At 33.0% G+C, this 144,179-nt stretch overlaps 4 protein-coding genes and 2 long non-coding RNA genes across 6 annotated transcripts; 2 read left to right on the top strand and 4 right to left on the bottom strand.

Annotated features, from left to right (window-relative positions):
• Positions 1-17,860: 17,860 nt before the first annotated feature.
• On the bottom strand, positions 17,861-36,458 carry LOC139492861 (tyramine beta-hydroxylase-like). The gene is made up of 9 exons (XM_071281012.1): positions 36,445-36,458; positions 33,979-34,189; positions 31,739-31,874; positions 31,041-31,142; positions 27,890-28,069; positions 27,238-27,401; positions 24,465-24,708; positions 20,109-20,205; positions 17,861-18,298 (listed from the first exon to the last, which is right to left on the bottom strand). Exons 1-9 carry the CDS (start codon positions 36,456-36,458, stop codon positions 17,962-17,964), a joined length of 1,485 nt encoding a protein of 494 aa, XP_071137113.1. The 3' UTR covers positions 17,861-17,961.
• A 46,740-nt stretch (positions 36,459-83,198) lies between these two features.
• Positions 83,199-85,631, bottom strand: LOC139492859 (putative uncharacterized protein DDB_G0267716). Its single transcript, XM_071281011.1, has one exon. It carries the CDS (start codon positions 85,629-85,631, stop codon positions 83,199-83,201), a length of 2,433 nt encoding a protein of 810 aa, XP_071137112.1.
• Positions 85,632-89,937: 4,306 nt separating this feature from the next.
• LOC139491575 (uncharacterized) lies at positions 89,938-99,876 on the bottom strand. Its single transcript, XR_011656578.1, has 2 exons — positions 99,752-99,876; positions 89,938-90,486 (listed from the first exon to the last, which is right to left on the bottom strand). It is a non-coding gene; the product is annotated as an uncharacterized lncRNA (long non-coding RNA).
• Positions 99,877-99,956: 80 nt separating this feature from the next.
• Positions 99,957-105,233, top strand: LOC139491576 (uncharacterized). The gene is made up of 3 exons (XR_011656579.1): positions 99,957-100,155; positions 102,995-103,152; positions 104,485-105,233. It is a non-coding gene; the product is annotated as an uncharacterized lncRNA (long non-coding RNA).
• A 9,883-nt stretch (positions 105,234-115,116) lies between these two features.
• On the bottom strand, positions 115,117-127,706 carry LOC139491574 (uncharacterized). Its single transcript, XM_071279328.1, has 10 exons — positions 127,614-127,706; positions 125,982-126,025; positions 124,901-124,986; positions 124,241-124,312; positions 123,620-123,761; positions 122,552-122,646; positions 121,981-122,049; positions 119,131-119,224; positions 118,121-118,225; positions 115,117-116,636 (listed from the first exon to the last, which is right to left on the bottom strand). The coding sequence occupies exons 1-10, from the start codon at positions 127,619-127,621 to the stop codon at positions 115,339-115,341; spliced, it is 2,013 nt and encodes a 670-aa protein (XP_071135429.1). The 5' UTR covers positions 127,622-127,706; the 3' UTR covers positions 115,117-115,338.
• Positions 127,707-133,041: 5,335 nt separating this feature from the next.
• Positions 133,042-142,215, top strand: LOC139491573 (uncharacterized). Its single transcript, XM_071279327.1, has 4 exons — positions 133,042-134,521; positions 136,752-137,558; positions 139,902-139,940; positions 141,952-142,215. The coding sequence occupies exons 1-4, from the start codon at positions 133,168-133,170 to the stop codon at positions 142,110-142,112; spliced, it is 2,361 nt and encodes a 786-aa protein (XP_071135428.1). The 5' UTR covers positions 133,042-133,167; the 3' UTR covers positions 142,113-142,215.
• Positions 142,216-144,179: the final 1,964 nt, after the last annotated feature.

Below are 144,179 nucleotides of genomic sequence, written 5' to 3'. Positions count from 1 at the left end.
TGCATTTAAACTCCAGTGAATAAAATCGTATTAAATAGCCCAAATCTAACATCTTTAGCATCAAGTTATGTAGGATTGAGTGGCTCGATCAAAACGTGTATAGATGAGATATATATAGGCTGGTCATCATTTTTAAATTGAAATACACTGTATTATATGAAGAAACCCACTTTTATTTTAGTCGTTCGTCATTCCTTTTTCACATCTAAATGTAGCATAAACAAACACTTTGAAAAAAAACTTTTAACTTTCTCAGTTTTCTAATAATTACCTGATAAAATCATATCCTAAATCGTAATAAAACAGTAGATAAGAATCATGATAAATTTTTTTTTTATAATTGATAGTAAACGTTCTGTAGTAATTAATAAATTTTAAAACCATAAACAAATTGCACTATTATTGAGTGATTCAAATGGAAATGTTCCGTTACAGCATTATAGAATTTTGTCTTCGTGTACTATGTACATGGAATAATTTATGGAGTTGATTGATTGTTGTTTGCTTTACGTCCAGTGGCAAATATTTCATGCATGTTCATAACGAGAACATAAAATGTTTAAATACAATAGGTAGGTCTTGTAATAAGAAGTCGACAGTTAGGTTGGACGTGAAACTTGGAATACCACTGAAATTAGAGGGTATATTGAATTAGGACAGAAATTTGCAACAGCTGGCCACATACGGTAACATACTGTGGATTCATTTATTGTCGTGGGTATCAATTCTCGTGGATAGCTGAAAACTTGCATATTCGTGGATATTTGATTTCGTGATTTTGACAATCTCTGTATACTTAGCCTTAAAAATATGTATTTCGTTGAACATTTGATTTCGTGGTTAACCTGTACCCACGAAACCCACGAAAATTGGTATTCAACGATTAATAATGAATCCACGGTACACACCCCTTAAATAATTGGCGCAAGAGTTTCTAATTTGCAGAGAGCGCTGATCCATGAAATCTATTCTGAAGTCGGTCATCAATATTTACGTGTAGTTTCAAATATCATTTCACGCATCTAATTTAGGTTAGATACTTTTAGCTCGCGTGGTTCGAATCCCGACCGGGTCAAACAAAGACGTTAACATTATTTTTGGTATTTGTTGTTTCAACGCTAAACTAACGGCATTTAAGAGTAAGAGCACATACTTGTCGGCTCGGAGTCAGAAATGTTTCCGGGCAGGGTGACTGTTCTTACTACGAACTAATATATTTTGAACTTACGCGTTAAAACACCGACTGATCGTGTCGGTCTAGTACAAGCAGGGTTAATACTCATATTATACATTTTGTATTCACAAGTTATCGTCCTGAATATTCATTCTGAAGTTGTCGCGGGACGTCATTCATTATCAGCGTTTTTGTTATCGTTCAGAAAGTGTTTTTTTTTCTGCTGGTTTATATTACACCTCCATTTATTTCCACTGATCGAAATTAAAAAATGGCAGGTAATATTTCAACCAAACACTTGTGCCTGTTGGGATATCTTTAACGGTAATTAATATTTAAGCAATATGCCTTTTTTAAACCTTTGACGGTAAATAGTATTATATTAACTTTGTATTTTTATACGACCGCGAAAATTAAAATTTGTTTGGTCGTATATTGGTATGATGGTGGCGTCATCGTCGTCGTCGTCCGAGGACATTTGGTTTTCGCACTTTTACTTTAGTAAGAGTAAATAGAAATCTATGAAATTTAAACACAAGGTTTATGACCATAAAAGGAAGGTTTGGATTGATTTTGGGAGTTTTTGTCCCAACGAATTAGGGTCCAAAAGGGTCCAAAATTAAACTTTGTTTGATTTCATCAAAAAATGAATTAATGGGGTTCTTTGATATGCCAAATCTAACCGTGTATTCAGGTTCTTCATTTTTGGTCCTGTTTTCAAATTGGTCTACATTAAGGTCCAAAGGGTCCAAAATTAAACTTAGCTTGATTTTAACAAAAATTGAATTCTTGGGGTTCTTTCATATGCTGAATCTAAACATGTACTTATATTTTTGATTATGGTCCCAGTTTTCAAGTTGGTCCAAATCGGGGTCCAAAATTATTATATATAGTATTGTGCAATAGCAAGAAAATTTCAATTGCACAGTATTGTGCATTAGCAAGAAATTTTCAATTGCACAGTATTGTGCAATAGCAAGAAATTTTCAATTGAACAGAATCGCGTAATAGCAAGAAATCTTCAATTACACAGTATTGTGCAATAGCAAGAAATCTTCAATTGCACAGTATTGCACAATAGCAAAAAATATCTAATTGCACAATATTGCGCAATAGCAAGAAATTTTCAATTGCACAGTTTTGTGTAATAGCAAGAAATATTTAATTGCACAGTTTTGTCCCGTTTTTAAATTGGTCTACATTAAGGTCCAAACGGTCAAAAATTAAACTTTCAAATTGTTTGATTTCAACAAAAATTGAATGTATGGGGTTCTTCAATATGCTGAATCTAACCATGTATTTAGATTTTTAATATTGGGCCCGGTTATCAAATTGGTCCACATTGAGGTCTAAAATTCTAAAATTGAACATTATTTGATTTCATTAAAAATTGAATTCTTAGGGTTCTATGATATGCTGAATCTAACCATGTATTTATAATTTGGATATTGGACCATAATAGGTAAATGTCCAATTTAAAATTTTTAAGTTTTTAAGTTTAAGTTCTTAGACCACATTCATTCTGTATCAGAAACCTATGTTGTGTCAACTATTTAATCACAATCCAAATTCAGAGCTGTATCAAGCTTAAATGTTGTGTCCATACTTGCCCCAACTGTTCAGGGTTTGACCTCTGCGGTCGTATAAAGCTGCGCCCTACGGAGCATCTGCTTTATTCATGGGACGGTTTGAGCTTATTAATCTGTATACACATCTTTCTATAACAAAACACTATATTGACTCTTAATATTTGGATTTTTCTGTGTCGTTGGGTTGCTGTCGCATTAATGTATACTTTTATCTCCTTTTATTCAAAACCAAAGGATTGACTTGGGTATAGGAATATTGACACCTTTGGACCTCTCCCGTCAGACTGTATACCCTTGCTAAAGGATGCGTCCGATTTAGCTGTTCAAATGTATAAATACGCAGCTTCGTTCGGTCGAAAAAAAGAAATGTCGTATATCCGATGTCTGGTGTAGTGAGAGTTTCACGCTATCTATACGTTAAAGACCCATTTGAAAAACCCTTTGAGGGGGAAATACGATCTACATAAACGCCTAGAAAACCAACATAAAGGCAACTACCCATCAGAGTGAAAACCTTCCCCCAGCACCGCCCAGGCATGCCATTTGGGTATATTATGAATCGTTAATTATACTAAAATATGTGAACGTAAGCCAAAAATATATTTAATCGACCCCTATCCCCAAGTTCGATAGCAAGACGCCAATATTGACCATATCAACACCTGATCTTTTCACCCTAGGGACCAAACTGAGCATATTATTGGTCTATACATGGTGTCATGTTCATCATAAAGGACTTGACTAACTTCAAATGTGTTTTCCAACATAAATAGGTGCTTCATTACGCAGAAAGAACGATAAACCATCATAAAAGCCTAGACACCAACATAAAGGCAACTACCAATAAGAGTGAAAATCTTCCCCCAGCCCCGCCCAGGTATGCCACTGGGGTATAGTATAGCTCAAATTAATGCGTAAGGTGTCTTCTACATGCCTGAATCTTTATTTATACTAAAATACTTTAGTATGTAAACGTAAGCCAAAAAAATATTTTATCGACCACTACCCCAAATTTGGATAGCCACACGCCAATATTGACCATACCAACCCCGGATATTTTCACCCTAGGGACCAAACTGAGCATATAATTGGTCTATACAAGGTGCCATTTTCATCGTAAAGGCCTTGTCTAACTTTAAGATGTGTTTTCCAACATAAATAAGTGTTTCATTATGGATAACGATAAACCATCATAAAAGCCTGGAAAACCAACATAAACATGATAAAGGCAACTACCTATAAGAGTGTAAACCAACGAAATTAAATTGTTATCATAACTGTATAATTCCAGACTTCTTTCACCAGTCTGAGGGAACTTGAGATTACTATTTTAACACTCTGTATAATTGCAGACTTCTTTCACCAGTCTGAGGGAACTTCAGATTACTATTATAACACTCTGTATAATTGCAGACTTCTTTAACCAGTCTGAGGGAACTTGAGATTACTATTATAACACAGTGTATAATTGCAGACTTCTTTCATCAGTCTGAGGGAACTTGAGATTACTATTATAACACTCTGTATCATTGCAGACGTCTTTCATCAGTCTGAGGGAACTTGACATTACTATTATAACACTCTGTATCATTGCAGACTTCTTTAACCAGTTTGAGAGAACTTAAGATTACTATTATAACACTGTGTATAATTGCAGACTTCTTTCACCAGTCTGAGGGAACTTGACATTACTATTATAACACTCTGTATCATTGCAGACTTCTTTAACCAGTCTGAGGGAACTTGAGATTACTATTATAACTTACTATTTTAACACTCTGTATAATTGCAGACTTCTTTCACCAGTCTGAGGGAACTTGAGATTACTATTATATCACTCTGTATAATTGCAGACTTCTTTCATCAGTCTGAGGAAACTTGACATTACTATTATAACACTCTGTATCATTGCAGACGTCTTTCACCAGTCTGAGGGAACTTGAGATTACTATTATAACACTCTGTATCATTGCAGACTTCTTTCATCAGTCTGAGGGAACTTGAGATTACTATTATAACACTCTGTATCATTGCAGACGTCTTTCATCAGTCTGAGGGAACTTGAGATTACTATTATAACACTGTGTATAATTGCAGACTTCTTTCACCAGTCTGAGGGAACTTGAGATTACTATTATAACACTCTGTATAATTGCAGACTTCTTTCATCAGTCTGAGGGAACTTGAGATTACTATTATAACACTGTGTATAATTGCAGACTTCTTTCACCAGTCTGAGGGATCTTGAGATTACTATTATAACACAGTGTATAATTGCAGACTTCTTTCATCAGTCTGAGGGAACTTGAGATTACTATTATAACACTCTGTATAATTGCAGACTTCTTTCACCAGTCTGAGGGAACTTGAGATTACTATTATAACACTGTGTATAATTGCAGACTTCTTTCATCAGTCTGAGGGAACTTGAGATTACTATTATAACACTGTGTATAATATCAGACTTCTTTCACCAGTCTGAGGGAACTTGAGATTACTATTATAACACTGTGTATAATATCAGACTTCTTTCACCAGTCTGAGGGAACTTGAGATTACTATTATAACACTGTGTATAATTGCAGACTTCTTTCATCAGTCTGAGGGAACTTGAGATTACTATTATAACACTCTGTATCATTGCAGACGTCTTTCACTAGTCAGAGGGAACTTGAGATTACTATTATAACACTGTGTATAATTGCAGACTTCTTTCATCAGTCTGAGGGAACTTGAGGTTACTATTATAACACTGTGTATAATTGCAGACTTCTTTCACCAGTCTGAGGGAACTTGACATTACTATTATAACACTCTGTATAATTGCAGACTTCTTTCACCAGTCTGAGGGAACTTGACATTACTATTATAACACTGTGTATAATTGCAGACTTTTTTCACCAGTCTGAGGGAACTTGAGATTACTATTATAACACATTGTATAATTGCAAACTTCTTTCCACAGTTTGAGAGAACTTAAGATTACTATTATAACACTCTGTATAATTGCAGACGTCTTTCATCAGTCTGAGGGAACTTGACATTACTATTATAACACTCTGTATCATTGCAGACGTCTTTCATCAGTCTGAGGGAACTTGACATTACTATTATAACACTCTGTATCATTGCAGACGTCTTTCGTCAGTCTGAGGGAACTTGAGATTACTATTATAACACTCTGTATCATTGCAGACTTCTTTCATCAGTCTGAGGGAACTTGACATTACTATTATAACACTCTGTATAATTGCAGACTTCTTTAACCAGTCTGAGGGAACTTGAGATTACTATTATATCACTCTGTATCATTGCAAACTTCTTTCATCAGTCTGAGGGAACTTGAGATTACTATTATAACACTCTGTATCATTGCAGACGTCTTTCACCAGTCTGAGGGAACTTGACATTACTATTATAACACTCTGTATCATTGCAGACTTCTTTAACCAGTCTGAGGGAACTTGAGATTACTATTATAACACAGTGTATAATTGCAGACTTCTTTCACCAGTCTGAGGGAACTTGAGATTACTATTATAACACTCTGTATCATTGCAGACTTCTTTCACCAGTCTGAGGGAACTTGACATTACTATTATAACACTCTGTATCATTGCAGACTTCTTTAACCAGTCTGAGGGAACTTGAGATTACTATTATAACACTCTGTATCATTGCAGACGTCTTTCACCAGTCAGAGGGAACTTGAGATTACTATTATAACACTGTGTATAATTGCAGACTTCTTTCATCCGTCTGAGGGAACTTGAGATTACTATTATAACACTGTGTATAATTGCAGACTTCTTTCATCAGTCTGAGGGAACTTGAGATTACTATTATAACACTGTGTATAATTGCAGACTTCTTTCACCAGTCTGAGGGAACTTGACATTACTATTATAACACTCTGTATAATTGCAGACTTCTTTCACCAGTCTGAGGGAACTTGAGATTACTATTATAACACTGTGTATAATTGCAGACATCTTTCACCAGTCTGAGGGAACTTGAGATTACTATTATAACACTCTGTATCATTGCAGACTTCTTTCACCAGTCAGAGGGAACTTGAGATTACTATTATAACACTGTGTATAATTGCAGACTTCTTTCATCAGTCTGAGGGAACTTGAGATTACTATTATAACACTCTGTATCATTGCAGACTTCTTTCACCAGTCAGAGGGAACTTGAGATTACTATTATAACACTCTGTATAATTGCAGACTTCTTTCACCAGTCTGAGGGAACTTGACATTACTATTATAACACTCTGTATAATTGCAGACTTCTTTCACCAGTCTGAGGGAACTTGAGATTACTATTATAACACTGTGTATAATTGCAGACATCTTTCACCAGTCTGAGGGAACTTGAGATTACTATTATAACACTCTGTATCATTGCAGACTTCTTTCACCAGTCAGAGGGAACTTGAGATTACTATTATAACACTGTGTATAATTGCAGACTTCTTTCATCAGTCTGAGGGAACTTGAGATTACTATTATAACACTCTGTATCATTGCAGACTTCTTTCACCAGTCAGAGGGAACTTGAGATTACTATTATAACACTGTGTATAATTGCAGACTTCTTTCACCAGTCTGAGGGAACTTGATATTACTATTATAACACTCTGTATAATTGCAGACTTCGTTCACCAGTCTGAGGGAACTTGAGATTACTATTATAACACTCTGTATAATTGCAGACTTCTTTCACCAGTCAGAGGGAACTTGAGATTACTATTATAACTGTATAATTGCAGACTTCTTTCACCAGTCTGAGGGAACTTTACCACTCATAATGCGGTTATGTCAGGACATTGAACGGAGGTCAAAGAGAACAAAAAAACTTTCGTCCTCGATCAAAGGGAAACAAACGAAATTTTGTTAGTAGTTTACCACTCCAGATATTTCCGGACTTCTTTCATCGATCTCAAGGAATTCAATTAAAATTTCCACCCATGGTCTGGTCATATCCGGATATTCATTGGAAGTCACAGGAAACCAAGCAAAATTGTTATTGTACTACTCCGGACTTCTTTCTCTGGTCTGAGGAAACTTATTGAGATATCCACAGGTGTTCCGTATACGTCCGGACTTTCGTTCCTGGTCAAAGGCAGTACGACGAAATTGCTATTATACCACTTATAATTAATGGACTTCTTTCGTCGGTCTGAATGAACCGGCGTTTTACTTTTCTGCAATTTGGGACTACGTTTCCACATTAACATTACTACGTTTCAGCAATTTTGTAGTACTCTTTCCCGCATTTTTTTTACATTGATTTTGTTAAAGGTTGTTTACGTTTCTGCATTTTTATTTTTAATGTATGCCTCCTTCGTTTTCCAAGTAAACCTGGTGCATGTTTTTTTTTTTGTTCTTCTGTAGTGTTTGGTGTAACCTGCTACTTAAAATACTATTGGGTTATTTTGGCATTAATATTCGTCTTAATATGTCGCTAATGCCATTTATTTTGTTTTAATTGTAATTTGATTGATTGTTTGTTTAAGAAATAATTCATGGAAGCCATAGATTTGTTGGAAATTTACACATGGCCTGGGCCGTGATATTCGAATTTTATCCTGTGCGTTAGTATATACACCGTGCATATGTCAAGAATCAAAAAGTCATAGTCTGGTCAAGAGTTCCATGTTAAAAATACACACAGCAGTCCTGCACGAAAGTTCATCATGGTACACGTAACAATGTCTTGTGTCATGATGCACTACACATGGCAAATACAGAAAATCTAGGTCAGAGACAGAAACAAAAGACATATAACAGAACTCAATTGAACGGTACTTGTATTGCAGTTAACTACAATTGCATTCAACATAGAACATTAACTACCGCAACACTGCAAAGTCCAAACCGTCTTTCACAAAAGTTTGAGCAGTATTCTTTGCAACGATTATCTAAGTGTTAATTGAGAATCGAGTTGTGCAGTTAGGTCTATAAATTAAAACGGTAAGATTAGACATTAAAACACTAAAAACTACGGTTTACCATTAATTTCTAACCTAACCATGTGATAGTACTATGGTAAACTGATGGAAACACATGATAAGTCATAAAATTGAATATTTGAAATAGTACGAATAGAACAATACAAAACAGAGTTGTGAACAAAACATACGAATTTTTAATCACAATGCAAAATAAGGAACAGTATTAATTCATCTAAAATGTACGCTTGCGTTAAACAATGGAAATTAACACTGTATATTTATATAAACGATCAATCTTGTTATTATAGAAATAAATAACTGACAATGACTCAATCAGCAAACTCTGACAATTAATAGGGCTACAGGTGTAAATTTGACATTAATCACAATAAATGTGCCGCTTTATAATGAAATCATTATTTTGACTCATTCCGGCTTAGTTTTGATTTTTGATTAAAACAACACTGAAGTCGTGTTTCTGCCTTGATCACAACCATAGATATTGTACAACAATTATCAAACTTGCGATATAACCTACCTAATATATACTCGAAGACATTCTTTTCTATTTTAATCATTCCTGGTTCTTGAAATTGTTTTCTTTTTTCTTTCATGTATTCCGTTTCGTTTTATGTTTCTGCATATTCTTTATCTTTAATTTCGTTATGAGCTTCTTTAAATATATTTCTATTTGTCATTATTTGTACTTTGATTTCCTATTTTGTTCTTCGATTTCGCGATTTCTCTTTTTATTGCTTAGCTTGCTAACGCGCATTTTTTTCAAGTTGATATATTTTGAAATCATATATTTTAAGTAGATTATTTGATCTTTAAAAGCAAAAATGGTAAAACATGCTACACTGAGGAACAAGTGATCAGAATGCCGATACTTCGATCTCATTTACAACATATAAATTGGAAGTATTTTTTTTTTTTTTTTTTTTTTTTTTAAAGTTGTTGGCATTCCTATTTGAACGAACTGTTCAAATCTCATTGTAGATTTCCTTTAATATGATTCGAGGTTACTTTAAAAAAAACAAAAGATGTACACCAAGATAAATTGATCATATTCTTTCCAATATTTATCAAAGCTTTTCTGCTTGGGTTCCACTGGAATATCCTCGACCTGGTTTTTAGACTTGTATCTTGCATTTGATATACGCGGTCATCTCAATACCAGAACAGTTAACAAGTTTAAGCGAGACGATTTGTAATTTTTGGCGACCTTAGCAACAGGTATCAAAGATACCAGGTTTATAGTTTAATACGCCAAACGCGCTTTTCGTCTACATAAGACTCATCAGTGACGCTCTGATAAAAAAAAGTTGTAAAGCCAAACAAGTACAAAGTTGAAGAGCATTGAGGATCCAAATTTCCAAAAAGGTTGTGCCAAATACGGCTAATAGGGTTATCTCTTCCTGGAATAAGAAAATCCTTAGCTTTTTGAAAAATTCCAAGTTTTGCGACCTTAGCAATATACCAACTTACCAATATGGGATATATAATTCCAAAGTCTTTCTTTATTCAACAGCTTTTATCTGCTACTCAGACTTTAAAAACCGTCACCAGTGTCTGAGCAGAAAGTGTATGTGAAAAAATCATTTCGTCCTGTTTCTAAATAAGTTCTTTTAAAGATACAAAGATCTTGTTGATAGAAATAACATATCAACTTCAAAAATAAAACATGATGGTCTTGAAGTTTAGATTCTAGATACTGACGTTGTTTATCATCTTAATTACTTGTCGTAATTCGCTTTGTTCGTATATGTTCAACCTTTACTAGAACACACCCGCAAAATCGCGGGCATTCAGACCGGCCGTAGTGTAAAGTATGAAAAGTTTTGTTGGAAGAATTTTGTAAAATATTGAATGACTGGAGAATTTCAGCAAATGTATCATAAGTCATAGGTTATTGGGGACAGGAAAATGTTTTTTTTATCCCTCCTTTTCATTTCCAAAATTCCCAATTTTTGGTTTTCTATCAATTTCAATATGAACATACATTTAGTATGTTATGAACATTTAAGTAAGGAATCTGTAATTCAGTGGTTGTCGTTTGTTTATGTCAGAGACATATAAAAGTATTATATGTCTCTGTTTATGTGTTACATATTTGTTTTTCGTTCATTTTTTGTACATAAATATGGCCGCGAGTTTTCTCGTTTGAATTGTTTTACATCGTCATTTCGGGGCCTTTCAAAGATGAGTATTCGGTATGGGCTTTGCTCGTTGTTGAAGGCCGTTCGGTGACCTATAGTTATTAATTTCTGTGTCATTTTGGTCTCTAGTGGAGAGTTGTCTCAACATGGCAATCATACCACATCTTTTTTTGTTGTTGTAATAAATGAATTTTGTAAAAGATTTAACGACTGGAGAATTTCAGAAAAGGTATCAAAAGTTCACATGAATAATTTTAGCGCTTATCTGTATATTATGAACATTCATTGCTATATAAATAAAGTGTATTTACTTTCAATTCCAAGTTTACTAATCGATCCATGGTGTTCAATTGATATAGTATACAGACCCTTTCCATTTAATAAACTCTGTGACCGCCGTGGATAGTAAACTTGAAAATGATAGCAGATAGAATTAAAATACACTTATTCGTAGTATATGTTTGTTCAAAGTATACAGAAAAACGCAAACCGGAAGTCTAATCTGACTTAAAATTTCGTCCAAAGACGGGACAATATCCGGATGCCTTTTTTCTCGTTTTTCTCCCAAAATAACTAAATCTGAATAATCATATAAATAGATGACAAATGCGACTATGCACTGTACCTATAGGAAACAGAGGCGTGTTGATTAATTTATTGTGGAAAGAAGAGAAGCGACACCCAAAATGAGGTCTTCTCGTTTAATAGTATAGATTGTTTTGTTCACTTTTGATTGTCTTCTTATGACGGGGCTCGGTACTTGTGCCCCCTTTATTGTGTTGTGCTGTGATCATTTTTGATCTTTCTTCCATTTTAGCTTATGTTATTGTCTGTTCTGTACTTTGGTGATATTTATTACAGTCTAACAAAGATTATGAACAAATATTCAATGCTGCACAAAGTGTTGGAGAAATACTTACATGTAGTAGATCAATGTTAAACTCTATAACATAAAATTGAAAGTTTTACTCCTGATGATAGCGGATCTGTCATAATGACTAGATCTATTGATGAAGAATTGAAATATAAATATAGCAATATATACATGAATAATGTTCATATCAAATTATATTAAGATCCTAATGCCTCTTGAGGTGAACATCCCAAGCTTTTTTTCTGCCAAAGCACTAAAAAAGTGTCGGTTCATATATATATCATTCAATATATGATGCGTGGTTGCATGGGTGTTTTATAATAACAAAATATGACCGTATGTATAAGAACTCCCTGTATAGCATCTAAAGATGGTAATAATCTTGTAATCCTGTCGAAACTGATAAATCGTTACTCAGACTATTTACGACGTCCTCACATTAAATCCGTTGGATGTGTAATTTATTGCTATTTAAGTCTGTAAGAGCATGATATATTAATTAATTGTAATTGGCGTTGAACTAGTTCAGTATCTGCGAGTTCTCTTATTTCGGTGCTACGTGTCTATTGTTTGACATCATATTGTTTTTGTGTGCCTCCTACCGATCTTAAGTTAGACACATTGTAACTGATTTTTAAAGTTTGTTAATATGATGCGCTGTTACACCAACTAAGAAGAGGGTTCAGTGCTCACAAACATATTTAACCCCGTCACGTTGCTTGTAAAAGTCATGAGTCTATAGGTTAGTGGTTGTCGTTGGTTCATTTCGATCATATTTATTTTTCGTCTACTGTTTTGTTATAAATTAACCCGTTAGTTTTCTCACTCGAATTTTTTCACAGATTCTTCCTTTGGTACATTTACGAATACATGTGATTGCAATAGCCGAGATGGCTGATATTGGGGTTCAATAACTACCTCTTTTTTTTATGGCACACATAAGACAACAGAAACAAATGTCATATTCGGCATACGATGTATTATGTCTGAACACAAGTTTTCCTCTAAATATAAAGAAAGAAGATGTGGTTTTATTGCCAATGAGACAACTATTCACAAGAGACCAAATGATAAAGAAATTTAAATATGTAGGTCATCAAACGGTCTTCGACAATGAGCAAAGCACATACCACATAGTCAGCTATAAAAGACCCGAAATGACAAATGTAAAACAATTCAAACAAGAAAACAAACAGACTAATTTACATTCAAAAATTTTTACGAAAAATAATATGTAACGCATCAACAAACAACTACAATGTACCACTGAATTACAGGCGGGGTTAAACATGTTAGCGGGTTCCAACCCTCCCACTATCCTGGGAAAGTGTTGTTACGGTACAACATAAGAACGAACTATACAAATCAAATGAACAAGGATTAACTCATCTGATGGATACAAACTAAAATATATCTAACAAAAATTCGGACTGGACGTGGCCGGGTACTTGTGTAAAGCAAAATTATATCCGGGTGAAATTTGATCCGGAGGAAAAAATGTCACAGTAGTTGTTGTTATTTTTTTATCCGGAGGGAAATATTTTCCTAGGATATTTTTTCCTTTGCTGTGAAATTTTATCTGGGTAGTTAACTTATTGAATAGTTATTAGAAAAAAATTATCCTTTACAAATACTATGAAATAATGATAGTATATTTGAATTAAACCTATTTTGTAAAAAAAATGTATTATAATGGAATTATTTCACAAATTATCATTGAAAAAATTTTCTGAAAAAATTCAAGTAAATATCGTTCTTTTAAAAAGAAAATTATCATTAAACATAAGAAAAAAAACCAGAAATAATTTCAAAGATCGTAATTGTGAAGTAATATCATGATTAAATAAGGTAAGCGAAATACATGTAAAAGTGAGTTGTTTTCAGATCTCATTAATTTTTACAATTTGAGTTAAAGTATTTTGTAGTTTAAATTTTTATTTTATTTCTAAAATTTCTTCTTACATAAGTTACATTATTTTTGGAATGTTAATTTTTGATAAAGAAGAATGACATACAACTTTAATATTTATATTACGTAATTAAGACGGATAACAAAGAGACATGTAAGCGTTAAATTATTTACTTTGGATTATGTACCTTACATGTAAATTAAGGCTTTTGTTAAACAACCTTTTCCTATTACTCATGTGTGAAATTGTTAATAACACCTGTCACCCATGACTTGATTATTGACCAACCAGTGAAAATAGGTTGTGGTCAAGGGAGCTTTACAAGGTAATTTTTGATTGGTTAAAACAGGAGAAAGTTAAGAAATCAGTGATCATGTGACCACGCCCGCATGGAAACAATTTATGTTTTCAACGGTCACTTTGATTACTGATTTCAAGAAATAAACATCTATATTTACTAGAACTTTCTCTTGTTTTACACCAGGTAAGCTGAATTATATTTTTTGTTTTTTTGTTTTATTTAAGAGTTTTAATTACTTTATATTTTTTTGAAAAAGCTAACTAAAGTTAAGATTCAGTTTATGAAATTCACTTAAATTAATTGTATATATTTGTATATATTTTCTTTCGTTTCCATTGTGATTAATTACTTTTGTGTTGGTTACGCTTAGGACACGATACTTTTTATTTATGTAAACAATTGAGAAACGTTTCAAGAATTTATTTTATGCAAATCTATTCTATGTTTAGAAATATATAGTTGATTTTAAAATAGTTATTTTCAAAAGAAAAGTCCGGAAATATTTCATATTGTATCCGTATTAACTTTAAGTATTAAAATGTCCAGGGGAGATTATTTGTAATTTTATTTGCCGGGAGAAATGTCTTTTGTTGAAAAAGCAATGATTATAGAGTTAAATAAATCGAAAGCTAAATGACAAAGACATGAAACCTTATTTTCTACTTTATTATTCTGTAAGTTGTTTTATTAAATTTTGTATATAGATTGTATATTAAGTTCATAAAATAGGTTATGGTAAGCGACACTTGTCCGCAGGATTTCAGTTTGTTTACAAAATTGTTTGAACATTTTGAATTTACTTTTGAACTTATATTTAAATTGAATTAAGTTAATTTTATTGTATTACACACATACACGGAACTCGTGACAGAAGTACATGTCTGTTGCTAAGCAACATGGGTATATTCTTTATTTTTAAATATTTTGCAATAAGAGTGATTACTGTTTAAGAATTATGCAAAGTTATTAATAGTTTACATACAAATTTATTCAGAATAAATTGTATTTGGTATTAGATTTTATGCGTTTAAATATTAAGATAGTATGGATGGCAATGATTTTATTAATTTTAAAAGTTTATTGTTTCCATAACAAAACATTTGAAATTAAATATCCTTTTTAGTTGAAATGATTTGGTTTATTTAACATATTGTTTTATGCATTAACCTGTACGTAAAGTTTTGTAAAGCTGTTTCACTTGATAAAATAGAGTTTGGGCAAGTTTTATTTAATTAGTTAAAATCTGCATAGAGTTATGTCCCTTAATTTAGTTCATTTGTGAAATTCTAAATTTATTATCAAGTGAGACTTGCTATTTTATTGTGTAAAATCTGTAGCACTTTGATTACTGATTTCAAGAAATAAACATCTATATTTACTAGAACTTTCTCTTGTTTTACACCAGGTGCTAAAAGTCATCAGACGCAGCACAGAAAGTCAGTACGACACAAATATAAATTAAAACGTAAAGGTAGAAATATAGTTGCATTACGACTGTTAACAGTAATGGAAGAATTTGATTATGATAATATTTTTAACTATATAAATAGTCTTCGGACAAAGATGTTGTTGTTGATTATATGGAAATCAAATAAATTATAGCATAACAATATATTGGAACAAAAGCAATTTTAACAGCTGGATAGTATTTACCTCTGAATTAATTGTTATCTGCCTTATTAAGAATTCATGTTGTAAGTCATCTTGTTATATAAATGAATATATATAAATTAAGATTCAAAATAAAAGTTTCACTATGAAATAGATTCTGGAATATATTATATTGATATCTTTAAAATATAAATTACTCATAATTACCTCCCTTTGATAAATTATGCAAATTTGTTCTACCTCTACCTGAGAAATACCAGTGGCGTAGCTTGTATGTATGCTCAAATGCTAAAGCATCCACATCATTTTGATAAAAAAAAGATTTGAAAAATAATGTGTTCGTAGGAGTTAAACATGTATCCAAATGTACTGACAAGGATGGAGATATGAGGATAACGTCCAATCATTTCGAAAGCAGTATGCGCTGTCTTTTATGTATGATCAATTAGTTTATGTAAACAAGATGTATCAATCGCAGAAAAGTGTTCTGACTTTCTGACTTTTTTTTGTGTAAAGTCTATGTCGTCAGCTAAGGCAAGCCCAGACAGAGGATGATGACAGGTAGGCCCGCGGAGATCACTTGAAATATTTTAGCTTTCGATGTGTTAACAAAATATCTATTTGGGAAATGTATTGGGGAATCATGTATTAAGAATAAAATTCAAAGGTAACATTGACGTTCCTGGGCATGTCCATCGCGTTTGTTTTTGCGACTTACAAAAAAATCATATAATGCACATGTTTTTGATAAAGTGGATGTATTGGTGATTTCTTATTTACTGTGATGCTTTTCTGGTCTAAATGTAATCATGGATAGCCCATACTTTTCCTGTCCATACTTTGAATGAAAGCTTGACACCTTCACATCAAGCATAGACCATGGGATAATTGAACATTCAAACCTTGTGATAAAGGTACGAAAGGCAACTGGGGACTCCGAGGCGACAACCTTGAAAACTTGAATTTTAGTGTTTTCATAGATTGGTGAACGAGAAACGATTTCCAATTAGTTTAAACAATATTTATTCAGATAATTCATCATGAAACGATATAATACAATGAAATAATATTCATGCAGGATTCAGAAACAAGCAATTTGCTTTTACAAATCTGTCTCCTTTTACAATAATAATACTCTTATTGAACAATACATAAATATAAATACTGGCATGCTCTGTAATAAATATATGAATATGAAAAAGGTGAAAGAAGAAGAAAAAAAAATTTAATGAGAAAAAAAAGAAAAATAAACATGAATTATTGTAATGTATACAATGTGAAATGCTTTGGTTCTTATTGGGTGATGAAGCATTAACATCAAGGGTTAAAGCGTTTACTTTTAATAATATATTTCTGCAGCAAACTAAATAAAAGACTATTTTGCTCATCTGAGAGTACCATTGATCCAAAAAGCAAGGCTTTTGTGTTAACTTGGACAGGTTTCCAATTGAAAATATGGCTTTTTTTTTTATTGTTCTTGGATGTAGTAAGATGGTTTAGCTTGCCAAAGAATACGACATTTTTTGTTTTGGAGGACCAAAAAACTTTAACCTGAAACTCCCACTTTCATTTTCTATGTTTAGTGGACCGTGAAATTGTGGTCAAAAGTCTAATTTGGCTTAAAAATTAGAAAGATCATCTCATAAGCAACAAGTGTACTAAGTTTCAAGTTGATTGGACTTCAGCTTCATCAAAAACTACCTTGACCAAAAACTTTAACCTGGACGGACGAACGGAGCCACAGACCAGAAAACATAATGCCCCTTTACTATCGTAGGTGGGGCATAAAAATGTTGTTTCATCGTTAATTAGTGATCATATAACTGGTTTTGAATTTACTTGATCCGCATTGAAGGCGGTTGTACATTTTTTATAACACATTTGGAAAAGCTATGTACCGTACATTCACTGAACTATGCACCGTACATATGGATTTATTTGGTCAGCTATACACCGTATACAACGCGTCTTTCCCGACTAAAATATTCAAAAATAACATATGTCTGAAAGACTTCAATGCCAAATATTGAAACAGCTATACTTCTTATGCACACACAGTGGCCTTTTGTCAGAAAAATAGTTGTAATGAATTATATAATCATATGGAATGAGACGAGCGTTATCTTCATTGACAAGTATTTGCACATGTTTTTAGTAAGCTTTCTTGTTTTGAGAAAATAATAAGACTTTCCTTATCACGAATTTACGACAAAATAATTTCTTAAAACAACAATTAAATTAAGAGTGAGGTACACATTGACATTATGTAAACAAAACAAAGATTTTCTTACCGTGTCAGGTCAAAAATGATGATGTTCCGCTTGCTTAGTACCTATATCCGGTGTACTGATGATACACGGTGATAACAACTAATTAAATAATCATGGATCTAATACTGAATTAATGGGTTTCTTATTCATGTAATGATTCATTAAAGAGTTCATTGCAGCCTTTACCCCAATTTTTAAAAGTGGTTTTGTCTTCACATTTTCCCCAAAATTCGCTATATCACGAATAAGACAATGAGGAAATTTGAGCCATTGGTAACACATGAAATTAGAATGTACATTCTCAATAGGGTAAAATGTTAAAAAGACAAAACACATTTCGTGCTCTGTTCCCTCTCCAAACGATGTTGTTTCGTTCCTAGAAGTTGTGTCATAAGTACAGGTAACTCGCAAGTCATCGCCAGGTTGTATTTCTATTGGTGGATTGTGTCTGAAACAAACCAAAAGATATCCGTTGAATGCATTATTATTAAGAGTTATAAGAGTATTTATTCGTATTTATTTAATTTTTGTTTTTCAAATGACAGTGTGAGTCAGTTATGAAGAAAGTAAAATCACAAAAATACTGAACTCAGAGGAGAATCCAATCGGAAAGTCCATCATCACATGGCAAAATCAAATGACAAAACACATCAAAAACGAATGGACAAGAACTGTCATATTCCTGACTTGGTACAGGCATTTTCAGATGTAGAAAACGGTGGATAAAACCTGAATATCCTTTATGTACTTTCACATTTTGTTTTGGCTAAAGATACATGCAGTTATGCGTATTAAACCATGAATTTCAGAATTGTTTTGTTTTAATTACTACTGTATTCGTCTACGACCGAAAACATCTGTTCAGTAAAGTCAGATTTTTTGCAATGACTATTGAGTTACTAATATCAATTCTACATTGGCTAGATGTATAGGGAATGGTTGAGATTTCACAAAACATGTTTAACCAAAGTGCATTTTGCCTTCAGTTTAATATTCTTATATGTTTTTTTTTATTTGAAATTAGAGGGCAACTGCGGCCCACATCCGGGTGCAGGACTTTTTTGCTACGTTGAAGACCCATTGGTGGCCTTCGACGGTTATCTGCTCTCTTTGACATATTCCCCTTTTCTATTCTCAATGTTATGTGCAAGGGAGAAACGACTTTACATGGCCTTCGTTATTTTGTTTGATCACATTGCTTACCGTTACTACGTTCAAACACACTAAATTAGTTTTAAAAAAAGGCTCTGAAAGCTTTTTTGGTGGTAAAAAATCATTCGAAAATGGGCATCGATCGAATAAAACGAACTTGGTGCATTTTCTTTTCTGTAATTAAATAAATACTTTTCAAAACAAAAAAAGTATGGAGACATTGTCAACTGTTGTAATTATCGATACATTTTTTATTGATATGTGTTCAATTCAGAACTTGAGACCGTACGTCTGCCGTCAATTTCATGTATGCCGACGACAGCAGGAACGACAACTCGTGACGTAACGACATTCGGTATCTTGTATCTTTAAGACTAGATCGATGTTGACATGCACGTGTGTACATACTGGTGTCTTACTTTATTCCTTAGTTTGTTGTTTGCATGATATTACCTTGAACATTAACCAATCAACCAAAAATTAAAACATGATGATAGAAGTTTTTACCGATCTTGACCGCCTACACAGCACTCTTACGGCCAGTATTATTAAAATCAAAACATAAAATTCAACAATGGTTTAGAATATTAAAGAAAAACGTGCCAAGTTAACAAAATCGGTATCAAACATTTATTTCTGAAGACTGTTATTGCATATTTAACTAGCGTCACTGTCCAGGTTAGGGGATGATTTGGATCCCGCTTATATTTCTAACCCCGCCACAATCTGTAATTATGCGCCTGTCCTAAGTCAGGAGCCTGTAATTCAGTGGTTGTCGTTTGTTTATGTGTTACATATTTGTTTTTCGTTCATTTTTTGTACATAAATTAGGTCGTTAGTTTTCTCGTTTGAATTGTTTTATATTGTCATTTCGGGGCCTTTTATAATGTAGCTAACTATCCGGTGTGGGCTTTGCTCATTGTTGATGGTCGTTCGGTGACCTATAGTTTGATAATATTTGTGTCATTTTGGTTGCTTGTAAAGAGTTGTCTCATTGGGAATTATACCACATCTTCTTTTTTATATTAAACTTAATGGTGCCTACGGTAGCTTTATTTTCTATTTATAATGTAACAAGTAAAGTATGGATTGAAAATAATACTTACTTTTGTATGTGTTGTCTGTGGAATGAATAATCATCTTGATCTGAGATTATGTTGATTAAAGAACCATTCCGATATTGTTCTACTCTTTGTTTTCGACCTGTAAATTTAGAGCATGATTATAATGTGTATGCTATCAATAAACCAATTGTAAACAATATTATTAAAATGTTTTTGCGTTCGTCTTACAGCCGATTGTAATGAGTGTGTAGGTAAAGGTTATATCTCTAGTTAGCTTGCTTGCTAGCTGAACCGAGAAGTCATTATTAGATTAGGTAAACTGCCCTCTTTAAGAGTAGACTAGTCCGACAGATAATCAATATATCTGTCTGTAGGATTAGATTACTTCAAAAGGAGGGTTGTATACCTTACCGAATAATGACTTCACAGTTCAGGTAGCAAGCAAGGTAACCAAAGATATCAGCTTTACCTACACCCCCCATGCAATCGTCTGTAAATTATCATCTATATAGGTTTTAAACTAAAGTTTATCACCCTGGCAAATTCTTATGAATTTGAAAGGTCTAGAGGGCCTACTGCTAGGAAAAATACCGTCCCTATTCTGCATATTCAGATAATTTATTATTAATTTGTTCTTGTCCTGTATATGCATGGGCCCATGCCATTGAACGTTAGAATAAGCTCACAAGCAATCAATCTAATAGTATGCTAGTGTGTTAATGGAACTATGGCACCTTGTCAATCAAACGATATTTTCTTCAAACGTTTATATTAATGCATAAAAAAACGAATACGAGAAAACTCGGCCTGGAGACCGAGTACAATCAGACTGAACAATAAGACAACTCGGACTGTCTATAAGGACAGCTCAGACAAAGTATAAATGGTGTATTTTAACTAATAACAGGCTATTATTTGAACTTGGAATTATTTTTAATTTTGGAATTTACATAATTTCTTGTGTTGGAATTTTTTTTTATAAATTCCATGTTTATTTTGTATTATTATGTTTTGAGCGGAGCATAACACTTTCCACACGGTGTATTTTGTAATAGTAAAAGTTCAATGATAAGTTGATATTGATATTAAAAGACCTCCGAACAAAAAGGGGTGTTCAGCCCTTTTTGTGAGGAGGTCTTTTATTGTCAAAATTAACTTAATCATTGAACTTTAACTGACTTACAAACCGTCAAAAATATAAGAAAAGTACATAAAAAGCACTTGCAGAATCCTAATTCCCCTGACCTGGACGAGTCTAAATATGTTCAACTTAAAGGATAGTTAAACAGTACTCAGAATGATATATACAATTAACCGTTACCAAATTGAAATGAAAACGGACCGATTTTATGGCATTACATCATATAATTATTTATGTATGTTAAAAATATTAACATCTAAATAACACCAAATGATAGTTTTACAAAATTAAGGGGTAAATTTATATTTTTTTAGCCAACTTTTCAAAATAACGATTTCTTAATAAATGAGGCAATCAAAACCCCATAAAGACCTCATTTCAACTGACCAATGAATGTTATGCCCAACATCTTCATGCTATATATACTTGATGTTTTTGATCTGTCAGTAATCATGAAATATATTTGTAAAGATCAGACCTTAGAAAACAGTAAGTAAGCTCTTCCAACAATTAGCTTTTTTAAACAGCTTGTTTCAGAACTTCTAATCGGACAGACCTAGATGCATAAGGTCCTTCACAATATTCATCCGGTAAATGTTACTTTTGTTTCTGATTTGGTTATTTTCCTATATTACGTTACATGCGAATGCTAAATAATTGGTTTTGTCTATTTAGTCCCAATTAATAAATAGATCTTGCTTTATTTGTGTTTTTTTAATAAAAACTATGCATGCAAACGTCAATGAATAAAACCGCATTAAACTAGGTTTCACTGGCCCGATGAAAACGTGTGAGGTGAGATATATTCGCAAGTTCAATGCATTATATGAAAACAAACTCTTTAATTTAGTCGTCCGTAATTCCCTTTTCATGTCTAAATGAAGCAAAAACACCTGAAAAACTTTTATCTTGCTTAGTTCTATCCTTGCCTGACAAAACAAACGAATTAAAACAGTGGATAAGAACCATAGTAAAAAAAAATTTAAAACTTTTTAATGAGAGTCAGTTATGTGATAAACTGAAGAGGACCCCCCCCCCCCCCCCCCCCAAAAAAAAAAATTTAAAAAAAACCAAACATAAAAATTTAAATTGACATTGTAAAATATAGCATTTTACAAGATCTTGTCTTTGTGTGCAAAGAAATCAATTGTTGTTTGCTTTACGTCCAGTAGCAAATATTTCATGCATGTTCATGACTATAACACATAAATTTTAAATACAATAGATAGGTCGTACAATAGGAGGTGACATCATAGAGTAAGAGCACAGACTGGCCGGCTAAGAGTCGGAAATATTTCGGGTCGGATGACTTTTCTTCCTGCGAACTAATATCTTGTGAACTTACACGATAAAAAAAATACTCTTATTATATTTACATGTAATCGTCCTGAATACTAATTTTATTTGCCGCTGGTCGTCATCCATTAATATTATTTATTTTACCGTTTTATTATCCAGTAACGTGTTTTTCTTTTACTGGTTTATATTACAATTTTTTAAATTTTCACGATTAAAATTAAAATATAGCAGGTGAAATTTTTCAACAAAACACTTGCGATTGTTGGGATATCTTTGACGGTAAATAATATTAAATCAAATGTGCCATTTCTACGGTGGCAGAATGCGGCCATGAAAGAAAAAAGAATTATGTTGTTCCCTCAAGATACTATGTCGTTCCCTCAAGATGCTATGTCGTTCCCACAAGATAGTTATCTCGTTCCCTCAAGATACTATGTCGTTCCCTCAAGATAGTTATCTCGTTCCCTCAAGATACTATGTCGTTCCCTCAAGATAGTTATCTCGTTCCCTCAGTGGCACTAACCTCTTACAATAAGGCGGAGCGTTTGCTAGAGGTAAAACGTATGCCGTAATAGATCGTAATAGAATAGATTTGAACCATAATGATCGAACTCGTAAATAAAGCTATTAGCCCTCCTTCCCTCTTTTTTCTCCACGATAGACGAATGCCATAAACAAAACGTCATCAATTTACAATCAATAACGGCCACCTATAAGTAAATGAGATATGGACTTTTTTATAAATAAATTCCCATTGCAGCCAACATCTCCCGGTTCGGGACAGGTTATTATTTCCACAAAATACCGCCTGATTATTGATCGGAGATATTTAAGCAACCAAAAGCACTTTGAATCAAACAAATTCTTAAATTGTAAATTAAGGTATTTTGCTGGGTGTTTTTTCCCGATCCTATTTCGGACCCCCTGATTTTAAGAGGGCGTATCTAATTAGTCATGCCCGATTAACTTTAAGTAAATTGAACCTCAACTTAAAGACCTACTTCGGGTAAATAAGTTCGAGGTACAATAAGTATACGTAGACAATAGAAATCCTTTGTGAAATGAGTTCGTCCCAGGTTTCTTAGATAAATATTTTGCGTTGAATAACAATGAAAAATGCACGAGCAGGTCTGTAAGTATAGATAGTGTTGTGCGCGGCACAATACATTCTATTGAAAATATGCTATCGTCTTTGTAATAGAAAGTGTTGTGCGCGGCACAGAACATTATAATACAGAATAAACATAGAATTCATTAAAAATTTCTAACACACGAAATAATGCAAATTCCATAATTAAAAATTATTCTAAGTTCAAATAATAGCCTGTTTAATATATTTGACAACAATAATTAAGTGTTATCTTTTGACTCGCACCCAAACAATAAATTAACTCATCATAGATACCAGAATTAAATTTTGTATTTACCCTAGACGCTCGTTTCGTCTATAAAAGACTCCTCAGTGACGCTCGAATCCAAAAAAGTTCAAAAAGCCAATAGAGTACGAAGTTGAAGAGCCTTGAGGACCCAAATTCTTAAAAGATTTGCCAAATACACCTAAGGTCATCTATTCTAAGGTAGAAAAGCCTTAGTATTTCTTAAATTCAAAAACGACTTGACAACCATGATCTTATTATTATTTTCTTTTTTGTAAGACAGTCACTATCGTAATGTCAAAAGTATTTAAATAAGAAAACGCATTTAAATCCTCCGATCTACTTCAACAAATGTAAGTAATTTAATATTCTATAGAGAAAATAGGTTCAAACCATGTTTCTCTGTCCACTCTTTTGGTCTCGAGCCAACATGACGACCCGGAAACACTTAGTTTGTCTTGCACACTGGAGGGAGGCGTGTATCTTACCTCTTACCTGTTGTCTTTGATAGAACAAATTATTAAATTTTATGTTGAACGAATTCTTTGGTATTCGAATTTAAAACAGTATTTTCTTACTCACCTAAAGTATGCATGTGATTGCCTGAAGAATGGATGTATATAGGTCCTTTGAATTCACGTTTCGTGCATTGTCCGGAACAGTTCCCTTCAACTTTGACCTCAGATTGTCCTGGACCCAAATGAAACATAGTCTGACCAACAGTTAAAACGGCAGCATTATATGATCGCAGTGCTGGAGTGTAAAACAAGGTCATTCCTGAACTGTCTGTTTGTATAACATTATTTTCAGAGTTTTGCCAGTGAATCTGGAAAATTTATTTTTATGTAAATACAGCCACTACAACAATCATATGACCAAAAATCAAAAAATGAGTTGAGCTGAATCATTTTGAAATAAATCCAGTTTTGGTGCGGTTTCGCCACAATGGCTCACCGAAGATTTTCACGGTATACATGGTATAGAAATCCATTGATCAAGCAAGATTTTATTGTTGGAAAAAACTTTAATTTAGCAAGAGACTAGAATACGATTTAAACTTGTTGCGGACTAAGAAAACTCTTAACTCAATTTAAAAAAAAGTATGCATTAGATGAAAATATAGTATCTAGTATGTGCATTTTGCTTTTTTGAGCATAGCCTAAGTCGTTTGGGTTAACATTGTTATTCGATATTGCTGTATACGTTTTTAAACAGTGTCTTTTATATATATATAGATTAGACCGTTGGTTTTCCCGTTTGAATGGTTTTACACTAGTAATTTTTGGGCCCTTTATAGCTTTTTGATCGGTGTGAGCCAAGGCTCCGTGTTGAAGGCCGTACACTGACCTATAATGATTTACTTTTATAAATTGTTATTTGGATGGAGAGTTGTCCATATGCGTTTCATGTGTATAACCATGTAGTTCAATAACAACATAAAGGATCCAATTTGTTCCAACAGTATTTTAATAACAATAGAGAGGAGTTTAGTAATTTAGTGGCACATGTCAATACATTTTGTATCAACAAAAAGGAGAAGATTTTTTTGAAATTTTTCAATGAAAGACAACAACAAATGTCTAGTGATTGCAATAGATGATAAGAAATATTATTAAATTTAATGCAATGCTATCGGATGAAACTATATTGATTGATTGGTGTTAAATGTTACTTTCAGCACTGTAGGCCATTTCATGGCAGTCACTTTTTATGGTCAGAGAACAGTTTCCAATTGCTTTTGAGCATTTCCATATGCTCAAGTCAATAGGTGTTTCGGATAAGCGAGATTTCTGAAATAAGAATGTTGGTAGGCGACACTTTTATATGTTGAACTCAACAGTAAAATTGCAGTAGTCATTGTGTTATCTGAGTTTGGACAAGAAGACAAGAAGAATTAATATTCGAATTATCACAGTTTAGATCGGGAATCGGACAGAAACTAATGTTATCCGAATTTGTATAGAATACATAATACTCATTATCAAGGACTTATAACTGTTCTTATCCGAATTCGGATAAGAAAAATGTATGACCTCACAGAGTTTGGTATGCTATGACGATCCTTATCCGAATTCGGATAAGAAAAATGTATGACCTCATAGAGTTTGGTATGCAATGACGATCCTTATCCGAATTCGGATAAGAAAAATGTATGACCTAACAGAGTTTGGTATGCTATGACGATCCTTATCCGAATTCGGATAAGAAAAACGTATGACCTCATAGAGTTTGGTATGCAATGACGGTCCTTATCCGAATTCGGATAAGAAAAATGTATGACCTCACAGAGTTTAGTATGCTATGACGATCCTTATCCGAATTCGGATAAGAAAAATGTATGACCTCATAGAGTTTGGTATGCAATGACGATCCTTATCCGAATTCGGATAAGAAAAATGTATGACCTCACAGAGTTTGGTACATGTATGCTATGACGATCCTTATCCGAATTCGGATAAGAAAAATGTATGACCTAACAGAGTTTGGTATGCTATGACGATCCTTATCCGAATTCGGATAAGAAAAACGTATGACCTCATAGAGTTTGGTATGCAATGACGGTCCTTATCCGAATTCGGATAAGAAAAATGTATGACCTCACAGAGTTTAGTATGCTATGACGATCCTTATCCGAATTCGGATAAGAAAAATGTATGACCTCATAGAGTTTGGTATGCAATGACGATCCTTATCCGAATTCGGATAAGAAAAATGTATGACCTCACAGAGTTTGGTACATGTATGCTATGACGATCCTTATCCGAATTCGGATAAGAAAAACGTATGACCTCATAGAGTTTGGTATGCAATGACGATCCTTATCCGAATTCGGATAAGCAAAATGTATGACCTCACAGAGTTTGGTATGCTATGACGATCCTTATCCGAATTCGGATAAGAAAAACGTAGTTTGAATGTCCAGACAGATTCACCAGGACAAAATAACAATTTGAGTCAATATTTGACATAAAACCAAGTACATTTGTATTTCAATATGATCAAGTGTTGAACTAGTCAAAACATTGAAAAGGAAAAGAAAAATCGAAAAAACAGGTGTAAATTACAGGATAAAAGTGTATAACAATTTCATAATAAATGATAGATATAGGAAGATGTGGTGTGAGTGCCAATGAGACAACTATTTGGCCGTTTCAGAATCTAAAGCATCATGGGTAATTTCATTGTTCGTACCCCAAAGTGAAAATAACGTTATGTCATTGGTTGAATTTCCATTGTTTATAACGTTTTAAACCAATCAAAACGCTTTGGTGTACGCTTTTGAAAATATTACCCAGGATGCATTAGATTTTGAAACGGCCAATTGGCATTTAACATGTTAAACTAAATAGCTGACCTGTAACATAAACCTGGTAAAGCCGTGATTACCAATTGGGATACCAAACTGATCAGGAAAACATTCACCATCGACACCAAGAGTCCAGAAAGTCACAATACGACAATAAGAAGGTCCTTGCGTAGAATCACAAGTACGTGCCTCGTTCACTCTGGGCTGATTCTCTGTAAGTAAAAACAATGTGTGAATAATGGATCTCTAATGAGTATTAACGATCGAGATAAAATTTTAAAAATCATATATGCATGTGCATTAAGTTTTATTTTAGTTTTCCGGATTGCCAAACATTTGACATTGCCTGTGGAGGTAACTTCAGAAAAACGAAGACTCCATGAAATATTATATAATTTGATTAATTACTACGGTAATAACAGTATTTGAATATTTTCAACCGTCAATTTTGGATTTGACAGATGCAAATGTGGTTTAAATGGCGACGCGGCTCGTCAATTGTTTATTATAGCATTGAGATATTTTTTATGCAACCTACACATGAAATACACGTTCAATATAAGTGTATTGTCATCAAATGAAATTTACTAAGATTTATAATCATAATACACATACATTTGGTTTCGATGATTTTGCATTGTTTATTATCTGTTAAGTTTGTTTTCATCGCACAAGGTGTAAATAAATAAATAGTACAGACCTACAGCATCGCATCCAAAAAGTATAACATGATGAACAACACGTCTGTTATCAACGTGAGGCTTAACTGCAATCACGTGATAATCTCCATCCAATGGTACGTGTAGGTGTGTACATACGTATCTACTGCCTTTGTGTTGCACTTTAGTTTTTGGAATTCTCAATGTCAACTCTTTAACATCTGAAACAAGACATGTGAAATCTGATATTCTAATGAGTACCTATCGTAAATGCAACTGTATACACTCAAATTCCATTTGGACTGTTGCTATGATTATAAAGGGTCTCTAGATGGTGGGTCCATAAAGTCTGTATTCTGTGTAAGGTGGTACCCAACACTTTCACTAAAATTAATTTGGCTCGTTTAATTTTCATAAAATCTTTACAAAGTATTTACTTTGACCCTTTAACAAAAATATAAAAAATTCAAAAAATTTGAACCCATCGTTTTATCAGAAAAATTACACTGGTTATATAGCAGTTTGACAAACACTAATTTTGATCATTGAGAAGCTTTGTATTGCCTTCACAACGCAACATAATTAAAACTTTTAGCTGATATGACAGAGTTATCTCCCTGTAGTGTTAGGTACCACCTTAAGGATGTACTTTTAAGTGAGGTTTGGGAATTTGTTTCAGATGTTCGGACGCCTGTTTTTTCCACTATGATACAGAGTAAACTATATTGTCTCATAACAGCCATTTTTCTTTTTATATAAGACTTTTTAATAGCTCATAAAAGGTCATTTCGCAGATTCTATATGTATTATGTTTCGATTTGATATCCAATTAAATTACCAAATTGAATGCAAAATATAAGGTAAAAATCCGAGTTAGCATTTTTTCCGCCATTTTTTAAAACTTAAATTTCTTGAACAGGAGCCAATAACCTCTCACTATCTTGGCTTATTTCGTTCCATAACTGATGTCTTTTTGACATATATTATAAATGTTTCTTTCTAATTTTTTCAAATTTCACCTAGTAAGTACATCATAAAGTTTGTAATCCTTTTTCTCTATTCTTAATTTTTTGTTGTCCATTATTCTCAATTCTTTTAGTTTGCACCCATTATTCTCTATACCTTTATCATTTTTTTTCCATTTTATGACCATTTTATGACCATTTTATGACCATTAGTATTTGTCCAATGAATATTCCTTCGAAAATAGTGGAATAAATTACTTTTGGAGTGTCAAGAACTCGTTGGAAGTACTTGATAAATTGCATGCTTATATTGGTGATTTTCAATCTGTTCAGAGTTTTGATTTTTCTACCCTGTATACCACATTGCCTCACATTCTCATTAAGAAAAAATTCACACACCTAATTAAATGGGCATTCAAAAAATCAGAATGTGAATATATATGTTCAAACTCTTTTAGGTCATTTTTTAGTAACAATTAACAAAAAAAATATGTTAATTGGACATGCTTTGATACTATATATGTCCTTGAATTTTTACTAGATAACATTTTTGTTCGCTTTGGGGATTCCGTATATCGTCAGATTATCGGAATCCCAATGGGAACTAACTGTGCACCACTTATTGCAGACCTGTTTTTGTATTGTTATGAGTTACAATTTATGACAAAAATAAGCAAAGACCCATCGAAACAACATCTGAAAAACAAATTTAATAAGACTTTTAGATATTTGGATGATATTTTGGCTCTCAATAATGACGACTTCAGTATGTATATTAATGAAATTTATCCTGTTGAACTTACTTTAAATAAAGCTAATACTAACAATGACCACTGCCCTTTTCTCGATCTTGATATCTATATCACTAATGGAAAGCTGAATACTAAAATTTATGATAAAAGGGATGATTTTTCATTTCCCATCGTTAATTATCCGTTTTTAGATGGTGACGTTCCCTTGTCACCATCTTACGGTGTTTATATATCTCAACTTGTACGATTCGCTCGTGTATGTAACAATGTTTTAGATTTTAACGAGAGAAATTTATGTATTACTGAAAAATTATTACACCAGGGTTTTCGATATCACAAACTAGTCAAAACATTTACTAAATTTTATCATCGGTATAAAGACATCATTCGTAAATATAGCTCAACATGCAGACTTCTAATACGTTCAGGTATTTCACATCCAATTTTTTATGGTAATATTCTTTATAAAGCACAAAGGTGTCAGTATTCACCTCAGAAACTTACAAAACCTTTGAATAGACTTATTAAGAAGGGATATAATTACGATACTGTTGTCAAGTCATTAAAGATTGCATATTTTGGCGTTAATATTGAGTCACTGATAAGGTCTTTGCATCGGAACTAAACACATTTATTCTAAAAACAGTTGTTGGCATGACACGGGTTATGTTCTTCTCATATATGTTATGATGGTATGATACTAAACCCCTAACGGAAAGGATTGTGCCTGATGTTCATATGATGAAATCATAATCTTTCAGTCAGTTTAGTTGAAGTCTGGAGCTGGCATGTCAGTTAACTGCTAGTAGTCTGTTGTTATTTATGTATTATTGTCATTTTGTTTATTTTCTTTGGTTACATCTTCTGACATCAGACTTGGATTTCTCTTGAACTGAATTTTAATGTGCGTATTGTTATGCGTTTACTTTACTACATTGGTTAGAGGTATAGGGAGAGGGTTGAGATCTCACAAACATGTTTAACCCCGCCGCATTTTTGCGCCTGTCCCAAGTCAGGAGCCTCTGGCCTTTGTTAGTCTTGTATTATTTTAATTTTAGTTTCTTGTGTACAATTTTGAAATTAGTATGGCGTTCATTATCACTGGACTAGTATATATTTGTTTAGGGGCCAGCTGAAGGACGCCTCCGGGTGGGGGAATTTCTCGCTACATTGAAAACCTGTTGGTGACCCTCTGCTGTTGTTTTTTATTTGGGCGGGTTGTTGTCTCTTTGACACATTCCCCATTTCCATTCTCAATTTTATCTATTCTGTAAATCCCATCCAAACCCTCATTATTGACTAAATTCTTGATCATTCTTAAAAAAAGGGTATTATTTATTAAAATAACAGTTTAATAACGATCGTTTGTGAAAAAGAATTGGAAAAAAAGAGAAAAAAAGCGAAATAATAATATTAGTACCTACATTTAAAGTACCTATACTGTACATGTTTAAATCAATTTTTCCCATACTAACCAGGATCGTCTTGAATTGAAGGACAATGAAAATTATTGTCATCACATTTCAGCCATTTATTCTCCTTTCTACAGTTTTCGCTGTCTGTTGGTTCACAAATGCCTAAAATGACAAATATAATCAATATACACATTATACAAAAATACACAACTGTCTTGAATAAACCAAATTACAACAATGCGAGACAAGTGAGCAACATGAACTTTATGATATCTTGCACATAAGCTATTATTCACCAGATGAACCACAAACTTTTCACGTTACTTGATCTATACACTACTTTGGAAATGTGTTGGCATATTTAATTATTTTCCTGTAGCCGGTACACGAATGGGAGATCACTCTGATTTTTGCATACTGTAAACCAAATTATTTTCGCGGATACTTTATTTCGCATTGAGACCTTTCTAGTCCACTTCGGCGATTTAATTTCGCAATTTTAAAGATAACTTAGGAAAGTCAAAGGTTTCATTTTTTTGCGACGATTTATATTATCGTAATTTTCTACTCGCGAAGGTCACAAAAATAAATCGCTCTCAAAAATTAGTTGGTCTACTGTATATATGCTACCTTAGATACTGTTCACACATGTAAGACCATTGTTTAGTACGTGTGTGATGGGTCTAAGACACTTTGCATTTCAACGATGTAGATGTAGGTGTTTATAATGTTATTGAATGACAGTGTATATCCCCTACCTGGATGGGTGATTGTAGAATTCGTGAACAGCTGACTGGTATTCTCAGTCCACAAACAGTCAGGATCTCCTAGTTCTTGTCCATTTGTGCGACCATCCCCATCCGAATCAGCTTCACATATAGGTTTAGTCCAAATCTAAAATTATCAGAATAACAGGACTGCAATAAATTCACTTACAAGTGTTATCATTAATCAGCCAAAAAGTAAGGATTTGCAAGTGACCCCCCAAAAAATAAAAAAAATAGTATACATGTAGCGATTCATATTGCCAAATATGATCAGTACAATGTAGTAAAAATAAATCAATTTAGCATCTGCTGAAAGTGTTACTGCATTTTGAAAATTGAGATAACTTGGGGTTCAAAGTATCAGTTTGCAAGATCTAAAATATGTGAGAAGGATATTGTACTTGGTATTCTATCCCTACAAAATATAATTCCCGACTGTGATAGAAACAATGTCATATACATGACTTTTGTACCAGAATACAGACTCATTTAAAGACATCTTTCCGGTTTGATCTGTACATTGGTTTTACTTCTAAATGATAACGAATAAATGAATACGAATATACGAATACATTTTAAAGTTTTACTTTACGTTTTTAAGGCATTACACGATAAAGCACCTAAATATTTGGAAGAACTGATTGTACCATACGCTCCTATTAGAACACTTCGGTCAGAAAATGAAGGACTCATAACGAAACCAAGAGATGTCCGCACTAAAACATACGGTGAAAAACGATTAGACCGAGATGGAGCTACATTGTGGAATGACCTACCAAATCATTTACGGAAAGAACAATCGCTTCCTCGTTTTAAAAAAGGTTTAAAGACACATATTTTTAGACTGGCGTAATGTGATATGTAAGACCTGTAATATTTATTTATTATTCTAACAGTTTAAGTGATCAGGCCTTTTTATTTTTATTTTATTTAAATTTTAAATTTTTAGTTTTAAAGTTTTTATTTAAGAGACAGTTTTATTTATTTTTTCTTTTTGTTTTACTTGTTAAATTTCTACCTTATATTTTCTCTTAACTAAGTGAATAAATTCTTTAATGCAAATTTTTATAGGTTTTACTTATGTATATATACCGCAGGGAATGTAAATACTTATAATTTTCATCATTATTTTATTTAATTTTTGGTTGACTTATATTCTGATATGTTTTATGGTATTCATTGTGATACATATTTCCCCCTTTCAATGCATTTAATTTACATACTATTTAATTTCTGTTTCATTCTTATGTTCATATATATATCTCATGTACTGTAGTACGCCGCTAGATTAAAACTGACGAGGAAAGGTAACACACGGCCAGCGAAAGCTCTTTCTTTTGAGAGCCCAGGTGGTCGTGTGGTCTAGCGGGACGGCTGCAGTGCAGGCGATTTGGTGTCACGATATCACAGTAGCATGGGTTCGAATCCCGGCGAGGGAAGAACCAAAAATTTGCGAAAGCAAATTTACAGATCTAACATTGTTGGGTTGATGTTTAGACGAGTTGTATATACATTATGTACACGGCCATGCATCACCATCATTGATGGCGATCCGATGGATACATCTGTTGTAGAGTTGTCACTGACTTAGACGTATATATATATTTGCTATTATTGTATGCAAATGTGATATATATTTTCCTTCAATTTTATATGTTAAGCGCTTAGAGTATTATGTTTATTAGATAGGCGCTATATAAAAAAGCTATGTAATAAAATAATAATAATAATACGAATATACGAATACACGAAAACAAATACGAATATACGAATACAAAACGAATATACGAATACGAATACACGAAAACAAATACGAATATACGAAAACAAATATATTTTATTTAATCAAATTAAAGGGCCTGTTTTGAAGCATATCTAAATATTAAAATAGTATTAATAATTGTAATTTTAAGATAACAAATGAAAAAAATAACTATCCTCCATACGAGAAGATGTTTGATTTCCTAATGCATGCATATAGAGCAAGAATTTGGTTAGACTGCTGGCTTTGTTCGTATAATGTACAACGATTATAATAATTGTGATTAGTAAAACGTCCAATAAAATTTAAATATGATATTAAATATACGATTTGAATATGCCTATATATTATATTGTTTGAAGATGTAAATCTAAATTAAAAAGCTTGAGTAAACATTTATACAAACAGAGCAAGCAAGCCAACCAAAGCTTTACTCTACAAGCAGTAGTGAATTAGCTCTAAATCTTACCTTTCCAGTGTTTACTTTGTTTTGATACAGATCGATTCCGAATGGATTCAGAGCTCCTCCTCCTCCAGGTAATTCGTGTCCGACACCATTCCAAAGTTTGTTTTGGTGGCAGGGGTGAGGGACTTTATTTCCGTTTGGAATGTATGATTGGTATGACGGGTAGGAATAGTTGCCGTCAAACAAGGTCATTAAACACACACAAATCACTATGCTGTCAAAATTAAAAAATCACTTTTGAAAAAGTAATAAAATCCGAAATCATAATATTTCAAAAGAAAATACTTGGAAATTATATTTTACATTCTAGTTGTAACATTTGTATTTTCGGGGCCTTTTATTGCTGACTATGCGGTATGGACTTAGTTCATTGTTGAAGACCGTAAGGTAACCTATAGTTGTTAATTTCTGCGTCATTTGGTCTCTTGTGGAGAGTTCTCTCATTGGCAATCATAGTACCACATCTACTTTTTTATGTATACAATTTTGAAAATTCAATAGATCCGCTACATAATTCAAATTACTATAAACGTTTCAGTTACTTACTATTTTAATTCAGTCTTCATTTTCAAAATATTATCTGTAAGAAAAATCTTTTTTATTTACTAAGCAGTTTTTAATTTTAAGTCTCAGTGATTATACGTGTATTTTTTAATTCATAATATTATTTGCATTGTATTATATTAATATTATTCACCATTTACTGTCTAATTTATTATTGGAATGTTTGAACCTTTCAAAGTTTAATCATAATGAGTACTTTAGATAAAAAAAATCAACTTTATAAATATATTTTCAACGTTTCAGTTCAATCCCTGTTATTTGCAGCAAAAACTACATTTTTTGTGACAATAGTATACTAATTTAGTACTAACCCAACAACTTTTGTTTCTTTTATCGTAATGTAGAAATTTCCCTTTAACTGAATGTAATTTCCTATAACTTAATGTCTGAATTTTCTGAATTCGTGAAGACATATTTTGTCACCTACATGTATAATAAAAAGTATGTCATATTACATGTATTTGTCATTATTTCAACTTCCTATTTGCGTGATGCCTTCAGCTGTTCCATTATAAGATCGGAAACATGGTATATCCATACACGTATATTTGGTTATTACGCGATTAAAACATTAAAAAATGAAACCTGGGCCCATGGCAATGAATACGATAGAAGCAATACATACATAGAATTGAGACGTCACGAAAACATGACTACCACAAAAATCTTCGAATTCGTATCAAACTAAGACCACTTGCAAAAAATGTACTTTGAAAATAAATGTGTGTTACCAAACTAAAAAGTTTGCGCAAATATCCTTTGCAAGATTTCAAGTAACTTTTTTGTGATAAAATATTGATAGTCCAAAATCCTAGCACCTACTCCTAAATGCTAAGTGAAGAAGCAACGAAATGCCGACTGGGCGCATTGTTTCGTCCATTAGACATATTGACTAGTTTTCAAACAGTTGACAAGACTGTGGCAAACATTTTTTTACAGGAATGTCAAAAGCGAATACATGAAATTTGTGGGTGACACGCTTCATTGATTGTTGTATATTTCTAGATTTCAAAACGAGGGAGAATTGGATATTGCTTTATAAACTCGAGTTATTTTATTTCAATTTAATAATAAACGAGTCTTAGGCGAGTTTATTATAATTATTTAAATTGAATAACGAGAGTCAAGGATTTGTATAGTGACACTATACAAATCCTTGCGAGAGTTGATATCATGATGGCTAAACAAAAATTATGATGACTGATACTACAATGGAATTCGCTCATACCTCAAAAAAAAACATAGACATGATTCAAGTGACAAATCTTATTATAATCTTATCCAACGTTTAAAAAGTAAACAAACATCAAATTAAACCAAAAAAAAGAAAAAAAAAATGTAAGTGTATAAAAGTCTTTACTTTTTACACACGCTTGTGAAATTATAGATAAATTCATTGATTATCGGCTACTTAATGTCCAGCGGCAAATATCTTAGTCATCAAGATAACGTGTAGATATGATTCACATGTTCGATCAGTATCGAAAAGTTTAAATGAAACATTTTACTTTCCCATATGTACCCCAAATTAAATATCCAGAAATCTGCGGTAGGAAAGTCTAAAATGCATGTGAATATTACATAAAAGTTCATCAACTTTGACTTTAGCGGAAGATACCAAAGGGACTCCCACAACTTTTAGTTTTAACGGGTTTGTAATTACATGAGCAACACGACGGATGCCACATGTGGAGTAGAATCTGCTTACCCTTCCATGGCACCTGAGATCATCCCAAGTTTTTGGTGGGGTTCATGCTTATTCTTTAGTTTTCTATGTTGTTTCGTGTGTACAATAATTTTTCTGCTATTCGTTTTCTTTTTTAGCCATAGTGTTGCCAGTTCAATTTCGATCAGTTTGAATATCCCTCCGGTATCTTTCGCCCCCTCTCTTATAGGTTTATGTACCCTTCTGTAGCCATTTTTGTACGAATTTTTCAAACCTCAATTGTATCAAAACTTAAGATATAATAAATAATAGAGATAGGCCATTTAGTACATGTTCCAAGGGGAAACTTGATGCAAAGCATTATTTTTTACTGTTTCATTGCATTTGATAGAAAAAGAGGACTTTGTGGCAAATAAAGATCCACAGCCTTTAATACAGAGATTTTTGTTATAAAATTTGAAACATAAATTACTCACTTGATTTTCTATGACGTGCTAGTGTTTTTTTTTTACAAAAAGTTCTAAGTAACCTGTAAATTCCAAAACACCTCGTGCTGAGTCACTAAAGTCGAGCGCACCCTAAAAGGTGTACTTGATTTTGGCCATATTTATACGCAGATGGCAGTTAGGTCCGCTGCTGTATGCCCTGAGGTAATCGGTGCCCTCAGGTAATCGTGGCAATAGTGCCCATATGCCGCATTATTATGCGTAGTAATAACATGATCTAAAAATAGAATAAACTAAAAATACATCATTGTACTTTCTATTTCGACTGACAGTATATGTGCGAAAAATAGGAGAAAACAGGAACACATACAATTTTTTCAATTAGTTACGACAAATAATTCACGAAAAAATCCAAATATTTGGTTTATTTGTGATCATTGCAACGTGAACAGAAATTTATTTAGTGAAACGTAAATGACTTAAAATAATTAAAAAGAAAACACTTTTTTGAATGGCTTTTAAACTTTTATAATAATAGTTGTCAAAAACTGGGTTCATAGAGATTTATGTAAATAAATGTATATACAATTATTTAAACTAACTATTAAAGAATAAAAGTTATCCACACATGCCTAAGGCGCAAACATTTGATTTTCTGGGGGGGGGGGGGGATTTTTTTCCTTCGGCGAAAGACAATATTTTTTGGAGACAGGTCGAAAACATTTTTTTCTTCCATTTCAATTTTAGGATTACATATAGTGGCAGAACAATTAGTAACAAACTTAAAAAAAAAAAACCCATAGCCCCCCCCCCCCCCCCCCTTTAAATGAAATGATTGCTGCCTAAGTTTCGTGAATGTCCTATTGAAACTTTGACTATCATTGTGTTTGGTAATATATGACACTTACATATGGACAGATTACGCATATATTGATTTTGGTTACTTCTTTTAAAGTAACATAAGTAGAAAATGATAACATTTAATAGATAGGTTATTAAAATCAGTCTATCTTGTTCGACTGCATGAGAGGCAGTGGCGGATCCATTCATTGTAAAAAAAAAGGGGGGGGAGTCCCCAATCCAGGACACAAGGAGGGTGTTCCAACTGTATGTTCCCTTTCAAATGCATTGATCTAAAAAAAAAAAGGGTTCCTATCCTTAGAACACCCCTGGACCCGCCACTGTCCATTGTTCAACTACTAAATTGTCTGTTTTACTTACTAGTACACTTGGTAAAATAAAAAACCTGATAATAAATTGTTCAAATAAGGCCTTTGAAGTAACATAAGTAGAAAATGATAACATTTAATAGATAGGTTATTGAAAATCAGTCCATCTTGTCCGACTACATGAGGGGCAGTGGCGGATCCATCCATTTAACAAAGGGGGGTTCCCAATCCAGGACACAAGGAGGGGGTTCCAACTATATGTTTCCATTCAAAGCATTGATCTCCAAAAAAAAGGGTTCCTATACCCAGAACACCCCTGGACCCGCCACTATCCATTGTTCAACTACTAAATTGTCTGTTTTACTTACTAGTCCACTTGGTAAAATAAAAAAACTGATAATAAATTGTTCAAATAAGGCCTTTGAAAATAGTGGAATTAATTACTTTTGGAGTGTCAAAAACTCGTTGGAAGTACTTGATAAATTGCATGCATATATTGGTGATTTTAAATCTGTTCAAAGTTTAGATTTTTCTACCCTATATACCACTTTGCCTCATATTCTTATTAAGAAAAAAATCACATCCCTAATTAACTGGGCATTTAAAAAGTCGGAATGCGAGTACATATGTTCAAACTCTTTGCGATCATTTTTTAGTAGCAATAAACAAAAGAACTATGTCAATTGGACATGCTTTGATACTATTTATGCGCTTGAATTTTTATTTGATAACATTTTTGTTCGCTTTAGAGATTCCGTATATTGTCAAGTTATTGGAATTCCAATGGGAACTAACTGTGAACCAATTATTGCGGACCTGTTTTTGTATTGTTATGAGTTACAATTTATGACTTAAATTAGCAAAGACCCTTAAAAACAATATTTGATACAAAAATTTAACAATACTTTCAGATATTTGGATGATATATTGGCTCTCAATAATAACGACTTCCGTATGTATACTAAAGAAATTTATCCTGTAGAACTTACTTTAATTAAAGCTAATGATAACAATGACCACTGCCCTTTCCTCGATCTTGATATCTATTTCGTAAACGGGAAGATTAATACAAAAATTGTTGATAAGAGAGATGTTTTTTTTCATTTCCTATTGTTAATTATCCATTTGTAGATGGTGACGTTCCCTTGTCTTCATCTTATGGTGTTTATATATCGCAACTTGTACGATTCTCTCGTGTATGTAATGACGTATTAGAATTTAGAGAGAGAAATTTATGTATTACTAAAAAATTATTACACCAGGGTTTTTCGATATCACAAACTGGTCAAAAAATTTACTAAATTTTATCATCAGTATAAGGAAATAATTGGTAAATATAACTCAACATGCAGACATCTCATCATTCAGGTATTTCACATCCATTTTTTAAGGAAGTATTTTATATAAAGAACAAAAATGTCAGTATTCTCCTCAGAAACTAACGAAACCTTTAACTAGACTTATTAAAAAGGGATATAGTTACGATACTGTTGTCAGGTCATTAAAGATTGCATATTTTGGCTTTAATATTGATTCACTGATAGAGACTTTGAAACGGAACTAAACACATCTATTTCTAAAAAACAGTTGTTGGCATGACACGGGTTATGTTCTTCTCATATATTTTATGATAGTATGATACTAAACCACTAACGGGAGGGATTGTGCCTGATATTCATATGATGAACACATAATCTTTCAATCAGTTTAATTGAGGTCTGGAGCTGGCATGTAAGTTAACTGCTAGGAGTCTGTTGTTATTTATGTACCATTGTCATTTTATCTATTTTCTTTTGTTACATCTTTTGACATCGGACTCGGACTTCTCTTGAACTGAATTTTAATGTGCGTATTGTTATTCTTTTACTTTTCTACATTGGCTAGAGGTATAGGGGGAGGGTTGAGATCTCATAAACATGTTTAAGCCCGCCGCAATTTTGCGCATGTCCCAAGTCAGGAGCCTCTGGCCTTTTTTAGGCTTGTATGGTTTTAAATTTTAGTTTCTTGTGTATAGTTCGGAGTTTAGTATGACGTCCATTATCACTGAACTATTATGCATATTTTTAGGGGCCAGCTGAAGGAAACCTACAGCTGCGGGAATTCTCGCTACATTGGAGACCCTTTGGTTGCCTTCGGCTGTTGTCTGCTCTATGGTCGGGTGGTTGTCGCTTTGACATATTCACCATTTTCTTTTTCAATTTTAATAACTATGTTTCTGATCTAATTTTGTATTCTATAAACGGAATCTATATATTTACACTACAAATATACAACTCTCAGTCTATGGCTACACGTGCTGATCTTGTCTATATTCATGCATAATATTCATTAGCTATGTATGAGTATTAAAATCGTATCATACGCGATGATGACCAGCCAGTACACACTGTAAGGATTTGATTCACCAGTATTAAAAAAGAGAAACATTGCAGTACGAACAGTAATCTATTTTTTTTTATTTGACATTACTTTGAAAGTAACGTAGTTACAAGCACAGGTTATAAAGTATATAACTGCTTTTTTAAAATGTAAATTGTCTTAATCAATCTTATTTGAGAGATGTTGGATATTTTCAAGGAAAACCTCACATCTCCAGTGGACTTTTGTACATGGTCAAATAACCTTAGGTCATCTCTAAATAACGGTGTATTTCCTGTATCTCAGATCATATCTATGATTGCTCACATGGTGAGGTTACCTCAGGTCACCTCTGTATGATTGAACATTGTGAGGCTACCTCATATTACCTCTGTATTGCTGTACATGGTGAGATTACTCTGTATTACTGCACATACTCGTATTACCCACTTTGTATAAACTTTACAAAACACTATTTTTTTAGTTTTCCTCAGGGCACTTCTGCATTTCTATACATGGCCAAGTGTAAATGTTAACTAATGTCATTTCTTAACTACTGTAAATAAATATGTAACCTCAGAATACCTCTGTATGTTAGAATATGGTGAGGTTACCTAAGGTCACAACTTCATGGTCATTGTACCAGCTGCATGTTACCACAGTTAACATTTGCAAAACGCTAATTTTCTATAAACCTCAGGTTACCACAATTGAATGTTCATAACTCCCTTCGTCAGCTTAGTCAGTCCAGATTACATCTATTTTCTTTTTTTTCACGGAGAGGCTACCTCAGGTCATCTGTAAATTACTGTACATGACCAGGTTACCTCAGGTCATCTGTAAATTACTGTACATGACAAGGTTACCTCAGGTCATATGTAAATTACTATACATGACCAGGTTACCTCAGGGAACCACTGTACTGCTGTGCATGGTAAGGTTACCTCAGGGAACCATGGTACTACTGTGCATGATCGGGTTACTTCAAGGAACCATTGTTCTACTGTGCATGGTCTGGTCACCTCAGGGATCCATTGTACTACTGTGCATGGTCATGTTACCGAGGGAACCAGTGCACTACTGTGCATGGTCAGGTTACCTCAGGTTACCTCAGGGAACCACTGTACTACTGTGTATGGTCAGGTTACCTTAGGGAACCATTGTACTACTGTGCATTGTCATGTTACCTCAGGGAACCTTTGTACTACTGTGCATGGTCAGGTTTCCCCAGGAAACCATTGTACTATTGACATGGTCAGGTTACTTCAGGGAACCATTGTACTACTGCGCATTGCCAGGTTACCTCGGGGAACCATTGTACTTCTGTGCATTGTCATGTCTCCTCAGGGAACCACTCTACTACTGTGCATGGTCAGGTTACCTCAGGGAACCATTCTACTACTGTGCATGGTAAGGTACCTCAGGGAATCATTGTACTACTCTGCATTGTCAGGTTTCCTCAGGAAACCATTGTTCTACTGTGCATGGTTATTTAACCTCTGGGAACTTTTGTACTACTTTGCATTGTCATGTAACCTCAGGGAACCATTGTACTACTGTGCATGGTTAGGTTACCTCAGGAAACCATTGTAATACTATGCATTGTCAGGTTACTCAGGGAACCACTTTTCAACTATGCATTGTCAGGTTACTGAGGGAACCACTGTTCAACTATGCATGGTCAGGTAACCTCGGGAATACATTGTACTACTGTGCATTGCCAGGTTACCTCAGGGAACAATTGTACTACTTTGCATGGTTAGATTATCTCAGGGAACCATTGTACTACTGTGCATGGTCAGGTTACCTCAGGGAACCATTTTACTACTGTGCATGGTCAGGTTACCTCAGGGAACAATTGTACTTCTGTGTATGGCCATGTCATCTTAGGAAATCATTGAACTACTGTGCATGGTCATGTTACTACAAGGAACCACTGTACTACTGTGCATGGTCATGTTACCTCAGGGAACCACTGTACAACTGGGCATGGTCAGATACTAGTAACCTAATGAAAGCATTGTACTACTGTGCAGGAAACCTTTGTACTATTGTGCATGGTCAAGTCTCCTCAGGGAATCATTGTACTACTGTGCATGGTCATGGTCCCTCAGGGAATCATTGTACTGCTGTGTATTTTAAGGTAACCTCAGGGAACCATTGTACTTCTGTGCATGGTCAGATTACCCCAGGGAACCATTGTACTACTGTGCATGGTCAGGTTACCTCAAGGAACCATTGTACTTCTGTGCATGGTCAGGTTACCTCAGGGAATCACTGTTAAACTGGGCAAGGTCAGGTAACCCCAGGGAACCATTATACTAATCTGCAGGGAACCATTGTACTGTGTATGGTCAGGTTACTTAAGTGAACCATTGTACTACTATGCATGGTAGGTAACCTCAGGGAATCATTGTACTACTGTGCATGGTCAGAATACCTCAGGGAACCATTGTACTACTGTGCATGATCAGGTTACTTCAGGGAACAGTTGTACTACTGTGCATGGTAAGTAATTATGGAATCATTGCACTACCGTGCATGGTCAGGTTACTTCAGAGAACCTGACTACTGTGCATGATTAGGTTACTTCAGGGAACCATTGTACTACTGTATATGGTCATGTTACCTCAGGGAACCACAGTACTTCTGTGCATGGTCAGGTTACCTCTGGGAATCATTGTACTACTGTGCATTGTCATGTTACCTCAGGTGACCATTGTACTACTGTACATGGTCAGGTTTCCCAAGGGAATCATTGTACTTATGTACATGGTCAGGTTACTGCAGGGAACCATTGTACTTCTGTGCATTGCCAGGTTACCTCAGGGAACCATTGTACTACTGTGCATGGTAAGTTTATCCAATGGAACCATTGTACTACTGTGCATGGTCAGGTTACCTCAGGGAACCATTGTACTACTGTGCATTGTCAGGTTTCCTCAGGGAACCATTGAACTTCTGTGTATGGCCATGTCATCTTAGGAAATCATTGAACTACTGTGCATGGTCATGTTACTACAAGGAACCACTGTACTACTGTGCATGGTCATGTTACCTCAGGGAACCACTGTACAACTGGGCATGGTCAGATACTAGTAACCTAATGAAAGCATTGTACTACTGTGCAGGAAACCTTTGTACTATTGTGCATGGTCAAGTCTCCTCAGGGAACCATTGTACCACTGTGCATGATCAGGTTACTTCAGGGAACAGTTGTACTACTGTGCATGGTAAGTAATTATGAAATCATTGCACTACCGTGCATGGTCAGGTTAATTCAGAGAACCTGACTACTGTGCATGATTAGGTTACTTCAGGGAACCATTGTACTACTGTATATGGTCATGTTACCTCAGGGAACCACAGTACTTCTGTGCATGGTCAGGTTACCTCTGGGAATCATTGTACTACTGTGCATTGTCATGTTACCTCAGGTGACCATTGTACTACTGTACATGGTCAGGTTTCCCAAGGGAATCATTGTACTTATGTACATGGTCAGGTTACTGCAGGGAACCATTGTACTTCTGTGCATTGCCAGGTTACCTCAGGGAACCATTGTACTACTGTGCATGGTAAGTTTATCTAATGGAACCATTGTACTACTGTGCATGGTCAGGTTACCTCAGGGAACCATTGTACTACTGTGCATTGTCAGGTTTCCTCAGGGAACCATTGCACTAATGTACATTGTCATGTTACCTCAGGGAACCACTGTACTACTGTGCATGGCCAGGTTACCTCAGGGAACCATTGTAATACTGTGCATTGTCATGTTACCTCAGGGAACCATTGTACTACTGTGCATGGTCAGGTTTCGCCAGGGAACCATTGTACTACTGTACATGGTCAGATTACTTCAGGAAACCATTGTACTTCTGTGCATGGTCAAGTTTCCTCAGGGAACCATTGTACTTCTGTGCATGGTCAGGTTACCTCAGGGAACAATTGCACTACTGTGCCTGGTCAGATTACTTCAAGAAACATTGTACTACTGTGCATGGTTGGTTTCCTCAGGGAACCATTGTACTAATGTGCATGGTCAGGTTACCTCAGGGAACCACTGTACAACTGTGCATGGTCAGGTTACCTCAGGGAACCATTCTACTCTTGTGCATGGTCAGGTTACCTCAGTGAACAAATCTTGCATCTTTTGGGGATATCATTCCAGGAAAGTAAAAATAGCAAACAGAAAGTAGAAAAAAAATGAGTTGACTTCAGGATTGCGTAACGTTTTATTCTTCGTGGCAAGACCCCCTTTTTTTAATTAAATCACAATTTCACTTTGGTACATCCATGATATGAACATGAATTTTTTTTCTAAGATCAGCTGTTTTGAATGTCAGCCTATGGAGCAGTCAATAACAAGACTGCAACCTTATGTTATTTTGATTTGAATCGATTATATTTGTTGTTATTTTTTGGGTTACCTGAGGTAATCCTGTTATGAAAGAATACTTCGTAGATACTTTGCTGGTATATGCATTTATGCTGTAATTACACAATGTCTGAATTTAAAATGTATGACTTCATAGATTTGTACTGTTTATGCGATTATATGTAAATGTTACACGAGTTCACTTGAGTTAAATGGGTTGTATTTGGTGTTATAATTGGACTTACCTGAGGTAACCCTGTCATGAATGAATACTTCGTAGATACTTTGCTAGTCTTTACATTAATTGTAATAAACCAACTTATTCATTTTGAATGTAGGACTTCATTGAAGTTATATTTTTTATGGGATATATATGTAAAGGTGATCTCAAATAACTTCAGGTAAGTGGGTTATATTTGCAATTATATTTGGGGTTACCTCAGGTACCCCTGTTATGAAAGAATGCTTATTAGATAGTTTGCTAGTGTAAACATTTATGTTGTAATCAAACAATTTCTTTAATTTACATGTAGGACTTCAAAGATGTAAATTGCTTACGCGATATTTAGAAAATGCAATCTGTCTTTACTCGATTTAAATGGATTATACTTGTAGCTATTTTATGGGTTGCCTGAGGTAACCCTGTCATGACAGAATACTTAATGGATACTTTGTTAGTATATGTATTTATGGTGTTCATTTTCAATGTAGGAATTCATTGAAGTTATATTGTTTATGTGATGTAAATGTAAAGGTGATCTGAATTAACTTGAGTTAAATTGGTTGTAATTGCTGTTATTACTTGGGTTACCTCAGGTAATCCTGTAATGAAAAACATATTAGTAGAAACTATGCTAGTGTATACATTTGAATTTAAAAATTTAGGACTTCATAGATTTGTATTTTTTATTTGATGTTATTGTTATGGTTACCCGAAGTTATCCTGTCATGTAAGAATACTTTGTAGATAGTTTTCCCGAATATACATTTAAGTTGTAATAAACGATTTACTTTTTTATAAATTTGAACTTCATAGATGTGTATTGTTTATATGATATTTAGGAAAGGCAACTTAAGTTAACTTTATTTGAATTGATTATATTTACTATTATTTTTGGGGTTACCTGAGGTAACCTTGTTATGAAAGAATACTTCGTAGATACTTTGCTGGTATATGCATTGATTTTGTAATTACACAATTTCTTAATTTAAAATGTAGGACTTCAGAGATTTGTATTGTTTATGCGATGTATAGATATATGTTACCTGAGTAAACTTGAGTTAAAAGGGTTGTATTTGTTGTTATTATTAGGTTACCTGAGGTAACCCTGTCTCTCAGGTAACCCTGTAATGAATGAATTCTTCGTAGATACTTTGCTAGTGTTTACATTAATTGTAATAAACAAACTTCTTTATTTCAAATGTAGGACTTCATCAATAAACGTCCCGGACGGCGCGTTATTAATGTAGGACTTCATAGATGTGTATTGTTTATGTGATATTTTGAAAGGCGACTTAAGTCAACTTGATATGAATGAATAATACTTGTTTCTATTTATCGGACAATTTCTTTATTTTTAATGTAGGACTTCATAGATGTGTATTGTTTATGTGATATTTTGAAAGGCGACTTAAGTTAACTTGATATGAATGAATAATACTTGTTTCTATTTCATGGGTTACCTGAGGTAACCCTGTCATGACAGAATATTTAGTAGATACTTTGCTAGTATATTCATTTATGGTGTAATAAACCAACTTCTTCTTTTTAAATGTAGGAATTCATTAAAGTTATATTGTTTGTGTGATGTATATGTAAAGGTGATTTGAATTAACTTGAGTTAAATAGGTTGTATTGTTGTTATTGTATTGGTTACCTCAGGTAACCCTGCTATGAAAGAATTCTTAGACATCTTATACGTTCAGGTATTTCACATCCAAAATTTTATGGAAATATTCTTTATAAAGCACAAAAATGTCAGTATTCTCCTCAGAAACTAACAAAACCTTTAAATAGACTTATTAAAAGGGGATATAGTTACGATACTGTTGTCAGGTCATTAAAGATTGCATATTTTGGCTTTAACATTGATTCACTGATAGGGTCTTTGCATCGGAACTAAACACATTTATTTCTGAAAAAAAACAGTTGTTGGCATGACACGGGTTATGTTCTTCTCATATATTTTATGATAGTATGATACTAAACCCCTAACGGGAGGGATTGTACCTGATATTCATATGATGAAGACATAATCTTTCAATCAGTTTAATTGAGGTCTGGAGCTGGCTTGTCAGTTAACTGCTAGTAGTCTGTTGTTATTTATGTATTATTGTCATTTTATTTATTTTCTTTTGTTACATCTTTTGACATCAGACTCGGACTTCTCTTGAACTGAATTTTAATGTGCGTATTGTTATTCTTTTACTTTTCTACATTGGCTAGAGGTATAGGGGGAGGGTTGAGATCTCATAAACATGTTTAACCCCGCCGCAATTTTGCGCCTGTCCCAAGTCAGGAGCCTCTGGCCTTTGTTAGTCTTGTATGATTTTAAATTTTAGTTTCTTGTATATAATTCGGAGTTTAGTATGGCGTCCATTATCACTGTACTATTATGCATATTTTAGGGGCCAGCTGAAGGACACCTACGGGTGCGGGAATCCTCGCTACATTGAAGACCCATTGGTTGCCTTCGGCTGTTGTTTGCTCTATGGTCGGGTGGTTGTCGCTTTGACATATTCACCATTTCCTTTCTCAATTTTAGTAGATACTTTGCTAGTGTATACATTTGTATTGTAATCAGACAATTTCTTTATTTTAAATGTAGGACTTCATAGATGTGTATTGTTTATGTGATATTTCTGAAAGGCTACTTAAGTTAACTTGATGTGAATGGATAATACTTGTTTCTATTTCATGGGTTACCTGAGGTAACCTGTCATGGCAGAATATTTAGTAGACACTTTGCTAGTATATCCATTTATGGTGTAATAAATCAACTTCTTCATTTTTTATGTAGGAATTCATTAAAGTTATATTGTTTATGTGATGTATATGTAAAGGTGATCTGAATAAACTTGAGTAAAATAGGTTGTTTTTGTTGTTTTTGTTTTGGTTACCTCAGGTAACCCTGGTATGAAAGAATTCTTAGTATATACTTTGTAAGTGTATACATTTATATTTTAATTACACAATTTCTTAATTTAAAGATGTAGGACTTCATAGATTTGTATGGTTTATGTGATGCAAATATATTTAAAGGTGATACCTGAGTCTACTTGAGTTATATGGGTTGTATTTGTTGTTATTGTTATGGTTACCTGAGGTAACCCTGTAATGAATGAATTCTTTGTAGATACTTTGCTATTGTTTACATTAATTATAATAAACAAACTTCTTTATTTCAAATGTAGGACTTCATGAAAGTTGTATTGTTTATGTGATGTAAATATATAAAGGTGACCTCAGTTAATTTGAGTTAGATGGGTTATCTTTGTTATTATTGTTATGGTTACCTCAGGTAACCCTGTAATGAATGAATCCTTCGTAGACTCTTTGCTAGTGTTTTTATTAATTGTAATAAACAAACTTCTTTATTTTAAATGTAGGACTTCATGAAAGCTGTACTGTGTATGTGATGCACATGTAAAGGTGACATCAGTTAACTTCAGTAATGTGGGTTATATTTGTAATTATGTCTGGGGTTACCTCAGGTACCCATGTTATGAAGAATTCTTTTTAAATAGTTTGCTAGTGTAAACATTTATGTTGTAATCGGACAATTTCTTTATTTTAAATGTAGGACTTCTTAGATAGGTATTGTTTATGTGATATATATATGAAAGGCGACTTAAGTTAACTTGATATGAATGGATAATACTTGTTTCTATTTTATGAGTTACCTGATGTAACCGTGCATGACAGAATATTTAGTAGATACTTTGCTAGTATATGCATTTAGGGTGTAATAAACCAACCTCTTAATTTTTAATGTAGGAATTCTTTGAAGTTATATTTTTTGTGTGATGTATATGTAAAAGTGATCTGAATTAACTTGAGTTAAATAGGTTGTATTTGCTGTTATTGTTTTGGTTACCTCAGGTAACCCTGCTATGAAAGAATTCTTAGTTGATACTTTGCTAGTGTATACATTCATATTGTTATTCCACAATTTTTTAATTTGAAAGGTAAGACTTCATAGATTTGTATTGTTTATGTGATGTATATATGTTTAAAGGTAACCTGAGTGAACTTGAGTTAGATGGGTTATCTTTGTTGTGATTGTTTTGGTTATCTGAGGTAACCATGTCACGTAAGATAGTTTTCCAGAGTATACATTTAATTTCTAATAAACCATTTACTTTTTCATTTTGGACTTCATAGATAAGTATTGTTTATATGATATTCAGGAAAGGCGACTTTAGTTAACTTAATTTGAATGGATTTTATTTGTTGTTATTTTTGAAATAACATGAGGTATCTCTGTTGAAAAATTACTTCGTAGATAATTTGTTGGTATATGCATTTATGCTGTAATGACACAATTTCTTAATCTAAAATGTAGGACTTCATAGATTTGTACTGTGTTTGCGAGGTATATATAAATGTAACCTGAGTTAACTTGAGTTGAATGGGTTGTATTCATTGTAATTATTGGGGTTACCTCATGTAACCCTGTCATTAATGAATACTTCGTAGATACTTTGGTAGTGTTTACATTTATTGTAATAAACAAACTTCTTTATTTTAAATGTAGGACTTTATGAAAGTTGTATTGTTTGTTTGATGTACATGTAAAGGTGATCTCAGTTTACTTCAGTTAAGTTAAGTGGGTTATATTAGTAATTATGTCTGGGGTTACCTCAGGTACCTATGTTAAAAAGAATGCTTATTAGATGGTTTGCTGGTGAAAACATTTATTGTTTTAATCAAACAATATCTTTATTTTACATGTAGGCCTCATAGATGTGTATTGTTTATGTGATATATCGGAAAAGCGACTTTAGTTAACTTGATATCAATGGATAATACTTGTTGCTATTTTATGGGTTACCTGAGGTAACCCTGTCATAACAAAATACTTAGTAGATACTTTGCTAGTATATGCATTTATGCTGTAATAAACCACTTTCTTTTTTTGTTATGTAGGAATTCATTTGAAATTATATTGTTTGTGTGATGTATATGTAAAGGTGATCTGAATTAACTTGAGTTAAATAGGATGTATTTGCTGTTATTGTTTGGGTTACCGCAGGTTACCCTGGTATGAAAGAATTTCTAGTTAGTACATACGTTGCTAGTGTATACATTTATATTTTAATTACACAATTTCTTAATTTAGAATGTAGGACTTCATAGATTTGTATTGTTTATGTGATGTATATATAAAGTTACCTTAGTTGACTTGAGTTTAATGGTTGTATTTGTTGTTATAATTGGGGTTACCTCAGGTAACCTGGTCATGAATGAATACTTCAGATCATTAATTGAACTTTTATAAAAAAAAAGAAAAAAAGAAGGTTATAATTTTACCAGCAATCACCACCCTACACGTACATACGAAATGAATGATCGGTGAATACAAATAATAAAATCATTTGGGAAGTTTGTTGACATCTTTGGTATTTGGTCACATTAAAATTTGGTATTAAGATCTATCTAAATAAGAACTATATTTTCGTGCGTATTAAATCGATGGCGCATTACTGCGATTACCTCAGGGCACCGATTACCTCAGGGCACCGATTACCTCAGGGCATACAGCAGCGGACCTAACTGCCACCTGCGTTTAAAACCGGAAGTCTTATCTATGACTAAAAGTCAGTCTGATAACGGAAACAATATCCGGACACCTATTTTGTCGTTTTTCTCCCACAATAACTCAATCTGAATAATTATAAGAATGGATGACAAATGCGACTATGCATGTTACCTAAAGAACACAGAGGCATGATGATTAATCTATTGTGGAAGGCGGAGAAGCGACACACAAAATGAGGTCTTCTCGTTTAATAGTATAGATAGTATAGATGCTCTTTTTACCTGAAAACAATGGCTCCTTAAAACTAGTAAGTAAAATGCTCTGATGCACGACGAGTGGTGTCAAATGAGTTGTCGTAAACTTTCAATATACTTCAATATATTTTTGAAGCAGTTCATGACTCCTTTCACTATCTAGATCGTTATAATACGTACATGTAATACAACATGTTGGAAAATTTAGTATAGGATTAAACGCCCTTTTAAAGGAATTTATTGATGTATAAACTCGACCAATTCACTCACAAACAAGGACTTTTATGATATGTTTGTGAGTGACTTGGTCCAGTTTCTACACCAATAAATTCCTTTAAAAGGGCGTTTAATCCAATTATAATTCTTTAAAATTGGAGATAGGGAATATATTTTTCCACACTCGTTACCTCTATCACACGTAAACTGTATTTTTGGCATTCAATAGGCCTGGCGCAGTACATATTTGTTGTTTTTTTTAACGCAAAAATATGTACTCAATGAAATTTGCTATCTGATAAAAAGTAAACTGCAAAACTCTTATTATCATTCAAACGAATGTGTTTGTGTATTATTTTATTTAATTAATCGTGCATTGAAAATTAATTTGGTAACGTCGGTGTTAATATTATCGCCGTCATTTTGTTTACATTGGTTACGAAAAGAAGTGCGGTCAACGTCGTCTATCGAAAAATAACCAACGTCAAGATCAACTACCGGAAGTTCTCTCGACCAATCATATTAACGTATTCCCTAATATGCAAATCAAATAAGAAGTATTCTAAATTATCTATAAGTTAATGTATTAGCCATGGTGTTGTCAGTTTATTTTGGACTTGAGTTTGAGTTTTAGTTACTTTCACTCCTCTTTTAACAATGTTTTATGATGACACAGTCACACACGATAAAAATTGTGTAAAATCGATTTTCATCAAATTGATATTGTAAATATTAGTAACGAGACGCGATGTGCTGGGCTTTTTTTTTGTATATACTGTATACGTATACATATTTTTTTTTATGTGATCACTTCTAATACTGTGTATGCATGTCATAAACCTCTCTGTTATATTTGTACTTGCATGTCGTTTACCTCTCTGTAATTTTTGTACTTGCATGCTTTAAATCTCTCTGTGGCCTTTGTACTTGCAGGTTTTATACCTTTCTGTAACCTTTGTACTTGCATATTTTAAACCTCTCCGTAACTTTTGTACTTAAAATTGATAATGGAAATGGTGAATGTGTCAAAGAGACAACATCCCGACCAATGAGCGAAAACCATCCTAGGCCACCAATGGGTCTTCAATACAGCGAGAAAAAAAAGTGTACACTTGCACGTTTTATACCTCTCTGTGACCTTTTGAATTGCATGTTTAACCTATCCATAGCCTTGCATCGTTTTTATGAGAATAAACTATCCAGTAAATATCTATTGACTATGAACGATTTATAGATAGGGATATTGTAAATACATCGGTTTATTGATGAACAAATGTATGTTGCCCTCTAAAGATGTTTTATCTCATTCATGCTGTGGTTGTCTCATTTTGTAAATACATGTATGTTCGGTTCAAACGGCTACGTCACACAAGTCAGTTGTGTTCGACTCCGATCTTAATTGACTTGGATAGTCATATTCTTGCTGAATGCCGGTGGTTTTCTCCGGCTTCTTCCATCAAAAAAACTTATCACCACCATATATATACATCGTATAGCCCATACTCCATGTACATGTATAAACATTTAGATCAGTTCATATCACACATTAGGTTGTTTGGGATGTTTGACAACCTAAGTCCAGTGGCAAATGTGTCATGTCTTAACTAAACAAAAGCTAGTAATGGTTACGATTTGATTTCATAAAGTGGGGAGGGGGGCAATTTTGTTAGTTGTAATCTGTGTCCTGACTAATTGTTTTTTTTCTCTCTATTCGGTCCTGCCTTTTTTCATTAGTTTATCCTGACTTTTGTTTGCATAAATTGTCATCTTGCCTTTTTTACATAAATTGTCATCCCGTTTTTTTTTTGCAACTGTCTCATTTTTTTCAAATACATGTATCATCCTAGTCCTCCCATAAACATCAAATTGAAGCTCTCTAAACAATACAACAACTCTAGCGGAACGGAAACGGAAACGGAAAGAAATATTGATATGGACGGAATATAAGGGGGGAAATGCAAAGAACTACGAAAATAGATAACGACTGAGGTATAAATGAAATCACACAAGAATTATGTTGACAATAGAGTATGAGTTAGATATCAAAGAACATAAAATTATATATATATAGCAAACAGTTTTGGAAATACATAACATTGATAGCTAAAAAAAAAGTAAGAGGCTAGAACGAGCACGTGCCTTTCATCGAGGTATATGTGCATCTTAAACAATAGGAACTGTAGAACATTATAGACTTGAATAGTTTATGATAAAAATTTCTCTGTCTTCTACTTGTAGTTTTTACCCAAAACACAAGAGAGGATGAAAGTCGTCCGTCATTTAAGGTCAATCATTACTTTAAAAGGCTACTTACAAATGTACTATAACGAAAATATTAACTTGTTTGTAGATCTTGTCTTGCTGATTATTTTTGTTTCAATAGTTTTCAAGATATTTGGCAACAACACCGAAGATTGTTAAAATCAGCGAAGACTACTAGATAATAACGAGTCGACTAACGATTTCGACGGACATTTTGACCTCCTTGTAAATCTTGTGTTGCTGGTAACTTTTGCAATTAATAGTTTTAAACTATTTTTCTATTTTTCTATTCTATAGGCAAACATAAAAGTGGTAAAATGTGTCATATAAGGGCGATAATTCCTTCTAGAAATCATTTGACCGTTTTTACATGAATGGACATTAGTTAGAGATCAACTTTCTAAACATGTTTTTCGCATCAGATTTTCGCTATTCATAGAGGTTTTCAATAAACAACACTTGCATTTCATTCATATGTTTTAATTTCAGCCATGTCGGTTATCTTGGCTGGTAAGCAGGGTTATCCAGCCCACTTTTTAAACTAGATACACTAATGATAATTGTTGCCAAGTTTAACTAAAACTGTCAAACGACTTCCTTTAAGACATGTGCTTGGTAACATTATACCCAGTAGTTTCAGAGAAGATTTTTGGAAAAGTTAACAAAGGCGAAAACGGACGACGGACATCACATGACGTGAAAAGCTCGCTTGGTAGGGCCAGGTCAGATTAAAAAAAAAGACTCTCAAAGTATACCAACACTTATGACTAAACTGAACCAGCAGAAATCGAACATGACAGAGCAGAAACACTGAATGAACAATTCAATTTATATAATTACTTTAACTAAGAAGACATCAACTAAATATGTACCACTAAATCCAAAATTAAAAGACATAATGAATTAAGATCAATTAAGTAGGACGAGAAAAAAACATAGAATATGGACTCAATATATCAAAAGTATGAAGGCTAAGAGAAATAAACCATATAATGTCTAAAAATATAGAATGAATTAGCAGCTAATTTTACAACAATCATCAATACCTGAGCTGAATACCTGATGAATGAACAACAGCGTTTGTACATTTGCACTACTCATTCTCCCTAAGAAGCTCTAACATATAGTATGCTCCAACATAATGCGTAACCGGCTGGATTGTTACAACATAATCAAAGCTTTTCGTAAATATCGCAGTTGCAACTATGTGCTGTCATCACCTTTAGTTTATATGTTGTGTTTTGTGTACTATTGTTTGTCTTTTTGTCTATTTGTTTTTTGGTCTTTTTTGTGTTTTTAGTCATGGCGTTGTCAGTTTATTTTCGACTTGTGAGTTTGAACGTCCGTATTTTTTAATATTTGAAATAATAGTAAAGCATCATACTGAATGAGTGAGACTATTTTCCATTGTAAAAATGAAAAAAAAATCACGGCTACTTGAGAGGGACTGATTTTTCAGAGAAGAATTAAGCGATATGATATTTAAAGCAGACTGAGTGTAGACATTTGATTTTGAAAGGCCTAGGACATGACTACGACTATATTGGTGAGGAAACTGTGCAAATCGTATATCCATGTAGTTTACTAATTTTCCGCCACTTGTTTCACATCAATTCGTTTTTATTAGTTTTAAATTCTAGGAGTTGCATATTTGCTTTTCCAACGTTAATACCAAACAGCGTACTTCAATATTGTAATCGGGTGAGAAAGGTTTGTAGAGTGAGTGATTTTGTCAATTTAATTATTTTCTACATAAAAATAAAGATCATATTCTAGTTTCCAGGTTTCCTTATCAGTTGTTGTCCGTAAATCATTGTCCCATTAGGTTTCTTTTTAGTTTTCTTTCCATTATACACGAAAAGTTACAACGAAAATCACTAATGCATAACAACGTAACAAGATATGTACCGTATCAAAATTCAAGACAATTAAAAATGAAACAAAAGAAAAATCGATGAAAATCATTTCCCCTAAAATGTATTACTTCATAGCCTATCTATAGAATCGAGGCCAATGTTCATCTTTATAAAATTGAGAAAGGAAATGGGGAGTGTGTCAAGGCGACAACAGCCCGACCATAGAGCAGACAACAGCCGAAGGCCACCAATGGGTCTTCAATGTAGCTAGAACTCCCGCACCCGTAGGTGTCCTTCAGCTGGCCCCTAAAAATATGTATACTAGTACAGTGATAATGGACGTCATACTAAACTCCGAATTATACACAAGAAACTAAAATTACAAATCATACAAGACGAACAAAGGTCAGAGGCTCCTGACTTATAGGCCATATGTAGATTTATTTTTGTGCTGTTGTGTTACTTTCCTATTGACATTTATTTAACTTTTTTAAATAAGAAAAGTCGAACCGATTACTGAATCACATAAAAGACGTATGCATGATCTAGCCTGGGATCTTGTATTCCAAAATCATAGTCTCATCATGATATGTCCTGCTAATTATTTCAATACTTAAATTATTACTTTATACTCCAAAATCTTTTATTTTTAATTTATTCCTCTGTTTTTCTTTCTTGTAAACATGATTGTGTTATACTTTATAAAACAAGCCTATGTAGATGAGATGACCAAAAAGAAAAGATGTCAATTCTTTCCGTTTCTGTTTCCGTTTTCCGTTTCCGTTCCGTATTCCGTTCCGTTTTCCGTTTCCGCCGTTTAGCAACACCCATGTAACCTCCCTTTCGATTTTTATAAATATCAAATTTTACGTTTACGAGTTATTGTGTTCTTTAAAAAAGGGGGGTTCAAGTTTTCGGACTATAACTCAGAAATACTTTCAGCAATTCTCATGAAACTTTAGTATATTGTTTATGTCTATTGACGTAAGCTCCCTTTTGATTTTCATAAATTTCTGATTTGATATTGAGAAGTTATTTAACTTTATTCTTTGAAAAAGCGTTGGGCGTATCATGTGCATGTATCAGTTGGATTGCTAAAGATAGTAGGACCTTTAAAAGGCAATCTCAGGATATTCATGAATCCTTTACATGTATAGCCGCACATGAATGTTCAAAAAGTATGCAAATTCATTTTTAGATTTTCGGAAATAAAGGTCTGTCTGTGAATATATTATAAAACGAAGAACAAATATTCATGTATAAGATGCACATAATTACCGGAAAACACCATTGAATAATTTTACTTTTTACTTGACTTTTCTTAAAAACGTATTCTGCGAATTTTCTTTTTAAAATTATATTTTATTGCCACTAAATTTCCGTTTTATGATATAAATTTACATGGGACTAACGAATTCATTTTTTGTAATACACGTCATCAAACGTATATGATTTATCATAAACATGAGCTTCGGCCCTAATAATATGTCTACACTGAGGTTGTGAGTTCGAAAACCGCTCGTGCTGGTGCACTCGACTCCAATTTTAAATGACTATTAGGATTGTCAGTTTTCCTATCAAAGGGAATGGGTTTTCTCTTTGCACTCCGGCTTCCACTACCAATATGAACTGGCGGCCACGAAATAGCCAAAAACGGTGCTAAAAAGTGGCTATAAAATACAAACAATCAAAAGATCAATCATCAAATTAACATGATTTTGCTATGGCGTTTTCAGATTATTCTTAAGGTTTATGTACCCTTCTGTAGCCATTTTTGTACGAACTTTTCTAACTTCAATTGTATCAAAATTACAGATATTATGAATAATAGAGATAGGCCATTTTGTACATATTCCAAGGGGAAACTTGATGCAAAGCATTATTTTTTACTGTTCCATTGCATTTAATAGAAAAAGAGGACTTTGTGGCAAATAAATCAAGATTTTTATAGAAAATCCACAGCCTTTATCCTTGTACTCTCTTATTTGGCAATTTGATGACTGATAGATATAGGATTATTGCATGCAGTGCTAGCATTGATTTCCTTAAAACAAGTTTATAAATGTAGTTATTGTTTAAGACAAGTATAAATAGCAGGTGGCAGTTAGGTCCGCTGCTGTATGCCCTGAGGTAATCGGTGCCCTGAGGTAATCATGGTAATGCGTCATTGATTAAATACGCACGAAAATATAGTTCTTATTTAGATAGATCTTAATACCAAATATTAATGTGACCAAATACCAAAGATGTCAACAAACTTCCCAAATGATTTTATTATTTGTATTCACCGATCGTTCATTTCGTATGTACGTGTAGGGTGGGGATGGCTTGTAAAATTATAAACTTCTTTTTTTTTTTTTTTATATAAAAGTTCAATTAATGATCTGAAGTATTCATTCATGACAGGGTTACCTGAGGTAACCCCAATTATAACAACAAATGCAACCATTAAACTCAAGTCAACTGGGGTAACTTTATATATAATCACAAAAACAATACAAATCTATGAAGTCCTACATTCTAAATTAAGAAATTGTGTAATTAAAATATAAATGTATACACTAGCAAAGTATGTACTAAAAATTCTTTCATAACAGGGTAACCTGCGGTAACGCAAACAATAACAGTAAATACAACCTATTTAACTCAAGTTAATTCAGATCACTTTTACATATACATCACATAAACAATATAATTTCAATGAATTCCTACATAACAAAAGAAGAAAGTGGTTTATTACAGCATAACTGCATATACTAGCAAAGTATCTACTAAGTATTTTGTTATGACAGGGTTACCTCAGGTAACCCATAAAATAGCAACAAGTATTATCCATTGATATCAAGTTAACTAAAGTCGCTTTTCCGATATATCACATAAACAATACACATCTATGAGGCCTACATGTAAAATAAAGAAATTGTTTGATTACAACATAAATGTTTTCACTAGCAAACTTTTTAATAAGCATTCTTTATAACATGGGTACCTGAGGTAACCCCAGACATAATTACAAATATAACCCACTTAACTTAACTGAAGTAAACTGAGATCACCTTTACATGTACATCAAATAAACAATACAACTTTCACGAAGTCCTTCATTTAAAATAAAGAAGTTTGTTTATTACAATAAATGTAAACACTACCAAAGTATCTACGAAGTATTCATTCATGACAGGGTTACATGAGGTAACCCCAATAATTACAATAAATACAACCCATTCAACTCAAGTTAACTCAGGTTACATTTATATATACCTCGCATACACAATACAAATTTATGAAGTCCTACATTTTAGATTAAGAAATTGTGTCATTACAGCATAAATGCATATACCAACAAATTATCTACGAAGTATTCTTTCATAACAGAGATACCTCATGTTATTTCAAAAATAACAACAAATATCCATTCAAATGAAGTTAACTAAAGTCGCCTTTCCTGAATATCATATAAACAAAATGAATACTTATCTATGAAGTCCAAAATGAAAAAGTAAATGGTTTATTAGAAGTTAAATGTATACTCTGGAAAACTATCTACGACGTATTCTTACGTGACAGGGTTACCTCAGATAATCAAAACAATCACAACAAAGATAACCCATCTAACTCAAGTTCACTCAGGTTACCTTTAAATATATATACATCACATAAACAATACAAATCTATGAAGTCCTACATTTCAAATTAAAAAATTGTGGAATAACAATATGAATGTAAACACTAGCAAAGTATCAACTAAGAATTCTTTCATAGCAGGGTTACCTGAGGTAACCAAAACAATAACAGCAAATACAACCTATCTAACTCAAGTTAATTCAGATCACCTTTACATATACATCACATAAAAGATATAACTTCAAAGAATTCCTACATTAAAAATTAAGAGGTTGGTTTATTACACCATAAATGCATATACTAGCAAAGTATCTACTAAATATTCTGTCATGCACTGTTACCTCAGATAACTCATTAAATCGAAACAAGTATTATCCATTCATAGCAAGTTAACTTAAGTCGCCATTCCAATATATCACATAAACAATACCCATCTATGAAGTCCTATATTTAAAATAAAGAAATTGTTTGATTACAACATAAATGTTTACATTAGCAAACTATCTAAAAAGCATTCTTCATAACATGGGTACCTGAGGTAACCCCAGACATAATTACAAATATAACCCACATAACTGAAGTTAACTGAGGTCACCTTTACATGTGCATCACATAAACAATACAACTTTCATGAAGTCCTACATTTAAAATAAAGAAGATTGTTTATTACAATTAATGTTTACACTACCAAAGTGTCTACGAAGGATTCATTCATAACAGAGTTACCTCAGGTAACCATAACAATAATAACAAAGATAACCCATCTAACTCAAGTTAACTGAGGTCACCTTTATATATATACATCACATAAACAATACAACTTTCATGAAGTCCTACATTTGAAATAAAGAAGTTTGTTTATTACAATTAATGTAAACATTAGCAAAGTATCTACAAAGAATTCATTCATTACAGGGTTACCTCAGGTAACCATAACAATAACAACAAATACAACCCATATAAGTCAAGTAAACTCAGGTATGTCCTTTAAATATATATGCATCACATAAACCATACAAATCTATGAAGTCCTACATTTTTAAATAAAGAAATTGTGTAATTAAAATATAAATGTATACACTTACAAGGTATATACTAAGAATTCTTTCATAGCAGGGTTACCTGAGGTAACCAATACAAATACAACAAAAACAACCTATTTAACTCAAGTTAATTCAGATCACCTTTACATATACATGTACATCACATAAACAATATACATTTTTTTTTAATGAATTCCTACATTAAAAATGGAGAAGTTGATTTATTACACCATACATGGATATACTAGCAAAGTATCTACTAAATATTCTGCCATGACAGGTTACCTCAGGTAACCCATGAAATAGAAACAAGTATTATCCATTCATATCAAGTAAACTTAAGTCGGCTTTCAGAAATATCGCATAAACAATACAGATCTATGAAGTCCTACATTTAAAATAAAGAAATTGTCCGATTACAATATAAATGTTTACACTAGCAAACTATCTCAAAAGCATTCTTCATAACATGGGTACCTGAGCTAACCCCAGCCATAATTACAAATATAACCCACTTAACTGAAGTAAACTGAGGTCACCTTTACATGTGCATCACATAAACAATACAACTTTCATGAAGTCCTACATTTAAAATAAAGAAGTTTGTTTATTACAATTAATGTAAACACTAGCAAAGTTTCTACGAAGGATTCATTCATTACAGGGTTACCTCATGTAACCATAACAATAACAACAAAGATAACCCATCTAACTCAAGTTCACTGAGGTCACCTTTTAATATATATACATCACATAAACAATACAAATCTATGAAGTCCTACATTTTAAATAAAAAAAATGTGGAGTTACAATACAAAGCTATACACTAGCAAAGTATCTACTACGAATTCTTTCATAGCAGGGTTACCTGAGGTAACCAATACAATAACAACAATACAAACTATTTAACTCAAGTTAATTCCAATCACCTTTACATATACATCACATAAAGAATATCATTTTAATGAATTCCTACATTTAAAAAGAAGAAGTTGGTCTATTACACCATAAATGGATATACTAGCAAAGTATCTACTAAATATTCTGTCATGACAGGGTTACCTCAGGTAACCCATGAAATAGAAATAAGTATTATCCATTTATATCAAGTAAACTTAAGTCGCCTTTCAGAAATATCACATAAACAATACACATCTATGAAGTCCTACATTTAAAATAAAGAAATTGTCCGATTACAACATAAATGTTTACACTAGCAAACTATCTCAAAAGCATTCTTCATAACATGGGTACCTGAGGTAACCCCAGACACAATTACAAATATAACCCACTTAACTGAATTAACTGAGGTCACCTTTACATGTGCATCACATAAACAATACAACTTTCATGAAGTCCTACATTTAAAATAAAGAATAGAATTGAGAAAGGAAATGGTGAATATGTCAAAGCGACAACCACCCGACCATAGAGCAAACAACAGCCGAAGGCAACCAATGGGTCTTCAATGTAGCGAGAATTCCCGCACCCGTAGGTGTCCTTCAGCTGGCCCCTAAAATATGCATAATAGTACAGTGATAATGGACGTCATACTAAACTCCGAATTATACACAAGAAACTAAAATTTAAAATCATACAAGACTAACAAAGGCCAGAGGCTCCTGACTTGGGACAGGCGCAAAATTGCGGCGGGGTTAAACATGTTTATGAGATCTCAACCCTCCCCCTATACCTCTAGCCAATGTAGAAAAGTAAAACAATAACAATACGCACATTAAAATTCAGTTCAAGAGAAGTCCGAGTCTGATGTCAAAAGATGTAACAAAAGAAAATAAATAAAATGACAATAATACATGAATAACAACAGACTACTAGCAGTTAACTGACATGCCAGCTCCAGACCTCAATTAAACTGATTGAAAGATTATGTCTTCATCATATGAATATCAGGTACAATCCCTCCCGTTAGGGGTTTAGTATCATACTATCATAAAATATATGAGAAGAACATAACCCGTGTCATGCCAACAACTGTTTTTTTTAGAAATAAATGTGTTTAGTTCCGATGCAAAGACCCTATCAGTGAATCAATGTTAAAGCCAAAATATGCAATCTTTAATGACCTGACAACAGTATCGTAACTATATCCCCTTTTAATAAGTCTATTTAAAGGTTTTGTTAGTTTCTGAGGAGAATACTGACATTTTTGTGCTTTATAAAGAATATTTCCATAAAATTTTGGATGTGAAATACCTGAACGTATAAGATGTCTGCATGTTGAGTTATATTTACGAATTATTTCCTTATACCGGTGATAAAATTTAGTAAATGTTTTGACCAGTTTGTGATATCGAAAACCCTGGTGTAATAATTTTTCAGTAATACATAAATTTCTCTCGCTAAAATCTAATACATTGTTACATACACGAGCGAATCGTACAAGTTGAGATATATAAACACCATAAGATGGTGACAAGGGAACGTCACCATCTAAAAATGGATAATTAACAATAGGAAATGAAAAATCATCTCTTTTATCATAAATTTTTGTATTAAGCTTCCCGTTTATGATATAGATATCAAGATCGAGGAAAGGGCAGTGGTCATTGTTATCATTAGCTTTATTTAAAGTTTGTTTATTACAATTAATGTAAACACTAGCAATTAATGTAAACACTAGCAAAGTTTCTACGAAGGATTCATTCATTACAGGGTTACCTCAGGTAACCATAACAATAACAATAAAGATAACCCATCTAACTCAAGTTCACTGAGGTCACCTTTTAATATATATACATCTTATAAACAATACAAATCTATGAAGTCCTACATTTCAAATTAAAGAATTGTGGAGTTACATTGCAAAGCTATACACTAGCAAAGTATCTACTAAGCATTCTTTCATAGCAGGGTTACCTGAGGTAACTAATACAATAACAACAATACAACCTATTTAACTCAAGTTAATTCAAATCACCTTTACATATACACCACATAAAGAATATAACTTTGATGAATTCCTACATTTAAAAAGAAGAAGTTGGTTTATTACTGCATAAATGGATATACTAGCAAAGTATCTACTAAATATTCTGTCATGACAGGGTTACCTCAAGTAACCCATGAAATAGAAATAAGTATTATTCTTTCATATCAAGTTAACTTTAGTCGCCTTTCAGAAATATCACATAAACAATACACATCTATGAAGTCCTGCATTTAAAATAAAGAAATTGTCCGATTACATAAATGTTTACACTAGCAAACTATCTCAAAAGCATTCTTCATAACATGGGTACCTGGGGTAACCCCAGACATAATTACAAATATAACCCATATAACTGAAGTTAACTGAGTTCACCTTTACATGTGCATCACATAAGCAATACCACTTTCATGAAGTCCTACATTTAAAATAAAGAAGTTTGTTTATTACAATTAATGTAAACACTACCAAAGTGTCTACGAAGGATTCATTCATAACAGGGTTATCTCAGGTAACCATAACAATAATAACAAAGATAACCCATCTAACTCAAGTTAACTGAGGTCACCTTTATATATATACATCACATAAACAATACAACTTTCATGAAGTCCTACATTTGAAATAAAGAAGTTTGTTTATTACAATTAATGTAAACATTAGCAAAGTATCTACAAAGAATTCATTCATTACAGGGTTACCTCAGGTAACCATAACAATAACAACAAATACAACCCATATAACTCAAGTAAACTCAGGTATGTCCTTTAAATATATATGCATCACATAAACCATACAAATCTATGAAGTCCTACATTTCAAATTAAAGAATTGTGGAGTTACAAAGCTATACACTAACAAAGTATCTACTAAGAATTCTTTCATAGCAGGGTTACCTGAGGTAACTAATACAATAACAACAATACAACCTATTTAACTCAAGTTAATTCAAATTACCTTTACATATACACAACATAAGGAATATAACTTTGATGAATTCCTACATTTAAAAAGAAGAAGTTGGTTTATTACTGCATAAATGGATATACTAGCAAAGTATCTACTAAATATTCTGTCATGACAGGGTTACCTCAAGTAACCCATGAAATAGAAATAAGTATTATTCTTTCATATCAAGTTAACTTTAGTCGCCTTTCAGAAATATCACATAAACAATACACATCTATGAAGTCCTGCATTTAAAATAAAGAAATTGTCCGATTACATAAATGTTTACACTAGCAAACTATCTCAAAAGCATTCTTCATAACATGGGTACCTGGGGTAACCCCAGACATAATTACAAATATAACCCATATAACTGAAGTTAACTGAGTTCACCTTTACATGTGCATCACATAAGCAATACCACTTTCATGAAGTCCTACATTTGAAATAAAGAAGTTTGTTTATTACAATTAATGTAAAGACTAGCAAAGTATCTAAGAAGAATTCATTCATTACAGGGTTACCTGAGAGACAGGGTTACCTCAGGTAACCTAATAATAACAACAAATACAACCCTTTTAACTCAAGTTTACTCAGGTAGCATATATCTATACATCGCATAAACAATACAAATCTATGAAGTTTTACATTTTAAATTAAGAAATTGTGTAATTACAACATCAATGCATATACCAGCAAAGTATCTACGAAGCATTCTTTCGTAACAGGGTTACCTCAGGTAACCCCAAAAATAACAGTAAATATAATCAATTCAAATAAAGTTAACTTAAGTTGCCTTTCCTAAATATCATATAAACAATACACATCTATGAAGTTCAAATTTATAAAAAAAAGTAAATCGTTTATTACAACTTAAATGTCTATTCTGGAAAACTATCTACAAAGTATTCTTACATGACAGGATAACCTCGGGTAACCATAACAATAACATCAAATAAAAAATACAAATCTATGAAGTCCTACATTTTTAAATTCAGAAATTGTGTGATTAAAATACAAATGTATACACAAGCATAGTATCTACTAATATTTTTTTCATAACAGGGTTACCTGAGGTAACCCAAGCAATAACAGCAATTACAACAAATTTACCTCAAGTTAATTCAAATCACCTTTACATTTACATCACATAAACAATATAACTTCAATGAATTCCTACATTGAAAATGAAGACGTTGTTTTTTTACACCATAAATACATATACTAACAAAGTATCTCCTAAGTATTCTGTCATGACAGGGTTACCTCAGGTAACCCATAAAATAGCTACAGGTATAATCCATTTAAATCGAGTTAAGACAGATCGCATTTTCTAAATATCGCGTAAGCAATTTACATCTGTGAAGTCCTACATGTAAAATAAAGAAATTGTTTGATTACAACATAAATGTTTACACTAGCAAACTATCTAATAAGCATTCTTTCATAACAAGGGTACCTGAGGTAACCCCAAAAATAATTGCAAATATAACCCACTTAACTGAAGTTATTTGAGATCAACTTAACATAAATACCCTATAAACAATATAACTTCAATGAAGTCCTACATTCAAAATAAATAAGTTTGTTTATTACAATTAATGTAAAGACTAGCAAAGTATCTACGAAGTATTCATTCATGACAGGGTTACCTCAGGTAACCCCTATTATAACACCAAATACAACCCATTTAACTCAAGTGAACTCGTGTAACATTTACATATAATCGCATAAACAATACAAATCTATGAAGTCCAACATTTTAAATTAAGAAATTGTGTAATTACAGCATAAATGCATATACCAGCAAAGTATCTACGAAGTATTCTTTCATAACAGGATTACCTCAGGTAACCCAAAAAATAACAACAAATATAATCGATTCAAATCAAATTAACATAAGGTTGCAGTCTTGTTATTGACTGCTCCATAGGCTCACATGCAAAACAGCTGATCTTAGAAAAAAATTCATGTTCATATCATGGATGTACCAAAGTGAAATTCTGATTTAATTGAAAAAAGGGGGTCTTGCCACGAAGAATAAAACGTTACGCAATCCTGAAGTCAACTCATTTTTTTCTACTTTCTGTTTGCTATTTTTACTAGACCTTACAACTTCAAGTAAACATGATATCCGTCCACTTTCCTGAAATGATATCCCCAAAAGATGCAAGATTTTTTAAAAAGTCTATATTTATGTTTCCATTCACCATAAACCTATAAACAAACAGAAAAAAATGAGTTCAGAAAAAAATTCAGTCTACTAAATTATCTGTAAATCTCATTCTTGTCTATCTTTATGAATAACCTGACCATGCACAGTTGTACAGTGGTTCCCTGAGGTAACCTGACCATGCACAAGAGTACAATGGTTCCCTGAGGTAACGTGACCATGCACAGTTGTACAGTGGTTCCCTGAGGTAACCTGACCATGCACATTAGTACAATAGTTCCCTGAGGAAACCTACCATGCACAGTAGTACAATTGTTCCTGAAGTAATCTGACCAGGCACAGTAGTGCAATTGTTCCCTGAGGTAACCTGACCATGCACAGAAGTATAATGGTTCCCTGAAGTAATCTGACCATGTACAGTAGTACAGAGGTTCCCTAGGGAAACCTGACTATGCACAGTAGTACAATGGTTCCCTGAGGTAACATGACAATGCACAGTATTACAATGGTTCCCTGAGGTAACCTGGCCATGCACAGTAGTACAGTGGTTCCCTAAGGTAACATGACCATGTACAGTAGTGCAATGGTTCCCTGAGGAAACCTGACAATGCACAGTAGTACAATGGTTCCCTCAGGTAACCTGACCATGCACAGTAGTGTAATGGTTCCCTGAGGTAACCTGGCAATGCACAGAAGTACAATGGTTCCCTGCAGAAACCTGACCATGTACAGTAGTACAATGATTCCCTTGGGAAACCTGACCATGCACAGTAGTACAATGGTCACCTGAGGTAACATGACAATGCACAGTAGTACCATGGTTCCCTGTGGTAACCTGACCATGCACAGTAGTACAATGGTTCCCTGGGGAAACCTGACAATGCAAAGAAGCACAATGGTTCCCTGAGGTAACCTGGCCATGCACAGAAGCACAATGGTTCCCTGAGGTAACCTGACCATGCACAGTAGTACAATGGTTCCCTGAGGTAACATGACCATGTACAGTATTTCAATGGTTCCCTGAAGTAACCTGATCATGCTGAGTAGTACAATGATTCCCTGAGGTTACCTACCATGCACAGTAGTACAATGGTTCCCTAAAGAAACCTGACCATGCACAGTAGTACAAAGATTCCTTGAGGTAAACTCACAATACACAACAGTACAATGGTTTCCTGAGGTACCATGACCATGCATAGTAGAACAACGTTTCCCTGAGGAGACTTGAACATGCGCAATAGTACAATGGTTCCCTGAGGTTACCTGACAATGCCCAGTTGTATAGTGGTTACCTGGTGTAACATGACCATGCACAGTAGTACAATGATTCCCTGAGGTTACCTACCATGCACAGTAGTACAATGGTTCACTTAAGAAACCTGATCATACACAGTACAATGGTTCCCTGCAGATTAGTATAATGGTTCCCTGGGGTTACCTGACCATGCCCAGTTTTACAGTGGTTCCCTGAGGTAACCTGACCATGCACTGTAGTACACTGGTTCCCTGAGGTAACCTGACCATACACAGTAGTACAATGGTTCCCTGAGGTAACCTGACCATCACAGTAGTTCAATGGTTCCCTAAGGTAACCTTAAAATACACAGCGGTACAATGATTCCCTGAGGGACTATGACCATGCACAGTAGAACAATGATTCCCTGAGGAGACTTGACCATGCACAAGAGTACAAAGGTTCCCTGCACAGTAGTACAATGTTTTCCTGAGGTTATCTGACCATGCCCAGTTGTACAGTGGTTCCCTGAGGTAACCTGACCATGCACAGTAGTACAATGGTTCCCTGAGATAAACTTACCATGCACAGTAGTGCAATGGTTCCCAGAGGTAACCTGGCAATGCACAGTATTAGAATGGTTCCCTGAAGTAACCTGACCATGTCAACAGTACAATGGTTCCCTGGGGAAACCTGACCATGCACAGCAGTACAAAGGTTCCCTGAGGTACCTTACCATGTACAGTAGTAGAATGGTTCCCTGAGGTAACCTGACCATGCACAGTAGTAGAGTGGTTCCCTGAGGAGACATGACAATGCACAGAAGTACAATAGTTCCCTGAAGTAACCTGACCATGCAGAGTAGTACAATGATTCCCTGAGGTTACGTACCATGCACAGTAGTAGAATGGATCCCTGAAGAAACCTGACCATACACAATACAATTGTTCCCTGCAGATTAGTATAATGGTTCCCTGGGGTTACCTGACCATGCACAATAGTACAAAGGTTCCCTGCACAGTAGTACAATACTTTCCTGAGGTTATCTGACCATGCCCAGTGGTTCCCTGAGGTAACATGACCATGCACAGTAGTACATTGATTCCTTGTAGTAACATGACCATGCACAGTAGTACAATGATTTCCTAAGGTAACATGGCCATACACAGAAGTACAATGGTTCCCTGAGGTAACCTGACCATGCACAGTAGTAAAATGGTTCCCTGAGGTAACCTGACTATGCACAGTAGTACAATGGTTCCCTGAGATAAACTTACCATGCACAGTAGTGCAATGGTTCCCAGAGGTAACCTGGCAATGCACAGTATTAGAATGGTTCCCTGAGGAGACATGACAATGCACAGAAGTACAATAGTTCCCTGAAGTAACCTGACCATGCAGAGTAGTACAATGATTCCCTGAGGTTACGTACCATGCACAGTAGTAGAATGGATCCCTGAAGAAACCTGACCATACACAATACAATTGTTCCCTGCAGATTAGTATAATGGTTCCCTGGGGTTACCTGACCATGCACAATAGTACAAAGGTTCCCTGCACAGTAGTACAATACTTTCCTGAGGTTATCTGACCATGCCCAGTGGTTCCCTGAGGTAACATGACCATGCACAGTAGTACATTGATTCCTTGTAGTAACATGACAATGCACAGTAGTACAATGATTTCCTAAGGTAACATGGCCATACACAGAAGTACAATGGTTCCCTGAGGTAACCTGACCATGCACAGTTGTAAAATGGTTCCCTGAGGTAACCTGACTATGCACAGTAGTACAATGGTTCCCTGAGATAAACTTACCATGCACAGTAGTGCAATGGTTCCCAGAGGTAACCTGGCAATGCACAGTATTAGAATGGTTCCCTGAAGTAACCTGACCATGTCAACAGTACAACGGTTCCCTGGGGAAACCTGACCATGCACAGCAGTACAAAGGTTCCCTGAGGTAACATGACAATGCACAGTAGAACAATGGTTCCCTGAGGTAACCTGACCATACACAGTAGTACAGTGGTTCCCTGAGGTAACCTGACCATGCACAGTAGTGCAATGGTTCCCTCGGTAACATGACCATGCACAGTAGTGCAATGGATCCCTGAGGTAACCAGACCATGCACAGTAGTACAATTGGTCCCTGCAGATTAGTATAATGGTTCCCTGAGTAACCTGACAATGCATAGTATTACCATGGTGTCCTGAGGTAACCTAACCATGCACAGTAGTACAATGGTTCCCTGAGGTTACATGACAATGCACAGTAGTACAATAGTTCCCTGAGGTTAAATAACCATGCAAAGTTGAACAATGGTTTCCTGAGGTACCTTACCATGTACAGTAGTAGAATGGTTCCCTGAGGTAACCTGACCATGCACAGTAGTAGAGTGGTTCCCTGAGGAGACATGACAATGCACAGAAGTACAATGGTTCCCTGAGGTAACCTGGCAATGCACAGTAGTACAATGGTTCCCTGAAGTAACATGACCATGTCAACAGTACAATGGTTCCCTGGGGAAACCTGACCATGCACAGCAGTACAAAGGTTCCCTGAGGTAACATGACAATGCACAGTAGTACAATGGTTCCCTGAGGTAACCTGACCATACACAGTAGTACAGTGGTTCCCTGAGGTAACCTGACCATGCACAGTAGTGCAATGGTTCCCTCGGTAACATGACCATGCACAGTAGTACAATGGATCCCTGAGGTAACCAGACCATGCACAGTAGAACAATGGTTCCTTGAAGTAACCCGATTATGCACAGTAGTACCATGGTTCCCTGAGGTAACCTCACCATGCACAGTAGTACAGTCGTTCCCTGAGGTAACCTGGTCATGTATAGTAATTTACATATGACCTGAGGTAACCTTGTCATGTACAGTAATTTACAGATGACCTGAGGTAACCTGGTCATGTACAGTAATTTACAGATGACCTGAGGTAAACTGTCCGTGAAAAAAAAGAACATAGATGTAATCTGGACTGACTAAGCTGACGAAGGGAGTTATGCACATTCAATTGTGGTAACCTGAGGTTTGTAGAAAATTAGCGTTTTGCAAAGTATATCTGTGGTAACATGCAGCTGGTACAATGACCATGAAGTTGTGACCTCGCCATATTCTAACATACAGAGGTATTCTGAGGTTACATATTTATATACAGTAGTTAAGAAATGACATTAGTTAACATGTGCACTTGGCCATGTATAGAAATGCAGAAGTGCCCTGAGGAAAACTAAAAAAATAGTGTTTTGTAAAGTTTATACAAAGTGTGGTAATACGAGTATGTGCAGTAATACAGAGTAACCTCACCATGTACAGCAATACAGAGGTAATATTAGGTAACCTCACAATGTTCAATCATACAGAGGTGACCTGAGGTAACCTCACCATGTGAGCAATCACAGATATGATCTGAGATACAGGAAATACACAGTAATTTAGAGATGACCTAAGGTTATCTGACCATGTACAAAAGTCCACTGGAGATGTGAGGTTTTTCCTTGAAAATATCCAACATCTCTCAAATAAAATTGATTAAGACAATTAACATTTTTAAAAAAGCAGTTATATACTATATAACCTGTGCTTGTAACTACGCTACTTTCAAAGTAATGTCAAATGAAAAAAAAATAGTTTACTGTTCGTACTGCAATGTTTCTCTTTTTTAATACTGGTGAATAAAATCCTTTCAGTGTGTACTGGCTGGTCATCATCGCGTATGATACGATTTTGATACTCATACACAGCTAATGAATATTATGCATGAATATAGATAAAATCAGCACGTGTAGCCATAGACTGAGAGTTGTAGATTTGTAGTGTAAATATATAGATGCCGTTTATAGAATACAACATTAGATCAGAAACATAGTTATTAAAATTGAGAAAGGAAATGGTGAATATGTCGATCAAAGCGACAACCATCCGACCATAGAGCAGACAACAGCCGAAGGCAACCAATGGGTCTCCAATGTAGCGAGAATTCCCGCAGCTGTAGGTGTCCTTCAGCTGGCCCCTAAAAATATGCATTATAGTTCAGTGATAATGGACGTCATACTAACCTCCGAATTATACACAAGAAACTAAAATTTAAAAGCATACAAGCCTATCATACTAAACTCCGAATTATACACAAGAAACTAAAATTTAAAATCATACAAGCCTAACAAAGGCCAGAGGATCCTGACTTGGGACATGCGCAAAATTGCTGCCACTATATGTAAGGCTAAAATTAAAATGAAAGAAAAAATGTTTTCGACCTGACCTGTCTCCAAAAAATATTGTCTTTCGCCGAAGGAAAAAAATCCATAGCCCCCCCCCCCCCCCCCACGAAAATCAAATGTTTGCTGCCTAAGGCATGTGTGGAAAACTTTTATTCTTTAATAGTTAGTTTAAATAATTGTATATACATTTATTTACATAAATCTCTATGAAACCAGTTTTTGACAATTATTATTATAAAAGTTTAAATCGCCATTCAAAAAGTGTTTTCTTTTTAATTATTTTAAGTCATTTACGTTTCACTAAATAAATATCTGTTCACGTTGCAATGATCACAAATAAACCAAATATTTGGATTTTTTTCGTGAATTATTTGTCGTAACCTATTGTAAAAAATTGTATGTGTTCCTGTTTTCTTCTATTTTTCGCACATATATACTGTTCAGTCGAAATAGAAAGTACAATGATGTATTTTTAGAGTATTCTATTTTTAGATCATGTTATTACTACGCATATGGGCACTATTGCCACGATTACCTGAGGGCACCGATTACCTCAGGGCATACAGCAGCGGACCTAACTGCCATCTGCAGATTACTGGCAGGTGTATATCCCCGGGCGAAAAAATTACTGATTTGTGAAAACGGTTAGGTGTAATTTGTCATATTGTAAACGTTTGAATAGCGCTCATCTCTTCTGTTTTATAATATTAAATGCGCCAATAAATGGAACTTGAGACATTCCCCATTTCCATTCTCAATTTTATTAATTGCGTCATATTTACCTCGATCTATTGCCCAAACTATTAACATATTTACACGTACATGTAACATAAGAATACTTACTTCAACTGTTAAATAACTTTATAATTACTAAAATTCGAAATTATATACTTCTCCTTCCGTATGCCATGTTTTTGTGTCAATTCTATCTTTCCATCAGGTCCATTGTGCACTTTTTTGCCAGTCTAAGTGCACTAAGGAGGCCCTTTCAGTTTGCGAATTCTGAACCTACATGTAAATACCAAAAAGGACCTCCTCAGTGCTCTAAGAAGAAACATTTGAAAACAAGTGTATAATATTTCAGTGTATGTAAAGTGCGGATTCTAAAATATCATTTTTACTGTATATGCCATAAATGTCTAATGTAGAATGATAAATAAACAGACGAACTTTTTTTAATTTTTGAAGAAAATGAGGAAAATTGGTTAATATGTATATGTTCAGAAATACATAATACTAATTAAACAAAGTAAGAGATGCGAGCGGAGTTTTATCGCGCCTAAAGCCATCCAGCTGTGAAATATATACCAAAATAGGTGAATATTTAGGACATTTCACGAACGGATCGTGCAGGTGCTTTATAACTGATCATAACTAACAGGTAAGATGTTGTTGCAGTAAAAAATATTCATTTTAATACAATTATTAAAGTTGTATAACGTAGAATATGCTTTGTCATTCAGTTTCTTCATATTTAACTAAATTCCACCATGATGATTTCGTAATGCTAGTCATGTTTACTGTCGAATAATGATACTATTCTTTCATTTTCACTGTGGAGCGAATCATTAGTATTGTATATGCGGTGCATTTTCACTGTATAATTTTTTTTTTTTTTTTTATCTATTACAGCTCATTTCTTTAAGCATGTAGAGCAAGACTTTAGTTGATTTGCTTGCTTTTTTTTTATTGGATAATCATTATGATAACACCCAATTTAATTCAAATATTAAAAATACAGGTTAAACTATGCCTATTCATATTGTTTAAAAATGTCAATCTTATTTACAAAGTTTGTATAAACAATTATACAAACAAAGCAAGCAAGCCAACCAAAGTTTTGCTTTACATGCATTAGGAAATAAGCTGTAAAGCCTTAATTTAGCCGACTTGCTCAAACAATAGATAAAGTAAGAGAAAGATTTGATAAAATTTAACTTACGGAGGAAAGTTTGGTTTTAAAACACTCTAATAAATTCAATAGAAATAACATTTATTTCAAATGTATTCCATTTAGTTTCTTATAAAGCGTATAGGGATCTTTATCCTTATTTTTTTATCCATTTCCATGACACTTCACCACTTATTACGTACATCTTGATATAGATTGCACCTTTGTTTTCCCGTTTAAAAGGTTTTACACTGGAGCCCTTTATAACTTGCTATTCGGTGTAAGCCAAGACTCCATGTTGAAGACAGTATTTTGACGTATAATGGTCTACTTTTATAAATTGTGAATCGGATGGAGAGTTGTTTCATTGTCACATACGACATCTATATATGGCTCAAAAACGAAACGAGACGGGATAAAAAGGGACACAAAAATCCACGCTACTTTTTTACTATATTTATAATGGGCTTAATATGAGTCAAAATAGAGTAAAACACTAAAATAGTTGGTCGCATTTGGGTATGAGCGTCACGCCGGATTGCCGATTTTTTGCAAGCGTGACAGGTGAAAGTCAAATGATTGTGAAGTGAAAAACGGGAAATGAAGTCTAGCGGGACACGGATAATCACAAAAAAATAGAACTGCATAGTATAAGCGGGATACGGGAATCTGACAAAACAATAAGCGGAATACGGGAATCTGCCAAAACAGTAAGCGGGATCCGGGATCAGAACCCCCCAATGAGACCCCAGAATAAGATATTTTTGCATCCTATTGTTACAGTCATGCCTTCAATAACAAACGTATTCGATGCATGCATTTTTTTTAATTTTTGATCCCTTTTTCAATTTTGTGGGGTCCACATTTATAGACAAATGTCCTTTAATATAGATATTTGGAATTCGTTGACATGCTGAATCTAACCGTGTATCTAGTTTGGAGATTGTTTGCCTAGTTGCTGAAATAGCCCACATAGAGTTCCAAAGGGTCTATAATCAACAAAAATGAATTGAAGCATGCATTTCATGTACAATAACCCATATGTGTATGGTTTTACCTCTGCGGTAGTATCCATTCGCGGATCTAGAATTTTTCATTAGTAGGGGCCCACTGACTGCCTAAGAGGGCCCGCTGCTGTCACGCTCCAGTGATTCCCTATATAAGTTAAAATCAAGGAGAAACGTAATCTGAAGAATACAATATGACATTTTGAGAATCGCTTTTGTTACAAGTTTGAAAAGCTATATATTTGATGAAGAATGAATGAGGAGTTTGTATTTCAATTTGAAAATACATGTATCATAAATCCTAAAGTCATCAACTAAGTTTTTTTTCATTTGTTGCAAGTGCATTTATCACATAATTCTACAATAAAAATTCCTCGCATCTTTGAAAATTCTACATTAATAATGACTGCACTAACAGTGATAATTCATCGCATCTATAGTTAAAATGGATCGCTTTCAATAATCGATATGCTATATTATGATGTTTTTATAACACTTTTTTGAATTTTAATGCTATGTTTGTATATTATAAAGACATATCACAATGAAAATATGTTAAAACGTAACTTAAAATCCTTTAACTTGATATTTTCAAAACGTAAACAAATACAGTTTTCCCATGATCCTTTATTCTACAATAGACATACCCGCATATAACAGTAAAAATGAACTAGCTGGATTCGCACTTTATATACACTGATATTTGCACAATTAAATGATTGTTTTATTGGCGCAAATGAATGTTGCAGTTTTTATGATTAAGTGATACAAAAAAAAAAGAATTCGCGTAATTAACTTGTGGCGCAAATTAATTCTTTTTTAGCCAAACTGGATATCGGCCTTCAAAACATTGTGTATACACAAACAAAGCAATATTTATCTTTTACGCAGTCTAGCCGGAGAATAAAAGTTTTTGCAATTTGTGTAGGATTTTAATTTTAGAATGCAACGAACAAGTAAGAAGATCGTTATGCACGATGAAAGGGAAAAATTTGGTGCGTCGATAAAAATTTCATGGATGCACTTGATAATTGTAAAATTTCAAGTCTTTAAATAACATCCATTTGTAGAACTGATTATTTCGATCCTTCAAATATATGTAGAATAATAATAAAGAAATATATTATTAAGTCTCTTTCATATAAATACTGTAGATTTGTATTTGATCATCGATTGCAAACATAATGTTCAGTGAGAAATATTTCATGTATTCGTACAGAGAACAAATCAACTTCTTTCAGAATACAATTGATTGGTTATTGAAGTAAATGATTTGCGACAGAATAAGTGAAACTTGGCCAGCAGCTTACCTCTAAAATAAAGAAATATAAAAAAAGATAGAGTTAATTCTGTATTTTACTCATACTGCACTTAAGCACTTTTTACAGTCAATACCGAAAATATGAAATACATCGATTTAAATTATGTACACAATGAATAATTTCTGTGTAGTTTTCCGTGTCTACATTTACATTAGAGTACAATATAGTAAACTGTATAATTTGTGTATGTATTTGATCCTATGAGCTGTATATTAATTTTCTTACGGAATAAAGAATTATTATAGTTAAAAAGAAAAAAGAGAAACGGTAAATATACATAAAGTTTTGTAAATAGTTGCAAAGGACCACACGTAACTTACATGCCACGAGTTTTCATAGAACTTGGCAATTTTTGAAACGCATGTTTATATGCGATAAAGATCTAGTGCATTTGAGCAAATTAAAATCATGTTATATAATTATCTATCTATTTTATTTTCAACAAATTCACAAGTTTTGCATTTTTAAACCGCGTGTGCATATATATTTTAATGTTTTTATTTTAATTCCTTATATATGAACATGTCACGTGTATTATTCGGGCGCCCTATTATTCATTCGCTTGTTTAAATTGTGAAACATGTGACTTTACTAAGACTGTACGCATTTAAAGTTTGAAACAAAAAACTGCAATTGGCGCAAATTGATTCTGCCCAAACGATAGATACATCGAGGTCGTTTCGCTTAAGTGATTTACCTGTAAAAAGTCCGGGTCTCATCCATGTTTAAAACGAATTAATGCATGTTTGAAATAGCTTAACAGGGGCGTGGCCTATTAGTTTGAAGCAACTAACCACTAACTTGATTTCAATTGATCGACTGCAGAGAAATCTATTTGACTGGCGTTAAAATGAATTGATATAAATTGAAATGAATTAAATATAATTTTTAATTTTTGTCAATCTTTATCAAATAACGATCAATCTCATTTAAATAGCGTTAACACGTTTTTGTCCGATCAAGTTAAATTCGGGTTACTAGTGTAGATATGATCTGAGATACAGGAAATACACAGTAATTTAGAGATGACCTAAGGTTATCTGACCATGTACAAAAGTCCACTGGAGATGTGAGGGTTTTCCTTGAAAATATCCAACATCTCTCAAATAAGATTGATAAAGACAATTAACATTTTAAAAAAGCAGTTATATACTATATAACCTGTGCTTGTAACTACGTTACTTTCAAAGTAATGTCAAATGAAAAAAAAAATAGATTACTGTTCGTACTACAATGTTTATCTTTTTTAATACTGGTGAATAAAATCCTTACAGTGTGTACTGGCTGGTCATCATCGCGTATGATACGATTTTGATACTCATACACAGTTAATGAATATTATGCATGAATATAGATAAGATCAGCACGTGTAGCCATAGACTGAGAGTTGTAGATTTGTAGTGTAAATATATAGATGCAGTTTATAGAATACAAAATTAGATCAGAAACATAGTTATTAAAATTGAGAAAGGAAATGGTGAATATGTCAAAGCGACAACCACCCGACCATAGAGCAGACAACAGCCGAAGGCAACCAAAGGGTCTCCAATGTAGCGAGAATTCCCGCAGCTGTAGGTGTCCTTAAGCTGGCCCCTAAAATATGCATAATAGTTCAGGGATAATGGACGTCATACTAAACTCCGAATTATAGACAAGAAACTAAAATTTAAAATCATACAGGCCCAACAAAGGCCAGAGGCTCCTGACGTGGGACATGCGCAAAATTGCGGCGGGGTTAAACATGTTTATGAGATCTCAACCCCCCCCCCCCCTATACATCTAGCCAGTGTAGAAAAGTAAAAGCATAACAATACGCACATTATAATTCAGTTCAAGAGAAGTCCGAGTCCGATGTCAAAAGATGTAACAAAAGAACATAAATAAAATGACAATAGTACATAAATAACAACAGACTACTAGCAGTTAACTTACATGCCAGCTCCTGACCTCAATTAAACTGATTGAAAGATTATGTGTTCATCATATGAATATCAGGCACAATCCCTCCCGTTAGGGGTTTAGTATCATACTATCATAAAATATATGAGAAGAACATAACCCGTGTCATGCCAACAACTGTTTTTTAGAAATAGATGTGTTTAGTTCCGATTCAAAGACTCTATCAGTGAATCAATATTAAAGCCAAAATATGCAATCTTTAATGACCTGACAACAGTATCGTAACTATATCCCTTTTTAATAAGTCTATTTAAAGGTTTTGTTAGTTTCTGAGGAGAATACTGACATTTTTGTTCTTTATTTAGAATACTTCCATAAAAAATTGGATGTGAAATACCCGAACGTATAAGATGTCTGCATGTTGAGTTATATCTACGAATTATTTCCTTATACTGTACTGATGATAAAATTTAGTAAATGTTTTGACCAGTTTGTGATATCGAAAACCCTGGTGTAATAATTTTTTAGTAATACATAAATTTATCTCGCTAAAATCCAATACGTTGTTACATACACGAGAGAATCGTACAAGTTGAGATATATAAACACCATAAGATGATGACAAGGGAACGTCACCATCTACAAATGGATAATTTACAATAGGAAATGAAAAAACATCTCTCTTATCAACAATTTTTGTATTAATCTTCCCGTTTATGATATAGATATCAAGATCGAGGAAAAGGCAGTGGTCATTGTTATCATTAGCTTTAATTAAAGTAAGTTCTACAGGATAAATTTCTTTAGTATACATACGGAAGTCGTTATTATTGAGAGCCAATATATCATCCAAATATCTAAAAGTATTGTTGAATTTTTGTACCAAATATTGTTTAGATGGGTCTTTGCTAATTTAAGTCATAAATTGTAACTCATAACAATACAAAACAGGTCCGCAATAATTGGTTCACAGTTAGTCCCCATTGGAATTCCAATAACTTGACGATGTACGGAATCTCTAAAAATAACAAAAATGATATCAAATAAAAATTCAAGCGCATAAATAGTATCAAAGCATGTCCAATTGACATAGTTCTTTTGTTTATTGCTACTAAAAAACGATCGCAAAGAGTTTGAACATATGTACTCGCATTCCGACTTTTTAAATGCCCAGTTAATTAGGGATGTGATTTTTTTCTCAATAAGAATATGAGGCAAAGTGGTATATAGGGTAGAAAAATCAAAACTTTGAACAGATTTAAAATCATCAATATATGCATGCAATTTATCAAGTACTTCCAACGAGTTTTTGACACTCCAAAAGTAATTAATTCCACTATTTTCAAAGGCCTTATTTGAACAATTTATTATCAGGTTTTTTATTGTACCAAGTGTACTAGTAAGTAAAACAGACAATTTAGTAGTTGAACAATGGACAGTGGCGGGTCCAGGGGTGTTCTGGGTATAGGAACCCTTTTTTTGGAGATCAATGCATTTGAATGGAAACATATAGTTGGAACCCCCTTCTTGTGTCCTGGATTGGGAACCCCCCTTTTTTTTTAAATGGATGGATCCGCCGCCGCCCCTCATGCAGTCGGACAAGATGGACCGATTTCCATTAACCTATCTATTAAATGTTATCGTTTTCTACTTATGTTACTTTAAAAGAAGTAACCAAAATCAATATATGCGTAATCTGTCCATATGTAAGTGTCATATATTACCAAACACAATGATAGTCAAAGTTTCAACAGGACATTCACGAAACTTAGGCAGCAATCATTTCATTTTCAGGGGGGGGGGGGGGGGGGGCTATGTTTTTTTTAAAGTTTGTTTCTAATTGTTCTGCCACTATATGTAATGCTAAAATTGAAATGAAAGAAAAAAATGTTTTCGACCTGTCTCCAAAATATTGTCTTTCGCCGAAGAAAAAAAATCCATAACCCCCCCCCCCCGAAAATCAAATGTTTGCTGCCTTATGCATGTGTGGATAACTTTTATTCTTTAATAGTTAGTTTAAATAATTATATATACATTTATTTACATAAGTCTCTATGAAACCAGTTTTTGACAACTGTTATTATAAAAGTTTAAATCGCCATTCAAAAAGTGTTTTCTTTTTAATTATTTTAAGTCATTTACGTTTCACTAAATAAAAATCTGTTCACGTTGCACTGATCACAAATAAACCAAATATTTGGATTTTTTTCGTGAATTATTTGTCGTAACTTATTGTAAAAAATTGTATGTGTTCCTGTTTTCTCCTATTTTTCGTACATAAATAGAAAGTACAATGATGTATTTTTAGTTTATTCTATTTTTAGATCATGTTATTACTACGCATATGGGCACTATTGCCACGATTACCTGAGGGCACCGATTACCTCAGGGCATACAGCAGCGGACCTAACTTCTTTCTTTTCTTCGTATTAGCTTCCTCTATTAGGAACACCCCTCTTTTGAGGGTAACATGGTTAAAAGTCTAACTATATACACACTCCAAAATTGCTTAAAATCTAAAATAGACTTTAAATAAAAAGTTTTTAAGATTGAGTGATGATTGTCAACAGCCATTACACACTTATATTTATCAGTTTTAGCCTTGAGTTGTGCATCTTATAACACATATCTCTTGTGAGCATTTCTAGTTCCTCTATTTTGAGCTTACTTTCTCTAAATATATATGAAAAGTTTGTGCAGTCAATTATAAGGACTGTAATTTGATGTCTATCAAAGAATGTCTCTTTCCACTTCCTTTCTCCAATAAATTTCGTTACATGGTTTTTAATAGGGTTGAAAGTTTCTTTTCTTGTTTCACTTAATGCTGAGCAGGTAGTAAGCATATGAGTAAGGTCTTCTGGTTCTTGATTGCACATTTGACAAGTTGGAGCAATTTCATATCTGCTGAATTTGTGTCGATCAGCTTGTAGGGTGTACGTTCGTGTCATCATCCTACTTTTGATTATACCTTTTCGAACATCAAGAATTGTAGGCTGCAATGTGGTGTAGGAGATATGCGGCTTTCCATTTTTAATTTGATTTATAGCTAAATATTTGAGTGATGTCTTTTGAATTGTATCAATTTGAAGAATATTTTTCCAGTGGTTTGACATTTTGAGATTTACTAATGTTTTCCAACTATATTTAGTAGGCAGACTGCATTGAAGTTCCCATATATTTGGTAGATTATATAACTGTAAGGTTTCCATCACACAAAAGAAGAAACTTTTTGGATTGTCAAAATTAATTGATGATTGTCTTTGAACAAGATCTTGAATAGTTTGGTTTTTGGCCGATAATAAAGAGTAGAGCATAGATAGTTGCCGCTTGTGAAGCTCTCCTTCAATTGGTATTGCACCTAAGAGTAGATATATTGCTGATGTAGCTGTTCTTTGCGGGAGAGATTGAATATGTCTCAAGGTATTTTTATGAAATTTTTCTAGTATTTCAATTTGCCCTTTGGTAAGTGGTAGTATTTCTAAACCATATAGAAGTCTCGGAAGAATGTATGTTTTATAGATGTTATATCCAGTAATTGGGTCAACCCCGTTTGTTCCATGAAGACCGGAGCTCATTAAGGAGTATTTTGTTCTTCTCGCTAGTTTAATGCGGTCATCAATGTTAATTTCATTTTCTCTTTTGTTTGTTCTTTGAAGACCTAAATGTGTTGTGGCATCTGTTGGTTCTATAGTTTTTCCTTTTAATACCCAACTATTGTCTTTTTCTTTCGTATTACACTGTACTATTTTAGTTTTTGTTGGATGGATGTTATATTGATGCTGATCAGCATATCTGCCTATAATATCAAGCATTAATTGCATTTCCGAAGAATCCGAGCTCAATAAGGCAATGTCATCTGCACAAGTAGGTGCACCAATATAAATATTTCCTAGTTGAAAGCCAATAGAGTTGTTTTTGAGTTCTTCAAGAAGATCTTGGACATACAATTTATAAAGATGTGTAGATAAGATGCCTCCTTGTCTTACCCCTTGTTTTATATTAAAACTATCACTGATATCCCCCATCCACTTTACTTTTGATTCTAAATCTGTGTACAGTCCCTTAATAAGTTGTAATAGATCTGGAGGAATATTTTGGTCTAGTAGTTTGTCCATTAGTATAATATGTTTGACTACGTCAAACGCTGATTGTACATCAACTGTTGTTATAAATAATGGTATATTGTTTTTAAGTTTTTCACATTTTGCTTCTGTTATAAGTAAGCTTGCCATAAGGGGACATAATCCTTCGGTGAAGCCAAATTGTAAATCTGGTCCCGGCTGTAATTGAAGTTTCTTAAGAATGCACAGTTCATGAACTTTTCCAATGATTGGAGTAACGGTAATTCCTCTGTAACTCTTGACATCTAAAGGGTTTTTGCCACTCTTTATAACAGGAGTGAGAATTCCTGTTTTAAAGGCTCTTGGAATAGAGATGGTCTCTTTTATTTTGTTGAATAAAGTTGTTAATACTGGTGTTAATATTGATTTGGCATTCTTGAGATGTTCGGCAGTGAGCCCATATTCATCTGGTGATTTCCCTACATTTAAAGTTTCTATTGATTTTTGAATTTCTGTTTCTGTGTATGGGTCAGATGTAACTGGATTTTCTTTATAAAATTTTTCGATCAGGTTTTGACGTGTTTGGCAGAGATCTAAATAGGAGTTGTCATATTCAGAATTTTTTGGCATACTTAAGTCTTCATAATAATTAGCAAATACTTTTCTTTGGTTTGAATGACAGTATTCCTTTTCACCATCTATTTCTATACAAGTTGTAGTACTAGTTCTGGAATTTCGATTTCTATTAATCAGTCTATAGAAAAGTTTTGTTGTTGGTTTTTCCATGATTTGTTGGTAGAGTTGTTTTCTAGCAACAGCTTGCTCTATTCTTTGGGAGTTTCTCAAAAGTTTCTTTGCTGTTTTTAATTCAGTATGTGACGGATGATTTTGTGGCCGACCTTGATTTTTCCATTGTGAATATAGCAGTTTACATGATTTCAAATGTTTTCGCACAGTTGGTGTTGCTTTCCATTTTGGCCCTTGTAATTTGATAGGTTTTGCTGGAACAGCTACCTTTGTTGCTTTCAGTAATTCATTTGTGATTGTTTGAAGTTGGTCTGAAGTTGAATCCTCAGGTTTTATTTTAAGGAGACCCTCTGATAGATTTGAGGTGTATATTTCAGTGTTTATTTCATCCCAAAGAAGTTTTTTTGTATGAGGTTCCTTCAGATGGTTTTCTATTAGCAGCACTTGGAATTTTTACAGTGGTGTTTGTTTCTACTGGCACATGCGCTGAGCTATTTGTTGCTGAACGGTCCCAAATTTTGTATTCTTTGAAGATTGATAAGTTTCTTGTTAAAATGTAATCTATTTGAGATGACGATTGCCCAGAATGATGAAAGAAAGTCATTTTAGAGTTATAATTTCCAGCTGTTTGCAGGCCTAATTCCTGTACAAAGTTTTTCAGTAATTTATCATGCTTATTTGATCTTGATTGTAATAAAGTTCCATTGAGATCCCCACAGAGAATTATTTCATAAAGGTCCTGATATTTTAGTATTATGTCAAAGATTATATCTAGACATTCTGAATACTCATATGCAGAGTCTTTGTCATTTGTTGGAAGATACGCATTGATTATGCAGATATTGTAGTTAGAGGATACGGTGATAGCCACAATTCTTTCATTTCCCTCTTTTAATTTCTTAACGTTTCCGCTCCATGCATCTGGCCATAAAATTGAGACCCCTGATTGCCCCTTTGGTAGTTTTGATCCATCTAGTGGATCGTTTGAGTCGTGACAGCGTGTGAAGTTGTCAAAATTTGGTAGTTTGTCGGAGAGGAAATGTTTTTGGAATTCCCATAAAAAATGTTCTTGAATACATATAATTTTGTTGTCCAATGCCAAAGATACAAGAAATGCCGTGTTAGATTTGACGCCTTCAATATTACATGTAACTATATCGATCGTCTCTTTCCCGATTCCATCATTTCTTCGAGTAGAGTTGTGTTGTCTGGTGGTTTGTATTTGAGGCCTTTTTGCCGAAAAGGATGACTTTGGATTTGTGAGATTTTAGCTATTTCATCCTGGATGTTCGGGACTTCCATTTGGGTGTGTGAAATGTGATCTATTTTTTCAGCCTCACTGTTTTTAGTCTGATGCTCTATATTAATCTCTACAGTACTAGATGAATGGTTTAGAATGGTAGTTTGTTGTTTTTCCTGTTGGTCGAGGTAGGTAGTACTGTTTGTGAGTTGTTCGGAAGTATTTGCTTTATTTATACTTGAACTACAGGCATTTTTGTTCATAGGCTGAATATTTTGGCTTACTTGAGGGGTTGGTCTCATTGTTGTTGGTTGAACAATTGATGATGATTGCCTTTGTTGGTTGTTTACATGATTTGGCCTAGTTTGTTGGTCATGTTGGTATATAGGCGGTTGATATGTTGGCGGGCGATATGTTGGTGGACCAAACGTTGGCACTTGATGATATGTTGGTACTTGTTGACCTATATGATGTCTTGAGACATTGACATTATGATTTGGTAATGTGCTAAAGTGTGGCATCCCTCCTTGATTTAAATAGTAGGGGTTGTTGTATATGGAATGTCCAAATTGTGGAATCCCTTGTTGGTACATGTGTCCTCCATTGAAATTGTTAGGATGATGTGTATTGTACCCCATTTGATTTGGATAGGCGTAATGTCCTTGAAATTGTGGGGGTTGTACATAAGGTATTTGAGTTGTCTGTTGGTTTACTATTCTCGATTGTAATGAGATATGTAGATTAAGAGCCGTGCTGAGACTTATGTGATTTTCTAGAGAGCGTAGACGTTGTTCCATTAGCTCTTGTTGAAGGTTGGAAGATTGTTGTCTATCATTGCACGAGTGGTGGTGGCAAGTATTACAGCTACTATATTGCTGATTTGGTATGTTGTTTTGGCAGTTGTTAGTTATCGAATTGCTTCCTTGATTTGTGTTTGGAGCTTCTACATGTATATTATTGTTTGTGCCAGTTGATGTAGTTTGTATAGTCTCAATTACTCTCTTTAATTGCACAATTTCGTTTTCTAGACTCAGTATTCTGGCCCTTTGAGAGTTGGAAATATTTCTTTCCTCTATTTTTGGTTGGTTTTTCCTTATGTTCTTCCTATTTTGTACATTAGTATTTGGTGTAATAGTATTAGCTGGTTTGAATGTGATACCAGTTGTAATGTTGTCTTGTAATATTGTAGGCACTATGTCTGGCTCAGAAGATACATTTTGTATCAGTATTTCTGTGTCAGGATTTTGTGGTACCCTAATATTTGACCGTCTCAGATTTTCTAATTCGCTATTCTGCTCTTTTGTCGGAAAATTTGGCATATTAATGTCTACATGCTTTGGTGTGGTTTCATGTGTATCTAGATCTTTATCATGCTCTTGAGTAGGACAAATTGATGTGTTTTTGTCTACATGTACATGCTTTGGTGTAGTTTCATGTATATCAATGTTATCAAACAATAACTGATCATTACACTGAGCACAATGAAATCCAATTTCTTTGTATATATTGTCAGCGGCTGATGGGAGTATATTGGCGCAATTGAAGTGAAACCATTGGTCACAAGAGTCACAAGCTATACCCTCAACAGTTACATCGGATTCACAGATAGGACATATGCATGAGTTGTCACTGTTCGTATTTGATGTTGTATTTGTATCTATTATACAATTTGTGTTGTTATCCTTGTATTCTAATAGTTGTCTAGATTTTGACATTGTTGTATCTGATTGTTGCTCTTGCAAGTCATTATCTTTAATGGCTAATTGATCTGTTGTACTTGTTCTTGAAACAGTGTTCTCTTTTATATTTTGGTTGTTCAACTGTGTTGAGATGTTTTGGTTTATCACATCCAATGTTTTCAGATTTACTTTGAGAATATTGCATAATATTTCTAATATGTCACTGACAAATATATCTACATGATTTCCATTTACGGTCATTGTGTTGGTGGAGTTATAGCAGTTTATTGTGAATTTTAACTGATTTCCAGGATGGCCGTTGTTTTTTCTATTGAAAACTTTGTAGCAATGATCTATGATTGAGTTTGAGTTGTCTATGCCAGTTTGTGTTTGAATAGTATAAGGGTCACTAAATTCCTTTGAATTTAAGATATCCATAATTGATGTTTTAGCTAGCTCATATGCTGCTGTACTATATATTATGACAAAGTTCTTGCCCGCCTTCATTTCATATTTGATATGCTCTCGGTGGCAGTTGTCATGCTTTTTGTCTAGAGCTTTTTGTTTGTTCAAGTGATATGGTCTATTATGAGTTACAGAGTTTGTAGGCACTAAGCTGCTTGTAGATAGAGCTTTGGATAGTTGTCGAGTCATTGAGCGTGACATGGTGAAACCTGGTGTGGTCGATATATCTATTGAACAGGGACGTAGTGGTAAATCCCACAGTCGCCCTGTCAATATATATATGTAATGAGAAAGTCAGGAAATTCACTGAATGTTCTTTTTCAGGGTCGTAGTGGAAATCCCACAGTCGCCCTGTGAACGATTGAAATGTCTACCAGCAGTCAGCTTTTATTTGAGTGCTAAATTTTCGTAACCAGACCCTAGACAGGTTTCTTTTAGGATGTACACCGTCTTTATGAAGTGTCCAATTATATTGGTCTCGAATCCTTTTATGTTGATTTTTGGAGCTTTTCAGGTTCGAGCGTTTTAAATCAGCATTTATGTTTGGAGCTCTACTATTTAAAGTTGTATTTAATTCTCGGATTTTATCATTTACTCTAAGAACTTGTTCTAATAGTTTTTCGTCTTGAGCTAGAAATTGATTTGGGTCAGTATGATTTCTACTTTTATTCCATTCGTATATTGAATAAACTGGTATTTCAATAAAGGTTATTTTGCTCTCTGGATATCTTTGAAAAAGTTCAACAATTTTGTTTAAATTGCTCAGTAATGAGTTGATTGCTTCATCAGATTCAGTCTTAAGAGAAATCACCCCTTTATTATATTGGGTTAAATCACATGTCCCTAGCCAAACGTATGCAGAGATGTTATGTAAATGTTGAATTTTCTGGTCAAGATTTTGCGTGAGCCAGCTTAGACCTTGTGCGGACGTTCTTGATTTAGCGCACCACCACTTAATTTGGGTCTCAAAGTTAGATGTTGTTGCTCTTTGTAAATATAAACCTTTACTATCTGAAATGACCACGGGTGTCAGTTTTCTTTTCCCCGTAGGGAATTCAAATGGCTTGCTCAAATATTTCAATAGTTTATGCTCAGTCATTAATTAGTCTTTGGTCTTATAATTGAAGTAATTAAGTGTTAATCTCAAGAGATAACTTAAATGTTTTCTGGAAATTCCAAGATGGCTGCTGAAAATGGCTGCCGACAATGATCACTCACACATGTTCCATGATAAAATTATCGGGATAAAAAATATTTACAGTCATAAAAGGTAAAATGTTCATGCGTTGGTAATTATATACACTGGTACTTAAAAGGAAGTGTGTAAATGTTAAAAATGTTCGTGCTAAAACAATAAAAAGGATAAAATGCGCTCCCACAAATTTCACATCCACTCTTCTTGCTGCCTCGTTCTCCCCATCTGCGTTTTAAACATGCACAAGAACAACCAATCGTATGATAGATTACAAAAATGAAAAATAAATAAGCCAATCAGTGCGTTCTCCATATCATGGTTTTTAGATCGCAAGAATCACAACTATTATACCTATTATATTGAAATAAATAAAACATGTGGAAACTGAATGTGTCCAAAGTATACGGATGCCACATCGGCACTATCATTTACTATGTTTAGTGGACCGTGAAATGGGATAAATCTCTAATTTGGCATTAAAATTAGAAGGATCATATCATAGGGAACATATTTACTAAGTTTCGAGTTGGTTGGACTTCAACTTCATCAAAAACTACCTCGACACAAACTTTAACCTGAAGCGGGACAGACGAACGGACGGATGGACGAACGAACGAACGAACGAACGGACGGATGGACGAACGAACGAACGAACGAACAGACTAGAATACATAATTCCCATAAATGGGCATAAAAATGTATTGTTGGAAGTGAAAACTTTAACCTGAAGCCGGAAAGAAGGACGGACGAACGAACGAAAGGACGAACAGACTAGAAAACATAAGTCCCATAAATGGGGCATAAAATTTTATTGTTGAAAGTGAAAGTAGTGATTTGACCAAAATGAAAGTAGGGTAGAGATTAGAGGGCGGCAGGACTTATTCGGGACGTCGGGATCGGGTGTTTTTAAGCTCGGGATTTCGGGATTGATCTTTTCGGGATGCGGGAATACTTTTTATTTAATTTTGGGATGTCGGGATATGAATTTCGTTAAGCACCTCGGGATTTCATGTTTTTAAGCCCGGGATTTCGGGATCAGGGCCCCTCAGACCACCCCTCAAATGAGCCTTAGTCATTTATACGAGATTGAAATCCTACCATTGACATGTTAATAGGACTCTCAAAAGGAAATTAAAGCACTGATGGATTGTCCTGGAAGCACATTTTATTAGAACAATAATGGTCTATAAGCAGTTTCATTTATTTCATGTTTGAAACGGTGCAAATTTTTAATTCAATTTGACTTTTACCAAAAAATGCACTGTAGCAAAGGGAAAGAATAATTGTGATATAAGGCCAGAAACACGAAAAATAATTGAATTTAACACAAAGGAAACACATAACGGACTTTGGAAAAAAGGGACAGGGCTTTTGATACCTTATATGAAATTCTCCAGTCATTATATCTTTTACAAAAATTCATCCTACAACAGTTTACAAGCTGTATATGCCCGCGATTGCTAGTCAGTTTTAAATGTTAAGTATTCAAAGCTAAAAACACAAGTAATGATAAGTTTACTAGTATATGCTTGTTTTAATTAAGAAAAAACAGCCCACTTAGGACAACATTCTAGCACTTTTGACTATAGTCATTCCCTTAGTACGTTCTGTATACATGTACCACTATATATTAAATAGTCAGTGGGGCCTCGGTGGCCAATTAGTAAAATCAATAGTCACGAATTGGTTAAAAATGTAGGCTGTGAAAGATGAAACCTTTTTATTTTGATTTATATAAAAAAAGAAGATGTGAGTATGATTGCCAATAAGACAACTCTTCACAAGAGAACAAAATGACAGAAACTAACAACAATAAGAGATGGTTGGTTCAACCCCATTTGCAGCTAAATAAACCATGATTTTCCAGACTAAAATTTCAATGTAAAATATATTTCCCCTTTCACAAGGTTTTATTCGAAAATGTCATAAGTTAAGAAAAGCATGTCGTTGTGAATATGTCCTCCTACACATGTATCCATAAAACAAAAGCAAATGCAAAACGTATTTTTGAGAAAACCTTTTCTAAAGATATTTACAATACGTTACACTACTACACTACCAATAATTTACCCACACTTTTTTGGTACATTTCTACCCTCGTGCATATCAGTACTGTTAGGAAAGACTGAAAACTTATAATGTTATACTTTCAATGAAATCAGTACTGATTTTGTCAGTACTGTTTCTGTACTGATTTTGACAGTACTGTTTTAGTACTGATTTTGACAGTACTGTTTCAGTACTGATTTTGACAGTACTGTTTTAGTACTGATTTTGACAGTACTGTTTCAGTACTGATTTTGTCAGTACTATTTCGGTATTGTTATTTTCAGTACTGTTTCAGTAGATTTGGTGTTGTTAATCTTTTTAACTTGAATGTGTATTGTTTCAAAAAATACTTGGAACTGAAAACTTTTAAACTAGGTAAGTATAGTATGCTATATAATAATAGTGGCATATTTTGTATCTTTTGTAGATATCTCTGATTAAGTGTTTATCATTAGAGAAGTTTTTACAATGTGCATCTCAGTACATTTGGTATCCAAATATACACATGTAGGTTTGATAATTCTGTGACAATATTATTATTATCCTTTTTTAGCTGGTTACGTTTTTCTCTTTGACTATATCACCCTGCTGCGCAGATTTCTTTTTAGCTTTTAACATGACCAAGGAAAATTATCAAGCTTACTCTCGTCTATCGAAAAACTATTGAAGCGAAGGAGAAAACAGAAATGAAGCAAGATAAGCAGTTTATCGGATTTTACCCATTAGGAGCACCTGAATTCACTCCCGGTTTTTAATGGAGTTCGTGTTGTTTTTTATGTACTTTTCAAAGTGTTGTTGTAAATGCCCTTTTGTTTTGTGATTCTTTGCTTACTTCTTGATTTTGATTGTGACTGTCTTTCAGTGTTTATGAAAATAATACGCTCTAGGAGCACCTGAATTCATTCCCGGTTTTTAATGGAGTTCGTGTTGTTTTTATATATGTATTTTTCAATGTGTTGTTGTAAATGCCCTTTCGTTTTGTGATTATTTGCTTACTTCTTGATTTTGATTGTGACTGTCTTTCAGTGTTTATAAAAATAATACACACTCGACATCAGGGAGATTCACACTGTGGTTCGAGGCTGATATTTTACAGTATCAATGTGTATAATAGCGCATAATTTATATATATATCAAACAAGATTAGAATCTTCAATACTGTTCATTTTTTGGTATTTTGCTATTGCTTAAAATATGTTATAATTAAGGCAGTCAGATGTTACTATGTTAGGCAATGCATTATAATCAACACAAAACAATGTCTCGATTACCTTATTTTTAATCATAACTGGAATTTCTTTTATTTATCATAACCATTTTTTAATATATAATAAAACATTCAATGTCATACCAACATGTGAAGTTTGTGGGAAAAATCTCTGTCATTTTCATGCCCCTTGGTTATTTTATGACCCTTTAAAGCTCATAAATAAAACAATCAAAGAAACAATTAATTTTGCATGTATCATGTTTCATTGCTCTCCCCCTATGCCATCTTTTCTTTGGAATGCTTTGTTAAATGTCAGTTTCCTGGCGCTTTTCCTCAATTCAGTCCCGGATATGATGTGTCTTTTTACATGTACAGTGGTAATTCAAGAGGACACTTTAGTTCTAATATGAGCTCATTATAAGCATCCACCTTTTATGTTTTGGTACTTGTACGAAACTCAGGATTCAATGGTTCATGATTAAATGTTGGGTTTTTTTCTGATGAGTGCCATATTGTCTAGATACATCATTTTGTTTATAGGTCTTCAATTTTCACATCGAACATTCCCATGTCTGCTCCTGTCTCCATTGCTGTTAATCATTCTGAGGAAAGAAAATGTAATGAATTTATAAAGGCTACTATAAATTTTCTTATGTTAAAACTTTCCTCATTTCTGTGTTATGTAAAAATAAAAAGAATGCACAATTATGGAAGGGAATGGTCTGACATCAAAATTTACTTATCACTTTATATACTACCAGAAGTCCAGTAATGGACTGGACTTCTGATACTACATATATATATTATAATCAATCAAAGTTGAAATTTGTTTCTAAATAAAAAAAAAAAGGAAATATGATAATTTAATTCATCATCATCAAAGTATTGGTGTTTGCCAGTGGCAAGTGTTTCATACACGTGTAGCTTTAACCATCGGTCTATTTATGTGCTCTTTATAATAAGATCCGTGAAACAACGACAAAAAACATTTAAAGACAAATCCTTCTATTCAGATCTACCAATAATATAGATCTTCTTTATATTTTATTTTTACTTTAGGCTAGGTAAAAGCTTTAAAATAAGCAAATAAAAAAATGGGGTCACCGACCTCGTTTTCGATTTAAAACGCCATCTTTTTCACGGAATTTGGAAATTGGGACTTCTAGTCAATATAGCAGTGTAATATTTTTTTTAAAGTCCGTATCCAATATAAACTTGTCTGTTTTGTTAACCTAGTTGTTAATACAAACTATTTTAATAATATCACCATTTTCTGAGTGGAAAATAATAACAATAAGTTGCAATAATAGTTTTCCCGCCTTTTTTTATATTGTGAAATACCTATAAAAATTAAGTTTAAAAAAAAATTGACCAATAATTTCTCCTTGAGTCTTCAATAGAATATACGTTGTTTATATCTAAACAAAATAAGGAAATAAAAAGATGGGGTCACCGTAATGAAGAAAGAGATATTTCTAAAAAGGGGTTAACAATTTGAATTGGCGGGAACACATTGCGCCAATTAAAAAAACAACGTCAAAAGACGTTCGGCCGGTTTAGGCTATATTCTTACAAATAAGGGACAACCCATGCAGTTCTCGTTATTTGCTGTTTTGTTGTTTGTTTGTTTTAAACAACCATAAATTCACATTAATCTACACATGATAGTACTTAGTTTTCAGTCAGTATCACAGACACGTAATATAAATGCGGTGGTTGGAAAACAATGCGTTGTACAAATGTACACACCAATGCTTCTATGAACATTTCATTTCCGGTTATTCATTGTGCTTATGTGTTGACCAGAAATTCTTTTTAAAAATAGTGAAGACATTTTTATATAATATCATTGTTCAATCAAAGTATAACTGAAAGACAAAACAGAATTTTGCTTCCGATATCATGAATTTTAATTTCGTTTAAGAATGTTGTTCCTTTTTATTTTGATGATAATTACTTAAAATCATTAAAAATCTAAGACTCCGTTTCCACTAACAATAAAGATCGATCATTTCTGAGATCGCCGATCTTAAGTATTGCAAAAATGAGAAAGATCGATCTTCAATCGGACGTAAACATTCCGTCTCCAGATGTAGTTTTAAAAGACCGATTTTTCTTCAAGTGAAAACGCTTAAGATACATCGTGATCGACTTTTCAATCAATCAATCGATATAACATTCCAAGTATTTTATGTAGATATGAAAATAAATCTGCGCATGGTCAGTATAAATATTCTTAAAAAAACTGATTTCAGTGTTTATTCTCAAATGATTTGACAGAACGTGCCATGGAGATAATAAAAACCAAATAAATATATTCGCCGTTTTTGCGTCATTCTTCTGAAAATATATTAATAAAAAAGAAAATGTGGTATGATTGCAAATAACACATTTCTCCACAAATGACCAATTGACACAGGAAATTATCAACTATGGGTCACTGTACGGCCTACAACAATGAGCAAATCCCATACCGCATATACAGCTATAAAAGGCCCCGAAAGAACAAATATACTAACACAATTCAAACTAGAAAATGACATAAACAAATAATGAAAAACAAATATACATGTAACTCTTTTACAAACAACAACTACTTAATTACAGACTCCTGAGTTGAGACAGGACCCGTTTCAGCGCTTGTTTGATACCGTTACTTATTCGTTCCTTAATTGCTTATACATTGAAATATATTGCACCTATTACGAAACAAATCTTTTCAATTGTTTTATTGTCTCTGGTGTTAGCTATGGGTTCTTAAATGTGAAACATACCTATTAGCGCGTATGTACCAGTTTTAGCGCTAGACTGATGACCTGTTACTTATTCGTGTACAATATGTTTGTTATAGGTCGCACCTTTTTAAACAAATCTTTTTCAATTTTTTTCTTGCCTTTGATGCTATATCTTGGTTCTAAGAGGTAAAATAACCCTATATTAAGGCGTAAATACTCGTGTCAGTGCTCGACTGATGCCTTGTTACTTATTCGTTCCAGATTCGCTTACTATACGTGGGTTATTCGGTGCACCTTTTAAAAAAATATCGTTTCAATTGTATTCATTCATTTTTTTTTCTGTAAATTACTCATCTTCAAACGAAAAGACTGGTATTAGCAATTCTTTATTTTTAATTACTTATGACATGTTAATCAAAAATAAAATTAATAAATGCATGAGAATTATCTAATGAACCAAATATTTCCTTATTCAATTTTCTACGATTTTTTGTTAACGAAATGGTTAGACCGAGTATTTTAGATATGCAATGTTATACTAAATGTAAGTGTACAAGTTCTTAAAAGATCGAAAACGCGAGATGCTCTTCAGAGATCGATTTTATTTCAATTCCGTGCAAGTGTTAACGGGGTCTAATTAACATTATTTCTGTTTTGATCACTCATCCTTTATAGGCATTTATGAATATCGAAATATTCCGTAATGTTGCTAGAAACTCAGTGTAAGTATACTCATATAGCTATCATACCGTGAGTATGAATAGAACCTAGTCCGACCTCTTTTCTAAAATCTCCAGTTAATTGATTTTTTCCATATACATTCCTCTGCAATTCATCATTCCGACAACTTTTAAACACAGGCACGATTATGTTTTTTTATACAAAAATGCGCACCTTATACATTCATGTAAATTTATATCAAATTTGGTAAATCGGAACAAACTCGGAATGGTCATATAAAAAAACCCTACAATGTTAGAAGCTTATATGTTAACTTCTCTAGATGTACTTTGTTTTACATGTATGAGTCGTTAGGTTACTGTTTTGTTGGTGTTTATCAGAAATCTAATTATTATATTCATGTAAAAATGTAAATGCCGTACACATTCAAAATACGTCAGTGAAATTTGCCTTATCCATATAGGTACGTAATGTATTGCTAAAGATACATTGAATTTTGAGGACATGACCAGAATGATTGATGATTTTCGTACGAAAGTCTATACATGTAGAAAATTAAGGAAAAAAGTATTATATTATAATTTGATTGGCTCATCTTGTTGTCGAGTATCCAGATTCTGTTTCGTTTCTTTACAGTCATTTTTGTGTATTTTGTGTTGTTGAATTGCTGTATAGTTGACGCTCTTTTCATTCTCATATTTTATTCAATTCTGGAACATGTCTATTATATCAAAACAATTTTCATTTTCTCTTCTCGGCAAATTAACCTTTCAAAACGATTGTCACTCTCTCCATCGGCTCAAAGAGGAATAACTCTAATAAACGTTACCAGTTCGCGGAAACCGCGACGTCATAAACCGCTGACGGCATAGTACTGTTGCGCTTGTATATGCGCATAAACAATAGAGGGATTTGTCTTTAAATATATACTAACTACTTTATACAAAAGTACATTAATGTTTAATAGATTGAAGTGGAAATTCAATTTAATTGAAAATTTATCGTACATAGTCATATATGTAGCACCAGAGATGTTATACACACAGTAGCACACAGAAACGTGTCCGATTCCTCCAAAACGCGTCAATGTGACGTCAATGATTTGATAAACATGTCAAATTGCACTGGCGAAACCACTTCTGCGGGAAGCCGGTCGAGCAGTACCCTCATAGACATACATTTTGTAAAAAGACATTTAGGCATCACCGGATAATATTAAGACAACTTATTAAATGCAATGTTAATGGGTTTTTTTTCTAAATACGCATGACATATTTGCCACTGGACATTAACTAATCAATAGTTAATTATGTGTTGTAAACTTAGCCTGCAGTTATACTTGTTATGAATTAACTATGCTGAACAAACTAATGCTAATACAGTAAACATGGTCAAGCACCGGGAAAAAAATACAATATAAAATGTACATGATGTATTAGTTTTCTAAATTGTGAAGTACCTCTGTCTGAACTTTATTATAATAATAATCATATTGATAAAGAAAATCATAAATTAAAGCGCTTCAAATAAAAATAATTTTTTATTGTGCATTTTTTTTTAAACCAGACCTATAGTCTGTGTCTGCAAGCAGAAGAAAGCGTGCACAGTGTAGCATACCTTGGACATTTGTCTGTACGGATTACTAAACCTTTCCTCCAGATTTTTTTTTTGGAACCTGCCTTGACTTTTTTTTCTCATCATTTATAATCCTGTCAAAATAGGAAACACATTTTTAAAAGGGGGTTCCAAATCTGGAGATAGGGTTTCCAAATAGATTTCCCTTTTCAATTTTATGCATTTATCGTTAAAAAGGGGTCCAACCTTCGGACCCCTCCCCCTTCTTACGCCGAGGGGTGTACCGCACCTCCCTTTATCCAATCATATGTTTAGAAAGTCAGGCTGATCATTTCTCAAATATCAATTTGACAAATAGTAATACTATAATCTATTTAATAAGGTTTGGTAAAGAAGTAATAATATGTATATCCAAAACATGCCCGCGATTTTATACCTATTTTGACATTTACAGAAAGTTCTGTAACCAGAGGCGGATCCACCCATTGTTTTAAAAGAGGGTTCCAAACATATAAAATAATGCATTGAACCTCCAAAATAATTTGGTGTTCCAACCCCCGTGTAACGCGTATAATTCTCCTTCTTTAACTAACGTATAAGATAACAAATAGGTTCAATGCATTATTTTATATAAAATGAATGGTAGAATCAGCCATTGTTTTTACCGGAAGTGTTTCCGTGGAGTTCAATTTCATAAAATTTGCATAAAGCGCGGGAAACCTTATCACGTCAATGAAAGGAACATTTCAGGAAACTGCGCAGTTGGAAGGCAAACGCCTGAATCTGACAGATAGAGGTCAATTTGTCGACAAAAAAAGAACCCGTATGTAAAATGTTTACGCCCACAAACAGCGCCACCTATAATTTTTTCTACGGCATCTTTGAGAACGATGTCCCATTCTGTAGTAAATTAAAACATTAAATTAACTAAAACATAGAAAAGTAATTGTAAAACACAAATTAAAAGATATATTTGCAGATGACTGTTTATGCATGATACGCTGGCAATGTGCGCAATGTCCTTTAATCCAAGACTGAAAATTAGTTTGTTTCCTACGTCAAGATGGCGGATCTCAATGTTTACATTTCTTCACCTATTTATAATCTGACACAAATTCGTATCCAATCATTTCTTAGCAATTTTATTATTGATCTTTAAATATCATCCAATTACATTTGCCGTTAGAAAGTGGCTACACGTTACCAGCCGTCGTTACAAAGTAGCCATGTGTTTTGTGGGGATACCTTGGGAATGTTGTGTATTCAAAAGTTACGGTAAAAATCAATGTTATCTTCCTTATATTTCCATGCATACACAATTTATAACAGCAAATCCATTCTTAACAGACCCCATAAGGTAAACGGACATATTTAACTGTCTGATTGAGCAACAATTCGTGTAAATAAGCCTGATGGGTCGTTTTGAATTCAAGCACAGCAGACAAACACGTGGTAGATTGTTTATGTTTGACAGTTTGTTTACCTGAATTACACGTTGATGTTACTATATACTTACCAATAACCTTTATCGTGTTATACTTTCAAGAGTAATATAATAAATCTTACTCAAGTCAAGAAATACGTCTAGGTAGGCGCAGGGACTTCCTTTTCTTTGTCCTTAACTAATGAGAGTGTAATGATACATTACAGGATTTTTTTGCATTTGATATATTTCATGTACATGTACATTTTATGTACACAAAGAACAATAAAGTAAAAGAACGTACATGGGTTTAATTCCCACCCTAGGTATACGTTTTGACTCTCATAACAGGTTGGAACAAATAGAGCAGATAGCAATTGACAATAATGTAATGCTAAAATGCTGATTGATGGGGTCAAATCATCAACATCATTTTTTCTAGTATACATCAACTCCCCTAAGGATAAGTCATATTTTACTAAGAGTCCAGTGGCTAAGTCCTGTCTTTTTTGCCTCTGATATTTACTTATTTATATTTTAATTTCTAATATTCTCTTGTGCATGTAGTAAGGCAAAAGCTATTGTTACTCTTATTTTCCTCATTTGCCTTAAAACATTGTTGATGTATGTAAAGTGACTTGTAATTTAATTGTCACTGCTAAAAGAGACTTGGACTCTGATGATAAGTGTCCAGACTGTTATCTCATTGGCAACTATATCATAAATGTCAGTTTCCCCTTTATAAGTTAAATTTTTTAAGAAAAGAATTTAATAATAATATAATAACAAGTTGTAAAAAATTTGAAAAGTTCAGCACAAGGGCCATGCAAATCTTATTGGCTTTTCATTCAAGAAAACCTAGAGGCATTGAAAAGTGTTGCAATTTAAAATAAATGGTTTGAACTCAGAAAACTATCAATATATAGAGTACAGATATTGTTTTAATTGGGCCTTTGGGAATATTTGCCAGTTAATTGAAGATATAATTGTTATATGCCTTTTCAAATACATGTGTGGCTCTGCACTGGCTGTGGTTAAAAATCTAAGAATGAAGTTGGTTATCTTCATATTTATCTGATTAATATCAACATAATTGTTCCATTATATATACATACCGGTATATATAAATCATTGTAATACATGTACATTACTTTGCTCTTCATATGCCCTATAACAGTGTTTAATTGGAATAAAGTATCTTGTCTTAACCACATTTCTTTATTTTAGTATTGACAGGTTAACTTTTAAAAGCATTTAAAGTCAGTGAGTTGATGACAAGCTCAGTCAATGATTGTAAATCCAGATAATATGAGTTTTTTTTATAAAAATAAATAATGTGATTAAACTGGTTATCTCAATTAAAAGAACTGATATTCTGCTTTGATACTATGAGATTATTACTGATATATCAGAATAATAAATTTCCCATTGTTGTCCTTTTTCAATAAAATTCTAAACATACTGTTTTTAAGTCAGTTTTGTTTTTGTCTGAGACTACTATAACATGGGAGGTGACCACAATCTCTATGTTATACATTGAAGTATAGTCTCAGGTTTTTGTAGTCCAATTGACTGCATTTTAGAGCAGGTAAATGTGAATTTGGATTAAATTTAAAGTCATTCAGTATATCTAATGACATCATACCACTATTTTATTTCATCAAAGCATTTTCAAATTTTATTTACTGGTCAGCTTAGGTTATCATCCAATCAATAATTTAATTGAAAGGACTTACAGTTGGTTAGTTGGTTGCAGGACTTTTGAATTCAAATATAAGAAAGAAGAAAAAATATAAAGCAAAACTTCAAATATTACATATAATAGGATTTATGATAACTGCAGGATAGCAGATTGCAATGCTGCTTTTGTTCAGTTATCTTTGTGTTGATTATTATGTTTTAAATCCCTTTCTGGGTCTTTGAATTTGATTTGAATGTTCAGATTTTTTTCTCTTGTCAGATTAAGACAAGCAACAGAACTTGTACAACTTATGTAGTTTCTTATCTCAGGGTGAATCCAGAAAATTTAAAACATAAGTGGTGGTATTCTCAACCATAATAACAAGAATAAAAAGGTGGTTCCAACTATATGCATGATCCCATTCAAATACATTAATCTTCCATAAAGATGAGGTTCCAATCACCAGACTCCCTGAGATCTGCAACTGTATCTTAAAGCAGCTATAATAAAACAAAAATTGTACATGTACTTCTGGCCACTGCAGATTGATTTTATTTTCAATCTATGGTATTAAATGCTCACAATTTTGAAGACTATTTCCCTCAGTTTTCCATATTTTTGTTTAAATGTAATCTTCTGCTTCTGCATCTATTGTAACACAGGTTCTTCTGACAAATGACTGATACACCCATCTTGTATCCTTCTATCTACCAAAAGGGTGTTTGAGAATATATATATACAATAAGTTCAAGTATTTTGTCAAGAAAAAGTCAGTCTGTTATAAAATGTAGGTAATTGTCTTCTATGGAAGTGTTAAAAAACCTGTAAGAACTTGAAAAAAAATGTCATATTCAACCTTTCCATGGCTATTTTAATGTTACAACAGTAGAGGAACATAGAATATTGAAAGGTATTCAAGAACTCGTCGAAATAGATCTGCAATCATTAATTTTACTCAAATTTACTGTTGTGAACTTGCAATATCATACGATGCGCGTACCGAGTTATCTCCCTTTGATCTCCGCTTCGCCACGAATAAACTGACACAATTGCGTATCCGGGGTTTTTGTGATCTGATATTGAAATAGAAGGAGCAAAAAATGGTTTTACTTCATATTTTATACCCCTCAACACGTTACCAAACCTATTTAAGGATTTATTACGGATTTTCCGTGGACCTACGCAAATTTTCAGAAAAAAAGTTTCACTTCACTCGTGAATTTATAACATTTTAACAATACTTTTTTATTATAATTATATAAAATAAGAAAGCTTATTCAATCTAGAATTGAACACTTTGGTTTTTATTAATGTACGAGTTCAAATAAGACGATACGAGTCCAAAAACCACGAGGCATGCACGTTTTCAAAAAAATCGTAAACTCTGACCTTTTATCACGTGACCAATGTCTTGAACTTAGAAGCCATTAAATCGTTTGCCGTTCAACTGGCGTACAGTGACGAATGTCATATGTAAACAAATGATCCTCATAGAAACGAAGATGGCGGAATTACAATGGAAAATATTCTGGAAAAAGTGAAGGTCAGGATTATTACAGTGTGATCACTTAAAAGGTAGGTCAGTAGTGGTTTTTCTTTTTGCGATTTATGAATGGAATGTGAAAAACTATATCTCGAGTGAACGCGATTGATACTTTAGATTATTTTTACCGAAAACCGCTACGAATTTCAGCTGACGGCGACTATAATATGTTTTGAATTAGCTATGCTACACTTTTCTCAGTTTTAAAATATTCAATGTACTACTATACCTTGATCTACCTTCAATCCCATTGTGGTATTCAATCCAGAAGAAGTTTGAACTGTTGAACTGTTGAAATGTCAGTGCGAGTGCAAAAATAACGTTTGTAAACAATGAATGACGTCATGTGTAAATCCAATCACATAAACGTTTTACAATAGGCAATTGTATGTTCCATATTGACGCGCTTTTGTGATTACGATAATAACATCAACGGCAAAATTTGAGACAACAGCAGATCAGCCGGGAAGGATAGAATACAGAAATACAGCAGAGAAAATATCGGTTTACCAGCCACTTGCAGAAAGTCTTAAAGTTACAAAAAGAGACGATTGTTACGACAAGTCAGAGATGGCGGATCCTTTTTGAATCATCTACGGATTGCTATTGTTTGTTCATGTATGTTTTGCAAATGTATGTCTTCTTCCATCACAAGTTTTATTCCGTGAGCATCCTGTCAGATCATATATTTTGCCCAGTGGCGGATCCAGGGGGGGGGGGGGGGGTTCCGGGGGTGCGCACCCCCCCCTTTATTTTTGCCGATCAATGAATTTGTATCGGGACATATGTTTTGCACCCCTTTGCACCCCCCCTTTGCCCTGGGTTAGCACCCCCCTTTCGAAAATTCCTGCATCCGCCCCTGTTGCCGGAATCAACATTCTGTATACTGTGTCAACAGAATACAGAATGTTGATTCTGTATTCTGTTGACACAACATTCTGTATTCTGTTGACATTTATACAAAAACAATGTCTTTCCCTTCAAGAATTTAGTTCAAATGTAGTTCATAAGGGAAAACAAAACATTCGATTTACATATATATATATATATAGAATCATATTCAAAACAGTGTGGTCCTGGTCATTGATTGACGACCTAAATTATCCCATTGACTGGGACAGATTAGGTGAACGTTTGTCTGTAACGACCATTGCTCACTTCTTACTTATTATAGAATTTAAACTGTGGGGTCACCAAAGGTTCTTAACGCCTTTAATAATAAAATAATTCGAAAAATTATTCAGGAATAACCTTAATGTTTGATTTATATTATTGATATAAATCAACACATCGTATTATTCCGGATTCGTTTTTCGAATTGCTTTATTTAGGTGTTGAGAACCTTTGGTGACCCCACAGATTCAGTGTCTTTAACAAGTACATAGTGAGCAGTGATTGTAACCGACAAACGTTCACCTAATCTGTCACAGTCAATGGGCTAATTTAGGTCGTCAATCAATGGCCAGGACCACACTGTTTTGAATATGATTCTATATATATTTGTCTATAAAAAAAGATGCCGTATTATTGCCAACGACACAACAACAACAGCAACAACATATATTTTATTTGCCAATCATGGCACTAAAAATGAGCGGAATAATCACAACTCTCCACAACAGATCAGATGACCAGAAATTAACAAATATAGGTCACCATACGGCCATCAATAATGAGCAAAGCCATATCGCATAGTCAGCTAAAAAAGGCACCAAAATGACAAATGTCAACGAATTCAAACAAGAAAACTAACGTTCTTATTTATGTACAAAAATGAACGAACAATGAATATGTAACACACCAACAAACAACAACCACTGAATTACAGGCTCCTGACTTCAAACAGGAACATATATACAGAATGTGGTGAGGTTAAACATGCTAGGGTCTTCCCTCCTAAACCTGGAACAGAGTTGTTACAGTACTACATAACAACAAACTATAAAATTCAGTTGAAAAAGGCTTATTTAACTTTAAATAACAGATGAATGCAAATAGAAATACATCTAAGTAACAAAAACATAATGGACTGGACGTTACCGTTACCCAACAAAAAAAGTCACTAAATACAGATCTGAGAGTACTTGCAGTTACTGACAGCTAGTTCAAAGCCACTAACAACTAATAACAAAAATCATGCATCTAACTTCAAAGACTTAGTTCATAGTTTTTTATACTTCTGTTGATTATATTTAATCTTAGTTTTTTCCTTCTGTTAAAAAGAGATTAAATAACAGACGCAATGTTCAACATATTTGTTTTAAGATGGCAAATTTGTGTTACATTCGTTTAATTTATAATAATACACACAAACTAAAGAGACAGAAAGACAAAAGTTTGCCTCCAACGACAAGCAAGAATAAACCAAGAAACAGAAAACAGACAATTTTCCAATGTCCTATTTGGCTGGCTTTCATATTATTCCCATTGTTGTTATAAAATAGACAGGCAAAATTTATAATAAAAAGTGAAAAATGGTATAGAATATTACAGAATACAGAAATGAAGAAACCACTTCAAGACCAGACCATTTTATAAGTTGCACATTTTTTTAATTTTTTTTGCCTTTTAAATCTTTCTGTTCGGACACCATATTGGTCCGACACCCCAATAGCCTGACGCCCTATTAGTCCGACGACCCATTTGACTGACACACGAATACTAGTAATCCGACACATAATTATTGAGCAATACTTTGTATGAATAATATTTATATTTCAAGAGGATAATCCCAATAGTTTAAAATGATCCTACTGAGATTCCTCAAAATAATAACATATTAGAGTACATGTATAAAACATTTGCTTAATGTCCAGTGGCAAATATTACATGCATGTTCAAAACAATTGTTAAATAAGTACAATAGGTAAGTCCTGTAAAAGATGTCATCTGGGGTGAAAGGTCAATGAAACTTGGACTGCCACTGGACAACGAAAGCATATTGAAGGTGGACAGGAATTTGCCCTGCTGCATATTCAGACAAAAGGCCACCGACGGCCTCTCAAAGAGTTGTTGCAATAGTTATTAACCTGCAGAGATCATGGCACTCTCTTTCTATACATGCTATATGAGACATCCGATTAAAGGTGACCAATCTTACATTTGTTGAAAATTAAACATCCCGCACAATTTTACTACCAATGTTTTTACTGTTTTCACTGTATCACATAAACATTATCCGTTGTGATGACAGACTTGAACTTCTGGTGACATTTTCTTAGTGAGAATGTGTTCACATATATAGGGAACAAATCTTGTCCTTATGTCCCACGTAAGTGTCATCAATTACTCCTGAACCACTTTACAGAATTTGTAAATCATCGATACAATCTTTATCTCATGATGTATTTTTTCAAAGGACAATTTACAAAGTGTTACGTCCATGATTAATACCATAACAATGCATGTTGGGAAAAACAACTTTCTATAAATGCATGCAAAGTACTTGATGCAGTATGATCTATTGTTATAGGTATCTAAAAATGGATCCCACCAGAACACAAAGACTAAGTCTATGAGGAAAATAAAGTTTTAGATCAACGACTAAAAATTGTCATGAACAGATAAAATATGAGATAGAGATAGAACTGGTATGAAAGGTTACAGTAGAACATTGAAATAATTTGAAAGGTAGGTAGGTATATATATATATATATATATATATATATATATAGTTTACAACACGTCTGAACATCAACCCAACAATGTTAGATCTGTAAATTTGCGAAAGCAAATTTTTGGTTCTTCCCTCGCCGGGATTCAAACCCATGCTACTATACATTATGTACACAGCCATGTATCACCATCATTGATGGCGATCCGATGGATACATCTGTTGTAGGGTTGTCACTGACTCAGACGTACTTATATATATATATAGTTTTATACTCAATTATGATTTTTTAAAAGTAAGAATTTGCAGTTATTCCTATAATTTTATTTCAATATCATGAAATGTTGTAGTGTGTTCATATGACAACAAACCAACAACGAGCAAGTTCAAAAGAATAAAGAGTAGAAATACAATTCTTCAACAATTGAAAGATATCATTAAAGTTAACAAAGAAGTCTACGGGAAGTACATATTCGTACACACAACTTCTCATTTAACTGTTTCACAGATTGCATTGATATTGTGCTCGAATAATCAGATTATATTAATACATATGTGTTTTGGTGCCGATCCAAAGATGTCAGAGTGTTACAGCAGGACATAGTTGAACTTAGGAACCTAAAGGAAATATAAACAAAGATCTCATTCTCTGTAACCGAATAACAGATTTAAAAGATAGTAATATATTATAATGAGAATTTCCACTGGTACTAATAATGAAAAAATTCACAAAAAGAATACTTTTATTAATTTTTAAACTATTGCATAGTGTATAAAATAATAAAAAGTTGTAGGATTGTCACTGAGACAACTATCCACCAAATTTGAGACGATGTGAATGTGAACAATAATATACAACTGTGCAGACTTCAACAATGAGAAAACCCATACCGTATTGTCGGCTACAAAAGACCATGACATAAACAATATATGAAACAATTTAATTTAGAAAAATTAACGACCTAATTTATAACAAAACAAATTAAAAGTGTTAAAAGTGCAGCCCGTATTGAAAACATGGAAATTTGCCATGAACCCAGACTTGGGACGCTAAAATTCTTCTCCAAATCGTATAAGATCAGGCCCTGAAGTCGAAAATTGAAATCCAGCATTTTGATTGGTTGATTTGTTGATTTTGGAGTTTGAGTAAATAACTGACTCGAAACATTGTTCCATTTTTTTCTTTCATTTTTCTCCCTGTATAATATAAACCTTGTATAATTAACGTTATACCACCTTTAGCAATGCATGTACACTGATTCACATTATGTCATGGTTGACCTATGTTTAATCTTATTATTGGACTTGAACAAAATGATAAATGTTATAATCCACTTTTTCCTTTCCAGAATCAAGTTGGCAAAGATATATATCACATGCATAGGAAGAGCAGTGGAAAATAACATTGGAGCAGAATTATGAAACAGTTATTTTAAAAAAACATTAAATTGAGAGAGAGAAAAACACATTTTTTTACTTTTTAATGCTGTTCATTCTTAAGATTACTGTTTATTGTATTTGCAATGGAAGTTATTGCAGTTGATAAGAAGATAGAACTAAAAATTTGAGTTCTTCAGCTTGTTTTATTCAGTCAATAAAAATCAATTTTGAAAAGCAAACCAAATATGTTCAAAAATCAAAAAGGTTAATTATGTACCAAATGACCTCCGTCAGACATTAATCAGTCTGTTGGAAATCTTTCTTTAAATTTTTATGCTTATTTTACAAAATGTACCTCTTTTTGTTTGTCTGTAAGATTCAAATCCATCAGAGATTTCTGAGGAACTACAAACCAGGAGTTTCTGAAAGTCATCAGTCCTCATGTGAACATGCTATACTGAGTAATGTAGTTCTCACCCTTTCAACTCCCCGTTAACGGGATGCCTAAATATTGTAACACCAAAGTTCATATATTCTTTTCGTAAAATACGCTCTGCAGTTTTATAGGAAAGAGTACAAGAGTTATGCATACATGTATTTAAGTTACTGTTCACAATACACTCATTACAAGTGAATGAAATTGCAGCATGATTAATGTATACAAAAAAAAAGAAATCTGTCAATAAATGTATTTAACCATTAAAAATCTTACAATGAGCATATGATTGGAAATTTATTTATGAGAAGTTAGACTAAAAAAGTGGATGTTAAAAAGGAGCTCAGTGCATTATTGGTCTAGTTCTGTACAAAATATGTTAATTACATTGTATTTATATCTGAGTATCATGTCCTCTTCCTGCACTTAACTTGCCACTGGATCACATAACATCAATCCATCCACCCATCTTCTCAAAAGTAATATACCGAGTTCCAATGTTCAATATGTTCTGATTTGACTCAAGCAAGATATAAATACATGTAATATGGTATTGTCAAATAGAAGTATTAATATGTATTAAAAACATAAACCTTAAAGACCAAACAAGATGCAATTCTGACAATAAATATGACATAAAGCCAGAATATTTAAAAAAAAAAAAAAAGCTAAAGTAACTGTCGAAGAGCTGGATCTAAAGCAAAACCACTTCAGGACAACAAAAATCAGAGAAATAAAAAAAAAACATAATGAAAACATTAACATGTCACGATATAGAAAATGAATGGAAATAGGGTAAGTGTCAAAGAGAACAATTAACCCACCCCAAATATACAAAACAACTAGGCATCACTATACAGATACAGTCTGATTTAAAAAGTGTTATAATGAAACAGTACTGAAGAAATTAGTAACGAAACACTACTTATGAAATCAGTACTGAATCATTACTGACGAAATCAGTACTGAAACGGTACTGTCAACATCAGTACTGTCAAAAACAGTACTGACAAAATCAGTACTGAAACAGTACTGTCAAAATCAGTACTAAAACAGTACTGTCAAAATCAGTACTGAAACAGTACTGTCAAAATCAGTACTGAAACAGTACTGTCAAAATCAGTACTAAAACAGTACTGTCAAAATCAGTACAGAAACAGTACTGACAAAATCAGTACTGATTACATTGAAAGTATAACATTATAAGTTTTCAGTCTTTCCTAGCAGTACTGATATGCACGAGGGTAGAAATGTACCAAAAAAGTGTGGGTAAATTATTGGTAGTGTATGGATATAATCTATAGAAACACGAAACGCTTAGTTGATCACAGACTTTAAACAACCATAACAGCTTGAACACGTGTATATATCTTGTTTTTTAGATTGTGGTTTAAATGACAGACTTGAAAATTTTCACATGGGATCAATATTCAGATATAGAATTAGACTTGATGGGGAATATTTTCTGACTATTAATAATTACGCGTCATGTTAACTTGAGGAAATAAAAGTGAAAGTTCAAACTATAATACCTCAGGATATTTTTTTTAAACATACATAAGTACATGTACTAATGATTCAACTTCAGTTACATTTAAGAGTACTATTTCCTTTAACAACTACTAGACTAGTATATTTAATACAGTTGCATAATATTATAGATATAAGTCATAATATATCAAACTTTGATCACATGATCAGTTTCATTTATTAACAATGCATATTCAATAAATGGTCATTTCTTCCATCAGGACCTCTGCGATAAGATTTCCCTTTTAAATAAGTTTATCTAATATAACTCTTTTTTTTTATCTTTATTCTTTTTTGTCTCTCATGCAATGATACAGGAAGTGCAATCAAGCGGCTTATACTACTTTTATTAAGGAGACTAGCGGGTACAAACATTTCAGCAAAACGCTAAACATTTGTTTTTTCATTTAATTTTATTTATTACACTATTAGTTATTACTTTGTGATATGGTATAAAAACATCCCTAAAAATGCGATTCGATCTGGCCCCAGATGACTTTTCAAATGTTAATATCATTGAAAAAGCTCCAAATTATCTCCCTTTGGTGCAAAAATGCCATTTTTTGGCATCAAAATTGAAATATCTTTTTTAACTCATCGGTGACCTATATTTTTTATTATTGTTTTCAAATAAGCTAAACAATTGTATAATTTAAGCAATTTCTGTAATTTACTTCCTATTTTTTATTTCAATATAACCTCTATTTCTCCTATTAGTTCAACAGAAAAAAGGGACATTAACAAATTTGTATGCTTCTTTCGGAGGCAGATTGTGAGCTTAAATGAACGGTGACCCCATTATTTTATTTCATTTTTCTATAAAGTATATGAGAAAGTTAATTTATAAAAAATTATAGCGGAATCTTATTATACAATTTTTTTTTATTCAGACCCGCGAGCCCCCTTAAGACATGTATTAATCTTTGAAGTTCGGAAGCTAGTATAGACGTGGATACTTCATACCTGATGTTTGGTTTGTTAAGTGAAATACTCACTTATTATAAGTTATAAATAAACTATATTTGGTAAATATGTTTTTTGTAATATTAACGTCTTTATGTCCATCATTTAATATTTGTCTGATCTCGACCTCATTTGATAGATTAGAGATTACAATGTACGTGGACAAATCGATATCTCTAATACTATATTAGCATTTGGTCAAATGCATGTTAAGATTTTGTGATTTAATATGTTTGTTTGAAAACAATACCCTGGTTGGTTGCTATAGTTGGAGTAGAAACAGTATGTCAGGGATAAAACCAGACTTGGAAAAACTATACACTAATTAGTGGGTATAGTTGGAGAAGAACCATACACAGGATATCCGGGAGACCATAAGACGCGGAAAACAATATACTAGTTATTGGCTATAGTTGGAGTACAACCATGCAGGATATCATTGAGAACATTAGACTTGGAAAACAATATAATGGTTATTGGCTGTAGTTGGAGTACAACCATGCAGGATATCATTGAGAACATTAGACTTGGAAAACAATATAATGGTTATTGGCTGTAGTTGGAGTACAACCATGCAGGATATCATTGAGAACATTAGACTTGGAAAACAATATAATGGTTCATTGGCTGTAGTTGGAGTACAACCATGCAGGATATCATTGAGAACATTAGACTTCAAATTGGAAAACAATATACTGGTTATTGGCTGTAGTTGGAGTACAACCATGCAGGATATCATTGAGAACATTAGACTTGAAAAACAATATATTGGTTATTGGCTGTAGTTGGAGTACAACCATGCAGGATATCATTGAGAACATTAGACTTGGAAAACAATATACTGGTTCATTGGCTGTAGTTGGAGTACAACCATGCAGGATATCATTGAGAACATTAGACTTCAAATTGGAAAACAATATACTGGTTAATGGCTGTAGTTGGAGTACAACCATGCAGGATATCATTGAGAACATTAGACTTGAAAAACAATATATTGGTTATTGGCTGTAGTTGGAGTACAACCATGCAGGATATCATTGAGAACATTAGACTTGGAAAACAATATACTGGTTATTGGCAATAGTTGGATTACAACCATGCAGGATATCATGGAGAGCCTCAGATTTGGAAATCAATACACGGGTTATGGTTATAGTTGGAGTAGAACCATGCAGGATGTCAACGAGTGTACCTGTCTTCAACAATACCCTGGTTAGTGGATACAGTTGGAGTAGATCCAGGATGTCAGGGAGAGAGAGTACCGGTTATCGAAAAAAAATAAGAAAAATATACGAGTAAATATTTAAACTTCAACCAAAACTGTTTACACTTCTGAGAAACGGCGATTGGAGCATATTGTATTGTTGTACTAAGAGATAAAATTGCCGGTCTGAATGTTTCATTGGTTTATCGATCTTGAAATTTTATTCATAGACATGTTTTTTTTTATAATAAAACCAGAAAAAAATAAATGCAGTCTACGTACTATTTTCCGCGGCCTTTTATAGCTAAATGTAACTATACGGTATATGTCTTTCATTCTCGTTCTTTTGTCTCTTGGTCTATTTTGGTGCTTGATATAGGTGTTTCATTGTCTGAATGCTGGTTTGCTTAGAAAAATATCAAATTTCACTATGAACCTTTGTCTGTACTTCTGTTGGATTATTATCACATTAAAGGTAAACTTCAACTCCCCTGTTAGTCATATTGGAAAATAGGTCTTTTTATGCTCCAGGGATAGCGGTGAACTTCCGCTAATTATCAGCTTCAAAGTTGCATCGATGTTAAATGTGGGTATCAGAAATAAGTGCTTCAATTAATCAATAGCTAACACTTACAATAAACGATAACCGTTGATAACGCACTATTCTGCATGCGCAAATATCTATTCTATTTCAATGAATTTATAGGGTTTTGAAGTATCAATTGAAGGCTCATATAAATGACACGTACTTGTCAAACAGTAGAATACTTTACTTGCTGTTCATCTCAATGTCTGGGTGAGTCTTTCAAATGAAAATAACGCTTGCAAATTTGGTAAGCGTCTTTCTGGATTTACCTTCATCAAAAAATGCTCAAACAGCAAATTAAAGCAAACTCGTACAGCCTCACAGTAAATTTAAGACCAGTATTATCAGAATGTTTTCTAAATTTTAATACCGTTACATGTAGCTAACTGGCTACATCTGTGCATCGTAGAAAACAATTGTATATGAGGAAATACGCACAAATTATAACCTATATATATCAAAAACTGCTATTACAATAAATGAACAACATGTTGTTAAATACAGAAACAGACAACCGTTTGCCTATCGGTATCATTCATGAATATGGAAAGTATTTAAGGAAGACTTAAGTCTATATAATTATGTACCTGTCCAAAGTCGGGAGCCTGGTCGGTAATTAAGTGTTTGTTGTTTCAACACGTTCTCATCTAAAATTAGAAATTCTCATATGACACTTAACTTATTTTTGTGTGAGAAGGCTACAACATTTGTGATTATTGTTATATTTCGCGTTAAAAACTCACTGTATAGCATTAATGATATTAGTTTGTCATCTTTTGGCAAGATTTGTGATCTTTCTTTGTAAATGCGAACCAAAATTTCATTATTTTATCATAAACCTTTTTCATAGGATGCTAGAATGAACAAGGAAAGAGTTCAAGTAAATAAACCCTAAAAAGATACTCATTCTGCATTTTTGTTATACTTTTATGTCATTTTTGAAATATATACATAACATAGCATTTACCCATCTTTATTTTAGATGTTTCAATGAAAAGAATGCTAAATTAAGTCTTTTTTCTCTTACTTGTATTTGTCAGGTCTGTATGCCTGCATACCACCCTGGTGTATGCTTAAACCTCACTGTATGCATATACAAGTATTTTTCAGGTCTGCATACTAGCATACCGACCTGGTTAATGTTTATTTCTCACTCTATGCATATACTAGCATTTTTCAGGTCTGTATGCTAGCATACCGACCTGGTTAATGCTAAACTCTCACTCTATGCACATCCTAGTATTTGTCAGGTCTGTATGCTAGCATACCGACCTGGTGTATGTTAAACTCTCACTCTATGCATATATACTAGTATTTGTCAGGTCTGTATGCTAGCATACCGACCTGGTGTATGTTAAACTCGCACTTTCTGCGTATATAAGTATGTGTCAGGTCTGTATTCCTGCATACAAATCTGGTGTATTTAGAACCTTATATCTATTTTTTTTGGTATAGTTAAGGTCTGTATGCCTGTATACGAACCTGGGATATGTAAACCGATTTTTTTATAAGTTTGGCTTTTTTTTCTGCTAGGTACAATGTACTTGTTTGCCTGCATGGATTCTAAAATTTTATTCTGGATTGTATTGGCAAGACTGTATGCCTGAATGCTAAGTATTTTCTGAGTAGTACGATATCTTATTACTTATGTTTGCATACCTCCCTTAGAAAATAAGGAGATGTGTATGATTGTGAAATGAAAAGGTCGAATTCCATGGATGTAAGGGATTACTTATGTATAGCCTTCAACTTCATTTGAATTTGAAAGAAAGCTTTGACATTTTCAGTTCACGTTATTCTTGCATACAACACTGGTGTACGGTGAAAACTTATTTTATTTTCCTTGCATGGAAACATACAAGCCTTAGTTGCTTGTATACCAATCTATGTTTTATTGAATTGCAGTTTTACATACATTCTAGTATTGTCAAACCAAGCTGGTGTTCAGTAAGCTTGTGTTATTGTGTATGGTTTGCCCCCAGTCTTAAATGTCTGCATATTTGGTGGCACTTATTAGATATTAAGCAAGCTGAATGGTTTGCATTCTAACCAGCCTTATATTCATGTATTCATATTTTGAATTGCAAAACTATCATTTTTCATCATTCTCAAAGTTATAGACTGCAAGAGGGGCGAAAGATACCAGAGGAACAGTCGAACTCATAAATCGAAAATAAACTGACAACACCATGACATGAAATATACAAATTAAAGTACACAAAAAACAGCATAGAAAAACAAACAAAGTCTGAGCAAAACGAATCCTAACCAAAAACTAGGGATTATCTTAGGTGCTCTAGAAGGGTAAGCAGATACTGCTCCACATGTCTAACAGTGGCACCGTCGGGTTGCTCATGTTTTTACAAACCCGATAACTAGCTTTATACAGTAAGTCAAATTCATGAAAAGGGAAGGGGATTGTAGTTATGACGTGAGAAACATATCCGATATCATCTGTGAAACGGTTATTCCATAACGGTCAACCAACTATATACTATGGTAAAAATTGTGTATACACTGGAGTTGTAAAAACAAATCCTTCAACCAGGAAAGCCAAAGAATTGATGCCTTTTCTAGTGAAGCCATGCATACATTATTATAGCAGGAACAGCAAAAAGACTGGTGTTGTTCATTGGTGTCATAGTTTTCTAGGAAGGCATTGGTCTAACCTATCCAGTCACTAAGAAGTGTTACAATTAAATTCATAAGCAACACATAAATAGTTACATGAAAGGTATAGCCAATGTTTGAAAAATGCTGAAACGAGAAATGGAAACTACATATTATATACATATATATATATGCGAGTAAATATTTTACACTCACAAATTTACCATTGATGTGGCGTGGTCAACTACATCAAAGATTTGATGGTCAATTATACTTAATTTGTTGAATGATCTTGCATCTTGATTATTAAATGTGACAGTTTGTACGGTACATGAGTTGCACAGTAGAAATGTAATAACATTTGGACAAGGAGAGCGGTTCATAGCACGATTTTGTAAGAAACTTTTTGTATTGATCACTTATATAAGTGTAGTAGCTTGAAGTAACAATTAAGTAGATTGTAATGAAGTAACATGTTGTTTTATAGAGTTGGAACTAAGTAACGTTTTGTATTGGAATTTATAACTGTGAACCTGGGTTGTGAACCTTTTAAATATATCATATATACATGTACTTTTATATAATTAAACATGTGAACATTAAACAGACTTCGTTACTAGTATATAGACTGAAATGAGCCTATATATATACATAATTATATGGTGAAATATTTAATAGCTATTTCCTTATGTAAACGGACAAGAAGGATTAGATCCCAGATACATATATCCAAAGTAATGACTGTCAAAAATACACAGAACAAAGACCCATTTAGCGTTACATTTATATCACAATTACTGATTTTAAAAATATGTCATTTCCTTAGTAACATTCATATTTCCAATTTGAACACTCTTGAAATGTGCTGTTCTAATCCTTTTGCAATAAATTTATGTATAATTTGTTTGAATTACATCTTTTCTAAAAAAAACTAAAAAGCTAAACAAAAGACGGTCAAAGCTACGTTTTCTTTTTCATTGTATACATGCTAGTAGTCAGCTATTAAAATTGTAACTATTACGTAATAATATGTAGATTTATAAAAAGTTTGCCAATGAAATCTTCTTGTTTTATTGGTCATTAACAATACAGGGATGAATCTTAGTGCTATTGTTGTAACATTAAGGGGGCCTTATCACAACTATTAGTGAAATAAAGTATCTGAAGTATCTTAAAAAAAGATGTTCATAAATTACCGGTTAGGCAGCAACCATTTGATTTTCTGGGGGGGGGGGGGGGGGGGGGGGGGGGGGGGCTATGGTTTTTTTTTCTGTGCAAATTTTTTTTTTCGCCTTTGTAATCAATTGCTATTATTTTAATTAAGTGTACTGGTAAAGTAACTTGTGTAAGTCAAGGCTATCCGTCTATATCCCTCCGCCTTACGTCAGAAGGTCCCTGACGTCATATAAATTTTTGTCAACAACTTCGAACCTTGTACAAATTATGATCGCCTCATTTTTCCGTAATTTTAATTTGCAAACAAAACAGATAACTGTCAGGTCAATAAAGCGATCATAGTCATGGAACTTGAGAATTGGTTTTCATTTATAGATTTACAACAGTGAACGCTTTACCGGTTTGCCTTGCAAATTAACGCTTTTCTGTTTACCAACGGGAGAAAATAAAGAGGTCAGTGGTAGGCTTTTAGTTTTAAAAAAAAAAACTCGAAATCGGCAATAAAGTAAAACCACAACTATAGTCCACTATACTGACGCAAAGGATTTTTTTGAACACCCAGGTTCGTATGCTATCATACAGACTTGTGAAATACAACATCTGATTCAATATTTGCTGTTCTGCATACACCAGGTGCGTATGCTAGCATACATACCTGAGAAATGCAATGTATTAATTAAATGTAGACATTAGCATACACCAGGCCTGAGAAATGCAAGTTAATTTATTACAATTCAGTTCAGCATACACCAGGTGTTAAATATGCCAGATTCACGATTTCCAAGTGCTTGATAAAACATAAATGTGTTTTTTCCTTTATTTTTCTCGTTTTTTGCATAAGTTTGTCTTATGAGCAATAATTCGACCTATTTGAGTACGAATTATGACAAATTACCGTTAGTGAGAATTTCTAATTCTAGATGAGAACGTGTTTTTGCTGCTGTGTTACATATTTGTTTTTCTTTCATCATTGTGTATTATGTATATACACTGATCAGACTGTTAGTTTCTCGTTTGAATTGTTTTACATTTTTTTTTATTTTGGAGCCTTTAAATAGCTGACTAACTTCATATTTTTTTCTTCAAACTTTTTGGTACCTTAAATTGCACAGTATTGCATAATAGCACAGTATTGCGCAATAGTAAGAAATATTTCATTTGAAAGCAAATACAAATCTTTTAACCAATTTCAATGGGATTAATTTAAAGTTTTTAATTTTTGGGGTTTCTTGCTTTGAATCACTTTTTTGAATAATGAGCCCCATTTTAAATTGGCCTACATTGAGTTCAAAAGGGTAAAAAAATTTAACTTTGTTTGATTTCATTATAGACAGAATTATTGCAGCTTTATTATATGCTGAATCGTAATATGCATCTGTATATCTTTATTATGAGAATTGATTTCAAATAAGTTCATAATAAGGTTTGAAGGGTCCCTCCCCCCAAAAAAAACCTGTGTTTGATGATTTCCATTAAAATTAATTGTTCGTGTTTTTCTATTGGCTTTGCTCATTGTTGAATACAATACGGTGACCTTTTATTAGTTGTTAATTTCTGTGTCATTTGGTCTTTTGTGGATAGTTGTCTCATTGGCAATCATACCACATGTCTTCTTCAATACACCTTATCGCTATTTGTCCGCATTTACTGGATATCACACAGGTTCCCGTAAAATTTTGAAGTCATAAAACAAAATATCTGACGCTACAATGGAAAAGTGATTATTGAGGGGGAATAGGAGGGGTCCTGATCCCGAAATCCCGAAATCCCGGGCTTAAAACACAAAATGCCGAGGTCCCATAATTCGCAAAAAAGAATTCCCAGATCCCGAAAGGGTCAATCCCGAAATCCCGAGCTTAAAAACACCCGATCCCGCAGTCCCGATAAAGGTCCTATCCCCCTCATTGTTGTATGCGTCAAAAGTTCAAGCGTCCAGCCAGCCTGGATTAGCGATAAGGTGTATATCTACAATGAACAACACGACGGTAGAGACTTTTTTTTTACATGACATTGACTGTTTTATTTATCCAAATTTGTTAGAGTACAGTCACATTCCGCCTTTTTTTTGTGTTATTGTTTATTTAAATATAACACAATAAGTACTAATTCATTTTATTAACAATACGTTTCAACTCGGTATGTTTAAACTGTATGTGTAGTACATAAATGTAAGAGTCCAAATGTGGCAATTTTTCATTCTTATTTTAGATGTTTATACCTACGATTGACATGGCTAAACTATATATCTGATTGAACACATTAAAGGACAAATTTTAATGTAATTATCAATCAAATGTACGTACTGAGCAAAATAAGTTCTACACAAATGTATTCCAATTAAGATTGAGCCCACCCGGAAATCCATATCCATAAACATCAGAATAACATGCACAATAAATGATTACTCCAAACTTGTAACTTTCTGGAATACTATGTAACGTATGGTAACCTCCTTCTCCTGGTATTATTAGTGTGGAATAAATTTTATAACCAAGTTGAATGTTTCTTACAGTACTATTTACCGGTAACCTAGAATTGTCATACAAAATATTATCCATAACATATGACTCCGCGGTAATTACAATAAAACGTGTTTTTTTCCTTGTATACGGATCTAAGCAATTGTCGTACATGCCGGTACTAGGAATAACAAACTTATAAACACGGTCATAATGCTTAAAAGCAGGCACTAACGACATAAATCCATTTCTACTTCGAGAAAATGCCCCATTTACAATAATTGATACCTGTATAGATCGATCTGATTTCACATAAAACGGACCCTCAGTTGTCATCTTAACGTCAAGGAAATCTCCGTTAGATAAAGACCGTGTTGTTGTTGTTGTATTATCAGCAATTAGAACGCGAGTGTTTGAATCATTAGCTACTATTCGTAAAATACCCTTAGGATCTTTGAAATTAAGGAAAGGAACGATGAATTCATTACCCCATTTGTCGATGGGAATTAAAAGTTCTCTTAATGGATCGCAATGTATGTCATTAGTGTAAAACGCACACTGATTGCCTGAAATAACGGATATCCGTTTGGAACTTTTAATATATGTTCCAGTCAAATCACTTTGATGTGATAAAATAAAAGTCATTCCTTTATTGAGTTCTACTTTAAGAATGTCGGTATTTGAGTAATTATGTCCGTTGTATGATAAACTGCCGGTCATCTTAAGCAGAATATTCAACTTTGTATTGTCTTCAGTCCCAACAATGCCAATCAAACTCCCTCTCATTGGAGTGTATGTCGTAGCCATATACTCTGTAGATAAGCTATGAGCAGGAATAACATAAAATCCTTCCTTATTACCTGACTCCTCATTGTATCCAAATACAGACACAGGTACGGAGGCTTTTAAATAGATTCCTTTATTCTCTACTTTAGTTATATTTGATGTTTTCAATGACTGCGGCAATTCTATAACCGTTTGTCCATGATTTATTGTCTTATTTAAAGTTTGTTTTAACGCTGGACTCTCGATGACAACCCACCCTTCTTGTTCTGCTGCAACAAGGATGTAGATATGTCGATAACTTTCAGATCTATTTCCTTCATTTGTTTCGTATTTCATATGTAGAAACATCAGCCAGTAGTCATTATTCAAATCTAAAAATAAAAGGAATATATGTATGAAAACAGATATTATCATTAAACAACTATACACGAAATTGCTTTTCAATAGGATACAAGAAGAATTCATGCATTTGATATAATTGTGGTTTTTTTTCTGTACAAATTTTATATGACCTTCGATGCTTTGTTTTATATAAAAGCATTTGTTAAGACCTTCTTGTGTTTTGAACACTTTGCATCGATATATTCAGCATAATAAATAAGATTCTCATACAATTTTAGAGTGCGTTATATTTGGTTGGTTTAATTTATAAATTTTTATGTTCAGTTAATGCTTTATTATATTTTTTATTGCTTTTTGTTTGTGCTTTTTATTATTAATCTGGTTATATTTGTTTCAAAAAGGAGAGGACTAATTTACCAAAACTTCAGACTATGATCTGCTTTGTAAAGTCTTTTAATATTCACTTACTATAATAATAATTACAGTTAACAAATATAATTTCCTGAATTTGATAATTTAACAATGTTGTGGTTGATTTCAGAATAATTATGAAGATACACGCAGTTATTAACAAGTTTTGACTAAGTATTTGTTCAAAAAGGTTTAAGATGAATCTTATTCTAGTATACATAATATGTGTTGTCTTTCAAAGACATTGTGTTCTAATGATTCAATTATTGTTAATGTTGTTCTTCGATTTGTTATGGCATCATGCCTACAGCAGCAGGATGTGGCACGGAATAAGAGGAACAGAAATATACAGATATTTGAAAAATATTTCAACATACATGTACATGTTTGATACAGACTCGTAAATTTAGACTTCTGAAAAATGGTAAGGATTTATTCCTAGTTATGTTTTTATGTCTGCCTGTTATACTTTTGTTGATATTTTAGTATTAAGATTAGAGAAGTAACATACACAGAATGTATATTAATAGGAAATGTGTTTGGGTTTAAAAAACACATACAACAATGTGTGATGCTACAGTGTTGCCAGACAATACAAAAACAACAGAGTGTACAAAAGAGGGACGAAAGATACCAAAGGACAGTCAAACTCATAAATCTAAAATAAACTGACAACGCCATGGCTAAAAATGAAAAAGACAAACAGACCAATAATAGTACACATGACACAACATAGAAAACTAAAGAATAAACAACACGAACCACACCAAAAACTAGGAGAAAACATTGAACAGAATACTAAAGATGAAGCAACTCGAATCGGTCTAATCGATTGATACCACATGAATAACACGACGAGTGGAATTCTTATGCTGCTCATGTTTTATAGTTTGTGTTGAATCACAAAATTAAAGAAAACAAATAAAACAAAGATGGCTATAATATCTTATGGGTTTTAATGTCAGGAAGACATTGTCAAACAAAAGAATAGTACTAAAAAAATCCCAAACTTAATTTGCGACTTTGATCTTAATGCAAGTTATCCTCAAAGTCGTTGTGCCTAGAACATATAATGCGAATAAAGAGTAAACAAGGTAGTTACCCGGCGTCGTCTTCGTTCCATCTGTTGCTGCTGTTGCTGCTATTGTCGTTGTTGTTACGGTCGTTGTTTTGTCTGCATCAGAATCTTTTGTTGTAGTGACATTATCTACAAAATTCAGAACTGTAAATGTATGACGGTAAAGTCTGTGTACGTAGATACGACATGGCATAATAGCTATATTCGATAACTGTCATAGGATACCGCATATACTGCATATCATATTTTTTTTCAAATATAGAAAGAACTCGGCTGTGTTCATAATTATTTAATTTAGTGTCTTTCATTCCCGAATTTGAAATCGCGTCACCAACTGTATATATATACTTTGACTGGTATTCAGCACAATACAATACGATTTACAATTTGCCTGGTTGACCCTTGTTGAGTAAGCATCCATGTTTTTGGGACATTACGGCGACAGTATATGCACTGTTTTTAGCTCCTTAAACTATTACGCCAACCAGGCTGTAAAGATATCTATAGCTTTATACAGTTTAGAATTGTATTTCCTCGGCAGCAGCTGCTTTTCACAATAGATGATTTATTGTACGTGTACCATGAGAAGGCATGCCTTTCAAATAAGCTATATCTTCTGTCTTAAAGTATGAAAACAATTACCATACAGACACACCAAAAGTAGAAAGAAAAATATTGACAAGAAAAAGAGAAAATCAGTGCTGTAAATGTACAGTTGAGATTAATTTCACATATGCATTTTTATCGACGTATTTACCTTAAGTGATCAAAATCGTTTGAAGAGACTCTTATTTTGGTGTATTTGTTGCAGGGTATCTCCAGTTTGTTACTCCGTAAACTACGATAGCAACGGAAACTTTTTAAATACTTGAGGTTTCGTTTAAACCCGTTGCATGCTATTGTGAAAATATCAATCAGGGAACTCTAGCTTATGTTTTCCTTTGTTTATCACCATTTGAAACTCAAAAGATAAAATCATAATGCAAGATACCTAATTAATGTGATATTTTAAAAGTCAAGTAGACATTACGTACGGTTGCATAGGTCTTTAGAACAGCAATCAGTGATATGTTGTAATGAGTGAAAGTCACGCCTCCCGAAACCATGTGATACTGATGGATTACACACCTTTAAAATGCAAACAAAAAAATAACGTAACTTATTCTTTCTAAAAGAAAAGTGAATTAGTCGACCTCTTTAAATTCGTATTCATGTGAACTTCAATTTAACCCCTAGCTAGAGATTGGCAACGCATGCATTGTACGTGTACCGGTTATTTAAAGAAAAAGAATGTCAACAATAAAGGTGAAAGTACGGTAAATCATTTGATTACTAATCCGATGCACATAAAATCATTCTTATACGGTTAAAAACAATGAGAAACATCTATTTTTAATCTAAAAAATAAAATCAAACAGACCTATAAAAATCCAATAGCACGTGTTGGTTAAATCTATTCATATCTTTATTTATGTTTGCATCGCTTGTACGGTCAAATCGATAGTTAATTAGATGGCGTCTGGACTAAAATACACACGAAACGAGCCTATATATTATCTACCCCATGCTCTGTAAAATGTTTATTTTAGACTCTTGATAAATGTTTTACATTGTTATAAATCAAATATGAGAATTTGGGTCAAATCGGTGACCATGAATTTGACAGCTAGTGCCCCTTTAATCCTGGTATCTATGATGAATTATTTCTATAACTTAATTTGATTTGTTAGCTGATACTTCTATTAAAATCATTAGTAAAACCAAATTGACTTGTTGGAGTGCTTTGTACGTCTTAAACGGTTTCATCTACATAGCATGTATCATTGACGCTCGAATTAAAACATTTTACAATGCACGTAAGAATTTCCATCAAGTAAAGAAACAATATGAAAAACAAAAACTATCCATTCTGAATCGACAAATATCTTTAGGAGGAAAGCACTATTTTCAAATCGTTATAATAAGGCTACAAATATATAGTTTCAAATTTAATTCCTGAAGTAATAGTTTTGTTATTGCTTTTACTATTTCAATTACCAATTGATCGTTCTAACATAATTACTGGGATACACGCTCGTGTTCTTATGCACAAAATATGCATATCTTTTTGTATGTCGTCGCGCAACTTGATTGGATAACGTATTGTCTAGTTATAAGCTTAAGATATTTTGCAATTGTTTTCAGAGCGCAAGCTTTAAAGTTTGTTATTCCAAATTCGTTTTTTTTTATTATGTTTTCCATATTATAGTGTTTAGGCTTTTGCACATTGTGAAAAGACCACACGGCAACATAGAATTGGTTATCTTCGTTACATATGAACACTACATAAGTTCTCTCGTTGGCCATTATAACACAACTCCTAATTCACGTGCCGATTCCTTAAACTATTTGACAATGTTCTGATTTAATATAGCTCATTTTGATTATTGACAAATAGGAGCATGTTAAAGTATCTGTTCTTGTTTCAGTTTGCTTCCCTTTGAATATATTTTGTTTTTTTTAATAACATGTTTACTTCGGTTAAACATATTTGATTCGAGTCAGACTTGGGGTTAATTACATTGGAATGTAATTAATTAAATTACACATCACATTGCAAAAATGACCAATTACATCAATTACACATTACACTATTTTTGAAATGTAATAAATTAAATTACAATTACTTTACCAAAGTAATTACTTGAATTACACATTACATTTTGTCATGGTATTTTTTATCAATATTATGCATGTATAAATAATGCATGTGTAAAATATTCATGTAAGCATAGTTAAGCGTTGCATTTGATAATCATTAGCTATTTTAATGTTTTGTCATTTAGTCTGAATCTCTCTGGTCTGAACACTTTGACATCAATTCTAAATAGCTTTTCGACAGGAGTTAATGTGGAGGATATTGCTTGATCAGAACATGGAAGTTCTATGATCAGAAGATCATCATATTGAAAGGAGGGGGAATTGGTTCCTATTAACTTGCCAATACATCAAGGGGTATTTTGACATCTCAGAAATGAAGTAATTTAAATTAAACTTAATATAAATAAAGATATTATTCATAAATCATAAATAATTTTTTTTACATTATAAATATCAAAAAGTGTGCCTGTCACAATATTGAAAATAATATTTAGTACAAATAATGTATATATAATGTCTAAATATTAGCAATATTTTGCTAATTAGATAAAAATACATGTAACAGTGGCATTGCCCCTGGACATTTTAATCTGATTAATTGCTGTTTGTTTTTACAGCTGTTAATTTTTATTTCTATAATCCTTTTGTGTATACTAATTTGACAAAATGATTGTGTGCAGTGATTTTGAATTCTCAATGAACTGTCTAAGAAAGATTTTTCACAGTGACACTTTTTATTTGGTTTTTGTTTAACAAGGTGATTAATTACTTATCAATCTATTTATTTAAAAGATCTTTCTTAAAAACTTAACACTAATAAATTTGTAATATATGATTCTCACATTTTTAAAATTTATAATTAAAAAATAATTATTAAAAAAAACTATCTGTAGGTCAAATAAATATTAATATACATTGTAACTTCAGTATAAATTATAGACTTCATATATCAAAAAAATATTTGAAAAACAAGTATTATTTTACAATTTACATTATTAAACACAAATCCTTATCTTCAACACCATAAAAGTATATGTAATTGAAATGTAATTCAAAAGTAATTGAGCATTACATGCTTTTTTCAATGTAATTAATTAAATTACCATTAAATGTAATTGAAAAAATGCTCAATTACACATTACATTCAATTACATGGAAAATTATAATGCATTACACTTAATTACCATTACATTTTCAATTACACCATCCCTGATTCGAGTCATAAAGACGATTTAATTACTTACAGAGGCACGTCTACATCCAGTGGAAAAGAAAGTGTCTCCAAACTCTGTTACTGTATCTATGTAACATACCTATAAGAATATAAATAATGATAACAAATTATATAAATGGAGTTCAAAAACTCGACAAGAAGTAAAAGCTATTAAAAAGTGTTAATCAGTGTGACATTAAATGTTTCTTGTTGCTCTACTTAAATTTACCGAAAAACCTCGGTAGCCTCATTGGAAGCTACACTCTCGTTCCACTGACTGGCTGACTAGCAGTTGTAGCTAAATCTAATTTTTGAACCAAGTTCAGCTTATATTATATCTTCTCATTTCAGTATATGCAAGATAAACATGATAAGTATCGTTTCAACTGAAACTATTACTTATCTTATTATCATATCAAATAAGATAATTGTGGTGCTTAATATCAAAGGAGAGATTTACTTACTTACAGCAAGATGTATTTCAATGAAACTTGCAATTACCATGCTTTTCGATAACATATGATTAAATTGACCCTCTCACTTATAATTTGGTGTACATAAGACACAATAAACATGGGTAATATATCTTTACCAAAACTCACCTCGTTAGTGTCACAGACAACTATGGAATGACATATGGACGGATCTGGCGTTGATGTACACGACACACATACTGGTCCTCGGTTTGTAGGATAATCTAACAAATGATATGTATGAAGGGATTAAATAATGGCTCAAGAATAAGAATGATTTTTAAACTGTTTTATAGTATCAATTGCTAAGTTAAACATGTTATTTAAAACCCAAAATATCTACAATAGAGCGTAAGATTGTATATAACCATACAATTGTAGTATGTTCAATTTGAAACTGTTTACGATAGACACCCTGTTAGAATGTATATGTATAAACAAGCCAATATTATGTGATAACCCCCCAAATATATGAAATATACATAGTTCCACGTGTTACTTTTAACCAATAATATCTATATAAATATATTGGAGGTAAGTTACATATATGTATGTTGATTTAATTATATCAACCGTGGACCTATAGAATATCAATAAAAAATGTATTCTTGAAATATTTAACTATCACTATTTAGCAATATTCCGTCAAATGTTAACCTGTCGATTGGTAATTTTCTTACATATTTTTTTAAAGCCGAAACTCTTATACGGTAAAAACTGCTTAAGCTAACGAGTGTTTAATTGGTACATAATTTAGGTTTTAATTTGATGCACATTAAGATTGACATACCGAGTCGAATATTTGATGTCATTGTTTACATACATTAATATATAGTCGGCACTGAATAAAATAACACTCCAATTGACTCTAACATCTTTAATTCAACAAGAATAATACCTGGTCATCCCTTAACACGCATCAGTTTAAGCAACATCAAACACCAGAAGTAAGCAAATTACCAGCAAAATCTTTGACGATTTACTATCAATACATGGAATTACTTTTTATTTAACAGAAATGTTCTGCACATCAAACTCTCTTGTAAACTTTTAACACTGAAGTGATATTTAAATAGAAGAGAAAGGATAACCCAGACATTTTTATAAAAAAATCAGAAAAAAATCATTTCCCGTAAAATAACTTATGCAAATTTACCAATAATTATGTATAAATCAATTATTGGTTTTCATCAGTACCTGGTGCCCCGCATCCAACTGAATTACATATATCTTCTTGGCAACAATGTGTACAGTCAATCGGTAGGTCATCAACACTGTGAAAGTCTGACTCAAAATCGGAACTGTTCCTTGACGTTGATCTCTTTGCTGTTCCACAAATCTGATCAAGCATAGACACATGTACATGCATATTTCAGGAAATGTAAGAACTATTATAAATTTATAATTTATTAGAACGGGTCATAGAAGATAAAAAAAAGAATCGTATATAATGTTTGGTCTATAGCGTCTATAAGGAGTCAAGGTAAAGTCAATTATTATTTTTTTAACAGTTTTGTCAGATTTTCGGGTCGAACATTTACTTTTTACTTCCAAGAAGGTGCATATTTCAGGCATTTTTCATTTAATCATTATATACTTTTCATGTCAATTTGAATAATAGAAACGAATACATGAACAATGTTCGGAATATTTTTTTTTCAAATCAATTATGTAACTTTTTTTGCTTTTTGTTTTTATTTGTCATTAGTTGTCGTTATATCATAGTTATATTGATATTCTTTATTATTATTCCCTTTATCATTGCAACAATAGCATAGATATTTTGGACCCAACAACGCTAAATAATATGATACAAACCTGCTTAACACCACACCCTGTCCTATAGCTGTAATGGCTGTTATCATATTTAAATCTCTCAATGATGCACACCTATAACGTGAACAAACCAGACATTATAACATCAAAATCTGAATTCTTGCGCAATTTAAATTTACATGTATCTATGATATGACAATAAAACCTTCCAGATAGAATAAACAAATATCTAACAGTGTGATAAGACAGCGGTCTTCATTCTAAATAAAAAGTGTATCATGTTAACTATGTTATTGCAACATGCTAGAAATGATTTATTAAGCATCTCACATTAAGATAAATTACGTGACACTAATCCCACAGATAGGTTTGCGGATTTGTTTATATTTTAAAAAGAAGATGACTAGCTTCCTTGTATTTGCTTCTTCTCACACACTACCTTAAGGTTAGATTGTTTACCCCTAACATATTCTGAAACCGAAATAATTGAATAGTGTTTTAACCAAGATTAAAACCGCTTATTACACATGTTGCAATGTACTCTTTATCTATGTTTATCAAGTGATCTAAGTGCTGTAAGTGACTTTTAACTGGTTTTGCCAATGCTGTGTTTAAATCTGATTTGAGTTCAAACATTTATAGGTTTGACATGATAATCATATTATGTTGTTTAATTTATGAGATTTTTGAAAACAAACAAACCTCGTTAGCAGCACATCGCTCAATAGTTTTACAATGACGTGGCTGAATTACATCGTCACAAGATAGACAGGTCAGTGCTGTAATCCCTATTAGTAAATACAAACAGTTAATAATTTGGTACACAAAGGAACACTTTTTCAAACGTAGGCATTTAATGTAAGATAGTTTAAAAAGCAACAAGCACATATTCACCTATCTTCAAATCTCTTCAGGTTGATGGATGCTCAAACTCGGCAAAAAAAATGATTAAAGAAATCATTTGTTTTTTGAAAAAAGTCAACAAAAGGAATATTGATAAGCTCATTTGCATCTATAGGCAAGTAAGAAAATTTAACGAGGAGAAGACACTCATTTCTTATAAGTGAGGTGAGTTTAAAAACTCGAGAAGTAAGAGTGAGTAGGCCTATCGCAATTTTACAATTGGACGAGTTTTTACTGGATCCATATCAAATATTAACAATACAAACACCAATGTCAATACTGAAAATGGCCAAGAAATCAAAAATAATAGTTACTGTGTTAGGAAGTAAACTGATTATTTATTTATTATCAGAAACACAGTGCATCGTATTTTGGTGTCCCTTTAAACATCAAAATGTTCTTACAATTCATAATTCCTCGCATAATAATTGGCTAACATATGAATAAAGCAGTTTGAACTTTTCCATCATGCCAAAATTATGTTAAAAACTCCCACATGTTCTTCTTAATATAACCACATTAGGCAGAATCCAAATGAAAGTTTTGATATGCACTTATTGGTGCAATCTCGTTAAAATTGGGTAATACTAGCAAACTAAGCTACACTTTTTAATGTGGAATTTGAAAACATTAATATTTGAAAAGTAAAACATTATGAAGACTACTTCAAATTTTCGGTAGTCATATTGTACATTGTCGTTGGAATATTAAAACTATATACCAACTGTAAGTTAAGTAAATGTGTCCGGTCAAATTCCTAAAATAGAAAATACATGAAGCGATTACGTTTCTATTTGCCTCAACGTATATTGTTCAAAACCCTCAATATTATCTTTCAATACAAGTACAATAATTAAATATAGAACAAGACAACACTTACTACATGTATGTTGCAGAATGTAGAAACTATATAAAAATGTTTGTCTGAAATAGAATATGGGAACATAAATCATAATATGCATTAAAACATATATGCACAGTCAAACATAACAACAACTTTAACATGAGAAAGAGAAGATATGGCTAACTAGGCAATTTAACGCGTAAAGAAGACAGTGGCGTCGTTGTTTGCTACAAATAATCATTCATAATTGAAGCATACGAAAAAGGGCTTTCTAGAAATCTAAATATTGACACAGCCACGTTTACGCCATTTGTCTGTGTCGTAATTTGAGAGATATCATGCGACTATTATACAAATAATATATAATATCAAGAAAGAACATTTTGCCTTAATACCATAAATACAGAACAGAAGCGTTACCCAAAATCGTGTGTCCATACACTTAGTTTCACTACTTAAATATCTTTCACGGTTGTTTTGCATCAGCCGATCATTTATTACGTAAGAAAGTCAAATAGTGCGTAATTCAGCAATATGCTTGAAGCAAAGTAATTAAATGAAAAAGCAATATGAAATGTTATGATTTCTATTGTATGGTAATAATGCAATCAATACAAATATTATAAAAACGTTTTTTTCATAGGGAACGATCATTTAACTTTTAAAAAAGGTTGGGTGGGTTTTTTTTCTGAAAAATATATTCTGATCCCCAAATTGAAAAAAAAACAGATGACAAACGTTATTCTGAATTCAGATTTTCTCCATTCCTTAAAGTGTTAAATTTTGGAAAAAAAAATAAAATAATAATTTGACTGAAAAACAAAACAAAACAAAAATGTTCCCTAAACAAATTCTGACCGAGACAAAACACCACCAACTCCTCCCCCTTGAAGTTTGATGGTTGCTCCGTTATTAGTTTATTGATAATTTGTTTATACTGTGTATGTTATGATTAATTTATATGATCTTCAGAAAACACATGGGAAATTTGGTGGAATAGTGGTGTACTTAATCGAACTAATGTATAACTAGCTTGTTAGCACTCATGTTGAGAGGTTAGAATCCACAGTTGGCCGGTGCGCTCGACTCAAGTATTGAAATATCAGTTTTCCTACTGAATGTCTGTGGTTTTATTCAAGGTCTCCTGGTGATGTCAATAAAATTACATTTTTTCTTTTCTTTTCTTTTATTTGTTATTATCTATATTTTGACCAAAGATCGTAAATGTTAAAGTACCTATAATCATATATATAGACTATGCTGGGTGATGGCAGACAGAACAATGATTAGTATGCTTTCATATCTTGACGTGTATCATGCAATTTACAAATAGAATACAATATTTAAACAAACGAGATGATAAAAATTTTAATATTTTTATATTCTTTCTGTTTCATTTTTATAACAAATCCGGCATATATAAACATATGATGACACACATATGCTAGCCTGTCTCTTATAGAGGGTAGTTGCTTACATTTTACGAGTAATTTTTTTTTTTAGTTAAATGATTTCTTAGAAAGTTTTACTGCTGTCATTATCTTGTGTACAAGTCACCGGCAAACAAGAATATTCGTATGAATATTTTCTTTTTTATATTGTAAAAATAATGCTGCCAACAGTTAAACGAAATGCATCAAAAATAATCTAGATATCTTCATTACTTACAATTGCATTTTTTCTCCAATACATGTAAATGGACTTATTTAGAACATCCGTTTGATCTCAAAATGTCTTTGAATATCAACACGTTATGTTGTCATAAGGGTTATCTGACACCGTACATTACAGGAAACATAATAAGTGTTCGGTATTGGTTGTTTTTCAACCAATCATAATCGAATTAAGATGATATAAATAAGAAGGAACTATTTATAGCACATGTTCATTGATAAAAGAAATTAAAATCAAGATACACATTAGTACTAAGTGCTCTCTTATTATTATGGCTTCGTTGAAAATATTCTAGTGTTACAGTACTGCAAGCGAGGCGATTGGGTATGATTGCAAGTGAGACAACTATCCACTCAGTACAAATAAAGTTTCTGGCTTTTGTTAGTCTTGTATAATTTTCAATTCTGGTTTCTTGTGTATAATTCGAAGTTTAGTATGCTGTCCATTATCACTGAACTAGTGACATATTTGTTTTGGGGCCAACTGAAAGACTCCTCTGGGTGCTGGAGTTTCTCGCTGCATTGTAGACCCATTGGTGGCCTTCGGCTGTTGTCTGCTCTATTGTTGGGTTGTTGTCTCTTTGACACATTCCCCATTTTCATTCTCAATTTTATTGATGTAAGCATTTATTACCTATGCATTTATGAAGACGTTTGCCAAAAAGATATGCATGTTAAACCTAGTTATTCTATTTATACACGTACAAATGTACATGACCTGTACTTGATAATGTATTTATATAACTAATGTTCCACATTCATGATATTTCACTAAATCTACTTGTCGAAATTATTTAAATGAAACCGAACGCAACAGGAGTGATCTATTTGGGTTATAACCTTAATGGTGTGATTGCTTATCTTAAATTCTTCACAAACACCGCTGAACAAATTTGAACAATCAATTTGAATTAATACTTTTTTTTTATCAATTGCCGGTAAAACTCATTTTTGTTTTTGAAATCTATCATGTCTATGGAACACATTTTTTCTGCAGCATTTAGTGTCCCTTTTTGTTCTGCGGACTTCAACTTTCTAATCTTTTTAGTGAATCAGATATGATGTTTACAGTTTAAAGCATACATTTGAAAATAATAATTTTTTTTGGACTTGTATAACAAGAGCCATGATCATGATTATTTACCCAATTCAAAATGCAATAACCACACATTACTTACTGATTATTTTTTCAGATAAAAATAATTTAATCTTGTCGCATGTTTGCACCTGTTGCAAGTCAAAACCTCTTGCTTTTGTTATTGCTGTATGTTGTTTTTAATTAATTTTCGTTTATTTATATATTTTGGAGCTCAGTGTGACGTCCGTTCTCGATGAACTAGTATATACTTTTACGAATTAGTCTTGTATGTAAAATCAAAACATTCAACGAAAACAGGATTCAGCAGGTTGTTATTAAATCTAAATAATAACAATTTAAAAAAACTACGAAAATTTTGACTAGCTATATGCGTCTTAAAAAACTGCTTCGAGGTTTAAATGTCGGTTATTTACATACAAATTTTTATATAAGTATACATGTTGTATCAAAAGAAGAAATAAAGTATACATAATAAATCCATTCTATTTATAGAACCTATGTAGCTGGAAATTTACATCGAGAAACTGTTTATCATTTTCACGATGACAAGATTTTAAGTATAAGAGCGTTGTCTCGTACGGTCTTATCGAAGTTGTATTAATTGTATAGAATATGATCGAATTCAATAACGCCTTTACAAATTATCAAACTAAGACTGAATTTTCATGTAACTTTCCTTCTTATTATTGTTTTCTCTTTTAATAATGATTATGTTCTGCATATTCATGAGTAAGAGTAATTGTTTTCATTTTTTCATACCAGACATGAGTATTAATGTGCAATATATCTCACCACCCCTCAACTCTTTTCCACTGTTTTTCTACCAAAATAGATAACTTTGTTATGTGCACTTGTGTATATAACAACGTATTTGATTTCAATTGCAATTTTTCTGTATAATTGCTGAAAAATTATTACGCCAGGGTTTTTGATATGACAAACTTGTTAAAACATTTACCAAATGGTGTTTACAAGGACATCATTCGTAAATATAAATCAACGAGCAAACATATTAAACGTTCAGCCTCTTCACATCCAACCCTTTATGGTAGTATTCTATACAAAGCACGAACCTCGAATTGCTGTTTGTTTGCTTATTCTACATAAGCTACAGGTATATGGATAGGGTTAAGATATCACGTAACATGTTTAACCCTGCCGCATGTTTGCACCTGTTCCAGGTCATAATCTCTTGCTTTTGTTATTGTTGTATGTTGTTTTTAATTAATTTTCGTTTATTTATATATTTTGGAGCTCAGTGTGACGTCCGTTCTCGATTAACTAGTATATACTTTTGTTAAGGGGTCATCTAAAACCCGACTGCAGATGTTGGATTTTTCACTGGACCAATTGGTGGACGTTTTCTGCCTTTTGTTCGGGTTATTATAACATTGACAAATTCCCCGTTACATTCTAAATTTAATTTTTTTTTACCGTTGAGATCACCCCCAGATTTTGGTGGGGTTCGTGTTTCTTATTCATTTTATTTCTATGTTGTTTTTTATGTACTATTATTTGTCTGTTTGTCTGTTTTGTTTAGCCATGGCGTTGTCAGTTTTCTTTTCGATTTATGAATTTGAATGCCCCTCTTGTATCTTTTGCACCTCTTTTAAATGTTTGCAAAAAAAAACAACAGTTCACACATACCAATGGTAATAGACATGAAATAAGAATTTTCCCCATATATCTATTGGATTTAGACCATGGATTATTAAACTGTGCCATTCTCCTTCTCTGCTAAGAATTGCTCAATGAATGAGTTCAAATCATGCAAACAATTTAAACATAGCAGTACTAAGATAATTTTGATAACCATAATTCTAGAGGACAAATACCTAAAAAATAGAGATGATACAACACAGTGACTATACACATATTTTTCTGTGAACTTACTAGATGAATACGTCAAAGGGAGTGTACAGAAAATCTCGGAGGGTGTAGAAGTCTCATTTAATATTAGTTTAATGTATATATTTATCTTCAATTTCATCAAAGGCAGAAATATATAACACTATAAGATTCACAAGAAATAATGTAACAATCGATCAACATGGCTTTATTTGTAAACGTAGAAAAGAATAAATTAAATCAAATCAAAGATATTATTGTTTAAAATAAATAGTGTTTACTGAAGGCTAGTTTTATATTTTTTTGATATTGATAAAAGCTTATAATGTCGGTTATCTTTATATACATAAATACATCCTGTGTAGACAGTGCAATGACATAAATTAGACTTTAAATATACATACAGTTTATTTATGAATCATTCTATTTTTAAATCCGATGTAAACCTTGATTGAAAATAGGAAATTTTCAGCGAAACGTATTTCTGTGTTGATGACCGTAAGAAAGTACAAGGACATTGTTCGTATATCTGTATTACATTACATTGAACCACAAACACTTGAACATGTCAAAGCCAAACATTTGAAATTCGAAGATGTATAAGTATCAAAACCGTTGAAGAGCTATCTGTCAAAAATACCTAAAACAAATAGCCAAATTCATCTAAAGCCAATTTGCCTGAGGGATTTAAAACCTTAGTTTCAAAATAAAGAATATGTATTATTACATGTTTTGTTTTTTAATTCATTTTTTACTTTTCATCAACATGTAGTTAGATTTAGTCTCTCAATTGTTGAAAAGTCTATCTTAGTTACCGTTATTGTCTCATTTATCTACATTTAAAAAAAAATTACTTGTGTATTATTATTTAATTTTTAGATTTCTGCAAGTAGAACAAGACGCTGTGGTGTAAATTGTTGGAATTAAGAATTAAATAGACGTCCAAATACGCACACTTCTTTAACTTGTCGAATAAAGCAACAGCATCAAATCGCTAGACTGACACAATATGTATGAATATTATAATTACTATCAAACAATATTTCATTTTATATACACAAGTCATTTTTTTTTATCTTTATTTGTCTCTTTGGTGTTGAGTTATTTTGCTCATTCTGTTTTATACACTGTTGTTTGTCTGTCTGATTTTTTTCTTTTGGCAATGACGTTTTGCCACTTAGGTGGTTTAGTTATTTCCTTGTTATCTTCTCCACGTTGTTCGTTGTTCTATTTGAGTAACATTCAGAACACAAACTTTTAAGTGTATGTTTTATGTGGGTTTTAATACAATTTGTTTCATCACTCTAGATCTGCAGCCACGAACATGATGTTTCAAAGTGAACATTATCGACGTAAAATCAATTTATAAATATCACGGATTTCCGTCGTGTTTAAATACCTGCTGATACCAAATTGAAACCTTTTGTACATGAATATAAGCAATTTAATTAGATTGCTCGTATATTTCTTAAATTCCCAATGATTCTACCGCATGACTAATATAGTACAATATATACATATATATTAAAAGTAAGCAACACACCTTATGTAAATGTTAAGTGGTCCGTTCTTTTGCGTTGGAAATTTCCAAATTATGACATTGTACTTTGTTAAATAAACTTCTGACACACATGGTAAAACATGAGACTTGCAATCAATAACAGCTATAAAAAACGTTATTATAGGTTTGTCCTATGCAGTTATACACCTTATTTTTTCTTCCCTAAAATAAATTGTGTAAATGTCCTTTATCATTTCAGTGCTTGACTTTCAACAATTGAGAGACTAAAATCCTGCTACATTTTGGTAAAAGGTTTTAAAAAAAAGTCAGTTAAAAACTGTGCTCCCACACAAATGCCCCAAAAAGCAAGTAAAATTTACAGAAAAAAACATTTACCATAATTGTCACCACCCTAGCTATACACGCCAAAACGCACACAAAAAGATTTAAAAAGTATGCATGCACATATTAAAGGATAAACATTGATAAATAATACACAACATTTTCAATTAAAGTATGCATACTACCTCAACACGAACTTGTGAAAGTTTACGTATTTGATATACTTAAAATTAGAAAATCACGTGTGCGAAATACAAATGTCAAATTGGTATACACGAAATCGATATTGAAAGTTTCAAAGTATGACAGATAGGTCTCAAGTAAAAACGTCCTTCCTTATTTTCAGAAAAAATACATGTAATATTATATGCATGACAATTGCATCGTACTTACTTATTGTTATGCTATTATGAATACAACATTTAAAAGACATCACTAAACATAAGTTGTATAATATGATAAGAAGCTTAAAGATATCGAAAATTCCATGATCTAAAAATAGAACTGGATTTTTATAACTATAAATAAGTTACTTAATTTGAATAGAGAAGATTAAAGGTATCTGTCAAACTGTGACACAATCAGATAGATAGCAGTCATATGAATTATTGCGGCTATTTTGTAAACTGGAGTGTTGTTATACTTACCATTAGACACAAAAAAACTAATGGATTTATCCGAAGCTAAGCAAGTTTGACTTTGCAAAATTATCGAGGAAAACAATACATCAGACATAAATCAATCGATATACATGTAGTCATGCACAAAACAACGTGGCATAGTTTGTATAGACCGAGTTGTCGTTCAGTATTATCAGAACGCTGTTGTTTTGAAAACATACATCGTGTGATCTTAAAATTTGGAAATAATGTCCATAGTTCAACAAAATATGTGAATTATATTCAAAATGAAAATATCTGTCACGACAAAGAACTAACTTTTGTTTGGAAATCGATAGATAAAAATATAAACAAAGAGGAGTATGCTTTATTCTTTCAACAAATTGCACACGATCTGCATATGTTTATAGTAAAATTTTCAGAATTTAACAAATTTGATTATGAGAGGACAAACCGTCAGTCAATTATAAATGGTTTTGGAACTACCGTATGTTTTAATTATCGAATGCCGTATTGGACAAATTCCAACCTAACAAAGAAGCAACATAAAGATGCCATCGATGTTGTGAAAATATTTTGCCATAACAGCCAGCACGTTATATATATCCTCACCTGTTACCGTAAAAGTGATTGTCAAATTGTATTTCAAATACATTCAGCATTTCGTGATCGTTTAATTAGAATTTTAAATGAGATATTTAGATCTCTTGGATATAATTTTGATGGTAAAGCCAGATATGTCACTGATTCATTCATTTACAGACTGTTTAGTTTTAAAAGCACATATACGTTTGTGCTTCCGCTTCTTCTTCTGGAAAATACAAATGTGGGTTTATTCCCATTATTACTGCCTCCAGGTAAGACCAATGTAAACCGTGATTTAGTGATTAAAGATACTTGCAATATTAGACAAACATCTAAACCTTCCAGTTCACATAGCCCTTTAATTTTTACGTTCTCTTTGATTTGTGTTTTGGCGTATGAAAGCTTAAGACGAAATGATAATATTAATAGGACAAAAGAAATATCGGAGAAATTATTTTCACTCTTATACAAAAAATCATCAATTTCGAAGATACAGAAGGATCGACGTATCCTCGAGTCTTTACGCGAACTTAAAACTATAAAAGTGTGCCAAGATATAACTGCCTATCCAGTTAGTCGATTGTCACTGACTCATATTCTAGATAAAGAAAGTTTGGGATCTTTGTCTGAAGGCAGAATGAATAATGAACTAATGCGACTTTCAACATTATCCAATTTTCCAGTACATGGAATAAGTCTTATAAGATTGGCGGAAAACGGATTTTTTTTCGAAGGAAATGGAGATGAGCTGGTTTGTTATTCATGTGGACTTCGCTTGAAAGGTTGGAGGGCTGATAGCAACCCAGCAGATATTCATCAAAAGTATTCTCCAAACTGCCAACATATTCTAGAAAAGAAATCAGATCCAGTGGAACTATCAGAAAGCAGAAATTCAATTGCAACTTATGGTTTGTGTATTTTTTCATGATAAAAACTCACCTTTAAGGGGGTGTTCAACACATACATAAAATAGATTAGCTCGTCTAATATTTATAATGTTTTGACAAAATATTTACGTTGACCTGTTTACAAAAATATACAAAATTCTAGAAATTTGAACCGCGCAATTTACAGGACTAATTTGGTTGGCTGCATTGCAGTTTGACAAAAAAATAATTTTGATCGTTGAAAAGCTTGAATTCTCCTTACTATTCGCTCAGCTGATTTTTAAGTGTTATCTCCCTTAGGTGTTCTGTGCACCCTTGCATTTAGGAATACTTTGTTTTAGTTGCTTCATGATCATTCAGGACAGATGTATACATATATCGATATACTGAACTTGTCGAAGCATGATATATCGATCTGCATTATAATCTTTTAGATTTTATTACTCATAACTGTATTTAATTATTTAATTAGGCGTGGATCAACATTTTATCTTTAACTAGGTACTTTGTTTTAAGTAATTGGTTAAAACACCTGTTTTTCACTTTCAAATTTTTATAATTTGCATGGAATTTTTTTTTTTAATTATTAGTAAAAAAACGGTGAAGAAAATGTATCTACTTGAAGGCAAAAACCAGAACCATTAGACATACTTCATTTCTATAATACATGAAGAAAACAAAACACACAATTTCGTAGAAAACCAACGAACGATTGTAACTTGTACAACTTTCCGTCAGTCTGGTTTCTTCCGACTTGGCCTTATTACATGTATCTATGGACTATTGAGAAGTTATGTTTATATGATACCTTCAGAAAGACGCATTTCTGTTTAATTGTTACGCTAAATAAGCTAATACTGCTTTTTTTTTACTATTTAAAGTGAATAGATTGGCATGCTAGGAAATATGTGCATTAGTTTTCTCGTTTGAATTGGTTTACATTGTCTTATCGGGGCCTTTTATAGCTGACTATCCGGTATGGGCTTTGCTCATTGTTGAGGGCCGTACGGTGACCTATAGTTGTTAATGTCTGTGTCATTTTGGTCTTTTCTGGATAGTTGTCTCATTGGCAATTATACCACATCTTCTTTTTTATATATACGTTAGAGTAAGCTTTTTTTTTTTAGCTGGGACAATTGTATATATATATAATAAACATATTTTATCAACATTTGTGTTTATAAAAGAGGCAACTGCATTATCAATATTTAAGGTTTTTGCTACCGTTTTTATTATTGTAGTATCATTGAAAATTGTCTAAATATTTGACTTTAGATAACCAAGAAACTTATTTATCATGATTATTGATGCAAAATGTCAGTTTTATAATCTAATGACATGATATCAAATCCTCAAATATATTTGAAATTCCTTTTCCGACAAAAAACAGAAAAGTTCTGATTCATCAAGGGACAAACCTGAGACACATTCTACTTTATAGCTTAAATATTCAGTATAAATATAAAGCATGAAGATTTTCTTATCTGGAGATTTTCATCTGGAGATTTTTTCATCTGGAGATTTTTTTATCTGGTAACAACTTTAGATAGTTTTGTTGGTATTAAAAGTATCTGAGGCTCTTTGAACGACAGTTTTATTTTTGTACTCGTGTCACCAACAATGCAATACTTCTTTTGTTATATTTTTTGGCACAGTCAGGCACTTAAAATGTTTACAAGTTTTAAAGGACAATACTTCAATTGCAAAAAAAAAGAATAAGATCACAATTGTTATTTTGAATAAAAGGTTTTTGATCAGGTATATTGCAAGGCTGAATGCTAAACCATATTCAACTTATCCAAATATGTATGTACTTGTCCTAATAAAGGGACATTGACAATGGCTGACAACTTTTTTCATTGATTTTTCGAAAAATGTCAATTGTAAATCGTGGATAGTATTTGGTGACAGGAAACATATGGAATGGCCAAATTTTGGGACCTGAAATTTGAAAATAAAACAGTACAATAATCAAAAAAGAATTTTTCAGATGTCCATAAAATACAAGTCTCTCAAAAATTACTGTTTTTGAATTTCATCTTATATATTTGCATTAAGTAGTTTAAGGATGCAAAACTGTTGCTTTCACGCAAGGCAAAACTGCAAAAGAAATCTTATGACTTTTTTTTTTTACAAATGTTTTATCCTTACTTTTAATTTAAAGACTTGAGGATTGTTAAACAGCTGTGTAAACTTTTTATCTCCTATTATTATACTTAAATTGAAATCTGACAATGAACATTTCCTTCAGGCAGAACAGAAGGCAGTCATGCAGATGTATCTAATGCGGATATTACATGTGAGAAAATCACGTGTACCGATCTAAGACATGAAGATAGCTTCAATAGTTTGTTAATCGCTACGTCCAAAAATGCACGATTTCCGTCGAGTATGGAGGGTAGAGTATCGAACAATTGCGCATCAACCAATTTTAGTCAACAGTCAAAAAGATCAATTTCAAATATGACAAATCATGTGTCATCTTCAAACTCAGTGATGGGAGGCCAATCCGGAGATCATCAATTTCCAAGCTCAAATGGCTCAGTAAATTATTTTGCTGATGGATATCGACTTTCTGATAGTGGTCATGGAAGGCAACATACCTTGTCATGCAATCCATGTTCTGATTTTATTTCAAGCAATATGCCTCGATTATCCATAGGTTCTATGAATGGTAGGACACAAACTAGAACATCTTTTTTAGATCGGCAGTTATCAGTGGACGGTGAGCAAAATTTAACTCACAATCCCCTTATAACTAAAGAACAGATACTACTTTCTACAGAAAACAGTCATTACCAAGATACAGAACTATATTTACCATCTCCACCTATACTACAGACATTAACAGACAGGTTTGAACAGAATATATCATACACATGTTCTGACGAAAAACTAAGTGCAGATTCCATCGCACACCGTGCGACAAGACCATCACCATTGAAATATCCTAATTATGAGTCATTACAGAGCAGAAAAGATTCATATTTTGATTGGCCAGAGAAAAGAAGTTCCTTACATCCTTATGACCTCTCTGAGTGTGGTTTATTTTTCACTCGTAAGTTTATAAGTTTTCATTTGTTTGGAATGTTTATATTTTAAATTCGTAAATACTTCAACGGCGAATATTTGAAGATTATTGCTCTTTTTTTTTACTGATGAGTGTTAATGGGTTGTTACCGAAATCTTTTGCCGAGGATATGAAGAACAGGGACCTTAAAATAGCCCAATTTATCTAATGTAATCTCTTTAAGGAATTCTAATCTCAGTTTCTTTATTATTTCTGTAAAAAATAAAGTAACAAATACACAGAAACCCAAGGGGTATTCAAAACCAGGAGACCTTTTAAAAAATTAAATTAGATTAAAAGCTGACATACATCAAACTAATGGAAAACAACCGTTCAAACTTTTAAGGAAGTGGAACCTTAGTGTCTTACTAGTTTCTTGAGTTGATGATACACCCGGTTACTAACAGTTTACCAGTAATGATACCGAGCCAAATACTAGTTCATTAAAACAAACACTTCATTTATTTCGTGCATTAAAAATGTTTTCTGAATCAATATCTTAAGGAACGATCAAACACTAGAATTTGCTAGTCTAGTTGTATAAGAAATCTCAACATGAATGGCTATATGACCTAGCTTATTTGATCGAAGGTTAAATTGACATGATCGAGTTAAAATCAATTCATCGAACTTCAGTTTTACTTTAGGGACCTGGACCCTTTTTTCATATTACGGTTTTTAATTATCAGCACAAAATGTAAGACACAATCGTATTGGATTATGTCGTCAGTTATCGTAGGACTGATAACTAAGTTGATGATTTTTTTTAAATAAATAAACAAACTGCATCGGTAATCTAATCACTTTATTTATTTTCAATTGAAATTATTCATATTTTGATATGAGTGTCACTGATGAGTCTTATGTAGACGAAACGCGCGTCTGGCGTACTAAATTATAATCCTGGTACCTTTGATAACTATTTACACCACTGGGTCGATGCCACTGCTGGTGGACGTTTCGTCCCCGAGGGTATCACCAGCCCAGTAGTCAGCACTTCGGTGTTGACATGAATATCAACTATGTGTTCATTTTTATAAATTTACTGGTTGCAAAACTTTAAATTCTTTGTAAAACTAAGGATTTTCTTATCCCAGGAATAGATAACCTTAGCTGTATTTGGCACAACTTTTTGGAATTTTGGATCCTCAATGCTCCTCAACTTCGTACTTGTTTGGCTTTATAAATATTTTGATATGAGCGTCACTGATGAGTCTTATGTAGACGAAACGCGCGTCTGGCGTACTAAATTATAATCCTGGTACCTTTGATAACTATTTACACCACTGGGTCGATGCCACTGCTGGTGGACGTTTCGTCCCCGAGGGTATCACCAGCCCAGTAGTCAGCACTTCGGTGTTGACATGAATATCAACTATGTGTTCATTTTTATAAATTTACTGGTTGCAAAACTTTAAATTCTTTGTAAAACTAAGGATTTTCTTATCCCAGGAATAGATAACCTTAGCTGTATTTGGCACAACTTTTTGGAATTTTGGATCCTCAATGCTCCTCAACTTCGTACTTGTTTGGCTTTATAAATATTTTGATATGAGCGTCACTGATGAGTCTTATGTAGACGAAACGCGCGTCTGGCGTACTAAATTAGAATCCTGGTACCTTTGATAACTATTTACACCACTGGGTCGATGCCACTGCTGGTGGACGTTTCGTCCCCGAGGGTATCACCAGCCCAGTAGTCAGCACTTCGGTGTTGACATAAATATCAACTATGTGTTCATTTTTATAAATTTACTGGTTGCAAAACTTTAAATTCTTTGTAAAACAAAGGATTTTCTTATCCCAGGAATAGATAACCTTAGCTGTATTTGGCACAACTTTTTGGAATTTTGGATCCTCAATGCTCCTCAACTTCGTACTTGTTTGGCTTGATAAATATTTTGATATGAGCGTCACTGATGAGTCTTATGTAGACGAAACGTGCGTCTGGCGTACTAAATTATAATCCTGGTACCTTTGATAACTATTTGGGGCTATTTTTTATTGTCTGTAGAAACTTCAATGGCGCATGTTCTAATCTGTTCTATGTTTACTAGACTGAGTATGACGGTTATTTAATCAATGTTGGATCTGGAAGGAGCCTTTTGTGTGCACTTAATTTTACATGGTGTTTGTATTATATTCTTTCGGAACTATGTTTTCTGAGAGGTGTTTTGTCGTCTGTTGTTTGTCGTTATATTAATTAATGTATTAGCAAATGTTTTATTTCCTTCTTTTGCCACATGGTTATTCCCCTGGTGTTGTTATATTAACAATTATCATTTTGATCCTTTGCCATTTTGCAATAATTGTACATGTTCTTCTTTGCAGATTTTGAAGACTGTGTTAGATGTTTTCAGTGTGGTATTGGTAAGTTTTAGAGATTAAAACCAAATTAACACCTCTCCCCTTCCCTCCCCCCCATATAAAAGGAATATTTATGTTTACTGAACACACAGATCTTTCCTCATACTGTGGTTTCAATGGACACATGTTGCTGGTGACAGAATATTCTACAAAAAAAACTAAACTCATGAAAAGTATCTAAAATTTCAAATGAATAACAATGTTTAGCTGACGGACGATTAGATACCGAGATATGTAACACTAATTTACAATCACGACACGTGCATTACATTTTTTTTAAATGTTTATAGATGCGAATAAACTATCGAGAAATACTCATCAACTTTTTTTTGTGAACTTCTAAATTATAAGAGTTTGTTTTAGCTTGCGTCGCCTTTATACATGTTATAATTTATAAGAAACTTTATTTTAATGATTCACTGTTAGTAACTTCCCTAAGAATACATATTGGTATTTATTCATTTCATAATTTGCGTTTTCTTAGGGGTTTATATATAGATCACTATCATGGCGAAAAGCACAGACGGAGATAACAGATAATGTTTTAAAAGAGCAAATATTATCATGTTATTACCGAGGAGCTTTATAGTTTCGGTTAAAAAAATATAGAACATCGTTTAATAAAATCTAACTATAGAACAATAAACAACAGTATGCACATTGATTTGCATGGAGACATTTTAATTTAGCTCCATCGATATAAAAACAAGCAACCGGTTCAAATTTAAGAATGGCAAGAATTATCTTTAGGAATGTTTTAAAAAAAAATCAAAAAATGTGGAAGGCATCGAAGTTGACACCCCTTTTTTTCTAATGTAAAGTGAATCAACGGTTGAATTTGATGGATAAATATTCTAGAAATATCTTAAGGGCTTATAATACAGTTATAGTGTAGGTAATTGCGTTGCTAACGTAAACTGTTATTTTCGCGACTTCAAACTATGACTAGTACCTATCGGGAAAAGATGCAGAGTTTGACTGATTTTATGATTCAAACTTATTTAACTTGAAAACGAGTTTATGGACCCCTCCTTTTTAAAATGCCATTTGGTTTGATTACGTGAGAAGATTATGTTTGCCTATTTTCAAGAAAACGTAAATAATGTATTGTTTTTAATTTTGATAAATAGACACAGTGTTTTCCATTCGGCATTTAAGCCGGGTGTGCCGACCATCTTCTTTTCGAAGCCGACCACCTTTCCATTTTATGAGGTGGTCGGCTTTTTTTTCAAATTCCGGATTTTTTTCGGTTCCGCACCGTAAAACTTTAAATACTTATCGCGCCTTGCAGTTTGTTTTCATTGACAAAAATGGCGGATCGTGAAATTTCAATGTTTTCTTTTATTAATCGGGGGAATGGAAAGGTAGATGACGATGGTGATGAGGAAAATCCTAAGCAAAATAAGTCAACTAAAACGGATAACTGAATTGACATTGAAAAAAAATATCAAAACAACAGAAAAGGCACACAGGCGATCGCGAAGATAAACAGGTTGGGAACAATCCCAAAATGAAGGATATCCCTTAAAAGACAGCAAAAAAAAAAAAAGATATATTTTTCTACATTCATAAATATTTGATATATATAAGTTATTTGAAAAAAAACAAAATGTACAAATTTAAATGACATTTATATAAGCCAGAATTTACAAACAATTAAACACAGTTTAGCTTGAGTTTATCTTTAAATATAAAAAAAAGTTATGTATGATTGCCGGAAGGAGAAATACGTCCACAAATCCGAATTTCGAACAAATATATCAATTTTCGACCTTATTTTTCTAAAAAAAAAAGCACATGAAGATATATTTTTTTATATCATATTTGATTTAATTAGACAAAAAATAGCCTATATGCAAATTGCCAATACAATTTCAATATAGGATCAAAACTGTATTGTGTGCCATTGAGTACAAGAAAGCTAAAGCATATTAAAAACAACCAACTCTTGAGAAATGTTCATTGTTGTTTTTGATTTGCGTTTGATTATACAATGTTTAAATACAAATTGAAGGTTTGAGAAACTGGGAAGAAGATGACAATCCATGGGTAGAACATGCACGGTGGTCCCGCAAATGTCAGTATTTAATCAGAAGGAAAGGACAAGAATTCATTGACAGCATAGTACAATTGTTGGGATTAGAAACAGTAAGTTGTCCTTGCTCTTTAGATTAATTTTTGTCTGTTTAAACTCGTAAACTTTTACAAAATGTAAATGGTACGAAATACTTTTACAATATAGGAATAACGTATCAAAATGACCAGCTGAACGAAATTAAAATTGCTTTTCTATAAGTTGAAACAAACTGAACAAAATACCTATTTTTTTATCATCTTTGAAAGCAAATGGTTACGATTAAGTCCTCTACTCTCAAACCTTTGTAGATTTAGGCTATATTTTTTTAATATAATGCTGCGCCCTATGCTGGTATACAAAAGTCGATCCCATTTTAAACACATCATTCGCGAACAATTGCAGCACTTGAACTCTTTTGAATGTGGAGATGTAAAATTGTGTCAACTTTGTACACAAGCAGACCCCGAAACTAAACGTTTACTTTTTGAATTGTTACTTGGATGGAGAGTTGTCTCATTGGCACTCACACCACATCTTCCTATATCTACATTCCAAGATTTACGTGCGTCTGACGTACTAAATTATTGGCCTGGTACCTTCGATAAATATTTACTCGAGAAACCTACCCAGATAGGTGTAATAAGTTGATTTTGTATTTTTTGAAATTGTTACTACATGCCGGAGTAAATACTTAAATCACTAGCAACACGTGACAAGTATTCATTTACATATTCTATATTTACACATCATCGCATTAAAAACGATTTTTTATTGGATGCAGCCAGTTACAACTGCAACTAATAGAAATAACTACCTCGTGGATCCGAAATTCTAACTCAGTCCGCCAAACTTTTCTTACTTAAGTTGAATAACAAAAGGTTACCCATTACCAAAAACCGTAATGCAATATTTCATTGGAACTTAACAGTTATAAGCTGTAAGGAAAATTTGTTGAAATTAATGGTTATCAATATAAATATATTGTTCATAACTTACAATACACTTTTTATAAAAAAAAAAAACCTTTACCCTTTACCAATACATATTCTTGTATTCACCTTGCAAAACAACACTTGATATACAAATAAGAAGATATTGTATAACTGCCAAATAAAACAACAAAGTTAAAATGATGTAGAATAATCTCATCATAGAAACCCAGGACTAAATTTTAAATATACGCCTGACGCGCGTTTCGTCTACAAAAGACTCATCAGTGACGCTCGAATCCAACAAAGTTGAAAAAAGCCAAATAAAGTACGAAGTTGAAGAGCATTGAGATCCAAAATTTCTAAAAGTGTTGCCAAATACAGCTTAGGTAATCTATGTGTGAGGAAGAAAAGCCTTAGTATTTCAAAAAATCATAAATTTTGTAAACAGTTAACTTATAAATATAATAATTTCAATGATAATTCATGTCAGCATAATACATTGGTGACTACTGGGCTTGTGATATCCTCGGGGAAATAAATCTCCACCAGCAGTGACTTCGACCCAATGGTTGTAAATAAACTAATCATAGATACCAGGACTAAATTTTAAATATACGGCAGACGCACGTTTCGTCTACAAAAGACTCATCAGTGACGCTCGAATCCAAAAGAGTGGAAAAAAGTTGTAGTTGACCAGGTAGAGAGTGGTTTTTAAAGTAATGACCACTAAAAAAATGACCAGTTTTTCCCGATATTTACCACTGGCATTGTCAATACTAGTATTGACCGTTTTTTTGCCAACCTTGAATGTGCATGTACATGTATATATAATACTGTAAATTCAAAAAAATGTTGCATGGATTTATTATTACAATTTTATAATTTAAGACTAAAATGTGATTTTAACTTTTGCGATATTCAGAAATATCCTGTTTGATTCATATGAAAAAAATCAGAATGTGAGTTATAATTATTGCAATTATAACTCTTTCAAATTTTATGCAATAAAAAAACATCACCATTATGGGCATAATTTCTGAATTTAATACAGTAAATTATTAGTTTGCACTTTGCCTTATAAATAAATAAGATGTCCTAGAAACAGGTCAGGTGTAAAAGAAAAATGTATAAGGAACAAATGAAAATTGATTGTTAGAGTTGTACCTGTTCCTAGTGGAATAGCTCATCCTGCAAACAGCCTGTCATGAAAGGGTGAAGATCCTTGGTCAGCTT

Source organism: Mytilus edulis, chromosome 10 (genome assembly GCF_963676685.1).
Source record: "Mytilus edulis chromosome 10, xbMytEdul2.2, whole genome shotgun sequence".
Classification (NCBI taxonomy): Eukaryota; Metazoa; Mollusca; class Bivalvia; order Mytilida; family Mytilidae; genus Mytilus; species Mytilus edulis.
Note: the sequence above shows the minus strand (reverse complement) of the source record. Positions and strands in the feature narration are given on the sequence as shown.

Excerpts from the sequence above, each read along its gene's own strand:
- LOC139492861 (XM_071281012.1), bottom strand. Across the intron at positions 31,875-33,978 it reads ACAAAGTAAACACTGGAAAG|ATTTGGACTAAACCTATATG; the intron begins GTAAGATTTAGA and ends TGATAATTTTAG. Across the intron at positions 20,206-24,464 it reads CAATCACATGCATACTTTAG|GTCGAAAACAAAGAGTAGAA; the intron begins GTGAGTAAGAAA and ends CTAAATTTACAG.
- LOC139491574 (XM_071279328.1), bottom strand. Across the intron at positions 122,050-122,551 it reads TTGTCTGTGACACTAACGAG|GTATGTTACATAGATACAGT; the intron begins GTGAGTTTTGGT and ends ATATTCTTATAG. Across the intron at positions 116,637-118,120 it reads TGGAACGAAGACGACGCCGG|ATTTGAATAATGACTACTGG; the intron begins GTAACTACCTTG and ends TTTTATTTTTAG.
- LOC139491573 (XM_071279327.1), top strand. The coding sequence starts at position 133,168 with ATGCACAAAACAACGTGGCATAGTTTGTATAGACCGAGTTGTCGTTCA. Across the intron at positions 134,522-136,751 it reads AAATTCAATTGCAACTTATG|GCAGAACAGAAGGCAGTCAT; the intron begins GTTTGTGTATTT and ends CATTTCCTTCAG. Across the intron at positions 137,559-139,901 it reads GTGTGGTTTATTTTTCACTC|ATTTTGAAGACTGTGTTAGA; the intron begins GTAAGTTTATAA and ends TCTTCTTTGCAG.
- LOC139492859 (XM_071281011.1), bottom strand. The coding sequence starts at position 85,631 with ATGTCACGCTCAATGACTCGACAACTATCCAAAGCTCTATCTACAAGC.